Raw genomic sequence first — 144,179 nt, 5'->3', positions numbered from 1 at the left:
ATGAGTCTCAGGTAGGCCAGGGAACCAGAAGAGAGACACTTACTTTAAAAAGAAGTACTAACTAGTTGGAAAATATTGAATTGAAGAAATGAGTCATGAATATACAAGGTGGAACAAAAGTAGGTTTACAGTTGTGAGTGCACAAAACAAAGTTTATTCTTACATTATTTTTATTAATTATTGTATTATTTTCTTTTTTTAATATAAAGTACATCATGCTGTATATATTTGAGATTTACTTTTTCCACTTATGATAAAATTACTAAAATTCATTCCTACATTTTATCCATCTGTCACTTAGGTAAATCTAGTCTTCTGGATTGGTGTTCTAATGTATTATTTTCCATATGCAAGCTTACTTTTGCCCCATCCTGTAGCATAGAATTTTTAGCATTATTATGCCCTAATTTCTCATTTATCTTAAACATTTCATTAAACTCCTCCAAGGATCTGTCAACTTTAAAATGTGATACCAACAATTCAATAAAAAGGAATAAAAAAACAACAAAAAAATCGAGAGGGTTGGATTATAAATTCTCCAGGCCTACTTTGGCCTTGATATTTTAAAGAGGGGAGCTTACAGGAAAACATTTAATTATTTTAGCACTATAATCAGAAGTCATATTTAGAGAAAGAGAAAATATCTAGACTCTGGCAAACATGTGAGATAAGGGTAAGGGAAGGAATGGGGACTCAATATGTATGAGAGAAGACTTCATTGTTTTGTTTCTGAAAGGGAGGGCAGGAGAGTGGTGGAGAGAGTGAAAGAAGAGGGAAGACAGGACTCAGAGCTGGAGCAAGAATACTAAATTCTGGCTGGGGAAAGACCGATAGAGAAACCCTCAGTGGAAGTAGGGGTGTGTGCTGCCCAAAATGGACTTTAGAGACCAGAAATGTCTAACATTCACCTTGCTGGTGAATCAGTAAAGTGTTCATATTCACCTATGGATTGTTGGTTGAAATTTTAATGGGTTATGAAGAGGTGCAGAGTTATTTTATCTGAGTCAGTGTGGGTCAGCAGTGTGCATATGAAGCAGCATAGAGGCAATTACGGTTCTGGAGGGCAGCGAGGCCATGAAATCATAGACCCGTGTGATTGCCGGAAATTTTAGAGAAGCCATGGAATTGGAGGGGGTGTGAAGGGAGAATTTGAAGGAAGTTCATCTAGATCTCTACTATGTGCACAAGGGAGGAATGATCCTCCTTCTTGTACAGATTAGAAAACCAAGTTTCACCCTGCCTTTGTTGCTCAGTGGTTGAGCATCGGCCTATGAACCAGGAGGTCATGGTTTGATTCCCGGTCAGGGCACATGCCTGGGTTGCAGGCTTGATCCCCACTGTGGGGCATGCAGGAGGCAGCCAATCAATGATTCTCTCTCATCATTGATGTTTCTCTCTCTCCCTTTCCCATTCTCTCTGAAATCAATAAAATAAAAAGTAAATTTAAAAAAGCATCATGACAAGATCCACTGGGGAAATGAGCCAGTGGGTCTGTCTTTAAAAAAGGAAGGAAGGAAGGAAGGGAGGGAGGGAGGGAGGGAGGGAGGGAGGGAGGGAAGGAAGGAAGACCAAGTTTCAAAGAGATCAAGTGATTTGCCTAATTTTGCACAACAGTAAGTAGCATGGTTGGACTGAGAGCCCAGATCTCACACTCTGAAGGTGGTGCTCCATTGCAGAAAATGATTGTTTGGGAAACATTTCTACTTCTGCGAGTGCAAGTGGTCATTGTTTTTACCCGCTCCCCCCACACACAATGTACATCAAATATTTAAAGATAAGAGCTCATCTTTATTTCTTAAGGCAACTAGTTTTTTTGAATGTTGCACATAATTTATTGCAAAAGTAAATTACAAGTTGAGAAGTCTTCAGGCTTTTATGTTGACTCAGAACTATAGCGAACATGTCCTGTGGGAGTGCTGAGTGTCCACCCACAGGCAGGATGGTGGGGATGCTGAGTGTCCACTTACTTTAACACGTATTCAAAACTTACCAAGTTCAAGGTAGCATTGTATCATTAAAAATCGTAACTGTGAGTTATTTGGTAGCTTTATGGGGAATAAGCTCTTGAGAAGCTCACAGCCCAGTGGCGGTGCACATATGACTGTGGTTCAGTGTGACACATAAGTATGTATAAAGAATAAAGTGTACTTTAGACAATGGCATATAGTTTTAATGATTGGATAAAATATTTGAGAAAGACAAGATTGGAGCTGGGAAAGAAGGAACCTCTAGGTCAGGGGTGGGCAAACTTTTTGACTCAAGGGCCACAATGGGTTCTTAAACTGGACCGGAGGGCCGGAACAAAAGCATGGATGGAGTGTTTGTGTGAACTAATATACATTCAAAGTAAACATCATTACATAAAAGGGTACGGTCTTTTTTTTTTTTTTTAGTTTTATTCATTTCAAACGGGCCAGATTCGGCCCGCGGGCCGTAGTTTGCCCACGGCTGCTCTAGGTGAACAAACTGTAAAATAAAGCCATAACAATATAAAATGGCTAGTAAGCTGGTTGTTGTCTCAGACCAGAGTAAGGAGGTGGAGTATTGGGAGATGTGGTTGGAGAAGTAGGCAATGATGAACATGTGAGGCTTGTGTGTTTGTAATTGATTTCATTTGAACTATATCTTGTAGGAAAGTAGTTTTTAAGCGTGTTGCCATATGTGATGAATTGTGAAATATATTGTAAGTAATTTGATTTGCATTATAAAATACTTACTTGTTGGGTAAAATTATTTTCTTTCTAAGAAAGTATAGGTTCATGATTATTCCATACACAAAAATGCCTTCTAGAAGAGAGTAATCAGTTAGTGTTACAGTGAGTGGACTCTTTTCTATCTTCTATTTATATCCTGTAGTGTGTATCATATCTATCCAATATATTACACAATTTTCAGATTTATGAAATGCAACCAAATATTTTCTTATTGCAGCTTTTATAAAATATTTTTCTTTGCCCAGAAACCTCCCCTAGTCCTTATCTTGAGTAGGTCCAATACACTAATTCTCAAACTGTCTCACTGAGCAACACTCCCGATATAGAATTATGATTCTTCATGTTTGCCTAGTACCCTGGGGCATATTTATGTCATTTCATTATAACTGTTTATTTCCTTGAGTGTGTTTTATATTTTATTGTGAGTTGCCTGGGAGTACTAGTAGCTTTAGATATTCAGTGGCTTATAGTGTGTTCAGTACATGTTAAATGAATGAATAAATAAATAGGTATTGCCAGGATCATGATTCTCTTAAAGTACCCCTAAACAAAAACCCCTTAAAAGTTGGTAGAGTTTAAAATTTTAAGTATATACAATGTATACTTTTATTCACTATGACAGATGAACAAGAAGGAATAAAATGGTCAAGACAAACTTAACAGTCATTTCAAATTTTATTTTTCTGGGATTTACTCACTACCCCAAAGTTGAAATCACCATAATTGTGCTGTGCTCGCTGATGTACCTGGTCACTTTGTTGGGTAATATTGTTCTAATCTCTGTCACCATCCTGGATTCCCACCTCCACACGCCCATGTACTTCTTCCTCAGCAACCTCTCCTTTCTGGACATCTGGTACACTTCTTCTGCCCTTGCTCCAATGCTGGCAAACTTTGTTTCAGGAAAGAACACCATCTCCTTCTCAGGATGTGCCACTCAGATGTACGTCTCTCTTGCCATGGGCTCCACAGAGTGCGTGCTCCTGTCCATGATGGCCTACGACCGCTATGTGGCCATCTGCAACCCCTTGAGATACCCCATCGTCATGAACAAGAGGGTCTGTGTGCAGATTGCAGCTGGCTCCTGGGTGGCAGGCTGCCTCACCTCCCTGGTGGAAACTGTGTCTGTGCTGCATCAGTCTCTCTGTGGAAAGAACATCATCGATCATTTCACTTGTGAAATTCTGGCTATCCTGAAACTGGTTTGTGTGGACACTTCCACAGTGCAGTTAATCATGCTGGTAATCAGCGTACTTCTTCTTCCTGTGCCGATGCTTCTCATTTGTATCTCTTATGCATTTATTCTCTCCAACATCCTAAGAATCACCTCAGTGGATGGTCGAAGCAAAGCTTTTTCAACATGTGCAGCCCACCTAACTGTGGTGGTTTTGTTCTATGGGACAGCTCTCTCCATGTATCTGAAGCCCTCAGCTGTAGATTCACAAGAACTAGATAAATTTATGGCTTTAATATATGCTGGATTAACTCCCATGTTGAATCCTATCATTTATAGTTTACGAAACAAAGAGGTAAAAGCGGCTGTGAGAAAATTGCTAATTAGGGACTCTCTTTGTGCTCTTTTAATCCATAATAACAAATAATACCGATAAACGTTAAGGGATATATAGTGGTCAATACACAGCAGAACATTGGGATAATGGGGGATGGCTCTCATTTTAAATGAGATATGTGATTTCCCAAGTCTCTTTCTTGACCAATCACTGAGACTCTAAGATAATGTAGATATATTTTATTTATTTTTATTTTTTAAATATAGATATAGTTTAAATAAACATATCTGAAATAAGTCTCATGATGAAAAATTTCAGTTTTTGTTCTGGGTTGTAGAGGATAATATAACTTTGAAATAAGCATGAAAAGTTAGCATACTGAGTATTCAAAATTATGTACATGTAGCCTATAAATATAATAACTCTTGTGGATTTTAAAAGCTATTTTTTGATTAACCTCTATTTTAGGCTGAATTGTTTTCCTCCCAAACTCTCATGTTGAAGCTCTAACCTCCAAGTACCACAGAATGTATCTGCATTTGAAGATAGGCTCTTTATAGAGGTGATTAAGTTAAAATGAGGCTGTTAGTTTTGGCCCTCCTGCAGCCTGAGTTGTGTTGTTCTAAGAAGAAGAAATTTAGGCACACATTGGTCCACCAGGGGTGCTCACACACAGAGGAAAGGGCATAGGAGAAGGTGGCTATCTGCAAGCCAAGGAGAGACCTCAGAAGCAATAAAACCTGGACTTCTAGCCTCCAGAACTATGAGCAAATAAATTTCTGTTGTTTAAGCCACCAAATCTCTGGAATTTTGTTATGGCAGGTAGCAAATGAATAAAACCTATTTTTCAGCATAGCTAAATTTAATGGAAATAATTTCATATTCTCCAAATGTGTGGCTGTGTTTTACATCCGTAGGTGTGTTTGTTCATGCAGACAGGTGTGTGTGATGTGAATGTCTGTGTACAAATGTAAAAGGTATGCACAAATATATCTTGAAGGGTGGTAGAGGAGTGCCAGTCTGGAAGAAAAATAGAGAGTTAAGTGGTATGTTGGCCTTAGAGTGCTGACATTATTTTGTGAATTCCAAGGAGCTACAGGGTATTTCATTGAAACTACTAGCACTCTTTCGTGCATGTGTGTGTGTGTGTGTGTGTGTGTGTGTGCGCGCACGCGCGCTTTTTCCTGACACCTGGTCCTTAAATCCATGGGTATAAATAAACCCATCAGTACTTAGACAGAAAAGACATGGTATCTATATTAGAGAATTTACAATACCCCAAACTCACTAAATTGGTGTAAATTATCGAAATTTATGAATATATCTTACTATATATACCACAATATTCGAGGACTTTAGAAAATGTACGCCCAGCAGCTTTTATAGTATTGGAGATCCCCTCTGGACCAGATGACTAAATGCGAGGTTAATATGTGAAACTTACTTGCTCTTTATCATGGAGTTGTCACCAGAGTCAGCAGGATTGTTGTGATGGTTTAGATCCAGGCTGAGGGCTGCCCATTGGTGTAGAAGAAAAGGATGGGAGATGTTCTGGGATTAACTTTACGGCATGTGAGAAAATCATAGCAAAGGTTTATCTGGTCTATTTGAAGGGTGACAGCTGTAAGACAGGTAGATAGATTGGGGTCAGTGGACTGACTGATCATTATCCAATGCTAATCCTTAATAGAAGGGTGAGAGAGTGGAGCTAATAGAAAGGAGAGTGGCAGTAAATATAAGCAATAGCATACACAATGATATTACTTAAAGCTTATTAATTCCAACTAGTCATATTCACTTATTCTACCTCAGAGATTTCACTGCCTGCATAAGGGTAGGGTGAATATGATCTATGGGACTCACAAACCTCTGTTTCTGTCAGGAGCCTTCCTAAATAAGGCTTGCATCCCTTTTAACTTTTTTTGTTATTTGGCCTTGGGTTTACTATCTCCAAGTGGGTACTTTTCTGAAACTGACTTCACCAAATATCTATAAGCTTATGAGACCTTTACTTGTGAAGATCTCTTAAGGCTTCTGACAGGATCATAGGCATTAGTCTTGTGGTTTGCTCTGCCTGATTTGAATCAACTTCAGTAGCACACACACTAGATCGCCATGGATCTCTCATTCTTTTATTGCCTATGACTAGTATTTTTTCTTAAACTAAAATAACATTTTTTTTTTCATTTACAAAAGGATGTAGAATACATAAAACAAGGCAACATTTGTTTTTTTTCTCATCTTCTGGTATGGGATCTGGTGGTGGCTCCTCCACTGTTGCATGGTTGCTCTCCAAGCTAGTGTCACTGTCACTAAGGATTTCACTGATGAGGCGGTGGTTTCTCTGGAAACGAGCGGTGGCTGTATGCTTCATTGAAAAGCCATCATCATAATCATCCGGATCTTCAGCAGGCCTAATGCTCATGTAAGGTTCTCCATGCAAGACTGCCTCTGTCGACTTTCTTACCCTAAAGCAGCTTCTGCATGACTTTTCGCACTTGTGTACGCAAGATACGTGGGGGAATTAGATTCATTGTATTCTATCTTTTCTGCTTCATATTCATTTAAATATTCTTGTTTTTCTTCATCAATGAGATCTCACCACATGCTACCAATAATCTTGCCAATCTCCCACAGCTTTAGGTCAGAGTTGGAAGCCTTTACGTGGTCCCAGACCTTTCTTCTATACCTCATGTAGGGCATCAGTGGCTTATCTGGTGGCTTGGGGGTTTTGGAATTGTAATACCAGAAGATGCCATGACCTGGCTGTTGGTGCCCGGGTTCCCTCCCATCCTGTAGTTGTTGTAGGCGAGATGACTGTATGGATTGTATCCCACAAACCCTGATGTGCTGGGCATTTGTTTTGCAGGAGCTGGGGTGGGTTTGACAAAGGGAAGAGAGGCCGGAGCTATGGGCGCCTTTTCTGCCTACGATGTCTCAGATTCATTCTTAAGGAACTGCAAACTCAATCTTCCAAAATGTCAGGAAGACTATCTTATGACTAGATTTTTTATATTTCATAATTTTTATTTTAATACATTAAATAGCAAGATGGGGTTAGCACTACAAAAATACAGTGAAAAAGTGATATTAGAATCAAGGTTAATGGTATCCTATATAATAATGAGGTAATATGCAAATTAACCCTCACGCCCTCACAAGATGGCTGCCTATGACCAGGCAGGCAGGGGGGTTAGTGAGGGATGACCAAATGACTGAACAGCAGGCTGCATGGGGCGACCAGACTGGCAGGGGGATTAGTGAGGGATGACCAAATGACTGAACAGCAGGCTGCATGGGGGCGACCAGACTGGCAGGGGGATTAGTGAGGGATGACCAAACAACTGAACAAGCAGGCTGCATGGGGTGACCAGGCTAGCAGGAGTGCCGTGAGGGGCAACCAGGCTGGCAGTGGGGGCAGTTGGGGGTGACCAGGCCAGCAGGGGGGCAGTTGGGTGCGACGAGGCTGGTGGGGGGGCAGTTAGGGGCAACCAGGCCAACAGGGGGAGCAGTTAGGGGCGATCAGGCTGGTGCTCAGAGGCAGTGAGGGGCAATCAGGCAGGCAGGCAGGTGAGCGATTAGGAGCCAGCAGTCCAGGATTGTGAGAGGAATGTCCAACTGCCGGTTTAGGCCCGATCCCAAACTGGCAGTCGGATATCTCCTGAGGGGTCTCAGATTGGAGAGGGTGCAGGCTGAGCTGAGGGGACCACCTCTGCCCCCGTACACGAATTTTGTGCATCGGGCCTCTAGTATACCCTATTTAAAAAATGCCTTTTAATGTTAACACATAGACTACCTCTGAATTGAAGAGGTAATAGGGGTGTCATGACAAATAAAAAGGTTTGTGAACAAAGTAAAGAGCAATGTTCAAATGGGAATGCATATTAATTAAAAAAATCCTGTGTATCCTCCTTTCCACTGAATCCTCGTTAGTATAATAAAATAAGATATATGATAACCTGGTTCTCAATTAAAATCACAACATTATTCTAATTATCTACATATTCCTGCTAACAAAGTAAAAACTTGTAGAAAAAAATCTCTTTCTCATTTACATGTCAATGCCTGTCAATCTAGTAACTACTGCAGCAGGAGTAGTGATATGGTATTATGAAAACCATGGACTTTACAACCAAAGAACTCAGGATTGAATGACAACTTTTTTACTTCCTAGAAGTGTGACTTTGGAAAACAGATTTTGACCTCTCTATGCTTTGGTGACTTCATTTGGAAGATGGATACAGCAATGCCTATATCATGAGGTTGTTTGTGACAATCAAGCGAGAAAATAAATTCAAAACCAGTAACCAATTACAGACAGAAAAACATGAACTCAAATAGTTCTTTCAAAAAGGGGAATGAAAAATACGTGTTTTACTTGTTAAGTAGACATATGTACTGGATTTTCTTAGAAAAGCTCAATTTCATTTTTTTACTTATTTTTAAAAGTTTAATCTTACTTATTAGACCAGTTGTCCCTACATTTTTGTCATTTTCATTAAAAGATGAAGGTAGATTATTATTTTGAAATTTATTTCCAACTCTTAAATTTTGTGACTCTACATATAACTTTTCTTTTGTTGCATTTGTATTAAAAACCTTTGCCTCCAATCTATGAGCTTTTTTTGTGCATGACTTCAAAGATGTGTGTTTCTCATCCTTTCCTCCAGAACCAGTGTCTACTCACCAATTTTCTCAGAGCCCCATGCACCTCTGTATTCCTCAGGCTGTAGATGATAGGATTGAGCATGGGTGTTACTACTCCATAGAAGAGGGCAATTAATTTGTTAAAAGCAGAATCTTTGGACTTTGGCTTCATATACATGAAGAGGATTGTCCCATAAAACACAGTCACCACTGTTATGTGGGCTGAGCAGGTGGAAAAGGCCTTTTTTCTTCCTTCTGCTGAATTGATTCTTAGTACAGTAGAAAGGATGAAAATGTAGGAGATACAAATCAACAGTAGTGGAGTAAACAAAAATATTACATTACCCAACATTATAGTAATCTCATTCAAGGAAATATCTGTGCAAGCCAGCTTGACAAAGGCCAATATTTCACAAACAAAATGATTAATGACATTTTTTCCACAAAAGGACAACTGTATTGCAAGAATAGTTTCTGTCAGTGAGTTGAAAAAACCCAATCCCCAGGCGAGAGCAGCCATCTGAATACAAAGTGCCTTGCTCATGATGATGGGGTATCTCAGAGGGTTGCAAATGGCCACAAACCGATCGTATGCCATCACTGCTAGGAGCACACACTCTGTGGACCCCATACTGTAGGAGACAGACATCTGCACCACACATCTAGTGAAGGAGATGGTTTTTTTCTTTGATAGGAAGTGTATCAACATTGAGGGGATAAAGGAGGATGTATACCAAATGTCTAGGAAGGAAAGATTACCAAGGAAGAAGTACATGGGCGTGTGGAGGCGGGAATCCAGGAGAGTTAGGATGACCAAGGTGCCGTTCCCCAAAAGGATCACCAGGTACATCACCAAGCATGTTGCAAAAAGAAGTTTTTCAGCTCTCGGGTACTCAGAAAGTCCCTGCAGAATGAACTCGATCTCTGTCCAATTGGTCCTTTCCATTTCACTCTTTTATACCTGAATTAATCCAGAGAAAACTACAAGTTAATCTAATGAGTCTGTACTGTATTCACATATGAAGTGAGAGATCATTTAGGAGGGGGCAACAAGTATCAGCACTAGCTGGAATAGTGGTAACAGCTGAGAGTTTAGCTTTTCCAATTCCTCTTCTAGCTTATAAGGCAGTGGATTGAAGACATGAAATAATTACATTGATAGCTTATTAAAAACACAGGTTTCTGATTCTATTCTTGAGATTGTAATGCACAAGTTCTGAGGTAGGGAAGAGCTATTTGAATTTTGAATAAACATCTGTAATCTCTGATTCAGTGGACCTACAGGTCCAAGTTTAAATATTAGTATTTTGGAAAGAGCATGCCTAACATGTTAAAAATATATATTTGATTTTGAAAATACAGCTGGTTTAGGGTTTTATAATTTACAAATATGTTCATTACACTTACTTTATCATTACTATAATTCTCAAAGGAAAATAAAATTCATAGAGGATATATATATATATATTAAGTGAAATGTATATAAAAACATACTTTTTATTCAAATGTTAATTTTCTTACTTTACTTCCCCCCCCTTTTAACTAAATGCTTATTGCTGTCCCCAAATTATTTAAGTTGTCTAAGGAGTGAGAATCAGGCATATTTTTAAGTAGTACACTCCAGATGATTCTAATGTGCAACTGAGGAAGAGAGCTACCTGTCTAGTGGGGTGAGTCCAACTGTCAGTGCAGGTGAATCACATAGAGAATCCTTGTAAAAGATTCTGAACCAGTGGGCCTGATGTGGCTTTTAAGATCTGCATTTATTAACACGTTCCCAGATGCTGATTCTCTGCAGAACTCACCTGAATAGTAAGGCCTTGTAGACCATCTCTCTCCACAACCTTTGCAGAGTGCCATTGGTGCTTTAATTGTTTGTAGAACTGAATAGTAGACAATGCAAAACTGACACTTTGGGAGAGTTGGATGTGAGACTTCTGTGTTAGTGTGTAACAATAAATTTTGTGTTCTTTAGATTTTAGTTATACAGTCGACCAAATTGCATACAATTTTTTTTATTTCTGCCCATATAAAAGTTGTTACTCTTCCATGTGTTGAATTTGTAATTAGGATCAATATTTTTTCAAAACAGGAATTTGAGGTTAGCTCAAACACCTGAGTTGTGTACCATAAAGCATGGAGCAAATGACTTTAATTTGAAAAAAATTAAAGAGTAGATATTAGTACATGACCTTCTTTATAGCAAATAAATTAAAGAACATAATTTTGAAGATATCTCTTCATCCTCAAGGTATATTGCGTCACTTTAAAAATATCCCTAGAGGAGGAAAAATTGATATAATGGATTAGTTTCTACTTAGTGTTTTCAGACAATGGCGTGTTTCTGGTATATTAAATTGCCAACATGTTATGTTTCTTTCCATAAAAACTCCAGCTTATAATGGTGAAACATATTAATCACCATAATAGAATGTCTATATACATGTTGGCTATGGAAATGAGGCCTCTCATCCAAATCAAGCTGCACCCTACTTTGTAGGCACACATTTCAAAGAGGGTAGGAAGGGTTGGGTAGGCCAGCATATACTTCAATTTGCTTTAATTTTTTGCCCAGCTTCCAATAACCAGATCACAATCATATAATTCCTGATGTACTGCAAAAAATTATAAACAATGTAATATTCCTAGTCAATGAGAGAGAAAAGAAAACCCAAGAATTGTTAAGCATAGCAAACTCTATCACACCATAAACTCTAGTGTAATGTAATGTAATATACTAATGTTTTGTAATAGAGTGGCACCTTTGAGTAAAAAATACATTAAAAAGCTATTTGTAAAGCTAATAGAAATTGTTTCGCAAATTAAAATCCTATTTTCTTCAACATTATAATGAGAAGATAGGACTGCATAATCCTAACATAATTTCTAAATTTACATTACTCTGTTACTTTAATTATTCCACTATTGTCTTCATCATCAACATTGTCTTCATCAGTTTTTATCAAATACTTAGTGTGCAATGTAAAACAAAAAGATTGGAATTTGATTGCCTATATGTGTGGATGTCAACTTACTCTGAATCTAGGAATACAATTTTTATAGACGCTTTGAAGGAACATCAGTTGTTTTGGGTCTGTCCTGAAGATTTTTTAGACAATATGTGAATCAGATAAAATGCCCTCTCTTGCCGAAACCGGTTTGGCTCAGTGGATAGAGCATCGGCCTGCGGACTGAAGGGTCCCAGGTTCGATTCTGGTCAGGGGCATGTACCTGGGTTGCGGGCATATCCCCAATGGGAGATGTGCAGGAGGCAGCTGATCGATGTTTCTCTCTCATCGATGTTTCTAACTATCTCTCTCCCTTCCTCTCTGTAAAAAATCAATAAAATATATTTTAAAAAATGCCCTCTCATCTTTTTTAGAAACATCTCCTAAAAGTTGATTTCTATTTGGAAATTGCAGAAAAGAATTATGGCATGCATTTGCTATTCTAACAGCCCTGAGATAGTTGCTGGAAAAGAATCACTTGCAAATCTGTATAAGAGAGACCACCATTCTGCTTTAATGCTTTCAAATGGGGGAAAAGGGGTATTAGGCAATATAAAGGAAGTTATTTTCATTACTCTTATAATGCTAGTGTGACTTTTAAGAAGCAATCGACAAACACTCTGTTGAATATCATTGTCTGAAATATTTTCTCCACTTATGTTTACTTCCCTAAAATGGGTTTCTGGGAACAAGGGAATGAAGATTTTTAAGATTTTTGATAGTTTCTAGTAAGTTACTTTCCATGAGATCTGTATATTAGATAATTCGATTTTTTTCTAGTTCTTTGCCATTATTAGATATTATTTTTGTTAAACGGGTTTTATTCTTGGTTAATGCTAAAGTAATTGTTAGAAAATCTTAGTACATTTATTTGATGGATCATTATGCACCTATTAATATAACATTTGTGAGGAATTTGTATAAATACAGAAATGATGCTTGAATTATGTTAAAATGATTAAGAATCAAATAACAATTATAGCATTCTCTATAAAACCAAAACTTCAAGGAAGATAACCTAGATAGATTAGAAAGAAATATCCAAAACATTAATGGTTATCTTAGAGATATTTTTTATGCTTTTCTGAATTACCCAAATTCTAAAATAGATGTGCATAAAATAAAAAAATAATAAAAAAGAGAAAAACACTTAAGCAGGTATCCAGTTAGGTTAGGAAGATGAACTCAGACAAAATGTTAAAATAGCGTTAAGAAATGTTGATTGCCGAAACCGGTTTGGCTCAGTGGATAGAGCGTCGGCTTGCGGACTGAAGGGTCCCAGGTTCGATTCCGGTCAAGGGCATGTACCTGGGTTGCGGGCACATCCCCAGTAGGAGATGTGCAGGAGGCAGCTGATCGATGTTTCTCTCTCATCGATGTTTCTAACTCTCTATCTCCCTCCCTTCCTCTCTGTAAAAAATCAATAAAATATATTAAAAAAAAAAAAGAAATGTTGATTGTCTTAGGTGTCTAGAGACCTAATATAGTGAGCTTGAGTTATACTGGTGTCCAGTTATTGATAGGAACACGCTGTTTCTGATGGACCTAGTACAGTTATAATCCCTACCCTGAAAATCCTCCAGGTAACAGTGTTTATTGTTTGTAGGAGGTACACCAAGAAAACTTGAGCTCTTGACTTAATCATATGTTATAAAAAGAGATTGCAGATCATTGATTCCAAGGAAAGAATTGTCCCTAAGAGATGAAGTTCTTATTTGTAAAGGCTGAACTGGCCTGCCTAGCCATCTTCCAATCCTCTCTCCCAACCTCTAGTCTTTTATAAGAAATCACCATTCTGTGGTTTAATGCTGGGACTTAATCCAGGCACCATTTCAGAGTTATAATAGACCTACGAAAGTTTGTGACCTTTTTTTCTTATCCATGCCAGAAGTCAAACTCTAGCTTTCTAGAAGGGCCTCTAACTTCCTTGTTTTTTTTTTTTTGTTGTTGTTGTTGTTATTGGTTTTATGGGGTTTTTTTTTTTTTGCTTTTTTAGATTGACTTTGCTACTTAAGATTTGGTTTTTAAAGCACTAAGATTTTTCAATGAAAAATACATACCATCTGCACTCTAAATTCTCTGTTATCCTCTCCAACTTTTCTAAAAAGATCAATTAAGACTAGTGATGATACTACACAAAGATTAATGGATTTTCCAACTCTCAATTTATAGATTTTGGAAACTCTAATCTTTATTTAATATGCCACAAGGAAATATGTACTATTTTAGCTCACAAAGAGAAGAATAATTGACATGTGAGGTTCTAGTATGAAGCACTTCATATAATTTTTATTATTTAACCTTCAAAGTAGCTCAAATATTATCTTAAAATTTTACCTGTGAAGAAACTAATTTGATTTTTAAAAGTTAAATACAATTTTAAATAACTTATAGTTGACAAATACTATAATTTAAACCCTTATTTATATGATCCCCAAGCTCCCATTTTTCCATTAAACCACAGTTTACTAATTTATAAACTTATAATTAAACAAAATTTAATACAATACAAGGATCCATATGATAGTTATACACACAAAATATATTTACCTCTTTTGAAAACATTGAAGACCTTGTCTTCCATTTATGAATATATTGTTCACAATAATAAGTTCAAATGAAAAATATGCCCCAAATTCCTTTCATGTCTAGTGTAGAGAGAATTAAGGTCCAGGGTAGCAGAATTTGATTAGTAATAAATGAGAACTCCATCATTTTTAATATTCTTTAGCCTTGGCCAGCTGGGATTCAGACTTACAGGTGTGATTACTTTTGCCCTCTGTTACATATTTTTTGTTTCTAATCTTTTTTTTTTTTTTTTACCATTAACACCTTTAACTACATATTTTCTCAAATGCTTATTGAGCGTAGTTTATGGGTCTTGATGCAGATAATTTTTACTTAAGATTTTATTGAATTGGATACTCAAATATAGTAGTCATTAGCCCATTATTTATAAGGGTCTGTTAATATTGAAAGCAACTTTCTCTTCCATGAACTACTTTGAGATTTTAAAAAAATTCAAAGAATATTCTGGTCTTGGAGATGATGCCTGGGATTTTGTACTTTTTTCTTTACATATATATTTTAAAACCCTACCATTAAGGATCGCCTAAACTCAAAAATGTTTGTATTTATTGATAGGGTATTTTTATTTTGAAATAATTTTAATAAAACTTTTCTATCTTACCTTGTGACTGGGTTTATAAGTTATCCACACCATCCACTTTAAAAAGTAATAGAAAAAAATCCCCAAGAATTTGAATTTCATTTGCATTTTTTAGATGAGACCAGAAAATTCTCAATTTTAAAGAAGGTTGCTCCTCCTTCCTAAACACACACACACACACACACACACACACACACACACACAAATACATACGGAAAAGATTAGCCATAGTTAGGCGAACTTGAATCTTCTGAAGAGGGTGTCAAGGAAATAAGACATATTAAAAAGAAAGGTCAGCGATGCAACTCTAGTTTTACATGATTTGCCCTGAAGTTGATACTTACTCAAGAGAGACTCAGCTTCTTTTGAAAGTCAGTCTAGCACTTATTTTTACCAAGTTCTTCGGTCCCTAAGGTTGTGAGTCAGAAACTTAGATTCTCTAGAGATAAAGTCTCTACTTCTGCACATTCCAAAGACCCAATTATTTTGATGTAAAGAAAATATTTTTTTAAATAATATTTTGTTAAATTTTTCAGTTAGAATTGAGGTACAGTATAGTTTCAGGTGCACAACCCAGTGATTGGAAATTTATATAACTTCCATACACTTCTTATAGTATTCATTGACTATGTCTATGTATTTGTGGCTTCAAAATAAGTTAGGTCTTGAATCAGAATATGTACAAAAGTTCTCAGAAAAGTTAATCTTCCCCAAGAATTTGCCACCCCCCAGCTTTATTGAGAAATAATTTACATTACATTTTATAAGTGTAAGGTGTACAATGTTATGATTTGATGTATATACATACTGCAAAGTGATTATCATAATACCAGTAAGGTTAGTCAACATATGCATCCTCTCAACATAGTTGCCTTTTTTTGTGTGAGAGCATTCAGAAATCTACTCTCATAGCAACTTTTTAATTTTTTTTTTTTAGGTATGAAATAGATGTTCTCATAGCAACTTCCTAGTATGCAGTATATATTATTAACTATAGTCACCATGCTGTACATTAGGTCTCCAGACCTTATTAATCTTATAAATAGAAGTTTGTACCATCTGACCACCATCACTCATCCATCTCCCTGCAACCCCAGCCCCTGGAAACCACCAATCTATTCTCTGTTTCTATAAATTCATGTGCCCCTGACCAGAATCGAAACCAGGACCCTTCAGTCCACAGGCCAATGCTCTATCCACTGAGCAAAACCAGGTAGGGCTTTTTATTTTATTTATTTTTATTGATTTTAGAGAGGAAGGGAGAGGGAGAGAGAGATAGAAACATCAATGATGAGAGAGAATCATTGGCCACTTCCTTTACTGGGCATGTGCCCTTGTCAGAATTGAACCCAGGGCTCTATCTGCTGAGCCAAACCAGCCAGGGCAGTCCATGTTTATTTGCTTCTTGTATTTTCTCTTTTGTTGTCTATCCACATTATTTGCTTAACTATCGTAGTTTGATAGTTTTCCTTTTAATTTGCTTAAGCTCTTCATAGATTAACACTTTGCTCTCCAATTTTTTATAATTTTTTTTATTAATTTCAGAGAGGAAGGAAAAGGGAAAGGGAGAGAGAGAGAGAAACATCAGTGATGAGAGAGAATTATTGATCGGCTCCCTCCTGCATGCCTCACACTGGGGATCAAGCTTGCAACCCGGGCATGTGCCCTGACTAGGAATCAAACTATGACCTCCTGATTCATAGGCAGACACTCAACCATTGAGCTATGCTGGCTAGGCTCCAATTTTTTTTGCAAGTACTTTTCCAACTTGTGGATTTTCTCCTTACTTTTGACATGTTATTTTAATTTTCATATGATCCATAAAAATATTGCCCTGGCTGGTTTGGCTCAGTGGATAGAGCATCGGCCTGTGGACTGAAGGGTCCCAGGTTCGATTCCCAGTCAGGGCACATGCCTGGGTTGCTGTCTCAATCCACAGGGTGGGGTGTGCGGGAGGCAGTCGATCAATAATTCTCTCTCATCATTGATGCTTCTATCTCTCTTTCTCTTTCCCTTCCTCTCTGAAATAAATAAAAATATTTTAAAAATATATGAATGGACTTTTCTTTTATGACTTGATTTTTTTTGTTTCATCTTATGAGAGTGGAGATGAAGATAATTAAATGCATATGCATACAATTGGGCTAGTAAAATAGTCAAATTCTAAATTATTGGATCTTAGAGCTGAAAATCATCTTTAAATTAATCTAGTTATAACCCTTATGAGATGACAGAAAACATCTAAGTATGGTTGACATTAATCTTATTTCTGTCCCAAACCCAATGAGGCCACACAGCTTATTTGGGCACAATTGTCATTGTTAGAATTGCTTTTATATATACAACTCTATATGCAACTCATCTTTCCCTTTCAAACAAGAAAAAATAAGTATATGTTCCTTTCTTGTGACAGCTTTTAAAGTATTTACAGATTGCTGACAAGGTTGTTATGTGGTAAAGAGTACTTATCATGGTCCTTGGTATTTAACAGGCACTCCATAGAAGATGGTTAACATTATTATATTTAGCTAGAGGCCTGTTGCACGAAGAGATTCATACAATAGGCCTTCCCTTCTCCTGGCTGCCAGCACAGGTTTACCTCCGGCACCTGGGACACAGGCCTTCACTCCGGCTGGAGCCACCTTCAATCTTGCATCTTCGCTGCTCCGGCTCGCCTTCAGTCTTCCCTTTGCTGCTTGGAGCCTACGTATGCAAATTAACCGCCACCTTTGTTGGTGGTTAATTTGCATATCGTGCTGATTAGCCTATGGGAGGCGTAGCGAAGGTATGGTCAATTACCATGTTTGTCAGTTATTAGATAGGATTACAAATCAGTGAGTCTGAGAACAATATGCCTACTGTTGATACTATAAAGAATCACTTTTACTTGGTTTTGGTAAATAAAATAGATGTACAGTGGGGCCTTGACTTACGAGTGTCCCGACTAACGAGTTTTTTTTGAGATACGAGCCATCTCTCGGCCGATTTTTTGCTTTGAGTTGCAAGCTCAAAAATATTCGGGTTACGAGCCAGCTTCAGATACCCCACCGCTAGTTGGTGCAGCGAACATCACAGTGATTTGACATACAAGTAATTTGAGTTATGAGTTCCGTCACAGAATGAATTAAACTCATAAGTCAAGGCCCCACTGTAATTGTGTTCCAATATGAAGCTATAAAAACCAATAGAAAGAGTATCAAAATGAACCACTGCCACCAAATATAATCTATTCCTTAATGATTTGGGGAAAATACTGATTGCTCGTATGAGATAAAATTATATAACTTACTGAATTTGATTACACAAAGCCTTGGTAAGTCATTTTAGATAATTCCATCTAAATTAGAGGAGGCTTATTTTTCCTGATAAATGCATTCAAGTAAGTTTAACTCAGCAGGCACGTTGGCAGACCAAAAAGCCATGGGAGACAAAGTTGAGTAGTGTACAGCTCCAACAAAGTGAGCTCCTGCTTACCGTGGCATTTCAGCAACGCCTTCCGGGTGGCCTTTCAGCTTTCACTCTTGCCTTCCTTCAGTCTAGTCTTCAGACAGCAGCAGGATGGATCATCTTAAACTGTGATACCGATCAAACCACCACCCTCTGCTGACAGTATAACATGTCATTCCAGCTGCGTTTCTGTTACGATTTGTTGTTGCCTATGCCTTATTTGTTAAATATTTTTTGAATACCACCTCTTGTTTAGGGCACAGTTTCACATTTATAGTAAGCTGGGCAATGACCACCACTTGATATCTTATAAGGACTTACTTCTAGACAGTGACTTTTTTCTGAAGATGAGAGGATATGCTGTATTCTGACTTTCATGTTTCACAGGTTCCTATAAAACAAAGTAGAAAATATTTGGAGGAAGCAGAGCTCATACTTTCAAGTATTGGGCTGTCATTCCCATGCTCATCTTTGGGTGTTTGATTGCAGCCAGGGCTCAGGTAGCTCATCCTACATTCCTGGAACTCTGTGTGGCTTGGGGGTGGGTGAAAAACTAGGTACGACAGGAACACAGGCACTGGCAGGTAAGTATGGGCTGATTCCCTTCTCACCACACAGGTCTGCGTCCAATGCTACCAGATGCCAAAGGGACAGATAGATACATTTGTAGTTGCGATGAGTGCTAGGTAATGTTAAAAATGACATATTTATTTGAGACATATTTCAAATTTGAGTCCTCTAAAATTGCATTGCAAATTTGAGCAATCATAAGAAATCTCCAACAAAAGATAAGGGGGTTTGATCAGCCCTAGTGCCCTTACTCACATTTGTATTATAATCAGTACAGATATATTCTCACTGAACCATCTCATAGATAGCTGATCATATAGCTACTGTTAGAAATCTTGGGCATCTGTGTATTAAAATTACTGTAATAAATGTTTAATTATCTAGATGCAGATGAGCAAAGAGTTTATTTGTTGTTCTCCAAAAGAACCCTGATAGAACAGGTTGCTCTTTGAGGGTCTTAATTATTTCACAGTGATTCTGAATGGATGTGATGAATGGTGCATTTCAAACGTGTGCTGATTAATATGATTATTTGTTTACCATTTTTGTTTAGTTGCCATTTATCATCCTGATGGCCCTGACCTAAGTACTTGACTTGTACCATATTTAAATGTTATTATAGATTATTTAAATCCGGAGTTAGAAAAACATCTTACTACTGATTGAACTTCCCTCTAGGCAGTAGGAATCCTACTCAAGATTCTCCTTTATGGTGTCCTTATCCATGTTGTCCTGGATTTACATGAATATTGGAGAAAAAATAACTTTGTACTTTAAAAGTTAGATCATTCTATTTCCAAACGACTGTAATGATTTTTTTTAAATCACAACATTAATTATATGGGCCCTCAATTCATTTCCCAGAACAAAAATGGACCATCTGCATGACTTTATGTCTTCTAGGAGTCACAAACTCAAATATCTTCACGGCTATGCACTTGAGTAAAACAAGTTGAATAAAACAAGTTGAGTGTTAAGCAATATAGAGGCAGGAGGACTGTGGCTACTCTTTTAAATTCTATTTGACTAAACAAAATGCATGTGCTATATATTATTCCCTTTCCCACCAGCTTATCAACCCCTCTATGCAATGTTTTCATTAGGATATGTCTTCTTTATCTAATTACATTTTATGAATGACATGGTGATGGCAAGTGCATAGAGGACTGCTTTCTCTTCACAGAATAAAATGATTCCACTTTTAGAATTTCCTTGTGGCTGATCTCATACATTCTTTTCTTTCATAGAAGTTGTGACTAAGGAGGAGAATTGACTCTCTTAGGAACATCCCCAGATTCCCTCCAGAGAACTTGTTGAGGGGAATGTTGTTGTTAAAAAGTTACAAGTTTACTTTAACAAGCTTGACTTTAGTTGCAAGCACATGGGATCCCATCTCTATGTAACCTATTTGTATCTTGGTATCAGAGAGAAGTAGGTCAGTCAACTTTTAATGAAGCCCTCTGAGATGTAGTTCTCTGCTTAGATGTAAATATCTGACTGTTTTATATTCCTGTGGGAGGAGATTAACAGGTTATGAGGTAACAAGTAGAAAAGAAATGATGTCTTCCTAGGCTGACTGGCCTCCTTGGAACCATTGTGTTTTACACCATCAGAGGTCATGTAGAACTGAAAATTATTCTTTGTCTATTTGCTAAAGAGATGGATAGGAAGGTCTTTTAGCAATAAAAAATAGACACACACACACACACACACACACACACACACAGGCCTGGTGCACTAGATTCGTGCACTGGAGGGGGGTGCGTCCCTCAGCCTGGCCTGTGCCCTCTCGCAGTCCAGGACCCCTCAAGGGATGTCCACCTTCTGGGATCGGGCCTAAGCTGGCAGTCAGACATCCCTCTCTCAGTCCAGAGCTCTCGCAGTCCAGGACCCCTTGCTCCTTACCACCCATCTGCAGCCGAGGTGGGAGAGGCTTCTGCCACTGCCACTGGGCTTTCCAGCCATGGGCCCGGCTTCTGGCTGAGTGGTGCTCCCCCTGTGGGAGTGCACTGACCACCAGGGGGAAGCTCCTGTATTGAGTGTCTGCCCCCTGGTGGTCAGTGTACATCATATCAACTGGTTGTTCCTCCATTCGGTCAATTTGCATATTATGCTTTATTATATAGGATATACACACACACACACACACACACACACACACATATGAAATGTTTGAATTTTGGAGTCTGTTTAATTGTGCCACTTCTTGCTGTGTGACCCACGGCAATTTGTATAACTTTTTTTGGACTCCACATTCCTTAATGTAGAAAATCACATATATCTTCAGGGTTTTATGAGAATTAAATGTATCTGCAACTTAAGTGATGTTGAATGTATTCCCTTCCATGAGCTACATAAAACATTACTCACTGATGTGTTTGCTTCATTTTAATTGACCTGCAACAGGGAAGAGGGCCCTTCCTTTCTTTTCCTATTTCTCTGAAAATGCATGGGTGTTGTCCAGACATAGTCATGAGAATTTTCTATCGGGGCTCAGTAAAATTATTGTTCCTTTATTTTTGTTTGCGGTCCTACTGATCCTCTGACAGCTTTGGCCTACCACTGATGACTCTCCAGCCTGCCCTTCAGGAGTCATTCCTGAACCAATTGATCCATCTTCTCTACTTTAATGTCTCTGGTATCGCCAGTGGTCACAGCTCCAATTTCCTTTCTTAGAGTTAGGATATTCCCTTTTAGGCTTCTTGAGGCTCTCTCTTTTGTGATCTCGGTGACTCTACCTATCCACCAATCCATACCTCTCTTTCTATCTCTTGAAACTAGCTTCTCCTTTTAGTGGTCCTCCTCCTTTCTTCCTTAAAATGTAGAGTACAGTCAGTAATACTTGCTGTACTTTTTTCATATCCTGAAGAGGTATTACCTATAACATTTGCATCAAAAATCACACCATCTACAGCATCAAATTGAATTTCCATCATTAGTGTTTAAATTTTCATTTCATATGATGGCTAGACTATATCTGCCTGGTAGATGTAGTTACACTATCACCAGAGCAACCGTGGTTGTAGTTGAACTCTCCCTATTCCCCTGGCTCTTTGATTTTTCAAACTAAGACCCTTTCTTTAAAGTGAGAGAAGTGCTGTCAAGAGTAGACGAATGAGCTGGCATATTTAATCCTCGCTATAAATAAATCTGAGGCTCAGAGAAGTTAAATTACTTGCATAGACTATAGATTAGTAAGATAGATGTGGAGGTGAGATTTCAGTCATAGTCTCCTGAATTCACCTATATATCCAAAGTTAAGAGCTTTGGAGAAATTCTGAGGTTAAATTCAGTTAAGCTCTATTAACTTTCTTGCCTTCTAATATCTTAAATTTTCCTGATTCAGGTGCAGCTGGACTTAGGTATTTTCCTTCTTACTAGGAGGCAGTAGAGGAAATAATATATTCATAGTCAAGACCATGCTTTGAAAACTAGCATTACCACTTAGAACCTGCATGATCTTAACTTCTATGAGTCTTAGTCTCTTCACTTGTAAATTAAGAGCAAGGAGATGTACTTTTCAACATTACTGTGAAGATTTAATAAAAATAAGATGTAAATATATAGCAACAATGCCTTGTGTTGCATTCCAATTTTATAGTTTCTTACCTTTCTCTCCCTTTTCCTTTTGTTTCCTTCATTCTCTCTTCATTAAGAAGCTGTTTTCTATAAAATTCTAAAAATGAAAATTTCCCTCAAAAACTGATTTTTTATATCTATTAAATTTTAATATACCATATTCAATTATCTCTCATTTCCTAGCAGGATTGATATTGGAGATACCTTTTACAAAGACTGAGTCAGAGCTATCTATTAACCAGCATGACTACTAACTGTAAACAACCAGTATTGTGGTACTAGTGAGTACAAGCTCAGGTCTGGTTGTATAAGATTTTAATATTTTTCTTTGTAATTTTTTCTGTGATCTATAAAGCAAAGCTGAAATCGAGCTGGCATACATTACTATGGCAGGCATTCATTCTGATTTATTGGAGTACTTGCCATAGAAGTTGTTAAATATTTTTTTAATATCATGGCTACTCATTAGTCATTTAGAAGTGTTATCTCAGGTTATGGTGTTTTTTAAATTAATAACTTTTAATTTAATTGGAAGAATATAGAATATGTAATATGATTTCTTTGAAATTTGCTGATTCTTGCCCTGGCCTGTGTGGCTCAGTTGGTTGGAGCATTGTCCATTACACCAAAATTGGTAGATTTGACACCCCGGTTGGGGAGCGTGTGGGAGGCAACAGTAGATGTTTCTATCTCTCTCTCTAAAATTTGTTGATTCTTGCTTTCTGCCTAACAAAATACCAGTTTTTGTTCATATTTTATATGTGCTTTAGAAGAATTTGTATTTCATAATAGTTGGGTTGCTAAAGTTGTCAGTTGTTTTGTTCAAATCAAAGACTTCTTATATCCTGTTTGTGACTTCATATGTTTCTATATTTTTGGAACTAGGTTTTCTTTTATCTAATGTTGGGGAAATATTAGCTACTTACACAGTTATGAGGATCTAATGATATGATCTTGATAAATTATTTTGAAAACTAAATATACCCTTCTGAAGTTTTTAATCCATTTATTTACTTAGGCATCAATTTAACATATTTATAGAAATAACATACTATGTGATAGGAATGGAACATAGGTAGGTGCTAGATATGCATTAGGAAAGAAAAGACTTATATTTTCCTCAAGGTCCTAAGTTTGTTCCTTCTCACACATATTTCAGGGTCTCCTATAACTATTCAGTTTTTTTTCATATGATTATTATTATTATGTTATTTTAGAGTATATTAAAGAGGCTTTCATAATCTATATTTTAGACACAAGAAAGAAACTGCAAAAGAAATACAAATATCTTGTCCACTAACTTCTGTTATTTGGTTGTGCCTGAAAATGATAGCCCAGCCAAATCTATTGCTTACACTCTTATCTCATTCACTAAATTTCTCAAGCAAAGAATTGCGTGTTTTATTTCTTTAAAGATATTCAAGGCTAAAGACTTGAAAGGCTATTCATTAACCAGAAGTAAAGCTGATAAACATATTCAAACCTCTGAGGAGGTGGCACTGGTAGCTTCTGGGTTATAGAAAAGAAGAAATGAAAACTGAAACCAATGCTGGAAGCAGCTCAGGAGTTGCCATTGTCACGGTGAAGAACCACAGCTGGCCAGATGCTGACAGGAAAAGCACATAGGGAGGTCCCTTATCTTTATCCAACCTACTTTCCATTCTCTCTAGCAACTATTTTGGAAGAATTTAATAGAAGCTAGCTAGTGAAGGAGAAATGTGGTTTTTACTGTGCCAATCCCAATTCAAAGCGGAGAATAGAAAAATGGATTTGAAACTCAGAGACAATAGTTTAATAGCGTCAAAATTACTCCATAAAAAGTAAGGATGAAAACCTTGTGCATACTCAAAGCTTTATGACCCATTAAAGTACACCCAACTCTAATAATAATAATAAAACAGTCAATATTTATTTAAATTTAGTATGTTTCAGGTGATTTTTAGTGCTATGCATGAACTAACTTATTTAATCTTACGAAGAAACATTACCTTCTAACAAGAAAGGAAGATATTATGGACTTATTTTTACAATTTAGAAGTAGTTAAAGACTTTTACTTCAGATTTGTGTTTTAAACATAAACTCTCATAGATTCCTCAAAGGGCGAGATCTGACTCAGTACCTCCAATGGCATTGCCCCCCCCCCCCACCCAGGGCTGTACTCCTCAGCAATAATGATCATCTCAATTTTGAGTTATCTTTGTATTATCTCCCCAAAACCCTGTAGTTCCTCAGTTCACTGAACAACTGGACTCTCTTTAGCCATTTCTAATCCTCTTATCGCCGTTTCTGTCAGTTACCAGTTCTGTCTAGTTCTCCTACTGCGTAGGAGCTGTGTGATTCAATGCAGAGTGGGAAAGAAGTCTTCATTACAACCTGGTTGATCAGATTTCTTTTTGAATTACTATTGTTACCTCGGATATGACATAAATACATTTCTAGTTTTATAGATGATGTGATTCATTTAGTTATTGAAAAATATTTATTGAGCATCTATTATATGTCATGTTCTATTCTAGGCCTTTGCAATGTAGGGTAATAAACAGATAAGTTCCTACTCTCAGAAAGCTTATATGTGTGGTAGACAGAAATAGTAAATAAATGAACAAATTAAAAATGAATATATATAAAAAATGAGTATATATATCATGAGCTGATTAATAATCACTTGAATAATTAATAATGTACTTTAGTTTATAAATTTCTTTTTAGAACACTTTTTTGCCTTTATAGTTTTCTGAAGGTTTAAGAATAATTATGTTTTGCTGGGGCTTCCTAAGAGATTTTCACCATTTTGCATTCCCATAATGGTATTATTTTAAAGTAACATTTTTTTTAAAGTTAGCATGTGCATATATAGGAAACTAAAAAATACAAGCAAAGAACAAAGGCATCCATAATCACAAGCAGTTTATAGTCTGTCTGTAATAGTATTTTTTATAACCACAAGTATGTGTTATTTCTGCAGTTAGAACAAATACTGATAGTAATCACAGCAACCAAATCAAAATATTTTATTATTTTTTAATGATCTGCTTTTTAAAATTGTATGAGAGAGAGAGAAACGTTGTTGTTTTACTTATTTGTGCATTCATTGATTATTATGTGCCTTGACCAGAGATCAAACCCACAATCTTGGTGTAATTGGACAATGCTCTAACCAACTGAACTACCCAGCCAGGGCCCCAAATATTTTCATAGTATGGTTTTGAATGAGATAGTAAATTCATTTTCACATGGTAATTTTCTCTATTTGCATTTTGTGTCTGCCACAGCTTTGAATGGCGAGTCACATAGTATAAATCAGTATTCATCTATAGTCCATCAGAGACGTTTTTCCTTCCCAGCATGTTCTTCACAGCAGCCTTTACATCTTTGTTCCGAAGACTGTAGATGAGAGGATTGAGCATGGGAGTCATCACTCCATAGAAGAGGGAGATGAGGGCCTCAGTGATGTCTTGATTATCTGTACCAACAGACTCTTTATTTTTTTTATATATTTTTAAAAAATATATTTTATTGATTTTTTACAGAGAAGAAGGGAGAGAGATAGAGAGTTAGAAACATCGATGAAAGAGAAACATCCATCAGCTGCCTCCTGCACATCTCCTACTGGGGATGTGCCCGCAACCCAGGTACATGCCCTTGACCGGAATCGAACCTAGGACCTTTCAGTCCACAGATTGACACCCTATCCATTGAGCCAAACCGGTTTCGGCTGTACCAACAGACTCTTTAGACTTGGGCTTTGCATACATGAAGAAAATGGTTCCATAGAATATAATCACCACTGTCAGGTGGCCTGAACAGGTGGAGAAGGCCTTATGTTTTCCTTCAGTGGAAGGGATCCTCAGAATAGCAGCAACAATAAAAATGTAAGAAAGGGAAATTACTAGCAATGGAATAACCAGAAAAATCAAATTTGACCCTACCATGCTGATCACATTGATTGAAATATCAGCACAGGCCAGTTTCAGGATAGCCAGAATTTCACAGACAAAATGGTTAATGACATTGTTAGCACAGAATGATAATTGCATTGTGAGAGATGTCTGCACCACTGATTCCACGAGCCCAGAGACCCAGGACCAAGCTGCCATGAGCATGTAGGCACCTTTGCTCATGATGACAGGGTATCTCAGTGGGTAGCAGATGGCCACATAGCGATCAAGTGCCATCACGCCCAGAAGCATACACTCTGTTTTTGCCATGGCAAAGGAGATAAACATTTGCACCATGCACCCAGAGAATGAGACACGTTTCCTTACTGTCAGAAAGCTGTCAAGAATTAGTGGGACAGAGGAGCTTGTGTAGCAAATGTCCAGGAAGGAAAGATTACAGAGGAAGAAATACATGGGGGTGTGCAAGTGAGAATCATAGATGATTACTGAGATGATAACTCCATTTCCCAGCAGGATCATCAGGTACATCCACAAAACTAGCACAAAGAAAACTGTCTGGAGCTTTGGGTGGGCAGAAAGTCCAACCAGGACAAATTCTGTCAATATGGAGTCATTGGTCCTTTCCATATCATGTATACCATTTCTCCAAAAGACTCTCTGGATGATAGAACAGAAATTTGTTAAAACATTGTACGTAAGCGGCTCCTCCTTTAAGAAACATATTCAGTTACTGTATGTAGTTCTGTATTTGGATGCAACAGTATAACTCTGGGACAAAAATCGTAAAATAAATGATAATACTGAGAACATAGAACCCAGTTCCATCATCCTGCTCAGTTACAGCTGATGCATTGGATCTGAAGCATGTTCCCCATTCTACAAGAATACTCTCCTTTCTCTCTTACGTTTGTCACTGGAGATGAATATTAGTTGCCAATTAACATGTTATTCTCAGTTGATTTCAAAAATTGATATTGTCTGGCAGATCCTGTATGTATTTGAATGATTGACCCAAGGCTACAAGACTGACTTATCCTCCAGGCACAGTAGACCTACCATCCTGTTAGGAGACTATGAAAATATTTTGATTTCTTTTAAAATCTGAATAAAGCAATGAATTTTTAAGTTTTAATACATAGTATTTGTATATTTATCTTTGTGCCAATGCAGATATAAAGTGTAATATTATTGCATGGAAGAAAGAGCCCATAAAGGCCAAGTGCCGTAGGCCCATCAAAATCATAATGCAGTGCTGTGTGGTTAAGTCACTTTCTAGAGCTCAGTATGTTGTGCTGGTGGTATAAGCAGTCATTACATATATGCATACAGTCTCATTGAGGACAGGTGCCTTATTGAAAGGACATATATTTATATTACTTCAGTATCTACTTCAATTTGATGAGGAATTTTATGTTCAAATACATACATACATACATACGTACATACATAAATGTTTTTTAATAGAAATGAATTGAAAGTATTTACAAAGTCAATTTAATAATGAATAGAGTGATGTAATGTTGTGTATTGTAGGATACACTTGTTTATTTTTACTTTATGTAAGAACTATAACTTAGGGATCAACTGTAATAACTACTTTTATTAAAAATGTATACATTTAATTAAGTCAGTGACATGCAAACATTATTTTTTAGCAAATAAAATTTATATGGAAGCATAATATAGGAAACAAATTAAAAGGACAATTTTTCTGGTTAAAGTTACACTGCTTTGCAGGGAAGGAAAAAGCACTATCTTTTAGTACCTTATTCACTCTTCCTCCCTCAATTTGGTTTCCAAGGGGCGTAGTTTGGACACAAATGCAGTAAGTATGGAGTAATATTGATAATCTGCATTTTAATAATTTTATTATCAAATAAAATAGTAATATATGTATTGATTAGTCTATGCCATTTATATTTCTAAGTGATTTTTATGCATACGAATCCAAGGAATTAAGAACTATTATTGTATGCATATGGATTTTTCTTATTAGCCTTTCTTATATATTTGCTAAATATCACCAGTAAATCATAACATGAGTAGACTGAAGAAAATAAAAAGCAATTATTTTGTGAGATGCAAGAAATAAACTTGGTGAAAGTCAATTCACAATTTTCATATAAACTATTTGAAGTTTAGAAATAAAAGGTAACTTCTTAATCTTAAAAGGAAACCATATACCAAAAACCAGTAGCAACTTATTATTTAGTAATAATTAAGACAGTTTATACATTTTCATTAAGATTTATAATAAGGATGCCCATTCTTGCAGCTACTATTTAACATAAGTAAACCTGTTCAAAATCACAAGATAAGAAATGGCAGAAGTAGCAATAAAAGGAGACTGAAAAATTTATAAACCTAATGAGAAAAAATTAGTAAAATTCTGGATGTAAGATCAATGGAAAAATCAGTAGGTCTCCTTATATTAGCAATAAATGATTAACAAACCTAATGGAAATTAACATAATAAAAATATGAAGCACCTGTGTTTTATCTTAAAGCATGCACAAAATATTTATATAAATCATTTAAAAATTATAAATAGCCTAATAGACTGATTAATTGAAAGGGTAAACATGTTAATAAATGGTATAAAAATATAATTTTCCCCCAAATTAATCTATATATTCAATTAAATACATTCAAAATTTCAGCTAGTTTTGTTTTGAGGAATATGAGTACTCATTCTAAAATTTATATGGAAGAATAAAAGTACACACCTTGAACAATTAAATTTATAAAAGAAAAATAAGGAGAGCATCCATATTTGAAACACACTGTGAGCCACAGTAATAAAAATATTATTATAATGGTTCAGGGACATTTAAATAGTCTGGTAGAGAAGAAGAGATCTCAGATACAGACACATGATTGTATGGGAATGACAATGTCATAAAACTCACCCCAAAGCAATGGGGAAATAACAGCTTAGTAGAACATGTTAGGAAAATGCTCTTATATGTGAAAAAAGATAAAATTAGATTCTTAGATTATCATACATAAAGGTGGAAACCAGATGGATTAACAATTTACATGTAAAGAAAAAGAAAGTATAAAATTAATAAAAGACTAGAAAATCTCATATGAACTTATAGTGGAGGAGAAAAACTTATAAAATATAAAGCTTTATGCCAGTAGAAAGTTAGTCAAAAGATAGAAATCAGTGATTCACAGAAGGGTTTTTCTAAGTGGCTGACAAGTATATAGAGAGATTCTCAAACTTAGAAAATCTGAAAAATGCTCATTAAACGTTCATGAGATATCATTCATTTTTACTAGAAAAGTAGATGATACCAAATGTTGGCAAGCATGTGAGGAGGTAGAATCTGGTGGGAGTATACACTGGGATGCTGGAAAACTCTGTGGATGTATTTAAGTTCAGTAGGTCCCAGTGATTCCAGTCATGAGAATATGTCCTAAATAAGTTCTTTCCCAAGACCATAAGGGGAATAGCATAGGATACTCATCATTGCATTGTTTGTGGCAAAGAAGTGTTTGGAGGTGATCTGGAATCCATCATCAGAGGAATGCTTCTACTACGTGTGAACATGCAGTATGCAACAGCTTACAGAGTGAGAAGCAAATGAATCGGATATTTATGTAGCAACATAAATAGAACCCTGGAAAAGTGTTTAAAAAAGGAATCAATATATTCCTTTTATTCAAAATATTCACTTTGAATTTATATATAAATTTTTTTTAATTAAATCTTTATTGTTCAGATTATTACATTTGTTCCTCTTTTTTTTTCCCCTCCATCCTCCCAGCTCCCACCCCACCCTCCGCCCTCACTCTCCACCCACTGTCCTCATCCATAGGTGCACGATTATTGTCCAGTCTCTTTTCGCATCTCCCACACCCCTTTCCCCCCCAAGAACAGTCAGTCCATTCCCTTTCTATGTCCCTGATTCTATTATGATCACCAGATTATTTATTCACTTGATTCTTAGATTCACTTGTTGATAGATGCATATTTGTTGTTCATAATTTGTATCTTTACCTTTTTCTTCTTCTTCCTCTTCTTAAAGGATACCTTTCAGCATTTCATATAATACTGGTTTGGTGGTGATGAACTCCTTTAGCTTTTCCTTATCTGTGAAGCTCTTTATCTGACCTTCAGTTCTGAATGATAGCTTTGCTGGATAAAGTAATCTTGGTTGCAGGTTCTTGGTATTCATCACTTTGAATATTTCTTGCCATTCCCTTCTGGCCTGCAAAGTTTCTGTTGAGAAATCAGCTGACAGTCGTATGGGTATTCCCTTGTAGGTAACTGAGTTTCTTTCTCTTGTTGCTTTTAAGATTCTCTCTTTGTCTTTTGCTCTTGGCATTTTAATTATGATGTGTCTTGGTGTGGTCCTCTTTGGATTCCTTTTGTTTGGGGTTCTCTGCGCTTCCTGGACCTGTAAGTCTATTTCTTTCACCAGGTGGGGGAAGTTTTCTGTCATTATTTCTTCAAATAGGTTTTCAATATCTTGCTCTCTCTCATCTTCTGGCACCCCTATAATTCTGATGTTAGTATGCTTGAAGCTGTCCCAGAGGCTCCTTACACTATCTTCGTATTTTCGGATTCTTTTTTCATTTTGCTTTTCCAGTTGGGTGTTTTTTGCTTCTTCGCGTTTTGAATCTTTGACTTGATTCTTGCGCTCCTCAGGTCTGCTGTTGGGCGTCTGTATAATATTCTTTATTTCAGTCAGTGTATGCTTAATTTCTAGTTGGTTCTTTATCACAACATCAAGGGTCTCATTAGATTTCTTGAGGATCTCACTACATTTATTGGCGGTCTCACCAGTCTTTTCGAGGGCCTTACTAAGTTTATCGGCAGCTTCTAGACAGTTCTTGAGAGACCTTAAAAGTGCGGTTTTGAGCTCTATATCTTCCATTTCTGACATTTGCGTCCTGTTTCTTTGTCTCCGCATTTTTTTATCTTTTCTTGGTGCACCCCCTAGTGGTCTTTGTGCGCAGTCTTGTAGTTAAGCCTTGATTGTTGTCGGTAATACCAGGGTTGATTTGACCTCCAGGCTAACTGGCTATGAGAGTCAGCTGTGTCTGCAGTGGGAGAGCTTCTGTGCTGGATCTCTAGGGCGGTGCTAATCTAGCCTTTGCCTGAGGCTATCCGGCAAATGGTTCTGCGCAGGGCTTGGGCGGGGCGGGTCCCAGGGGATCTACAGGGCGGACGGAGCGAGCAGTTATGGCTGCTCTCAGTTTCGTCCCTAGGGGCTCTGCCTCTCAGAGTCCCAGCAACTGCTGCAAACCTCGGAGAGAAAGCTGCCTTCGAGTTCCGACCGAACCAGACAGTCCCGCTTCTCCCATTTGAGTCTGGGTCCCCAGAGACTCGCCCAGATCTGGAGCTCAGAGTCTGAAACTCCCTCCCGATTGAAAACAACAACCGTGCCCTCCGCCGCCAGCCCGCTCCACGAGCGCGTACTACGCGCCTGAGTATTTCACTTCAGCACTGCGCCTCCTCTGAGTCTGGGTATGATATTCTCTTTCCTCCTAGTTGTAGAATTTCCACTCAGCCAGCCTTCCTGTGGTTCTGGATGATGTCTGTTCTGTCCTTTAGTTATATCTCTGAAGTGGTTGTTCGAGGCAGCAATCTCTGGCGTTAACCTATGCCGCCATCTTGGTTTCTCTCTCTCAGTTGAATTTATATATAAATTCAAAGTGAATATTTTACAAGGGAGCACACATTTTTTAGGAACAAATCAAAGACACACTTATAGATTGATATCTTACCCATAATTTAAACAAACAATATTTACAAGAGGAGAAGATGGGATATTATGTCATTTATATACCTCTGAGCCTGAGGAATGGTTTCCTTTCCTTGATTTGAGACCAGTTTTCTTTCTTAATGGCTGCCTGCTTTACAACTTCAAGAAATTCTATTTTTGCAATAATCTGCAGGACAAAGTAAGGAGATATTAGTGAGATCTATGCAGTAAGCCAGGTGCTGTCGCTATTTTCTTCCAGTTTGTTCTTACCAGTTTATTCCTCAGGTAAATGGATAGATGAGTTTATTTAAAATGTTCTGACTCTCAGGCCCAGAGTTTCTAGGTCAGTTTCGGAGGGTGGCGGGAGGATGATAACCCTAGATTCTTGAGGACTTTGTGGTTATCTAAGTGTTTCTCTAGATTTTGAGCTCCAGAAATATCCTCCAAAAGACCAGCCATTAGTACAGCACGACATTTTATATTCTTTTTTGGGTGAGCCAGGAGTGGTCCAATATTTTCAGCAAACTAAAGTTAGGACTGTAAACATGGGAAATTAAGAACTTTCCAAAACTCCAGGGAGAATGCAGTTAGATCCAATTATATCATATAATTGGTATATCCTTATTGCAACCTAAATAAGACATTTACATCACTGTCTAATTCACCATAGTATTTGAAGATTTAAAAACTCAAACAGAAAAACTCTTTAATAAGTATTGTTTTTTCTTTTCTGAAATTACATGAAAATGTCCTATGATTAATCATATATATTGCCTTCATTGGCATAGAATTTTCAAATATTTGCAGTTGTTCTCAGACTATTACCATAAGTTAGTACAGTGTTCCTATTATACAGATGAAGAGCCTGAGACTCTGAAAGTTGAAATATTTTGCTGAATGTTGTCCAGCCAGTATAAGAAAGGGTAAAAAACCCCTCAAATCCAGCTTTTTTGACCCCAGCTGCTGCAATCTAGTTGCAGCGCTGCCTCCTTGCTCACAATGAGAACCTGAAATGAGCTTTTCATACCCCACTTTCCAACAAGTGCAGGAAAAGTTAGAAGATTTTGTTAATTTAAACTAACAATGAAATTTCAATAAAAAGTTAAAACTAAACTTTATTTTCCCTCTAGACCCATATAAAAGTTAAAGCATGTGGAACAGAATGTAAACTTGTATAAAAAAATTATCTATACTAATAAAAGGGTAATATGCTAATTAGACCAGATAGACAGAATGTCCTTCCAGACAAAGACATGGTGGTGGGGGCCGAGGAGAGGCAATTAGGGGCAGTCAGGCCAGCAGGGGAGAGAAACTAGGGGTGATCAGGCCAGCAGGGGAGCAATTAGGGGCATCAGGCAGGCAGGCAGGCAGGCAGAGGGGTTAGAGGCGATCAGGCAGGCAGGCAAAGGTGGTTAGGAGCGATCAGACAGGCAGGCAGAGGCGGTTAGGGGTGATCGGGCAGGCAGGCAGGTAAGAGGTTAGGAGCCAGTAGTCCCAGATTGCAAGAGGGATCCAGGATTGGAGAGGGTGCAGGCCGGCCTGAGGGACCTGCCTCCCCTCCCCGCCCGCCCCCCTCAACCCCCCCCACCACACACACAACACCCCTTGCACAAATTCTGTGCACTGGCCCTCTAGTCTTTAATAACAAAGGTTTGCGTTCAAATTAAACTTTTGTCCCAGAAATGAATCCTCCTTTCTCTATATTTTTTTGTTAAAACTTTTTCAGATAAGCCTAATTTTTCAAATTAGTAATTTCTCTCTAATCTCCTACATATTTCTTCTTTAGTTCACTCTAAATGCTACAAGTTATTCTGTTCAGCTATCTGTCATTTAATGCTAATCCTATCTAATAATAGACAAACATGGTAATTGACCATACCTTTGCTATGCTTCCCATTGGCTAATCAGCAGGATATGCAAATTAACTGCCAACAAAGATGGCAGCCGGCAGCCACGCAGCTGAAGCGAACATGAGGCTTGCTTGCTCCAGTGATGGAGGAAGCCAAGGTTCCCCGCCTGCCGCGGCCCAGCTCTGAGCTCCGGAAGCAACAATGTTTCAATTATAGAAGCTAAACAAACCCCAGATACCTGCTTTCAGCCGGCCACGGCCTCAGAGCTTAGAGCACCAGTGATGGCGACAGAGTTTCAATTATAGAAGGTAAACAAACCCAGATACCTGCTTTCAGCCAGCCGCAGCCTCAGAGCTGGAGCCAGGCCTCAGAGCTGGAGCCAGCTCTCAGCTTCAGTGACAGCTATAAAAGGTAAATAAATCCCAGAATAAAAAAAAAAAGAAAAAAATAGAGGCTGGGAGCTTCAGTTGCCTGCCAGCCTGAAGACGGCCCTCAGCCCCTCACCCAGACTGGCCAGGCACCACAATGGGGAACCCCACACTGAAGGGGGTGTGGCCAGCCTGAAAATGGCCCTCAGCCCCTCACCCAGACTGACCAGGCACCCCAGTGGGGACCTCCACCCTGAAGGGGGTGTGACCAGCTGCTAACAGCCATCAGCCCATCATCCAGGCTGGCCAGACACCCAAGCGGGACCCCCACCCTGATCCGGATCACCCTTCAGGGCAAACCAGCCGGGCCCCAACCCATGCACCAGGCCTCTATCCTATATAGTAAAAGGGTAATATGCAAACTGACCCTAACAGCAGAAAGACTTGGCATGACTGGTCACTATGACACACACTGACCACCAGGGGGCAGACGCTCAATGTAGGAGCTGCCCTCTGGTGGTCAGTGCACTCTCATGGGGGGGAGCTCTGCTCAGCCACAAGCCAGGCTGATGGCTGCCAGTACAGTAGTGGTGGTGGGTGCCTCTCCTGCCTCCTCAGCAGTGCTAAGGATGTCTGACTGCAGCTTAGGTCTGCTCCCCACTGGCATATGGACATCCCCCGAGGGCTGCCAGGCTGCTAGAGGGATGTCTGATTGCCATCTTAGGCCCAATCCCCCAGGGTGCAGGCCTAAGCCAGCAAGTGGTCACCCCCGAGGGGTCTCAGACTGCGAGAGGGCACAGGCTGGGCTGAAGGACCCCCCTCCCCACAAGTGCACAAATTTTTGTGCACCGGGCCTCTAGTTAATAATAGATAATACCAACTGAGTGAGAGAAGTGGGCATTTTATGCACTTTATATGTATTTGATTTATATAATTCTTATTACAGTTCATGAGATATGTACTGTTATTATCTTTATCTTAAAGAATGAGTAATTGAGCAACAAAAAGATATTGTTCATTGCCTATAATATGTATATGCAACAAGTTTTCCTGCAGGGGCTGAAAACTGCTTAAAGGCAGACAACTTTCTGCTTTACTTTCCTCTATCACAGCAACATCTCAAGATGTGCCTTGATCCCTGGCCAGTGTAGCTTAGTGACTGAGCATTGACCCATGCACCAAGAGATCACCAGGTTGATTCCTCATCAGGGCACCTGCCTATGTTGTTAGCTCGACCCCCTGTGTGTGGGGGGGTGCAGGAGGCAGTCAATCAATAATGTTTCTCATCATGTTTCTATCTCTTTATTCCTCTCCATCTCTCTCTATAAATCAATTTTAAAAATATATTTTAAAAAAGATGTTTCTTGAGCATAGTGGACACACAGGATATGTACTTGTAGGCAGATGGACAATTTTACCATATCCATTAGTTTCTCAAATGTGCTCTGTATTTTGTATACTATGAAATTATATGTTGCTTTAATGTCTATAGTTTTTGCCTACAGTGGTACTTTTCACTGAAGGACCATTGGAAAAAAAAAATTCTGAAAGGAGTTAGAGCTCAATTCCTCTTTCCCTAAACTCTTTCTCTGTTCTTCAAACCAGAAAAACTTGTAATCTATGTTTTATGTGTTATTCTGAATTTTTATTGACATATAACATTGTGTTGATATGATATAATTATATATTACAAAATGAATACCATTAGTAATCATTGTTGGTGAAATGAAGATTGGCACAGTCACTATGGAAAACAGTATGGAATTACCTCAAAATATTAAAAATGAACTGCTTTATGTCCCAGCAAATCCACTTCTTGGAGTATGTCCCAAGAAACCCAATACATTAATTAGAAAGAATATATGCCACCCCTGTGTTCATTGCAGTGTTATTTACAACTAGAGGCCCTGTGCACAAAAATTTGTGCTCTTGGGGGGGGGGGTCCCTCAGCCCGGCCTGTGCCCTCTCGCAGTCTGGGACCCCTCGGGGGATGTCCACCTGCTGACTTAGGCCCGCTCCCTGGGGGGATTTGGCCTAAGCTCCAGTCAGACATCCCTCTGGCAGCCAGGAGACCATCAGGGGATGTCCATATGCCAACAGGTAGCAGGCCTAAGCTGCAGTCGGACATCCTTAGTACTGCTGAGGAAGCGGGAGAGGCTCCCACCACCACCGCTGTGCTGGCAGCCATCAGCCTGGCTTGTGGCTGAGCAGAGCTCCTTCTGTGAGAGTGCACTGACCACCAGGGGGCAGCTCCTGCATTGAGTGTCTGCCCCCTGGTGGTGAGTATGTGTCATAGTGACCAGTCATTCCCAGTCGTTCTGCTGTTAGGGTCAATTTGCATATTACCCTTTTATTATATAGGATAGCCAAGATTTGGGAGCAGCCCAAGTGTCCAGCAGTAGATAAATGGATAAAAAAGCTATGATACATTTACACAATGGAATACTATCCAGCTGTGACAACAAGGAAATCTCACCTTTTGTGACAGCACGGATGGACCTGTAGAGTATTAGGCTAAGTGAAATAACCATTCAGAGAAAGATAAGTACTATATGATTTTACTTATATGTAGAATCTAATGAACAAAATAAATTAACAAAAAAAATAGAAACAAACTCATAGATAGAGAACTGACTGACAGCTGCCAGAGAGGAGGGGGGTTGTTGGGCTGGATGAAAAAGTGAAGGGATTAAGCAAAAAATAATAATAACAACTCATAGACAGACAACTGTTAAATGACAATGCCTTTAATTCACAACAAATATCTGTTTATAATATCTAGATAATTTTAAATATGATTTTATTGATTTTTAGAGAGAGAGAAAGGGAGAGGGATAGAGAGATAGAAACATCGATGAGAGAGAAACATCATAGATCAGCTGCCTCCAGCAGCCCCCCCCCACCCCCCCCCCCCCCACACACACTGGGGATCAAGCCCAAAATCCTGGCATGTGTCCTGACTGGGAATCATGACCTCTTGGTTCCTGGGTCAATGAGACACACCAGCCAATCTAGATCATTTTAAATTCTAGCGTTTTGTTTTGGTAATTATCATTTGAATGTGTAATTTCTTGCTTTGAATTCACCTTACTTTGGTAAACATATTTTGAGTTAAAATGCTCTCTCACATTTTATAAAGTTAATTTGGTGGTTATTTGCCTGTTTCCAAAGTTACATGGGTAGGAGAATGTCATTTCATTTTTATGCTTTAGTTTAGCTACAGTTTATTCCCAACAACAATCTTAATTGTGTCTGTGGGACACTGTCCCTAACACACCCAAAAGTTTTTTCATTATCCTTCCAACTTTAAATTGCTTTGGGAATTGGGGAGCAATTACAACTGTTACATTACAAATATTAATTCTTTCACATCTGTGGACTCTGGCATTGTTTGTTGAACCTGACCTTAATTGAGAATGCTGACATAAATACTAAGAAGAAAGGAACTGGTTCTTTTAGGAGGTAGGAATAATTTATCAGTAGAAAAGTAAGTCTTCAATACCATGAAACTGTATTTCAATCTACAGTAAAACTGTTATTTAATATTCAATTCATTGTCAGCAAAATACAGATGTGAATCATTTTTATTATTTCATTATTATTTATAAAATGTCCGTTAATCCTTAAAGCAATTTCCCTGTGCTATCCCATTATTTCCATATAGTATCACAGCAAGAAAAAGTAAAACAGGTATTTTTATCACCATTTTTAAAATGAAAAGACTGCAGCTCTAATTAGGAGCTCAGAACTTCAAACCAGACTTTTATTTTAGCCTGAGAGACTATTTCAGTATGTTAAACTCATGTCATATATATTCTAATAAAGTCAGTAGTTCCTTCTTATCTAGGGTTTCACTTTCCACGGTTTCAGTTACATAATATAATTATATTTATAATGTCTTTTCATATGTACTTTTCCTGTATCCAACTGAATTGTCAGCTTTGTAATGGCAGGCATTTTATTCTTTTATTTATTCTTTTATGCTTAGAATATGACTGGGTTAAAGGTCTGGCAAAGTTTAGCCCACTTTAAAAAACTTTGTCTTTCAATAATATTTTTTCTTTAGGATGTTTACAAACATGATAGGAATATGGAGCTTCCTGTAAAACAAAAAAGTATGTTCTTGTCATATTTCAGGATGGCATGCCTATCCATAATAAAGCAAAGAAAATCTATCTGGATCAGAAAAATCTGCGTTATCTACCGATTTGGTGTAGGCTGAAGCCTTGTTACCCAAGTGTGTTCAGACCTGTTGCACAAGTATCACCTGGGCACTCAGGATAAATGCAGAATCTCAGGAGCTGCCCTGAACACTAAAGCAGAATCTAAATTTTTCAAGATACTCAGATGGTTCATATGTAGATGAGAGTTAGTGAAGCTGTGAACTAGACTTGATAGGAGCTTCGAGCTCCACTTACTGCTACCTTGTTAACTTTGGAGAAGTTTCCATCTTTTATATTTGAAAAAATAGGAATAATATAAAAGATTATATTTTATAAATCAAAGTGGTGTATATTTATATGAAATATTTAAACCTAATTTTCTTAGGTTGAATTAAATGAATCAATTATCAAGATACACTCTGAAACCACAGAATAAAATAAGTGAAGAGACTGTATAATGTTCTCTGAAGATTATCTATAACATTCATGTGGAGCTGATATATGCAATGGTCTCACAGAAGATACCCAGAGAGGCTGGAATATGAGATCAACTATGTTTAAACATGTTAAATGTCAGTTAATGTCATTCAATTTATTATTAATTATCTATAAAAGATATAATTAAATTGACTAAGGTATGCAGGCTGAGAAAGAAATATGCACCAAAAAAATCAAAGTTGCTGTGAAATTTTACCATCATTATTAATTCCAAATCTAATTTTCAGTGTTTTGCCATTTCCACTGCTTGCTTTCTGGGACAGATGAAGAAGTCAGGCATATAATTAGTAATTAGTCAAGAGTTTAGAAATCTCAACCTAGGGACATGTCCTCAACAACAGGAAATATTACTTCTGTGTCTGATCAGAGGTAGATCTTCATATATTGGCATTGGGTGCTGGTACTTCCATCTTTCCCAATTTCATTGTATTCTAGTTACATGCATTGTTGAAGATAACCAGATGTTAGAGCTTCAAGCAAACACTCCTTATAATCCATTCTAAAAAATGAATTGTTCAGTAAATTTTTATGAGTGTTTCTTGGCAGCGAATGCATTTTATATTACATCTTCCTTCTGAAAGCAGATGACATGGATAAAATTAACCAGACATTTGTGTCAGAATTTCTACTTCTTGGTCTTTCTGGATACCCAAAGACTGAGATCATTTACTTTGCTCTAATTCTAGTTATGTATCTAGTGATTCTGATTGGCAATGGTGTTCTGATTACAGTGAGCATCTTTGATTCCCGTCTTCATACCCCCATGTACTTCTTCCTGGGCAACCTCTCTTTCCTGGATATCTGCTATACATCCTCCTCTGTTCCCTCAACATTGGTGAGCTTAATCTCAAAGAAAAGGAACATTTCCTTCTCTGGATGTGCAGTGCAGATGTTCTTTGGGTTTGCAATGGGGTCAACAGAGTGTTTGCTCCTCGGCATGATGGCCTTTGACCGCTATGTGGCCATCTGTAACCCTCTGAGATACCCCATCATCATGAGCAAGGTGGTGTATGTTCTGATGGCTTCTGTGTCATGGCTCTCTGGTGGAATCAACTCAATGGTGCAAACATTTCTTGCCATGCAATTGCCTTTCTGTGGGAATAACATTATCAATCACTTCACATGTGAAATATTAGCTGTCCTTAAGCTAGCTTGTGCTGACATATCCCTCAATATTATCACCATGATGATATCAAATATAGCGTTTCTGGTTCTTCCACTGCTGGTCATTTTTTTCTCCTACATGTTCATCCTTTACACCATCTCGAGGATGAACTCAGCCACTGGGAGGCACAAGGCCTTTTCCACCTGCTCAGCACATCTGACTGTGGTGATCATATTTTATGGAACCATCTTCTTTATGTATGCCAAGCCCAAGTCTCAAGAACGGCCTGAGGAAGACAAGTTGCAAACTCCAGACAAGCTTATTTCCCTCTTTTATGGGGTAGTGGCCCCCATGCTAAATCCTATAATCTATAGCTTGAGAAATAAAGATGTAAAAGCTGCTGTGAAATATCTGCTGAACCAAAAACCTATTCAGAAAATATAAGTCTGTGTGTAATAGGTACAAAGGTGGACTCATAGGTAGATCAGTAAGAACCTCCTTGTGGAAAGCATGGTGAAGGAGAAATATTTTTATTCTTCTCCTTCCCTAACCCCGTACAGCAAGAGTTACTGAGAAATACAGTTCTCTATAAACTTAGCTTCCAATATGCTCTGATCCAGATCACACAAGAACAATGAATTCTATTAGCGTCTCACTCCTGGTGATATCTAAAATGAGCGTTTCTGTTATACTGTGTGGAAATATAGTAGAAACAATCACACACAGCTGTGGAAGTAGAGAGGCAAGAGTACAAAATCTGTAATTACACAAACTACCTAAATGATATTGGATAGACTTTCTTTGTAAGCCATAGTTACCTTACCATGCAAAAGGAAATGACTAAAATCAGGTCCCAGTGGAGAAGGGATTCAGCATAGTACCAGCTTTGTAGTGCCCTAGAATTTCAGAATTGAAGCTAAGACTCCAAGTTGAGGACTAAAAGTTACTACTAAGCACCTCTTTCACCTAAGCTAATAATTACAGGAGCTGGATATTGTCCCATAAAAATCACTCTGCTAATATGCCACACCCTCCCTTGTCTTTCCCTCCATATCTATATAAAGAAAAGTTCAGGCCAGGAGAAGAAACTTCTACCTTATGGGGAGTGCACAACAGAGTGGTGAGAGGTGTGTCCCTGTAGTCCCTGTGGAAGAATAGGAAAGTTGTTTTTTCCAATGCAAGCCGTGTGAGGGTGTGCTACAAAAACACTCTTTAAAGGTTTTGGGAGTCTGCAAAGAAAGAGCATCTGGGTTTTGTCTTCAAGAATGAAGACCTGCTGAACTTTCAAGACTGCAGATTAGCAGAGAACTATCTAAAGGAGGGAAGAAAGTAGGTATTTTATGCCAAAATAAACAAACATTTCAAATCTGTCTGAGATGTTCTCAAAGGATCCAAAGGAGTGGTAAAAACAGTGATTGGGGAGATAAAAGCAGTTCTTTTATTCTCCAATGCATTGAAACTCTTCAATAAATTTATCATAGTTTTTCTTTTTTTACCATCTAGCTTTCCCATAATCTCTTGGTCCATTGTGATAGCTAAGCTTTAATTTTATTTTCTTTTTTTAAATATATTTTTACTGATTACAGGGAGGAAGAGAGAGGAAGAGAGAGATAGAAACATCAATGATGACAGAGAATAATTGATTGGCTGCCTCTTGCATGCCCCCCCACTGGGGAACTGACCCTGCAACCCAGGCATATGCCCTTAACCAGAATCAAACCCAGGACCTTTCAGTCCGCAGGCATCAGCTCTATACACTAAGCCAAACCGGCTAGGGCTGATTTTATTTTCTTAATTTTACTCTTTCCTGTTTTAGAGCCACAACATGACCATATTAATATCTCCTACTCAGAGGCTGCGTTCTTTGCCAATCCACCTCCTATGGGTTGACCCAGGTTTCTACATAAATGATGTGGTCACTGAATTCTGCTGTTCTGCCACTGCTCCACCAGAATGAGAGTGTTGTCACTGCAGAAAACAGTCAGCTGTTCCTCTCTCCTCCGGGTGGGTCCCATTGGCATTGCTTTGGGTTCTATACAGAAGGGCGCGTACCAGACCCTGTGGATCATGGCTTTTGAACTTCTAGTGCTTCTCCCCCTCCCTCCTCCCTGGAAGCCCTGCATTTGTATCTGATCCTTGTTTAATTCTCTTTAACTTTGATTTATGACAACAGGCTTTAGGCATGTAAAATATTATTTAAATAATTTTAACCAACTCTTTAGCACCTTAGTTTTACTCCCCCTCCCCTGCCCCCCATAGCTTTTCAACTTTGAGTATAATGTTAAGCTGTGAACTTGTCATATATGGTCTTTGTTATGTTGAGTACCTACTTTCTATACCTGATTTATTGAGAATTTTTATCATGAAAGTGTATTGAATTTTATCAGGTGCTTTTTCTGCATCTATTGAATAAATCATATGGTTTTAAATCTTCATTTTGTTTATATGGAGTTTCATGTTTATTGATTTGCAAATGTTGAATCATCCTTGCAACTCATGGATAAATCCCGCATGATCCTTTTAATGTGTTGTTGAATTTGTTTTTCTTATATTTTGTTGAGAATTGTTTTTATCTATGCTCATCAGGAATATTGGTCTGTATTATTCTTTTCTTGTAATGCCCATACCTGGTATTGGTATGAGGGTGATGCTGTCCTTTTAAAAATAAATTTGGAAGCATTCCCTCTTCTTCAGTTCTTTGGAAGATTTTTAGAGGGACTGGAATTATTATTATTTTTTTTAGATATTTGGCAGAATTCATCATTGGAACCATCTGGTCCTGGACTCTTCTTTTTTGGGAGGTTTTTTATTGATTTACTCTCTTTCCTCATTACTTCACTCTTCAGATGAACATAATACAATCACATGCAGCAATTTTACATTTTATTTCCTCCTTTCATGTAATTGATGTAATTGATATCATGTTTCTGTATTGTTTTCCTATTAACAAATTTCTGTGGTATTAGTTAATTCATACTACTTTTACCTTTATATACTAGTAATAAAAATGATTTATATGCCACCATTGCAGTATATATTTATATTTATCGTTAGAAGTGAGGTGCATATTTTATATACTTTCAGGTCCCCAGGTGGATGAGGTTGCCTCCAGGACCTTGGTCAATATTGCTAGTTTTGGGACAAGGGTCTGCTTTAGGGTCCACAGACAGTGGGCTTTTTATCAGATGCACTGATGATGCATGTAGCCCTCAGGTCCCTGGGAGGGTTCCCAACAGGGCCCTGGGCTGGTCCACTTTTTGACTGTGGCTGTGAGGAGCTGGAGCCAGTTTATGGTACCCTTTCAAGATCTGCAGTGGAACCGAGGTCAAGTGCTTACCTCCAGAGACACAGACTAAAAGTGTGTGCGAACAGTACTTCTCTCTGGTTGCAAAGGTTCTAGTTCCTTCTAGAGAAACTGAGGTCAGCAGGTCTACCTCCAGGGATTTAGACAAGCATGTCTCTAGGTGGGTTTGGTGGGCAGCGAGTTTTCCAGCTTGAAGGGACTGGGACAGATGTATAGGCCAATTCAGGATCTGCAGCCAGACAGAGGTTGGAGGGCTTGCCATGGAGCACAGAGAGAATGTGTCTCCTGCCTAGTCCCTGGACAAATACTCCTGTTGGCTAAGAGCATCTGGAGCCAGGTCACGGCTACTTCAGGGCCACAGCCAGGAGTGAGGTCGGTGAGCTTGTTACCTGTGGCATGGGGAGGCATGACTCCTGATGGCTCCTTTGGCAGATGGTACTGGTGGCAGGATCGAAGCCAAACAGTGTTGTAGCCACGTCCACAGGGGAACAGGGCTGGTTCTGGGTTAGTATGTGGAACCATAGTCCGTAGTTGGTGAGTCTCCTTCTTGGGCATGGGCCTGCCTTCTGAAAATGGCCCTCCAGATTCCATCTATTTTGCAGTGAAATGTAGCATCTTTTGGAAAATTACAGCCAGAATCTGTGTTAATATCTGTAACATAGCTTAATAGATTGTTTGAAACACTTTAATAATATACCATCTCTCTATCTGAATTCATGCCCCAAACTACCCATTCTGGATTATTTTTAGTTTACTTTTTGCCCTTAAACATTTGAATTCACTTTTGCCCTATAAGTTTATTTATATTATTGATTATCTGTATTTCATCTCATTCCAAAAAAGGTTGACGATAGCATTCTGCATGACATTAACCTTTCTAAAAGAATGAAGATAAACTAAGCAAAAAAGTTAAATGGCAATGCATTTAGTTCACAACAAATATCTGTTTTATTTAATTTATAATATCCGGACCATTTTCAGTTCCAGCATTTCACCTTGGAACTTATCATTTGAACTAAGATCTTAGTTTGAATTAACTTTGCTTTGGTAAGCATATTTTGGATTAAAAAGCTCTGACATTTTATAAAGTTAATTTGGTGAACATTTGTTCTTGTTTCCACAAGGTGCATGGGTCGGAGAATGTCATTTTATTTTTGTGCTTTAGTTCGGTCACAGTGTATTCCTAACAGCCATCTTAATTGGGTCTGTGGTACACTGTCCCTGACACACCTGAAGTTTCTTTATTCCACAGAGCTATGGTTCCAACTTTAAATTGCTTTGGGGATTGGGGAGCAATTACAACTGTTGCATTACAAATATTTATTCTTCCACATCTGTGGAATCTGGCATTGTTTGGTGAACCTGACCTTAATTTAGAATGCTGACATAAATACTAAGAAGAAAGTAACTGGTTCTTTTAGGAGGTGGGAATAATTATCAGTAGAAGAGTAAGTCTTCAATACCATGAAACGGCAATTTTCATTCCATAATTTAAGCTATTATTAAATATGGATTTAAAATGTGAATAGCGTGAGGAAATTCGGATACTAATTTATTATTGTTACCAAATAGCTATGATTTATTATCATTGTTATTTCTATGTAATGCCCATTAATTCATAAAGCAGTTTTCATATGCTACTGAATTTTTCTCAAAACAAAGCTGGGAGAAAAGTAAGTCAGGTATTTTTATCACTACTTCACAAATGAGAAAACCGAGACTATATATTAGATGAAAAGAACCTTAAACCTGGACCTTTCTCTTCTAAGCCCCACGTACTTTTTCATTAAGTTCACCTCATGCTACATCCATTCACATGAGTACAACTGAGTGACCTTCTGTACTGGCATTGTCTATATATGACAGCATTATTTTAGTGCTGACTGAAGGAGAGTTTTTTTAAACATCAGATCTTGCTGCAAATGAATAACTTGGGCATATTAAAATTTTCTTGAGTATGAATCCACAAATACCACACAGGCAAGTTGCTTAAGAACCTAGAATGTACACCTTCACCAATTTAGCCCAAACCCAACGTGTGCAGCCACTTTGTTAGGCTCTAGGTATAGAGGGATGAGCAAGACAGACACACGCCTTTCCTCCTGCCTCTCTTTTTTGTACAGTACACAAAGTAACCAATTTAAATTTCTGGGAGAAGAAGAACAAAGGCAACAAGACAGAACTGTCTCAAGGTGGGTTTGAATTGGTGAGGGAATTTCTGCCTAGGAGGGGAAGGCTTGGAGCTAGTGGCAAGAAAAGTGGTTTAAGTGGCCCAAGATACATTGTCATTACATTTTTCTGCAAGTGGAAGCCAACAGGCTCTCCAGGCCTGCACCCCAAAGGGGCTGGACCTGGATCACCACCATGTTTTGTGGTAAGCCATGTTTGGTATCTTCTTTCGCGTTCATGCTGGGGCTGATCAGAGTACTCTTGTCCCTGTCTGAGGCGTCCCTTGGCCAATTTCTGACCCCACTTGAGGGAACTTTGCTTTATCCTAGGAAGTCGTGTAGAGTGAGTGTAGAATCATTTCACAGGTAATGGAATGTTCGGGGACATATCACTTAGTCCCACAGCCCTGAATCTTCCATCATGGTAAGAAGTACTTACAGGTTGGATCACTTTGGCCACATTCTGTCTTTAACATTTGAAAAAAACAATAGGGATAATGAAAAGAATAATTTGGGTTTTGTAAAGTCAAAAGTGTTACACACACAAATATATTTAAACTTTATTATAGTTTTCTCAGGTACATAAATTACGATTAACTTGGAAGTCACAGAATAAAATAAATGAAGAGTGACTATTGTTCTTTAAAGGTTCTCCATCATATACATGCATAGTTGGTCTACACACTGATCTTGCAATAGGAACTAACAAAATAATAAGAGTGGGCTATAACTATGAGATCAACAACTAACTTTATCTTTGAGCAGATGTTAAATTACAGTGTACAAGGTTTAATTTACTATAATCAAATGTTTTCCCTATAAAAACACACAATTTAACTGACTCAAAGGAGATACAGAATGTCAGGTAGACAAATACTCATGAAAACCAAATTTGCTTTACATTTTTGAAAATTTCTACTAAATACAGACTCAAAATTCTAGTATGTTGCCTCCCTCACGACTCCCTCACTGAACCTGTCTAAATGAAGAAATCAGGTTTGTTGTCTGAAATATTCTAAAGTTTCTTAGAAAACTCAACTTAGGGTGTGGTGTCATCAACAGAAAGCTTGCTTCTGTATTTGCTTCTGATCCTAGTAGATCTGAACACATCAGACACAGGGCGGAGGATTTTCAACATCCCAGGATCATTTTATTCTGGGCACGAACTGTTGAAGACAACAGCATATGTCAGGAGCAGATGACAGAAGTTAAAGAAAACACTCTTTCTGTGTCACCCTAGAGTAAGACATCTGTTACATTTGTTGCTTGGCAGTGAAAATATTTTATGTTAGATCTTCTTTTGATATCCTGAAAGCTGGGACATGGATATAACAAACAAGAAATTTGTGAAAGAATTCATTCTTCTGGAACTCTGGTTACCCAAAACTTGAGATCATTTACTTTGCTCTAATTCTGGTTATGTATCTAGTGATTCTGATCGGCAATGGTGTTCTGATCATAGCGAGCATCTTGGATTCCCATCTTCACACCCCATGTACTTCTTCCTGGGCAACCTCTCTTTCCTGGATATCTGCTATACATCTTCCTCTGTTCCCTCAACATTGGTGAGCTTAATCTCAAAGAAAAGGAACATTTCCTTCTCTTGATGCGCAGTGCAGATGTTTTTCTGGTTCGCAATGGGGTCAACAGAGTGTTTGCTCCTCGGCATGATGGCCTTTGACCACAATGTAGCCATCTGTAACCTTCTCCATCATCATGAACAAAGCAGTATGTGTACTGGTGGTTTCTGTGTCATGGATATGGATTGGCAAAGAGTACAGCTCTTAGCTAGGAAATTGGCTCTAAAACCAATAGGAAAGAGAAAAATTAGGTAAAAAATAAGGACAAAACGAGGTGTCAAAATGGTTGGTGATGTGGACCAATGATATGCTATGCTCAGCCATGGCAGAAGAATCTACAAAAAGGAAATAAAATATTTTTAATAGGTTTACTGAGGAGTTTCAACTCACTGGGGTATAAAATGAAGTGTTTTTCTCTTCCCAGTTGCTAATTTCAGCCCTCTTTCAAAGCCTAAAAACATTTCAGACAAGCTAAAAAATGTCTGGTCATCTTCAGCTCTAAAATACCCACCCTCCAGCTCTTCTCTAAACTAACTTAGTCTACAGCCCAGAGAGCAAAAGCTCAGCAAGCCTCCATTCATCAAGCTAGACAACAGTTCTCTTTGCAGGCACCTAAAACTGCAACCACTCTTCTGTAGCAGAGAGAGACAGAGGGACGTATTACTTGGGTTATAACGTCATCTGGTGTTCACTGTACAGTATAACGATTCAGGGAGTTAGAACATCTTGTTAACATAATTTAAAAACGTGTAAAAAGAGGAAAATGAGCTCTAAGCTGAAATCATAACATGGCCTTGCAGGTGCTTAGTTAATATTTTACTTTGACATGTTGTAGAAGTTCCTGGGAGCAGCATGAAAGACGTACTGATAAAGGGCGCTGAGGCAGGTGGCCCCACAGAGGTCTCAGGGATCTCTATGCATGGGTACACTGTGAGGGAAGTGACCGATGAATATGTGGGTCGAGGGAGGGGTTTTTTTTTGATGCTTTACTGATCTCCCCTAGAGAAGACAATAATTCATCCCCAATTAACCATGTCTGGCTGAAAATCATTACACCTCCCCAAAGAAGAGTTACGATCAAGGGAAAGACAACTTCATCTTCTTAGCAGTAAGGCTATTACTCACGTTGAAGACTCCATGGAGCCATGTTTTCCAGGGGGGATGAGCATTGAACTAAGACAGGGTTTCTGCAGAGGAGAATGTATTCGTTTGGTAGGCTGATGTAACAAAATACCCCAGACTAGGCAGCTTAAATAGCAGACATTTATATTTCTCCCAGTGCTGCAGCCTGCAAGTCCAAGATCAAGATGTTGGCAGGTTTAATTTCTCCTCTGAGAAGACCTTCCCCGAGGCCTCTCTCCTTGGTTTGCAGATGACTGCCTCCATTGTGTGTGTTCACGTGGCCCTCCCTCTGAATGCACCTGTCTGGTGTCTCTGTGTATCTAAATTTCCTCTTCTTATAAGAACTCCATTCATATTGGATTAGGGCCCTAATGAGCTCATTTTAACTTGAATATTTCTTTGAAAACCTTGTCTCCAAAATATGGTCACAGTCTGAGGTACTGGAGGTTAGGACTTCAAAATATAAATTTTGGGAGACAAAAAGGTATGGTCTGGTGGCATTGTAAGGTCTGGGGCTGGGAAAATAGGGTCTTTCCTTATCCCACCCGCTGAGTTGGACAAAACAACCCAGAACTGCCGAGCCACATCCTGCTGGACAACAGCTGCCATCCTGGGACCCACCAGAGCATCCTGTTGTGCTGATGGCCAATAAATAACCACCGGAGACTTCTCAAGATGGCCAGGGTGCAGCTGCACCAACTTCCCGCTCATCAATCACCCGCCACCAGCTCCCTCAGATACACCTGATTGGGCCAACAGCAGCATAAAAAATCTCTGCCAGGCATAGGCGGGTGTGACTCCCCCGGCCTGCACCCCCAGACTGCGGGACCTCACCCGAGAGCTTTCAATAAACGCGATCTTTCGCTCTTACCCTGCTTGTCTTGGTCAATTTATTGGCTTCGGTCAGATTAAATCTTGCATCTCAGATTAAACCTTACATTAAACCTTACAGGCATCTGGCTATTTTATACTTCGTCAGGAGTTTAATCAGGGTCTAGTATTAAGGCTTGTACCTGGATGTGGAACAAAGTAGGGGGTTCTGTGAAATAATCTGCCCACCCAAATCCATACTGACCAGCTCTCTAAGAACTGGTGAGTTTTCTTTCTAGGTAGTAGTGAGCATACCCTCCTGATAAGCTTCCTGGCACCCTTCTTGAACTGGGACAATAGCAAACAGATGCGTTAGGCAGGTGCAGTGGTCATGGTTGACAGCTGAGTGCACAGAACTGTGTTTGCACTGCATTTCCTAAAAAGTAAAAATGGCATTGCCTTGTCCCCGACCTCATGGCCTGAGGATTTCAAAGTAGTATCATTTCTATTTTCCAGTATAATTTTTGGTTTGTTAGGGTTTTCTAAGTCTGGCATAGAAGCTATATTTTAAAAAATCATGTTTCCAAAAAAACTTCTGAGGAGAATGCCAAAGAAATGTGGCCAAAAAATTGGAAAAATAAAAGGCATTTTTCATCCTGAACCAGGAACATGGGGCAACACCAGAGGTTAGAAAGTCTAGAGAGATGAAAGGTAGTAGTAATGGATCCAAACGAACAGGAGGAGGCCTGTTAGTGAGTAAACACAAATGGGTGGACCTTTGAATAGTTCTACCAGTAGTGTCGTGCCTGGAATATAGCAGTGGCTGAATAGAATGAATACATAGTCATTACAAAAGTCATGCTCCTGCAAACTGGCACGAGATAACAAGCAAGGGAAGGCCACACTGGCCTGCCCTGTGTAAAATAGAAAGCAGCTCTGGTGTGAACTCTGTACTCCTGCATTTTTCTAAGTATAGTTTGAATTATGTATCCCTTCAAAAAGATTGAGTTTAAATTTAAGCTCTATACTGTTATAATCCTCTATTTTCACTAGATGGCAACAGAGACTAACTTGTGTATGAGCTGCCCCACTGTAAAGCCTCAGAAAGAAAACAGAAACGCACTGGTTTGCTTTCCTCCCCATTGTTATTAATATTAACAAATAGTGAAAAGAACTTGTTCTACTCATATTTTTGTTCAGAAGATTTTAAAGCAAACTATTGAAGAGAGTTGGTAGTGTCTTATATCTAAGATTAAATACTAATAGTTCCGTGCTCAGCATTGAGCTGGAGGCTGTGGGGAATAGAAATAGAGGCTTCATCCACGCCCTTGAACTCCCTATCTCTTCCATCTATGCATCAGTTAATAGATCTTTTGTCTTGCCAATGCATAGGGTAAACAATAGGAAAGTTCTAGAGGAGCACCTGTGGCTAGTGCTACTCCTGCTTCTGCTTGGTGTGCTCACAAGAGACCAGGATAAAATACAGCATTGGTTTCAATGCAAGTGATTTTTAAATAGAGTTAAAAATAAATAAGTAAGTAAGTAAGTAAGTAAATAAATAAAAGAAAGTTAATAGTTATATATGTGGTTCATATTTGTATTCATTGGACGCTGCTGGACTATCATGTAGGAATGGTAAGTCATTTTTGAAGCTTTAGCCAAGGCAGAACTCAAGGTCATCCCATGATTTCAATGGGGGTGGGAGTGAGGTAGTGGCTTGTCTTGACAAGACGGCCACTGTTGTTTCCAATCAATAACTTTAAAGAAGGTGTTTTAGTGTGCTAGGGCTGCTGTAACAAACTATTGCAAACTGGCCAGCTTAAACAACAAAAAAGTGTTATCTCACAGTTGTGGAGGCTACAAATCCAAAATGAAAATGCCAGCAGGGTTGGTTCTTTCTGAGGGATGTGAGAGAGAATCTGTTGTTCCATGTCTCCTGCCTAGTTTCTGGTGGTTTGCTGGCCATTTTTGGCTTTTCTTAGCTTGGTATTCCTTGGCACCACCCCAATCTCTGCCTACATCTTTGTTCTTCCTGTGTCTATTTCTGTATCCAAGTTTTCCCTTTTTATATGGACACCAGTCTTATTGGATTAGGGGCCTAGCCTACTCTAGTATGACCTCATCTTAACTAATTGCATCTGCAATGGCCCTATTGCCAAATAACGTCACATCCTGAAGTACAGGGGGCTAGGACTTTAACAAACTATGTGTATTTGAGGAACACAAGTCAATGTTTAACAGAGGCTTTAAAACTAGCTCCGAAGAAGGTACTATAAGTATCCTCTGATAGATTTCCTTTGTGTGTGTATGTGTGTCAGGGGTTAATTTCATGAGATGGCCAATGTTCCCCTCTGTAGAAATGTATAAAATGTACTATGGAATATTTATACTAAAAAGCAATTATAATTATGTTTTCCCCTTCCCTCTCTCTCTTTTCCTTCCCCCTTCCTTCCTTCCTTCCTTCCTTCCTTCCTTCCTTCCTTCCTTCCTACCTTCCTTCCTTCCTTCCTTCCTTCTATTCCTAATTATGATTATATTTTTGCACAATGATGTTGATATTACATTTGGTACATGACTGGGAAATATTGAATCAGTAGAAAATAGGAGGGGCTTAAAAGCAGGAAAGTATAGGAGAGGTTTATAGCTTATCAAAATAGCAGTCAAACATATTTAAACAAAAAATGACAACATAGAGCCTTATTAAGTTATGAATAACTAAGTTTTCTATAACAGATATTCTAAGGTTTTTTTGGCCAAATGGACTTAAACTTTTGTGGGTTTTTTTTTTAGTATTGAAGGACACTCTAGCTGCTTCCCTCATAGGCACGGCAAGGCAAGGTACTCCTAGTAACATCATTTTTATGCTGCTTGCCATCCAAGATGAAGCCCATTAGGGAATGACATGGCCTATAGCAGCCAAACTGACCATGAGGACGAATGCTCACAAACAGGATGCTGGTGAGTGACTGCTTCAGCAAGCGCATTAGTCAGCCATGGTTGAAGAATAGCTTTCATGTGAAGGCTCAGTTTTCAGCAGAGAACTCTGAGCTGGGTAAGGCATGCTTTCTGTATTCAGGAGAATACCCTTATTCATATAGGCTTATTCAACAACCTGGACACACAGGTGCATTACAGTAGCCTGAAGAATGACCTGAATATCACTGTGAACAGGGCCAAAACCCAGGGCAAGTGCCAGAAACTTGCAAGTGGATGGTGGAGATCCTATGCCAGCTTGTGTGTGGTTCTGTACTCTTGCCATTGCCTCTTTTTCCAAACCTTTTGACCATTCTGCTGGCCATGTTTATAGGTCAGGCAACTAAGGGTGGGCAGAACGCTCAGCGCACACCTCCTGGATATATCGGAACACATTGCTGAGCATGATTGTCATCATTATTAGTGTCCTCTTCTCCAATGAAGGGCAACTCTTGAATGTCCTCTATTAACCTTAATGTGCTCATTAACTCTTCAATTCATCAGCATGCTTAATTAATATTATTTAAATACTTAACTCTTCTTCCACTGGCTTAAATTAATTTTCAAAACTCAATTTTGCTTCATTCAACAACTTGTTAATATATGAACCAACTTTATTCCTGATTATAATTATATAATTTAGTCATGCAATGGAGTCATATTTCAGCAGAAAAAAAAATCTTTCTAATTTGTATTTCAGATCAACTATACACCTTCAGAGAGAACACTGTTTTTTAGTGCTCTGCCAGTAGAGTAATTGTGAGCTCCACTGTTGTAAGAGAACATAACTGAAGATCTAGGAATAGAACTCAGACAAAACATATACTCTGCATTACTAAAAATAGTAATGGAAGCACTTGAAGTGGGACCTAGTGAAAAATGGAGGTCTACATACCAATATAAGATATGGTCCAAGTCTTCAAGGAGTCACATAGACTGAAGATGGCAACTAATTTGTTTGTGCTCACACTGTGTTTCCAGCATTGAGCACAACATACATACATATTACTGAACTCACTGAAAACAGTTAACCCAGTCGTTTTGGAATTGGAAGCCTGGTTAAAAACTCTTTAAAGGACCAACAATTTACTTGACAAATTATTTTCAGGCAAGGCACAGGAGACAAATCCAAATGTTTTTATTGTTGATTTTAATATTTTTTTAAGAATAAATAATTTAGAAATGGACAAACACAACTGAAGTATGGCCTTACAGAAAAGTCAAATCAAGTCGCCCTAGCTGGTTTTGCTCAGTGGATAGAGCATCAGCCTGTGGACTGAAGGGTCCCAGGTTCAATTTCGGTCAAGGGGCAACTCCCCTTGGTTGCAGGTTCCTCTCTGACCCAGGCCCTGGTTGAGGCTCATGCAGGAGACAATCAATCGATATGTTTCTCTCACATCAGTGTTTCTCTCTGTTTTTCCCTCTCTCTTCTACTCTCTCTAAAAATCAATGGAAAAATATCCTCAGGTGAGGATTGAAAAAACAAAATCAAAATCAAGTCAAACTTACAAATTTGTAAATCAATAAGCGAGAAGAGTTGTATAGCATGGAATAAGTTTAAATTCCCTGCAACCTTGCTTCTTATTAATTCATCATAATGCCTAACATAGTATTCCTGGCTAGTGCATGGTATTTGCTCCCTTAGCCAGTGCTCAGTGACCTTTTATTAATTTGAAATGAAAGAAATGTCTAAAAAGTAATCTCAAATCAAAAGCAATGAAAATTCTTTTGTAATTAAAACTTTATAGCATTTTAACAGGTTTAAAGCTCTGTTAGCATTGCTTGAGTTTCTACTATGTACCAAATATCCAGATTTATGATGCAACTTCTTTTCTGAACATTATTCACAATTCAAAAAGAACAACTTTTTTATCATTTTGATATAAAATTAAATTGTATCTCATTCTCTATTAATAGAGACAAAGAGTTTCTTTTCTTAGGCTCTTACTGAAAACAAAAGTCGTCCCAGTGTAAGAAAGAGCAAAAAATTTCTAGCCCTTAAAATTTAATTCCATGAAAATTAATACCAGGAATATTTCAAGTAGAAAATATGTGCAGCAATTAACTTGTTTATGAGCTTGGTAAAAAGTCATTGCAAAGAGACTCCATTCAGGGAGGACATTAATTATATAGCAAGAGGGCTTTTGATATTGACATCATGTTTGTGCTAAGGTCATAGACTCTCATTGTAATTTAAGTGTTTTGACATGTGCTGACATGTTTAACTTCTGAAACACGTTTACATATTTCTCTAAATCATCTACCAAAGGTGAAGAGAAGACTACCCACAGCACCGAGTATCCTTGAGAAATGACTGCAGCGTTCACTATAAAGTCTCATACAGACTCAAAGTGGCGAGTCCTTTCGCAGTGAAAAATGAAAATGTTTCATATACCTTAATAGGTCTAGTGGGTATTGGTGCTTCCATTTCTGTAGGAGACATGGCAAGGTGGCTTCAATGCCTGTAGGCAGATAAAGTCATCCTTTGGGGTGGTGTCTCATAGGACTCAGCATATAATATGCAGGAGTTTAATCATCTGCAGTACAACTTATAGTTTACAAACAAGGAAAAGATAAATGACCGAGTTATGGACAGTGCCCCAGTCTTACTAAGGTGATCAGGGCAAGAGCCTTCTGCAGGGTGCACGTTCCTGCAATAAAAAGAGGAGTTCTAGCTGCCTGAATCAAGAAAAGGAGGAATTTTGTCCAAGATAGAAACACTTTATCCAAAGACTCAAAGTCTGACCAATAGAAAAGTGAACGGGATTGGGGTAAAGGAGCTACTGTTGCTTTTCTATGTCTTTGTTGAAATATTCCACAAGAGCAACCAATTCCTTTACCCTGGTTCTTTCTTACTGAGCAATCTTCTCATGACACATCCATTTCCAAATCATTGAAGTAGCTTGTATCTAATTCCAGGGAAACAGCACCCCAAATTTGTTAGAAGTGTTTATTCTTCCACAGTAAGTTGACAAATCTGCTAGTGTCTGCTTTACCATCTATCACTTGAGAATTTTGTTATAAGCCAGTCCCTAAGAAACTAGTTAACTCTTGGCACACTGACAAATTCAAATGTCTGGAACTGAAAAGGAGGAAACTTGGAGGTGATGGACATATACTTATCAGATATGTCAAAAATTACCAAGTTGTTTACTTTAAATATGTGCTGTTTCTTTTTTTTTTTTTAAATATATTTTATTGATTTTTTACAGAGAGGAAGGGAGAGAGATAGAGAGTTAGAAACATCGATGAGAGAGAAACATCGATCAGCTGCCTCCTGCACATCTCCCACTGGGGATATGCCCGCAACCCAGGCACATGCCCTTGACCGGAATCGAACCCGGGACCCCTCAGTCCGCAGGCCGACGCTCTATCCACTGAGCCAAACCGGTTTCGGCGTGTGCTGTTTCTTGTGTATCAGTTATAGCTCAATGACGCTCTTTTTAAAAAAGAAAAAAAGAAATCAAGGGCCAAATTCTAGATCAGCTTGCCTGCCTGATCACTCCTAACTGCTCACCTGCCTGCTTGATCACCCTAACTGCCTCTGCCTCGGTGGCTTTATCTGGAAGGATGTCTGGAATGATGTCTGGAAGGTCGTTTGGCTGTCCGGTCTAATTAGCATATTACGCTTTTATTATTATAGATATGTTACTATTGCACATCTTAGTGTGGCAGTTAATTCTTATGCTAAGGTTCTTGAGTAAAGCTGGGATCAATCAGCTAACAGCATGTCTTCATGCCTTAGCTCTTCTAAGCTGGGTGACAGGAAGGGCTTGACTTGTCTGTGGTGCGACAGCAGTGACAAGTTTGTGAGTGATTGTATGAGTTAGCCAATATACTGGGTACTTTCTCATATATTTACCTAATTAGCTATCTGCCCTGTGAAACAATTTCCATTTCAGAGGTGATGCAATAGAGGTTTAGAATAATAAAGTAACTTGAAATCACACATTGGTATATTTATGATTTGAACCTAGGCTTATCTGACTCCAAGATCCATGTTCTTTATGGTATCACCGGCTTTGTCTCTCTGATTTATTCAATGAGTTTTAATAAAGATCATGTCCTTTACTAGTACAATAACTCTCTGGTAATGAAATTTCTACTTCTCAAACAACCTAGATGTTACAGTGAAATAGATGCCACCAATTAGGACAATGGAATACAAAATGTAATATCTAGTAATTGAATTGACTTAAAAATTTCTTAGTAGACTTCCATTTAATTAAAGATTTTAAACTGTTAATTAACTCAGACATGGTTGGGCTGGGTTGATTGTGGCTTAATGGCTCCAGTGGCCTCTGTGTTGGTAGTCTCAGGTTCTCCACCATCAGGCAGGTCTCAAATACATTTGAAGTCCAGTCCCTCACCTGGTGTCTGTAAAATGCTACTGAATTCACTATTTAGCCTGAATTTTCTCAATAGATCAAGGTCTAATAAGAAGGATACAATAAATATAATTGTAATGATATACATTATAGAATCATCTGAACAGTGGTGGGAACTAGAGGTAAGAGCAGGGACTCACCTGGGCTTGTGGGAGAGCTTTACAAGTCTTAAGGGATCAATGGGTGTTTGTGAAGTGAGGAATTGAACAGGCAAAAGGGCTTTGCAGACAGTGGACCCAGGTTCTACAAAGGCATTCACCTGTGAACAAGTTCTTTAGATCCTAGAATGATAAGAAATGCAATGTGGTAGGTTTTTATTTGTTTTTGTCATTGTGAGCACATTGGCTAGAGGTTAAAATATGTACCTTGTAAGCCAGAGCTAGATCTTGATGTTTGACATGCTGAAGTGTGTGGCTCTCTATTGCTCACAGGCTTTCTTGCTGGGGAGTGCTTCTAGTCGGCAGGAGACTCAATGACACAGACTGAGGTTCTCCACCATCAGGCAGGTCCTAATTTTAAAGTCTGATTATCCCCGATTCCTAGACTTTGATTGGCCTCTGCTTCCAGCCATGTTCAGTGTATGCAGTGGAAAAAGGATAAATCTTTTCATTCACACTGGGCATTCTTTAGATAAGAGATTGTCAGTGTGTGGTTATGAGACCATGGTGTCAGAAATATCGGGAGAGCTTGCTGAAAAGGCAGTTCCTCATGTTGTGACCCAACCATAAAATTATTTTCGTTGCTACTTCATAACTGTAATGTTGCTATTGTTATGAACCATAAATATCTGATGTGCAGGATGGTCTTAGGCGACCCCTGTGAAAGGGTCGTTCGACGGCCAAAGGGTTCGTGGCCCACAGGTTGAGAACCTCTGGGTTAGGGGATGCATCCTTTGGAAAAAACCCAGGATATCTAGTTCACTGGAAACTCCACCCAGTCTGTTCCACCTGGGCTGTAGGACTTGTCCTGAAGCAAGGCCACCCCATGCCTTGCAGTTTCACTTCTGCTCTCTCCTCAGTTCTCCTCATGCTCAAGTATTGCCAGATATCTGGAGGCAGTTAGGCAGAGACTTTCACACCTCTGTGTCTTTGCATATGCTCTCCTGTAGGTCGAAAATGTCCGTGTCAACTTTATATTCTTGGTCATCTTTAAAGACCCATTACAAGCACAATACCAATTACACAGTCTTCCCTGGCTTCTCCCAAACTAAGTTAGGAATTTCTCCTCTGCTCTCCAACAGCTTTGCAAAAACTCTTTTGTAGCTCTCATCACTTTGTATTAAAATTAGCTACTTACTCGGACATCTCCACCACTAGACCATGAATTTATTCAGTACTTGCCATTTAAAATAAAATTTTACCAAGGCTTAATATGGAAAGGATCATATCAAACCTACAGTTATCTAGAAGATCTGATAACCCTACAGTCCCAATTCCTTAATTATCTTAGTAGAATGCGTGGCATTATTTTAGAAGGATGCATAACCATTTTGACTCTAGCCGGTGAATGTTTAGGCAGCATTCTTAAAGTGGATCAAGTGAACTCTCTCTTATTTCATTACTGTGATCACACCTTCTGAAAGGAAATTGAGTATGTCACAGGAGACCTAAAAACCTACTTTATTAAAATTCTATCAGATATATTATAACTACATCTTAGCTAAATGTAATTTGTGGTGATTTCTTTGAAGAAAATCCTGTTCTATCTTTAACAATAGACTTATCTAACATTGAAGTCACATTTCACTCTAAATTTGTGTATTTCCTTTTTGGTAAAATAGTCTATTGCCCCTTCGTAATAATGCCAGTTTCAGCTACTCTCTATCACTTGCAATATTCCATTTCCTCCAAATACCATCTAAACGTAGGTTTCCTGTTCTTGAATATACTTATTAGTTTTTCCCTTCCTTTTTCTGGCCAAATGCCATGTGGCTTTTAATTAATTCCTTCTATAATATTTGCATGCCTTGATTTTCTTTAATTTATTCTGTCTATACGCTTGCCTCACTTAATTCTAGGGAACATTTGGGGAATGGATATAGTTTGCATAAAGGATGCTTCCCAAATAAATTATGCTGCTTCCAACTGCCAGAATGGGTAAGCCAAGATCTTGCAAAGCCATTTCTATAAAGTCCATCTACAAACCATGAGAACACTTGTTATTAATGTTAGTTAAAGCCACACTGAAAGTCATTAGTGCACTGTAATTACACTTGCTCACTTCAAGTTTTAAAAAGTCATGCTGAGTTTAAATGTTGGAAATTACTTTTTCTCAGCACCAGTCCTAAAGAGAATGTATAAATCTGGCTCTGTTTGGGTGATAGTTTTCTGACCAGATGGGGTTGTGCATGTGAATATTTTAGAGCTTTACAAGCTGAGAAGTCCAGTGATTGCACCATTATATTTCACAAATCAGATTCCTGTCCTTCATGAATTGCTGGCAATCTGATAGCATTTCATTTCTTGAAAATAACGTCAATTCCATTAAAGTTAGCTGGGTGAATTCATATAAAGCATATTTTTGGGCGCTGGTAGGAGACAGAGATAAGCCTGCAGAGAAGGAGAAGCAGGGTTGGAGGTAGAGGTACTGGTAGAGAGAGACACAGCAGGAAAAGTGTCTGCTTAGAGGTCTCCAAAGGGACAGAGAGGACACAGGCGCCGGCTGGAATGATGCTTTTCACTTTTCACTCTCCATCATCTCTCTTTATTTTTTTCGTAGAAAATTTTACAATTCAATATTTTATAAAATACCCGTTTAATTGCTTATTGTCTCTCTCCTCCAGTAGAATGTAAGTTCCAGGAGTGCACAGAACTTTTCCATTGCTAACACAGTGAATCATCAGGAAGCAAATGCTCTTCTTCATCCTTTCACACTGGGTTACCATGTTTCCAGTCCTGTTCAAACTAATGTTAACCACATGCTTTTCTTATAAAGCAGCACATGGACTTTTACCCAGAGGCCTTTCTAATGCAAATATGCTATGCTATTGGCTTTAAGAAGACATCTGTACTATTTTTAACGAGTTAGTATTGATACTTGGCATTTGTATTTTAACAAGCATACAACATACAAATTCATAGCAAAACACCGGTATCATCTGAATGTTCTTTGACAATAAGAATAGTTTCAAGTTCATTCCTTACCACCTTTTCTCCTAAGGTAAAGAAAAGCATCAGTGCTTCTGAGTGAAATATGAGAATGACTTTTCTGCCTTCTAGATTGATAAGGATTTTAAAGTACTGTAATGAGTGATAGTAAAATTTGAAATCATTCTCTGCCACAAAGATTGACATACAAAAAAATGATAGGAGTTTCTTTTAAAACCTTTTAAGTCTACAACAATAGTCAAAAATCTAATGCTATTGATTCTTATTTCTGAAAGTACTTTCCCTTGGGGCATTATGCTGTGTATCAGGCCAAGGACTCCTCCCTGATACCACTATGTGTGATTTGATAAATTAATGAAGATCTCGCTGCGGGTGCGGAGGAGGGGGGGATGTAGAGGGGAACCATTTAAGATATCATACACTAGAAAGAGGTTCAAAATCCATAGGTTCCCTTGCATGTAGATATTTGAGTGTTCAGGTTATTCTGAAATCTTCGTGAGGAATGTCATGTGAGCAGCAGAGTCCCAGAGGGTTATCTGAGAAATGTTTCAACCGATGGCTGAGGAATGGCTCAGTCTATAAAACACGAGAAGACTCCAGAGACCTAGGATCTGTGGTCTAATTAAAATGGATGGAGGGAGGTGTTAGGTTATTTTTTTTTTCAAGAGTATCAGGACAAGAGTTTATTGACTTAAAAGCCAAAGAAAGTAGACAAGATGATAGTCCCAGAGGATAGAGTAAAATCTGCTGGTAAAAATAGAGTGGTCTTTTCTATTTCAGACCTCTTAACATAAACATTGCTAAACAAATAGAAAATAGGAAGGGTACCCTTCAAAGCTCTGGTTCTTAGATTACTAAGTGCATCAGGATCTGCTTTTAAAAATGCAGATGCCCAGCCAGACACCAGCCCTAATGACTGAGATTTTCAGATACAGAAATTAGGTGATTCTAATGCAAATAAAGGTATAAAAATAGTTTTTGTCACCCAAGGTGCCAGGGCATAGGGCAAAGGCTGTGGATTTCTCTCCTACAATTAGCACTCAGAGAAAGTGGGAAATTTTTCAGAATATTAAGCAGTAAGGCATTATTTTTGAAGATTTGATGTTGCTGACATGTGCATTTATTCAATAAATGCTTTTTGAGGATACTACTAAGTATGATCCAATGTAATTCCTGTTGGCAATAAAAGGATGAACCAAACAATCAAAATTATCTTTAATGTATATTGTAGATACATGCAAGCAACCAGAAAACAGAGTAGAGAACATGAAAATAGAGACATGCATAAATGGAGGATGGCAATAGTGCGTGGGAGCTTTAACTCAAATTGTAGAGGTGGAATTTCTAGAGCAAATTCTGCCTATGCCAAATCTTGAAAAATAATTGTATAGCTTGGTTCAAGGTCAGGAAATGGGTGACTAACCACAAGTATTTAAATATGTCAATTTAAATACTTCTGTATATTTTTAATTAATACCAAATAAATGTAGTAATTAAGTATACCCAGAATAATAGTCATGTGAAAAGAGTGCAAAAAATGGAAGGGGCATATTGCAAGAGTCTTGCTTATTGCCCTAACCAGTTTGGCTCAGTGGATAGAGCGTCGGCCTGCAGACTGAAAGGTCCCAGGTTCGATTCCGGCAAGGGCATGTACCTTGGCTGCAGGCACATCCCCAGTAGGAGGTGTGCAGGAGGCAGCTGATCGATGGTTCTCTCTCATCGATGTTTCTAACTCTCTATCTCTCTCCGTTCCTCTCTGTAAAAAATCAATAAAATATATATTTAAAAAAGAGTCTTGCTTATTAAAAAGAAATGTAAATTTTACCCTGTTAACAAAGAACTACTGAAAGATTTTAAGGACCAAAATGGAAAGCACCAGATTTATATATTTGAAAGTCCTCCTGCCATACTGATCAAGTTATAAAGGATGATTAAAGCTATGCTAATGCAATTGAGGGCTGAGAAAATATTATATTAATCTGGGAAAATGACAATGTGAGAGAGGAGAATGGATAGGAAATATATTAAAAAGACAATAAACAAGACTTGTAGACAATATGAGGTGACTGTGAGTAAATAAATCAACAAATCAATATTTGATCTGCAGAATACCACCAAATATTTGAATAAAATGCCCATTCTTCTAGCACTCGGGATTTGAAGAGAACCCTAGAGTGGACTTGACACTCACCCTTGGAATCTAGAAAGACTTCGCTGTCCTCTGAGGCATGGGGGATGGGGTGGGCAAAGGAGGTGGTTGGCAAGGACTGTGGGACAGGAGTCCTTGGAATGTGATGGGCATCCAGTCTTGCTTGTTGTCTTATTAATATTTTCTTAGTTGGAAAATGAACTGGTAAGTGTTTTAAAAATACTAAATGTGGGTCAGTGGGAGGGAAAATATATGCCCTTTTTGGAATATTTTAAATAATCTGCTATTAGATGGTTAACTTAGGGTTAACAGTATCTATTGAGCATTCAATGATATTAGGCAGCTCTTCTACTCCATGAACACAGGAGACTGAGTGAAGATTCCGCTTTTATAGGGCTTATGTTTTAGTGTCAGTGTAGGACACAACACATTACCTTCTACATATCAGGTCTCTTCAGGAGTGTTGTATGAGGTGGAGAGAAGAGTAGTCACCTGTGACATTTCACGGAATGAGTCTCAAATTTGTTTTAAGAAACGTGGTGTTTTTGCTTTCCACAATGCACAAAAAGAAACCAGGCAGAAAAATATTCATGAAGTGAAAAGGTAGATACATTTAAAGGGATTAATAATACATATTTTCCTGATTAATTGGAAGAAGAAGTAGGAGGAAGCTAAGAGAGGAGGAGGAGGAGTGGAAAAAGAGAAATTTATTTTTAAAAATTATATGTAATACTTCCATCCAGAGATAAGTTTCATTAAGTTTACTGATTAATATGTAAGTCTGTTTTAAAAGTACATATTATATAATTTTTACAGCTATTCTTTGTGTGAATGTAATAGCATTTCACAAATTATGAGAGCAAAAGGAAAAAGGTATGCATAAAATATTAATCACAGAACTTCTCTGTCTGTCCAGCTTTTATATTTAGCTTTTCAGTATTATTATGTTCATTATTTAAAAATGATCAAAATAGCAAACAACATAATTCTACTATGACAAAATAAAATCATTAGTATTTTGGTGTATTTTCTATATCTTTATATATTTCTTTTTTATTGTTGACACTATTATAGATGTTCCCCATTCCTCCCTCCTTTACCCACCATCACCCACCCCCTTTAATAAATATTTGGACCATAGTGTACATACAATTTAATATTCTTCTTTTCATCCTTACAATATCATTTCCTCCTAAGCTTTGAAAGTATTTATTTGAAAACATTATTTAAAGTGGCTACATGATATTTTATCCTATGAGCCATATTTTTTGAAATATTGTTACACATTCTGGTTATAAGTCAATATATTTGTGTATTTCCTTAGTGCACCTTGGTAACATGGTAATAAATATTTGGTTTCATTGCACTGGTTCAAGCTCCACCTGGTAGTGCAGAATCCCCCTTCCCTTTGTTCCATCATCATTTCTGTAGCCTCCCAAATATCAGGTGTGTGTATCACCAAGCCTGGCCTGCTGTCATATGGAACCTGTCCTTTTCCTTGCTCCCCTGCTTGCCTGGACCCCAGTGCTCCTTCTTCTGCCCACAAAACCGTGCTAGTTTGCCTTGTCTTACCTGCCTGCACTCACAGGTGAGCTGCCTGCCTTCTGGGCCCCTACTAATGCTGGGCACCACCTCATTTTCTGCCAATTTTCTTCTGCCTCTGAACTTCCACAATGTGCCACCTGTTCTGGAAGGACACTACAATCACTGCCTCGTGCCTTCTGCAGCACAGGTCATTCCTGGATGCCTCTATTACTGTGGCGAGGTCAGGGTGACAAAACAGCTTTGGGTACTCTGGAGCAACCCTCTCACCACCAAAAAAAAGAAGGAAGTGAAGAAGTTCCCACAGAAACAAAAGCTTTCTTTCCTTAAAAAATTTTTTTTTTACTCATTTCAGAGAGATGAAGGGAGAGGGAGAGAGAGAGAGAGAAACATCAATGACAGAGAACATCAGCTACCTCCTGCACGCCCTCCCCACCCCCCGCTGGGGATCGAGCCTGCAGCCCAGGTGTGCCCTGACCAGGAATCAGACCAGGACCTCTTGGTTTATAGGTTGATGCTCTACCACTGAGCCACGCTGGCTGAGCTTCTTTCCTTCTTGTAATTAACATTTTTAGATACAAAAAGAAGCACAGGAAGTGCCCTAATTATTTCCAGGGATTTTTATAAACTAGCTCTTTCAGCTTTTATTTATTGTTCCCTCATGGAATTTAGATATTCAGACAATAGGAACTGTGCTAGTAAATACGTTTAGAATAGCCAACATGTTCTACTTGGAATCTTTCTGCCTCTTTAATGAATGTGGCTTTGTTATAAGCCAACCTCTTTGTACCTGGCTTTTTTCTATCTTGATAATTACTTTTCTGGGTGTATATACTTTTTTAAAAAGATAGTGTTTAGATTTAAAGTGGTGCCTTTGATTACTTTTTCTTCAGTAAGTCCTGAAAATTATTTGAATAAGTTTCAGAAAATACCCAATAATCCATTCTGGGTGGCAGGGGGAGTGGAAATATTTTTGATAGAGTCACCCTGACTTTCTCCTTGGGAAGGCTTTAGAGATGAAGACAACATTTGCCAACCATTGCTAAATGGTGAATGAGATTCTCAACCTAGATCTATGTAAGTTTAACACTAGCCATATTTCTTTGGTTTTGTTTTGAAAATCCCAACCTCTAACTGGGGTTTTCCACCCCTGAGCTTTCTCTTAGGCATGCTTGCCATTTTCTCAGGGGGGATGCCCCTTGTTTGTGTGGAAGGCTGTCTCATACCTTGTGTGATGTAGGAATTGATGCTGAATCTTTGGCTTAATGACAGTAGACTTGGATTTGGCCAGCCTCATAAACTCCTTCCCTTCCCTAGCAGACTTTCTCTAGCTTCTGCTTCATACGTGGCTCATAATCAACCAGTCGTCAGAGAGCTGAAAGAATTACCTCTGTGAACCATGGGGTCCTCTGTTGCTTCTATGTAGGTTGAGATGGCACCCATCAATGGCCCCATTTCTCTGTCCTGGTTCTTTTCTCTAGTGTTCTTTTCCAATGGATCAGCAAAGGACAAAAGCATTGCTCCTAACCATCTGATTTCTGAACTTGATTGGACTGGGTTGAACATAAAAGTCAGAAAGGAATATAGTTAACAAAAAGAGAAGACAACCAATAAACATATGAAAAGATGTTTGACTTTTTCATACATAAAGAAGTCTAATAAATTAAAACAACTATGAATCTCAGTTTTTTATATATCATGTTGACAAAAATTACAAGGTTTGATAATACCTTGATCTGGGGAGGACAGATTTGTGCAGAAACCTGTACTGGTGCTGAGAGAGCAGGTGTGTACCTCATCAGTGTCAGTTTGGTGACACACATACCCAGCCTGACCGGCATGGCTCAGTGGTTGAGCGTCCACCTATGAACCAGGAGGTCACGGTTCAATTCCCGGTTGGGGCACATGCTTGGTTGAGGGCTCAATCCCCAGTGGAGGGCGGGGGGGGGGGGCATGCAGGAGGCAGCTGATCAATAATTCTCTCTCATCATTGATGTTTCTATCTCTCCCTTTCCTGTCCTCTTGCGGAAATCAATAAAAATATATTTTAAAAAAGACTGCCCATACATTTTGTGCTATGAATTACACCACTAAAATACACCTCATCAGTAACCTCACCAAATTGTGCCAAGATATATATATCTGGGACTTTAATCACTAGAGAATTGAAAAACATTATTGAAAAGAATAAAGGCACACCAAAAGGAAGTATTTCTGATATATTAAATGAAAAAGGCAATATAAAGAACACAAGGTGTAGTGTGATTCTGGTCTGTGAAAATAAAAATGAATCTATGTGGTATTAAAAAATTTTTCTGGAAGGTAAAAATAAAAACCAGTAGTTATTACCTTTGGGAAGATAGATTGGTTGGAGAAGAGCAGTTTTCAATTTTCATTTGAGATCCCCTGTGTCCTATAATGCAACTTTTATTTACTTTTTCTTAATGTCAACAGGAGATATGTGGACTGTGCTTCAGACCAAGTCTTTATTATATAAACACACAAAACAAAATGTGTCTATGTGCATTTAAATTTTTTTAAAATTTAAATTTAAAATTTGAGATCATTGTATGAAATAATACAGAGAGTGTTTTTGAGTATGTTTCTTTTTATAGCTTTTTAGTGTTGCTAAATGGATAGCTGAAGCTGTTTAAGTACATAAATGCTTACTGATTAAGGAACTGAAGTTTTTAAAGTATTCTTATATGAAAGCGTGACTGGGGTGGGCAAAATATTCAAACATGGCAGCACATTAAAATCACCTGGAAGATTTTAAAAAATAGGAATGGTTGGCCCCACATCATACTTATTAGATCAGAATCTTTTGGGAGGGCAGGGATTGGACCAGCCGTGGGCAAACTACGGCCCGCAGGCCAGATCCGGCCCGTTTGAAATGAATAAAACTAAAAAAAAAAAAAAAGACCATACCCTTTTATGTAATGATGTTTACTTTGAATTTATATTAGTTCACACAAACACTCCATCCATGCTTTTGTTCTGGCCCTCCGGTCTAGTTTAAGAACCCATTGTGGCCCTCCAGTCAAAAAGTTTGCCCACCCCTGGATTGGACACATGATTTTTAAACATTCTTTAAATAGTACTAATGTGCAGCCGGAGTTGAGAACTATTGGCACTACTAATGCTTCTCAAACTTCAAATTAAGAAGAATCGCCTAGGAATCCTGTTAAACTACAGGTTTGATGCCATATGTCTGAGGTGGGTCTGAGATTCTGCATAGCTAATGAGCTTCAGAGTGATGATAATGCTGGTCATCCACGGACTGACTGCACTTGGAGTGGCAAGAGGCTGTAGGATTGCTATATTTGCTGAAACCTTGGATTTTGAAATTCTTAAGTCTCTATGTGGAATATAGGGGCAGAAGACATAGAAAAAAATGTGAGTAGGGGAATAGGGGATAGAAGGCAGGAGGAGAGGGGGAGTGTGATAGGGAAAAAAGAGAAAGTGCTGGGAGAATAGATAGTAGATGGATGGTTTTCAGGGTAGTGCCTTTCTTTTGTCTATCCCTTGTAGGAATACCATTGTCCTGTGGAGGAATTTTACCTATAACTTTCACCATTATCCTAAGAAGTTCATTATACTCATGAATAGTAACAATTTTTGAAGAACACGTTTATATTTCCTCGTGTTCTTTGAGGAAATATGAACACCTCTGTGAATTTATAGCTCAGTCCAGCCTTATGTCAGTGAGTACTGTAATATTATAATGGCTCTAAACATTTTGGAAACAATGTTAAAGGCAATGAGAGATCACAACCAAATGGTGACAAATATTTATTGAGCACCCAGTTTGTGCCTGGAACTTTTACATATCTTATCTTATTTAATTTCACAGCAACTCTGAGAGGTATGTGCTCATATTCTTATTATGGAAAGGAGGAAACTGAATCTAAGGCATTGAAGCATCAAAGTTATTTCCCAAGGTCACATACCTATAAAATAAAAGAGCTGACATCTACATACAGATGCTTTTATTTCAAGTTCAATATTCTTTCCAGTTCAACTAGAAGAGTCTGAAACTACAGAAATAATAGATACATTAAGAATAAAGAAAAAATGTTGTATAATAAGTCATATAAGATGGGAGACTAGTATGTAGATTATAGAAAATTATGAAAAGAACATTGAATTTAAGTAACATAATTTTAAAAGTTCAGAATATAGTCTTGAAAACTGTGCATGGCTTGCTAGTGGACTATTTCAGTAAAAATTAAACTATAAATAAATAAATAAATAAATAAATAAACAAATAAATAAAGTAAGAGTGGTCTAGGAACCTAATACTACATTTAGAAAGTCCCTTGCTCTAAGAACTCTCTAATATTAAAAATAAATCCTCAGTTTTCCCCAGCTCATTTGCTTGGAATTGTATGTTAGACTAAAGCTCTTGTGCAAAGCTATACATACCTTATAAGAGAACTACACAGAATAGTACTTTAGGAATAGAGAAGATACATGAGTAAATTTGTGTGTATGTGTTAGAAGAAACTCAAGTTAAAAAAGTGGATGAAAACATTTTAGTATCAAGGTTGAAATAGACTCAAGGCCATACTCATCTATGGAGAACATGTAAAGTGAGTTTTTTTTCACATTCCAGTATATTATATTCAATATTAAAAGCAAATTAAATTATACTTTCTTTCACAATAGCAAGGTAGATATTGCACAGCTAGTAACATGGGACTAAATTCGTGTTTCATCTGATCTGCTTACACAGAGACGAAACCTTCCCTCATATTCCTGATTGTTCATCTGACCCAGTTTTTAAACTTTATGGAAAAATTTGTGAGGGAAATGCATGATAAAAACACAACTTTTTAAAAAAGAGATACTAGGTTTTTTTCATTTAAAATTTTTTTCTTTATTCATGAAGGTATTACATATGTGTCCTTATTGCCCCATTGCCCCTCCATGCCCCCACTCATGCCCTCACCCCCCTGGTGTCTGTGTCCATTGGTTAGGCTTATATGCATGCATGCATACAAGTCCTTTAGTTGATCTCTTCCCCTTACCCCCACCCTCCCTTACCTTCCCTCTGAAGTTTGATGGTCTGATCAATGCTTCTCTGTCTCTGGATCTATTTTTGTTCATCAGTTTATGTTGTTCATTATATTCCACAAATGAATGAGATCATGTGATATTTATCTTTCTCTGACTGGCTTATTTCACTTAGCATAATGCTCACCAGTTCCATCCATGCTGTTGCAAATGGTAAGAATTTCCTTTTTACTGCAGCGTAAGAATAAATTATAATTAATAAAATAATTATAAATTATAAATAGAAATATAGAATCCAAACAAGTGGAAATTCATGTGAAGATAAAAACTTGAAATACTTCCAAATAAATTTTCAAATATGCAGACTATTTAAGGATGCAACTGAATTTTAAATTCAAGAAATGGGATACAGGAGAACCAAGATGGCGGCATAGGTTAACGCCGGAGTTTGCTGCTTTGAACAACTACTTCAAAAGTGAAACCAAAAAACGGAAGGGACATCACCCAGAACCACAGGAAGGCTGGCTGAGTGGAAGTCCTACAACTAGGAGGAAAGAGAAACGCATACGGACACTCAGAGGAGGCGCAGTGCTGAAGTCAAATTCTGAGGTGCGGAGTGCGCGGAGCGGGCTGGCGGCGGAGGGCGCGGTTGTTGTTTTCAATCGGGAGGGAGTCGCAGACTCTGAGCACCAGATCCGGGCGAGTCTTTAGGGACCCAGACTCAAACGGGAAAAGCGGGACTGTCTGGCTTCGGTCAGAGCGAGGGCAGCTTTCTCTCCGAGCTTTGCAGCGGGTGCTGGGACTCAGAGAGGCAGAGCCCCTGGGGACAGGACTGAGAGCTGCCATAACTGCTCTATCCGGCCCACCCTGTTGATCCTGTGCGACCCGCCCCGCCCAAGCCCTGCACAGAGGCATTTGCCGGATAGCCTCAGGCAAAGGCTAGATTAGCACCTCCCTAGAGGACAGAAGTTCTCTCACTGCTGACACAGCTGATTCTCATAGCCACTTGGCCTGGAGGTCAAACCCTCCCTGGAATTAGCTACAACAATCAAGATTTATCTATAAGACTGCGAACAAAGACCACTAGGGGGTGCACCAAGGAAGCATAACAAAATGCGGAGACAAAGAAACAGGACAAAATTGTCAATGGAAGAAATAGAGTTCAGAACCACACTTTTAAGGTCTCTCAAGAACTGTTTAGAAGCTGCCGATAAACTTAATGAGATCTACACGAAAACTAATAAGACCCTCGATCTTATATTGGGGAACCAACTAGAAATTAAGCACACACGGACTGAAATAACGAATATTATACAGACTCCCGACAGCAGACCAGAGGAGCGCAAGAATCAAGTCAATGATTTGAAATGCGAGGAAGCAAAAAACATCCAACCGGAAAAGCAAAATGAAAAAAGAATCCAAAAATGCGAGGATAGTGTAAGGAGCCTCTGGGACAGCTTCAAGCGTACCAACATCAGAATTATAGGGGTGCCAGAAGATGAGAGAGAGCTAGATATTGAAAACCTATTTGAAGAAATAATGACAGAAAACTTCCCCCACCTGGTGAAAGAAATGGACTTACAGGTCCAAGAAGCGCGGAGAACCCCAAACAAAAGGAATCCAAAGAGGACCACACCAAGACACATCATAATTAAAATGCCAAGAGCAAAAGATAAAGAGAGAATCTTAAAAACAGCAAGAGAAAGAAACTCAGTTACCTACAAGGGAATACCCATACGACTGTCAGCTGATTTCTCAACAGAAACTTTGCAGGCCAGAAGGGAGTGGCAAGAAATATTCAAAGTGATGAATACCAAGAACCTACAACCAAGATTACTTTATCCAGCAAAGCTATCATTCAGAATTGAAGATTAGATAAAGAGCTTCACAGATAAGGAAAAGCTAAAGGAGTTCATCACCACCAAACCAGTATTATATGAAATGCTGAAAGGTATCCTTTAAGAAGAGGAAGAGGAAGAAAAAGGTAAAGATACAAATTATGAACAACAAATATGCATCTATCAACAAGTGAATCTAAGAATCAAGTGAATAAATAATCTGATGAACAGAATGAACTGTTGATTATAATAGAATCAGGGACATAGAAAGAGAATGGACTGACTATTCTTGGGGGGGAAAGGGGTGTGGGAGATGTGGGAAGAGACTGGACAAAAATCGTGCACCTATGGATGAGGACAGTGGGTGGGGAGTGAGGGCGGAGGGTGGGGCGGGAACTGGGAGGAGGGGAGTTATGGGGGGGAAAAAAAGGAACAAATGTAATAATCTGAACAATAAAGATTTAATTAAAAAAAAAAAAAGAAATGGGATACATGGTGTATTAGGTAGTAATTGCCACAGCAATGAGAGATAACAAAGAACTATATCTTAGTGGCCCATACCATTTACTTATCACACAGCTCTGGGTCAACTTGAGCAATTCTGTTGGTCTCATTTGAGCTGAGATTGTTGGTTGACTAAGTATTGGCTGATCTAGACTGTAGTGACTGATATTTTCTGCTTTCAGTTGCAGGTGTGAGGGTTTTCTCCAGTGTCTCTCAGCTTCCTTGAACCAGTGGGCTAGCCAGATCATGTTCTCAGGGAGATGCTGGGGTCAAAAAGACAGAACCGATATTGCAGGCTCCTTTGGCTCTCTCATGTACACCAGCAGTTCATTGCCCCAAAGTAATTCAGACCCAATGTCAGAAGTCAGGGAAGTACCCTATTCCCATGGAAGTGACACCGATGAGGCACTGAATATTTCTGAATATTTTTTAAAAGAGGAAGAATATTATTTTGTAAGTGAAAACAAAATTTACGCAGTCCCATATGCTGAACAATATTTTTCAAGTGTTATATGAAAGGTTCTTAGTGATTCTGTGGACATATCATTGATAATATTTTCCAAGCCTGTCTGTTTTTTAATTTGTATCACTGTTTAGCTTCACCTGATACAAATAGATGATTATGTTATGGTTATTGTTTAACATGAATTATTCAATAATACCTTCAGGACCATGTCAGAAGGGGAAGGCAATATCTTTATTTTCATTTTATAGATGAGGAGATATTGCTCAGGGATATTAAGTATTTTTTCCAGTATCAAAGATTTAAAAATGACGTAACTCATATATCACAAACCCCTAGTTGATTTCACTATAGCATGTAATTTTTCTAAGGCCTAGAACTGCTTTACTTCTGAAATTGATAATGATAACATAAATAAGAATTACATTTATACACAAGGCTAGTAGGTGTATGCAGTATTAAAAGGCTTGTTGTTGCCTATATTTTCCTAGCCTCATCAAAATTCACAGTGGAGTTTAGATTCAGTTATTTTTACATGTGGATGTCTATTTGTTTCAGCACAGTTTGTTGAAAAGGCTGTGCTTTCTCCATTGAATTTCTTTTACTCCTTTGTCAAAGATCAATTGGCTGTTGGCGTGGGTCTATTTCTGGATCTCAATTGCATTGGTCAATGTGTCTATTCTTTCACCCAAAACATACTGTTTTGATAATTGCAGCTTTATAGTAAGTCTCATAGACGTGTAGTGTCCGTCTTCCCACTTGTACTTCTTTGGTATCATGTTGGCTATTCTGGGTCTTTCACATACAGATACTGTACATATTTTGTTAGATTGATTTCTTAGTACTTAATTTTGGTGCTAATAGAAATGATAGTTTTTAATAAACTGTATTTTTTAGAGCAGTTTGAGGTTAATCAGCAAAATTGAGTGGAGGATGCAGAGATTTCCCATATACTTCGTGCTCTCAGATATGCATAACCTCCCTCATTATTAACATTTTCCACCAGAGCAGTATATTTCTTACAATTGATGAACCTACATCGACACATCATTTTCATCTAGAGTCCATAGTTTAAGGGTTCACTCTTGGTGTTGTACACTGTATAGGTCTAGACAAACCTATGATGACATGTATCTACCATTATACTAGCATATGGAGTAGCTTCACTATCCTAAAAATGCTCTGGGCTTAGCCTATTCATCTCTCCTCCCCCATCCCCTGGCAACCACTGATTTCCTTTTTCTTTACTGTCTCTATAGTTTTGCTTTTCCTGAATGTCATATAATTGGAAGCATACTGTAAGTAGCCCGATTCTCTGACCTTCTGTAACTTTCTTTCAGGACCCTTGTAAGGTGCCTTCTATTCACACAAGCTTCAAGTGGGCTTACTGTTGCAACTGAGAACTACACCTAGACAGAGAAGGCTCACGGTGGTCCTTGTGACAGGCTGAGCTTCCCTAGCTGCTTTCCTGACTGAGATGAAGGGTCTCCATGCTTGGAGGGAGAAGGAGCAGGCCATAATATCCAGGCCCAGCGCCTAAACCACACCCCAGGGCCCTCAAGCAATGACCCCTGGCTTGGCCCTGTGCCAACCCCAGCCCACATACCCAGCATATTTCCTTTGTGAGGGGCTCTGCTCAGGGGCACAAGGGGGTGAGCCCTCATCTCATTCAAAGTCAGGTCAGGTGGAGTCCATTGGTCTGAGTATGCCAGGTGAGGCCACAGTTTCGTGTCTACCAAGAAATGGGCCCCCTCAAGCAGAGAACATAGGTCCTCCAGGTGGCAACTCACCAGGCTGTCCCTAGAGGAAGAGAGAGGAACCCCTGATGGTAGGGGGAGCAGGAGAGAGGGGAGAGGATGACATTTTTGTGGATGTCAGTCTTCTAACTGATAACAATAGGTCCTGCTTCCTAGTCTTATTATAATTGCTACCAATAATTGTAAATGAATTAATATGTCTAAAATTCATGGTAATAATAAGAGATATTCTTATTAGCTATTCTGTCTCCAAACACCTGGACAGTTTTCTTATAAGATATTACCTCTGTCTGAGATGACTCAAAAATTGGTAATGAGGGAAATTTTCAGGTCTAGGAGAACATTCTGAACAGAAAGAACATCGTGAAAGAAAAGTCACCATGAAAGAGATACTCAGGGCAATGTAAGCCTTTAAAATTTTTTTTTATTTTTATTGTTGAAAATATTGTAGAGGTTCTTCCCCTCCATTCTGCCCCTACTCCCACCCCAGGCCTTCACTGCATTATTGTCTATGTCCATGGGTCATGCATATATGCATATAAGTTCTCTTAGACCTCTGGTCTTCTAGTTAAAGGTGGGTGTGTTATGTGGGAGGGAGATGAAGTTGAAAGACAGATAAAGGCCAGATAGTATAGAGCCCTGTATAGCTTGTAAAGAAGTTTGGACTTGATCCAGGCTAACAGCAGAGAAAAAGAGAATTTTAATCAGAAAGTCACATCGTTAAATTAGACTTGGACAGGGTATAGGAATTCATTTGAACAGGGAGAAACTGGCAGCCAGAAAAGCAGTGGAAAGAAAGATGTTTTATAATAGTTAGGAAATAGATAGTAATGGCCTGAAGCCTGTAGCTGTGGTGTTGGAGAAAAAGGCATGATTGTGAAAATTTTAAGATTTAAAATATATAGGACTTAGTGATTTATTGAGTTTGTGGGGTGATTAAGGAAAAGTCTAGGCCGTCTCACAAAAATGTCTACAAAATGAAAAAAAGCACATTCTTCTAGATGAGTTAAGTGATGACTATTCCAATTAGTGCTGCAATTTGTTTCCACCATACTTACCCCTGGGTGAATTAACAGCTTTACCCACTGATTAAGCACTCACCTGGTTGAAGATAGGCAAGAACATTATTGATTCTTAAAGGGCTGTAGTTAATTCTAGGCCTAACCATTAATGAAAACTAGTGCTTTTGCTACAAAAATAAAATAAATTTAAATGATTACTTATAATACAGAAAGTTAGATCTGTGACTCAACAATGAACTTTTGAGTTTATTTTTAATTCCAGCATTTGAAAGCTTTAAAGGCTATTCATTAATAGATTTCATTCCCAATGCAACTATTATGCTGAAATTTAATCAGGCAGTTCCTTTAATTCTGTTGGGGAAAGGTTTCTTGTCTATGTACATAGTTGCTACATGCATTTTGATATAGACCACAAAAAATAACAGTATTTTCAGCTTTATGGTTTGGAAAACCTTAAACTCATCCTTAGAAAGCCTAACATAGTCAAAGGGAAGGAGTAGTTTGTGATTATTGATTGGAGAATTTTAAATCTACCTGAGATAGTCTTCTCCCTTAATTGTTCTACTGGTGAGAAGACTTCTCACTAATCCATGTGCTCATCCAGGATATAATCATATAGTCAGTGGACATTCTGTTTTGGTTTAGGAATGGAGGATGAGTTGTAACCTCCCTTCAGATTAGGCATCATGAGGTAGGATGAGATACTCTCTTTCAAAGTGCATTTTATTTTTTTCTCTTTGCTAAGTATGGCTTAATCTTTCTAATTTGTGACTATTGGATACTAATTGAGGGTATGTATTAGTTAAGCAGTATATGTGTGCCAAGATGCCAGCACTGACCAGATGCATCCATACTCGTTAACAATTATCAAAAGTTAAAATTAACACAAGAAAAATAATGTTGGATATATGAAAGTATTCTAGAAAGAAATACCAAAACCTTTTTGTTTCTGTCTTTGTGTAGAGAAGCCTAAATACTTATTATGAGATGTTGCAGGAAGACTGAATCAGGAGGTAACTGAAAAAATGGTGAGATATTCAAGAGTTTATTATATATATATGTATTTTTTTTGAGAAAATGTTTACTTTTTGAACTGATCTTAAGATTTCACAACTTCTACACCAATTCCATTTTCTCCCCAAAGAATTGATTGGAGGAAAATATACTCCAAAATATTAATACTAAAGTTTTAAGTATTTAAGGAGCTTAAAAACGATAGAGTTTGGACCTGAATTAGTTTTTTATTTTCAGTTTAAATTTCAATCTTTACTACGAGAATAACCATAAGTAGTCATTAGGCTGTGTTATTATAAGCTATATCTTCCATGGTTACTTAGATTGTTTCACTTGGGTAAAGTGGCAAGAATTCCATGAAAGCCAAACAATCATTTTTATTTTGTGTTATATAATTTCTTCACTGGATCATTAAATTATTTGAATCATAAGCAAACTTTGTCAGGCTTCTGATCTGTTTATGCTTCTCTACTTTGTGAGTCTACTTCTCCATAAAATGCCAATACAGCTCATTTGAAGGAGTATCCAAAGTATAGCTTTTGATATGCAAAAAACTCTTAGATAATAGGAGAAGGAGAAAATTACCATAAATAGTAGCTAAGAAGGAAACCAACATACAAATGAGCAGAGAATAACAGCTTATAGACACTAGTATGTGTGAGTTTCCCTGCTACACAGAAAAAGTACTTTGAAAGATATAATAATCCATAGTGTTACAGTACAGGTGAAAATTGAGTGTTACTGCTACTAAATTTTGGTAAGGCTCCCCATCATATTACAAATAAGATCCATATTTATGATTATAAGTGGAAGAGAAGGGATGCATAGTAATTGTTCAACTCAGAATGGTTTATTACTGTTGAATTTATTATTTTGGGTTGTGGGGAGAGCATTTTGACATGGCTGAAGATGCAATTCTTTCAAAATAGCATTCTCAAGGTGTAAAAGTTCAATTACTTCATCATCAAAGAATGTGTGCAACAAACATTACCTCATTTCTGAACCTTGCCCAGTTCCTTGTTTTTCCATGGGGGTGATGTGAACAATTTGTAAGGTTGAGAGATGGAAAAGTTGTTTGTGTTGTACATCCCCTAATTATTAAAGGGTGAAAAATTTTCTATTTGCAAATTTATTAGGATCATATTTAGCATAGTTTTCTCTAACATAGTTGGTGGACAAGAAGGTCTTCTAAGCCTATGACACTGAAGACAACAATGTTGCTGGGGTCCAACCCCAGCAGGTCCAGGGGTCCCCAAAGGTGTGGATGGAGTCGGCGAAGACTATCCACCCTTTTCCTATGGTGGAGTCCTATCCGTCCCGAGTGCGGGGCGCTTACCTACGGGTCCCTGTTCGGGCGCCAGATGCTGGGGTCCAACCCCAGCAGGTCCAGGGGTCCCCAAAGGTGAGGATGGAGTCAGCACATGACTGGAGAACCTGGGCTGAACCTGGCTGGAGAACCTGGACAGAACCTGGCTGGAGAACCTAGCAAGGGAACATGGACACAGAACCTCTCTGGAGATCCAGACCAGAACTTGGCTGGAGATCCTGGCTAGAGATCCTGGCTAGGCTGCTGATCAACTGAACTCTGTCTTCGTGTCATTCCTTCTTCGCCGACTCCGTCCACACCTTTGGGGACCCGTGGACCTGCTGGGGTTGGACCCCAGCACAAAGTGGAAGAATAGGTTGACTTGACCTGTGAAAATCCATAAAATTGAAAAAATATTGAAAGGCATTTAGAAATAAACCAAGAACTTCAACTTCAAAAGCCTATCTGAAGGACAACTTCATGAGCAAAAATAGTTACAAGGTATATGAAAGGTTAAAGGTTGATGTTTTTAACAAATTCAGAGCTATCATATGTCCTTTGCCACTATTAGACCAGCAAACATTGGAATCCTGGCTAATGCCAAGTGTTATTGTAGAAGTGAGGGTGTAGGAAGCCACAGGCACTGCTAGTGAAAACATAGATTGGTGCAGCCATTCTGTGAAGAAATCTGGTAGTATTGGGGTGAAATCAATATATACATACCCTATAGTCCAGTGGTTCCACTCCTAGGTAAATGTCACAGATAAATAGTCACATTGATCTGTAAGGGGACATGCTCAAAATGTTCATGAGGAAGTGAGTAATATGGTGGGTGCATACCACAGGTTTCTAGCCAGCAATAGACTGCCTGTACATAATGCAACATGGACAGATTTTAAAAACTAAGACCTGTGTTTAATGTATGTGTATACACATACATTTCGTTCTTGATGATGATATTTTTGGTTTATATTCTCTCTATCAGTTTGGAAATTACTCATCTTGTTTATCATGCCAACAGGATTAGCATAATAAATGTTTATTGGGCACTTATTATGTACCAGGTTTTGTGTGTATGAGAAAATACAAATTAAAAATAAGGCCTTAGGTTTGGGGCATTAGGTTCCAAAAGTTGAGCCTCGGCAGGGAAGAAAGCACCAAACTCAAACCCACAGCCAGAAAGAGCAGTATCAAGAATGCAGGCCACTGGCAAGGAAAGCTAGGCAGGGGGCCAGATGTTTCAGTTTTCAGCAGTAGCAAACACAAGACGGGCAGAAAAGAAAATGAGTCCTTAGTTCTCCTTATCGAAAACAAGGGCAAAGACTTTCTCTTCCTTTATTTACATTCCCCCCCCCCTCTTGAAAATGGATTTTATCTTATTGAAATTAGAAATATTCTGTTTCTCTCCCCAAACCCCTTTAAACAAAGGTCTCCTCTTTTTCCCCCTTAGGTATGAGTAGTTTGATTTTTTTAAAAATAAAAATAGGATATATTTAAGTTGTGCAACGTGATGTTTTGATATATTTACTTTAGAAAAACCTGTAATGAGTTCTTTCTCTGTCTTTTTGAGATGTACATAGTGTTTTAAAAACGAAACAAGCCTCTTTCTAGCTTTATGGCCCAAGGAGGTCTTTTTCGGGGACCTGCGAACCATCCCTTTGAAATGTAATCATCAAAGAAGACAGCTCCTTTGTCTCCCAGTTTCTGTGTGAGGTTAGGAGCCCACCTTCAGAGAGTGCCTTGCTCCAAGTTGCAAAACTACCTTTTGTCATAAAGATATTAGAAATGGATATTCCTTTGGATAAAGCCAACGAGCTAACACAGATGGCGGCCCCAATTACCAAGTGATTTAGGATGAACTATGTGACAAATGGTGCCGTCAAGTCCACTTACCTGAGGACAAGCTATTGTTTATCTCAAGAACATGTGTGTAATGAATCGTACCTGCCTGGCTATATAAAGGGGTGAGATTTATTTCTGTTTTTACAGTCCCTTAGCAAATTGCCTGTGATGTGCATCGCATTCTGGTTTAATGCTTATTCAGTGAAGAAATTGTTTCTTTTGTCTTCTCTCTTTATGGAGGTGTTCTGTGTTAGGAAGAAAACTTACTTTTAATTATATTTTTCCAACATGTGCAAGAGCTAAAAGTTCAATAGTAAAGAGTTAAATAATTGCTTGGAAAGATTTATTCAATCACAATGCTCACATCAGTCTGTGCTTATATATGAGTTTTTGCTTTCATAAATATGTCTAATGTTACCCCCCCTTCCCTCGCAACTGAACGTTTAATAACTAAACATCTGCTGCTTTGTTGAATAAAAGGTGACAAGTTGATCCATGGAGCACACAGTTGGCATCGATGTGCGCTAAATTTATAATCCAGGTATACCAGGTATGCCATTGCCAAGATTCTAAATTTGAAACTGAGAAATCTGCACACTGGTTCACGAAGAGCTGAGTGCCTTGAGGGATGCTTGTAAGGGCTGGGCTCCACCTTCCACCAATGAATACCATGTTGGCCTCATTCTACCTTTACCCTGGAAACTGCGACTGTGGCCCTGAACTGGAGCAGAGCCCCAGGGACCTTGAAATCTGTAGGCAAATTAGCCTTAGGTTGCCTGCATCCTTGCCCATATTTTGGAATATTACTAATTTATTCGTCCCCCTTTACCTCTAGCTACCACTGGTCAGTACCACAATACATTTTATTCTGAACTACCCCTGAAAAAAAGTGAGAGAGTGGATCACTGATCGGGAAGGAGCTGTCTCATACAATAGCCAAGTAATTGGGAAAGCAGTGGGCAGAGAGAAATGCCTTGGGTGGGGTGAAGGGGTAGTAAGGAAGGAAAAGTTAAAAAAGAAATTATTGTAAACATGCTGCTAATACGGTATTATGCTTTGCAGGTAATTCTGAAGTATATATGTGTGAGCATGTGAGTGAATACATGTGTATTTAGACTCAATCACCTTTAACTATAATAATTCAAACCAGCCAATAAAGTTCAGTTATTTATTAGAGCTGCAGTTTGTATATGGCTTTAAGGGGCAATATTTAAAATCCTTTTGTTTTCAAACCAAGCCTGTACTTTTTACGTGTCTAAGCCATCTAAATGCTGGTGGCCAGTGCCCAAAAGTAGAGAGCTCTGGACAGGACAGCCCTGTTTATAACTGAAGCCCTCTTTTGCTCCCTGTCTGAGCGCTTATTCTTGCCTGGCTTCTTTCTTCATCAAGCTGCCCAGTGCTTGCCTTGCCTACAGCTAGGATCTCAGTGTTTACTCTTCAGAAGAAACTGATGACAGATACACATTAGCTTTGCTTCTGAATATAGGCTCTCCTTCTTAGACATACTTACTAGTAGCTTTGTTTGTTTGGCCTCTCAAAATAGCTGTCTCTCCTATCCAGACTCTCCTAAAAGAGAATTTGTAATCCTAATATATAAAATGTCAGGGGCTGCCATGACCGAAACAACTGGATGGACAACCAAACAGCAGGCTGCATGGGGGTGACAAGGCTGGCAGGGGGGTTAGTGAAGGACGATCAAATGACTGAACAGCAGGCTGCGTGGGGCAACCAGGCCAGCAGGGGGGAGTTGGGGGCGACCAGGCCAGTGAGGGGGGCAGTTGGGGGTTACCAGACAAGCAGGGGGGAAGTTGGGGGTCACCAGGCCGGCGGGTGGGTGGGCAGTGGAGGCGACCAGGCCATCAGGGGCCAGTTGGGGGCAACCAGGCTGGCAGGGGGGGCAGTGAGGGGTGATCAGACTGGCAGGAGGGCAGTTAGGGGTGATCAAGCAGGCAGGCAAGTGAGCAGTTAGGAGCCAGCAGTTGGACATCCCCCAAGGGGTCCCAGATTGGAGAGGGTGCAGGCTGGGCTGAGGGGACCCCCCCCCCCCGCCCTGCCCCCAATGCACAAATTTCGTGCACCAGGCCTCTAGTGTTTTATATTAATTGATTTATTCTAAATTGCTAGAAGTTTAGTTCCTAAACATTTTAACCAATATTTCACCACGTATCCAAATTTTGTTTAAAATATCCACTGATTGCATTTGTAAATATTGATGATGGGAAGCAAATATGAGTGTGTTCCGGGGCCACATAGAATCCATGAGGTGTTAGGATGCACAATTTATTTTGTTTATCTGTACCAGATATGTATTAATTATTAACAGAAAAGTCAACATAACCAATGTAGGCCTAGGGAAGTCGAGAGTAAAAGAATAATTCTGAAGTAGAATCAGAGGTCAGAGTGGCAAAGGTCAAATTCTAAGAACTGTGTTATTAAAGAGCCATGTTCTAATATTCACACTGCAAAAGTGGTAAAATCAAAAGGCATGGTCCAGCATATCGCATCACTTGCCTAGAGAAATAATGGTCAGAAAAGGGGATTAGGACAGTTCAAGGGGTCTGTGAAAGGGACAGAGAATGAACAAGAAATATTTCCATTTCTTTTCAAGGCAAAGGTGCCATTAACTTGACAAATGGCTAGTTCATGGTTGTGCTGTTGATCACATACATTTATAATGTCAGAAAGATGTGGTGTGACAATGAGAAATAGGTTGGAAACTATGGTTAGCCAAACAAAAATGAAAATAAATGAAAAATTGTCTTAAAAGTTTTCAAGATAATGGGGAATAAAAATCCCATGAGTATTTGACACTCTCTGAAACTTCCTGACCTTTGAATATCAAAATTAGAAGAGTTAAATTTATATAAAAATATCAGCATCACCGAAAGTCATTTATTTCTTGGATATTCTGAGAGCTTATATCCATTAAAAATATACCAAGTGTTTCGATAAATACTTCCCCAAACCTAAAATATATTTCCCTGGGCTGGAGATGATATATTTCCCTGGGAGAGATAATATAAGAGACAAAACAGATTGGAGGATCCTAGAAAGAGGGAAAGTGAAAGACTGTTAGGAATGTGGCAAGATCTAAAATGGAAATGAATATATACATGTCGTCAGATGGACCATACATAATCTTACAGAAAAAGGTTCCATGTCCTTCACATGAAGTTGAAATAGCATAAAAAGAACAAAGGGCCCCCATGTGAGGCACTGTTTGAGTGCCCAACAGCTTCGTGGAAGCTGAGTTATCCACAGATGGCTACCCACCCTTCACTGAACCTGTACCTGGGATTTATGATGTTGACTGTATGAATTTTTTTTAAAATATATTTTATTGATTTTTTACAGAGAGGAAGGGAGAGAGACAGAGAGTTAGAAACATCGATGAGAGAGAAACATCGATCAGCTGCCTCCTGCACATCTCCCACTGGGGATATGCCCGCAACCCAGGTACATGCCCTTGACCGGAATCGAACCTGGGACCCTTCAATCCGTAGGCCGACGCTCTATCCACTGAGCCAAACCGGTTTCGGCGACTGTATGAATTTTGATGTGGACTTGTGTTCACCAGTAACTAGAATCTAGCCTAGAGATGTCTCAGCAATGATTTAATTTTGACTATGCCCTGAGGTTTTGTCTAGACCCCGTTCTATCTTAAGCTGTGTGGACATGCAGCAACCATATATACAATGTTGAGTGATACCCACAAATTCAGGACATGATGTAGGTCCTCTCTCCTTGACATAGGTGAGGGAAGAACTTGCTTTTGGAGGCAGGTTGCATGAGCATCCCAGTTACATTTTTATTGAATCAAACAAATGATAGGTATTCCATAAATGGTGATGATTGTCATTATCATCATAATTATTTCACTCAATGTATATTGTTTATAATTTTGGGAGAAATGATTTTTAAAATTACTCCTTAAAATATTGTAATAGAGAACCACATGAACAAGTTGAATTCAAAACTGTGATGTCCAAGGCCAGTATTCCTTGTAATGTGATGGAGCAAGACCTGTTTCTGACTGGCAGCTTAGCATAGCATGTGTTTAATATTGAAAATTTTATTTTCCTGGTCTTGGTTCATATTTGCTTTGTAATTCTGGGACACATGTAATTCTGGGTTAAAAATATTTCTTTGTATGTATTTTATACTCTTTTCATCTTTATGAATAAAATAGTGCTCCATCTCACTGCTGCATCTGTCACTCCTACTTTTACCCCATGATTGGTTCAGATGTTCTATCTGTATAGCAGGTTCCCACTTTATCTTTTACTTGTCCAGATGTTCTTTCCTAAAGCTGTATAAACTGAAGAGACAATCCTCTCATTCATTCAATTATAGTATTTACTGTTTCCCCGGCCTCATAGAACTTAAAAGTCTACTAAAGGGAAGAGAGATTAATTAATCGATTTATTTGTATGCAATTAATAACTATATAAACTAATGTTAAAAATTTAATGTGATACACTTGATAAGAAAAGACTCTCAGGACTCTAAGAAGGTATAATGTAGGGCAAGCATGTCAAACTCATGGACCAGGGGCCATATGCCTCATTTATTTGGCCCGTGTTAGCCTTTGAGTTTGACATGCTTGATGTATGGCCTTCCATCTACTGATGATGATTTATTGAGCACTTAGTTATATGCCAGACATTTTACATTATGCTGGGCATATGATGGTGAGTAAACAGTTATTGCCTTGGTTGTTTATGCAATTATTTATTCACTTAGCTTATAGTTTAGTGGGGTAGGGAATAACTAACAAAATGATTTCAATATAAGTATGAAAGTTCAAGTGTAACAGTGTTATAATAAATACAAGATGCTGTTATCTCTCGCTATATATAAAAGCCTAATATGCAAATTGTCCCCACAGGAGTTTGATTGGGATACTGATCACTCACTATAACATGCGCTGACCACCAGAGGGTGGCGTGGAACAAAGGAAGTCCGTGGCCTACAGCTGGCAGCCAGGGAAGGGAGGCCCCGGCCAGCAGCCAGAAGGCCCTGATCAGCCCTGATCACCCACCAGGCCTAGGGACCCTACCCATGCATGAATTTCATGCACCGGGCCTCTAGTAATATATAATAGGAGGAAAGTTTCCCTGAAAATTATATTCTGAAGCTGGGAGATGAAAGATGGGTAGATACTAAATCAGGAAAAAGAGAGGGAATTAAATTCCAGTGTTAGAGAAGAGGGTATCAGAGGAAATGTGTACAAGATGAAAATGGAGGAGTAGGTAGAGGCTAAGCCAGGGGTGGGCAAACTTTTTGACTCGAGGGCCACAATGGGTTCTTAAACTGGACCGGGGGGCCGGAACAAAAGCATGGATGGAGTGTTTGTGTGAACTAATATAAATTCAAAGGAAACATCATTACATAAAAGGGTACGGTCTTTTTTTTTTTTTTAGTTTTATTCATTTCAAACGGGCCGGATCCCGCCCGCGGGCTGTAGTTTGCCCACGGCTGGAAGCCATACTGGACCTTCTAAGTAGAATGTGTTAGTGTGAGTCCTCCAAGAAACAGATGTCAAGACAGAATTTTATTATAGGAGTAATGTGTGAAAAGAAATACAAAGGAATCCGGGAAAGCTAGGAGAACTCTCAGACCATAATGTAAATTAGGTGGAAGTATCTCAGACTGATATTCAATCTAGGAAATTGCAGGAAAGCTTCCAGGGATACCTGGCACCAGTGTCTGCAGATGAAGGAGTCTGTGTCTCTCAGAAAGACGTCTTCCTCAGTAATTGGTGGAGAGCAGTCCATGGGTGTCATGGCCTCGAAGTAGAAGAAGAGATGGATTTCAAAAACCAGCAGATTTGTATTTTGCTGATTGCATTTCTAGTGTCACTTAACATATTCTTCGGTGTTTATGATACCCGTATACTGGTAGCTACGTATAGAGACTAGATCAGAGTCAAGTATAATTTCTTCACAAGTATAGCCTTTAACTTTTATTAGGATACCTTTTGGTATACAAACATTTTACATTTTGCTGTATTTAAGTCTGTCAATATTTTCCTCTTTATCCCCTTTCTTGTTTACAGTGTTTACTGTGTGCCTATGTGGCTCTCTGTAGTAGTTTAAGAGAATGTGGAATTTAGACTGCCTGGGTTAAAATCCTGTCCTTGTCATCAGATAACTTTGGACAGGTTTCTTTACAAAATTAATATTTATTGAGTTCCTGCAATATACCAGGTGCAGTGTAAATTTTATTTCTTTGGTATTTGTTTCATTGCATTTGCTTTGTCCTGTTTTGTTTCGGTATTTATTTTTCATATTTGTACTTTCATTCATTTTGTACTTTTGCATTTTAGATGTACCTTTCCTATCTAGGTTTTGTGTTTTTATACAGCCTGACAATCTGTTGTTGTTGTTTTTTTTTTCCAGTGGAGCATTTAATTCACTTACACTAAAAAAATCATTGACATATTTGGAATATTGCAGAAAATTAGCTTAGGAAATTCCATACAGCCCGGCCAGTGTGGCTCAATGGTTGAGCCATTGACCTATGAACCAGGAGGTCGGATGGATTCCCGATCAGGGCACATTCCTGGGTTGTGGGCTAGATCCCCAGTTGGTGGGGTGCAGGAGGTAGGCAATCAATTATTCTCTTTCACCATTGATGTTTCTATCTCTCTCTCCTTCTCCCTTCCTCTATGAAATCAATAAAGATATATTTTTAAAAAGAAAAGAAAATTCCATACAAAGGGCAGTGGATTTTTCTTCATGTGAAATGGGAATAAAAAAGTTATTTTAGGGATGATAGTTACGGCCTTATTTTTAAAGAAACTGTAGCATCCATATAGAGAAGAGACTTTGTAAGTAGGGAAATAAATAACTTCACTATTACAATAATGCAGATAACAATGAAGTTTCCATCTAGGCAATGCCAGTGGGAAAAGAAAGGATAAGAAAAGTTAAGACTCAAAGGAAAAATAATTAGATATGTTGACTGAGGAAGGGCAGAGTTTTGTCATAGGCTTTCTCGCAGGTTTTTAGAACTTTGTAACTTACAAAGATGTGTATCTAGTCCTTTCTATATGAAATAAAGGTGGATAAGGAAACTTCTGTTAGGGGAAGTAGTAGTCATTCTTTTAGGTAAGAGCCTGGAGGTAATCTAGGAGTTTAACATTTAAATCCGAAATTCACGAGTTAGATTAGAATTTAAATGTCACTTAAGGAATCAGTAACGTATAGGTGCTAGGGGGGATAGTTGAATTTATGTGAGTAGATGATTTCAAAGTAAGAGTGCATACATGGAAAAGAGAAGAGGGCCAATAATAGACCCCCAGGGAACAGCAACATGTTGAAAGAGGAGTAGATTGTAAACAAACAGGAGGAGAGAGAGAGAGCACTATCATAGTGTGTCCTGATGGAAACTGAGGGGGGCGGGGGGGGGGGGAGTGTTTGACCGCAGGAAGTGATGATTACTGTCAGAGACCTCAGAGTGTTTTCGTAAAGTAAGGAATGACAAGAGAGCACCTATTGGGTTTAGAAAATTGGAAATAATTTGGAAGTCTTAGCAAGGATATGTTAATAGTTGTACTGATGAGTATTGAAATTAAAATTCTTGCCCCAGGTCACAGGTGCTAGGGCTGATTTTTGCGTCTGTGCACCTCAGCACGTGGAGCTTGAAAAATGCCCCTCAGGTAGGATAGCCACTGAGAGTGCCGCTGTGTTCTGGCAACGAAAGTATGTGCTGTCACCCAGCAGTCTTCTCATTCATTTTGCATCCTGCTACCACAGGGCCTGAAGCATAGGCAATACTCATTTGTTTAACAAACGTTTACTGACCATTGACTCTAGACTAAGCACTGGGAGCACAAAGGTAAGACTGAATTCTTCTCTATGAGCTCCTCTTTGGCTAGCCGGGTAGACAGATGGCAGCATGTTAGGGAACCCATTGCTCTTCCTATAATAGCATCGTCTACTAGGTACACGCGAAGGCCTATTAAAAGCCATATATGTATTATTTCAATGAACCTAAGTCTTTTAGAACTAGAGTAATTTTTTTCTCTGTAGTGGAGTACAAATAGTTGAAAGCATGTGCTTCCATGAAGAAATAGCTCGATGATCAAAGATGTCTATTAAAAGATAAGGTCCTCCACTGCAAATGCAGTACCTGCCTCAGATCTTTTCTGTAATAATGGACAGATGTTAAATTATTATTAGTTTGTGTATATACAGATCCGATAAAATGATTTTTATTGTGTCTACACAAAACCAATAAAATGATTTAGATATAAATATTTGGTTATTGTTATTTGATCTGCAGCAAATATGTCAAACATCTGATATGCACACTTCTGGTTGCTCTTTCTGTACTTATGGAAGAAACTGCTAATCAACATTTCCTTTCTTCTTTGTTTTAAAAATATATTTTATTGGTGTTTTTTTTTTTTTTACAGAGAGAAAGGGAGAGGGATAGAGAGCTAGAAACATCGATGAGAGAGAAACATCGATCAGCTGCCTCCTGCACAACCCGTACTGGGGATGTGCTCGCAACCAGGGTACGTGCCCGCAACCAGGTTACATGCCCTTGACTGGAATAAAACCAGGGACCCTTCAGTCCGCAGGCCAACACTCTATCCACTGAGCCAAACCAGTTAGGGCTCCTTTCTTCTTTTTAGTCACAGGTGCAGACACAGACTCCTCAGCACAGTATTCCAGGCAGCTATTACAATCAATTCACATGGTGCATGAAATGAAACCTAGTTGTTCTCCATGATCTACATAGTGTGAAAATACAACATAAATGGCATGATCAATAATTTTAAAGAAAGTCTCTTAAATATGTACCTGCCTAATAGGTATTAAACTTTAACAATATAACTAGCATTTATAGATAGTTTATTTTATATTAGGTGCTATATAAGTACTTAAATTAACTAATTTAAATTTTATAGCACCATCAAGTAGATACCATTGACATGTCCACATTACAGGAAGGAAACTGAAGCACAGAAAGATTAAGGATGTGTATTGACACATCCTGTGAGTGAGAGACCTGGGATTCATTCTGGTTCCAGAGCCTATGTAGTTAACCACCATGGACCAAAACTGGGTCTGTATAAAGATGCACCTTAAAATTGCTTTATCCAGAAAATTAAGAGAAAACAAAAACTAAAATTTTAATTTGTGCTAAAGCATTGTTATATATACATATTTTTAAGAAAAATGGAAATTAGACCCCATGGCAAATATGAAGGTTAGCTACTATATTAATATATACTTTTTGCTTGTGTGCTATGCTCCACTAAAAACATTACATGGAAAAATCAGGAACATGGTGAAAGTATTGGTGTGGCTGCTTGCATCTCCAGGCCTCAAGGAAACTGGGTATTGGCAGCACTTCATGTAATAAATACACACATTCATTGCTGTCAGCACTGTTGATATAAATAATATACTTGGAAACTGGTTTGGCAATAAGTACTCAGTCTTGAAAATGTTAATATTTTCTGACCCAGTAATTCCAACCTGGGGAAAACTTCCAAAGAAATAATTTTAAAAATTAAGAACAACAGACATTTATACCTCAAGAATATTTTAGCAACTTAAAGTTATAAACAACTAATATGTCCCAAACAAAGGTGATGTGGAAGGACTATTATAAATTTGTTATTACCATTCTCATTATCATAGCTTTAAATATTACTAGTAGTATAGAATAATAGATGCCAGGAGTGAAGAATAATTGCCATAGTAAGTTTAATGGCTTTAAATCAAAGAATCAATTGTAGTTGACGTGAAAATTATAATAATGAACCAAAATGGTTTTATGTTGATAAATCAGTGAGAAAGAAGGGTCTGCCATGCATGTGTGAGTGGATGCAAAGATGGCAAACTTCCAGGGAATAGAGTTGGTTCAAGTAGGATTTTAATTGAATTGCTTACCTAAGGAAATTTTTCCAGAGAGAATTACAAATGGTTGTCCTGATGCCAGAAATCCTACTAATGTCAAGACATTGACCTGTGGCCAAAGGATACACTTGTCAAGATGCCAGGACTTCCTGACATGACCTACTAAGCTAGTTATTTAACACATCGGAATGGATAGTGGACCTTGCAGAATGACAAAGAGGGAAAATCAAGCCATTGCAAGTAGAAGGGGTAATGTGTGTGTCACAGTCCCATTACTGTGCATAAAATATCCAGGGAAAAAAGGACATCTTCAATATATTCTATCAAAGTTAGTGACTAGAGTCTCTTAACTCTTACAAACCAAAAATTAGGGCAATTTGTTACTATAATGTGTCCACTGAACATTCATTATGTGTTAAACAGTCTATTAGGCTCTTCCCAAGTGTTATCTCACTTTATCTTCACAACAGCATTACTGACTTATTTAGCAAGTAATCATAAGAAAATTATTATTACTTTTACATTATAGGTAAGGAAAATAATCCTCAGACATTAGGCAACATATCTGATGTAATGGAGCAACTATATGCGAGAAGCATTTGAACTCAGATTTGCCTAATGCCAGAGCGCTGTCTGCTAATTCACTTTGCCCCAGTAGAGGGCTTCCTTCCTCTTTGTTTAATAATTTGGCAACAATGGAGTACACTGCTCGGGTCTCCCTTGAAGAAAGAACTTGTCAGCTGTAAAGAGTGTCAACCTCCAGAATAGAACTTATAACCACAGCCACATTCAGCATTCAAGCCCAGGCCGCCACCTTCTGGATACACTTTATTGCTGCTGTCTATAGATCCTCAGTGAGGGAATCTACATGTTTTCTTGAACCAAGTGGATACAGGATAGTAGTGTGGTTAGCCGAATGGGTAGACCAGATAAAGACGATAAAGTTATCATTAAGTGGTCCTTTCTTAGCAGACAGCAGTATAAAATTAAACCACGTGTAAAATCCAATAGGCATGAAGTATCAAGGTTTTTACTCAGCTGATGAGGAAGCAAACTGCCTTTTACGATCATCATTGCTTTACTGTATTTTTTTAATCCATTAAACTAATTAAAGCATTTTTTTACTATTAGGATTTGCTTACTCAAAGAAGTGGAATTTTAAAATAAGATTTTGGGGGTGTTAGTAGATCTAAACGGTGTCAGCTTCAAAATAAAATAACTAGTTCTTTTACTAGCACTTATTCGGGAATAGCATAGAATTGCAATTCAGGTCAAGGAAGTTAAGGCAAATCACAGGCAGTTCTGAAGCAACAAAGGAAGGTTAGCTTTTGTTATGTTTTAGGAGGAAATTGGGGAGGGTTGTTTTGAACAAAAGTTGGAGAAGAATGAAAGGTTGGGTTGTGGTGGTTTCTCATGGGCTCCAAGTGGTGGTTAATGGGTTGTGCTGAGGCAGGAAGAAATCTTCCTTTTCTTAAAAGGGGAAGATAAAATTTCTATGTGGAAAATATCCTTCCTTGTCAAAATAATTCTTATCTTTCTTCTTCCTGCTGGTAATGGAGGCTGAAACTAGCGGTATCTGCATGAGCTATCCCCCTTCAGGGCTCCTGACTCCATTTTAAATGAGGTCACCTGTATTTATTTTCATAACAGTCAACATGGAAACGGCAGAAATCAGGGATGCTCGAGGAGCCCTAGCGTCAGTATTTATGAACCCTCTTTCAGGGCAGGAAATTGACAGCTTTATTGACTCCCATTTACTATATCAATTCCAAATTCTTTTTAGAGAGCTGCTCATTAGCTCAGCATTTGTTAGGACTCTGCCCTTCAGTTGTTAGGGGTATAGTTCCAAAATACAGTCATCCCTGGGTACCTGAGGGGGGATTGGTTACAGGACCTCTGCAGATGTTCAACTCCCTTAGATAAAATGGTATAGTATTTGCATATAACCAGCATGTATCCTCCTGTATGTAAATAGTTGTTATGCAGTATTATTTAGGAAATAATGACAAGGAAAAAATCCACATGTCCAGTAAAAATTCAAACACGGCTGGTCTAACTACATAATACATGTCAGCAATGTAAATTTTTTAAAATATTTTTGATCCGAGGTTGGTTAAATGTATGGATATGGAAACCATGGACAAGAAGGACAAATTGTATAAACAGAGGCAAAGCTCATCCCTGAAAAAAATGCTACTAATATAAAGCACTAACAAAATGCCTATGTTTTCTGTGGTATGTATGGCTCTCACTTCACTCAAACAACGTTTCAGGGTCAATGTCACAGTGAAGCTTGTTAGTCAATGGGCCCAAAGGTACAAACATCCTTACAATAAACCTCTCTGGCTGCTATTGCTAATCAGGAAATTCATTAACTCAGGTTGACAACAAAACATCCCTTCTTTCTATGTATTTCTCATGGTTTCAGATGTTGTTTACTTAAATTTATATCCCTTCCAAACAAATAAGCAAGCAAACAAAACCCAATAAAATTGAGAGTGGAATAAAAATTATTCAATCAACGAAAGGAAGCAAAATAAATGATTAACCTTAAGGAGGCATTTTATGAATAAGTCACTTGGCTCCAATAATTGCCTTATAGTAGCTTTCCAGTTGTAAGTTAATATACAACCCTAAATTAGAGATTATGATATCCATGCTTAAAATAATAGAAATGTATAACTCAGAATGATTACTGAAGTAAATTGCCTCAATTTATAGACAATAAACTAGTCTCAGGAAAGAGGAGTAGTTTACTACGACTAAAGAGTTTGCTATTGCAATGGGCAGACTCTAATCCAGACCTCCAGACCTTAAATCCAGGACTCTTGGGACTAGTTTCTAAATAGTATTGCAGTATTTCAAGAGGCTCTGCCTTTGTCAGCTGTTGGAATCTTTTGGTAACGATTGGGGTTATTCTACTGAAAAAGCATCTTTCTAAATTCTATAAAATAATGGTTGTCTTTTTTTTTTTTTTTTTTTTTTTGCCAGAGTGATCTCTATTTTATTTTTTTAGGACGAATATTTGTCAGGAGAGGTTAAAATTGCCAGTGATATAATTTTGGTTATTTTCAGACTTTTATTTGAGGACATTTCATAAAGCTAAGCAATATGACAAGCCTATTGCTCTGAAATTCTAATTAATAATTCATTTTAATATGATTTTTTTCTGATGACTTCTGAATATCTAGTTGCATTTGATCAAAATGCCTTTAGTAATTTCTTTATTAAATTTCTAATCTGAATGCTTATTTAAAATAGTAGCCAGCTATTTTTTAATATGACGACATAAAGTGAAATTACATATGGTTTATACTTTTGAGGAAGCCATAGGATAGATAACAAGTAAAAGACACATTAAAATAATTATAATGCAATGTAGCAAGTGTTATAGATGGAGAAGAATTAGAGTGTTATGAAAACGTATAGTACGTGTCCCAGGGAGTATGCATGTGAATGATTACAGTTTCTTTCCTCAAGGATTTCACAGTTTGGGAGCTTCACTATTGTTCTCTAGCTAATGAGGCAAAGGCCCAATTGTGACTACAGTTTGCATGCACATATTTAGGAAGATAGATGTCAAAGAACTAGAGTTTTTGGAATTAACAAAATGAGACATGCATTTTTCTTCTCTTTCTAATATGAAAATAAGATGTCAACAATACAGGTCAGAAAGTCACAAATTTTGTAAAAGTGGTACAGACAACGCTATGGAAATTGAGAGGTGGAAAAGGTCTTTTCTAGATAGGAAGAGTAGGCTTCACTGAGAATTTGGTCATTTTGCTAAGTAAGTGTGTGATCAAGATGCGACAAATTTATCAATTGGTAAATATTAAGGATATTTTTAAAATATGAATGGCATCAGCATGCTTAGTATTTATTTAGCACTTACGGGGAAAACGACTATATCTGTGTGGTTAGAGCATAAAGTGTATCGAGAAAAGTGGTACAAAATTAGGTTTAAAAAGAAAGTTGAGCCTAAATGCTTAGGTCATTAAAAAGCAAGATGCTGATTTTGCAATTTGTCTGATAACCAGTTTGGAGCCCTCAAAAGAATCTGAACTATACAGTTATGGTATTAGGGTTGTATTTCAGGCAAATTAATCTGCTAGTCTCAAGTAGTCTGACTTGGAAGTGAGAAACACTGGAAGCAATAGAGATCAATCAGAATGCTATTTCATTAATCTGGGTATATTATAAAGACTTAGACTAGGGTAGCAATGGAAGAGATAGTTGGGTAATGTAATGCAAAATACAAATTTTTTTCACATTAAATATATCTACTCCACATATTATTCACATCTTACTAGGGATCTTTAATATATATATTATATGTGTATGTGTGTATATATACCCCCATGACAAATATTTTGGAAGAACAAAGCATATTTTCTTAATGAAAGTTTAGAAAACAATGACAAGTACTTCAGAAAAACAGGAAATAGAGTGGATCAATGTGATGGATTTAATTTTGCCTTATAGGTAGGGGTATTAAGGGAATGAGATAGGAGACAAAATTAAAATGTAATGATAAAAACTGATTTAGGTGTCAGGAGAAGGTATCCAAGGAACAATTATTTGTCAGAGAGGAGTATGATCCAAGTTAAGGAAGGATGTTAAGCAGCTGAATATATGGTAAGATTGGAAGATATCTGGGAAAGGAGAATATGTCCCTCTTCTTCCTACTTATGACCCCCACCCCATTCTTAAGGTTTTGAGTATCAATTTTCTCATTTTAAAAATGTGGATAATATCTACTGGTTGTTGGTAATTACTGATAAAATGAATGTCTTGGAACACTAGAATTTATTATGCACTCAATAAATACTGCCTGAGACAGCATAGATGGACCTAGGGAGGGTATTATGTTTAGTGAAAGACAAATATCATATGATTTTGCTTATATGTGGAATCTAAAGAACAAAATAAATGAACAAACAAAATCAAAACAGACTTACAGATACAGAGAATAAAATGATGGTTGCCAGAAGGGATGGAGTTGGGGGACTGGGTGAAAAAGGTGAAGGGATTAAGAAATACAAATTAATAGTTACAAAATAGTCATGGAGCTGTAAAGTACAGCCTGGGAGTATAGTAAATAATATAGTAAGAACTATGTATGGTGCTTGGTGGGTACTGGAAATATCAGAGGGGCCACTTTGTAAATTACATGATTGTCTAGCCACTATGGTGTGTATCTGAAACTAATACAAAGATAATATTGTAATTAAAAAATAATTATTACAGGGTCAAGAAGTAGAAGATGGAGAATAGTGAAATCTATATGGCAGATAACAAGGTGGTGGGTGGTATAAATTAAAATGAGTGAAAAGGAATAGTGTATACCCCCCACAGAACACAGTCAGATTCCTGACACATAGGAAAGGTTTATAAAATAGTTTTCTAAGTGGAATTTAAAATACGGGTTTCATAGCTGACTATACTTGTACTCTTTGGGATACACCTTTTGGGACCTAACTGACCCCAGTTGAACACAGCAATAGAATAATAGCACCGTGAATCTTCAATTGAATTAATCAGTATTTATATCTATACTAGAGGCCTGGTACACGAAATTTGTGCAGGGGTAGGGTCCCTAGGCCTGGCTGGTGATCAGGGCCAATCAGGGCCTTCTGGCTGCTGGCCGGGGCCTTCCTTCATTTCGTGCCACCCCCTGGTGGTCATTGCATGTCATAGTGAGCGATCGAACTACCCGTCTCCTAGTCAAACTCCTGAAGGGACATTTTGCATATTAGATAGATAGATAGATAGATAGATAGATAGATAGATAGATAGATAGATAGATAGATATAAGGAAGCCATAATTCAGTCTCATTGGATGCCCAGTTAATGAGATGTTTTGTCCTAGTGAGTTTGCCCATAAACCATGTTTTTAAATCTAAATTAAATGAGAATGAGAAAGCCAATTTCATATGGCTCCCTGGGATTTTGCCCATAGACAAATTCCTTTAAAACCCTATGATCCTTTGCTGCATTGCTTTAATGATGTTCTTTTATTAAAATGCCTATGACAATTAAACATAAGACAATACATACTTATATGCATAAAAACAAGGAAAAACCATAAACATTTTAAACTCCAGTGCACAGTATAGTTATCATTCTCTCACCACAATTTGCTGAGCAATTTGAAGAAAATTTGTGATCTGCAGTGCATCCTGCAGAGACTTAGCATCATCCTGCTGTTTCTTCCAGAGTAAATGATAAACTCTGCTTGGGTTTCCCACACAATTATAAAATAATTAAGCTTAGCACTTTAAGGATGAGTTCAGGACTAGAACTGACCTCTTCTTGGCTAAATAGTGCTCTGAGGACAAAACAGTTATAGAAGATCAGCTTAAAACACACACACACACACACACACACACACACACACACACACACACGTACACACACAGTAACTTAAGTCCTTTGTAACAGTATCTCCAAAAAGTGCTGCCATTTTTTTTTTTATGGATTTAAGTGTTTTGCCACCAAAATGTTTTCTACTTACAAATGAACAGAAATAGAAATACACTTCTTTGAGAGAAGGTGACACACACAAAACCTCTCATTGAGTAAAATCAGAACATTAGAAATGAGCAGAAAAATTTCAAAATCTACTCACCTCAAGAACATACAAGACACCAGTAGGTTATGAAAAGAAGGCTTCTAGAGACCCTCAGATCACTTCATCTCTGTTGTCACTTCTGCTTCTTTGGCTCTTTCTTTTGGTGAACAGAGGGTCGAAGGAAGACCGTGTCCTCTTACACCTCTTCTAAAAGAAGCAAAATATAGGGCATGTATGTGCATGCCCTATAAAAGGTAGCTATCTTTAATCTCTCCTTATTTGCCAACGCTGGTGAGTTGGCTGTACTTTGTAGAAAAATAAATCCTGAAGTTTTCTCTCCCAACCTGTTTTCATTATGTGAAATGAGGCTGTGATCTCTTATTTCATAGGGTGTTGTAAGCATCAAACCACATATGTATGTAAAAGTGTTTATTGAGGTTTGGAGGATAAAGCAAATACTCAAAATGTGTTGAACAAATCAGGTTTGTCTATCATTAAACTTTAAAAAATATCTATGTAAGTTAGGGTTAAGACCAGAAAGATTGCTTTTCTTTATGAAGTTTAGGCAAAGAAGAGTAAAATACTGTATTTTTGTTGTCCAGAGCTTGGAGCTTGATTTATGTAAACACTGCAATCTAATAATAATATGACTACTTTAATAAACTTTTTAAATTAATGCAATTTAAGAAAAAAATTGGCTACTGCTACTTCTCATCCCAGCTAGATCAAGATTGAAATAGCAGACTAGTTAACTGGGGCCTTAACAGAATAACTGGGCTTCAGCTCCTATAAGAATATAAATGTTTAATCACAGGTTTCATAATTATCACAATAAAATCATATATAGCCACTAAAAATGACTGTATAAAGACTGTAGCAACAAAAATATTCTTATGAATCATTTAAGCTGAGTATGACTATATACCTACACTATGGTTAAAACTCTGTAAATATGATATATATTTGGGGGCAGGTTTGGAAAGGAACAGTGAAAATAAAGACAGTTTGATTCACAGAGGTGATCAAACATGGTTTTCAAACTATAGTGTGCAAACGAATCATTTGAAATACTTAAAAATTCACATTTCCAGGCCCACCCTTAGAGATTTGTATTCAAATTATTTGGAAGAGAGACTTCAGAACTTACATAATACTAAAACACCCCCAAGTAATTCATAATTTGTCCAGTTTTGGGCACTGTGACAGGATCATGGGTGAATTAAAGGATTAGAGCAACGGTATTATAATCCATTAATGTGGTTATGTTGTTTGCCCACAAATGTGAAATATGGGGCAAATCAGGAATATATTGCAGGTGATTGTCCAGTCTCTAGTCAAAATGTAATGGACTGAATTTTACAAAGCTGTTGTATGATTATGACATGTGTGTATTTCTGACTCACATTAGCCATTCTTTTTTATTAGCCTGTATTTGTGGACACAGTTTTCCCTATCTACTCCCTGGGAAGAGACTGATGCCATTTGTTCACTTACTGCCATTTAGTTCTCAGTATCCAGCAGGGCAAATAGTAAATGTAGAACAGTTCATTAATTGACGAGGACTTTAACTGATAGCTCTCTAATGGAGGAGGATTGGAGTTCAGCCTGCTGTCATGGATTCAGTGTCCACATTTCTGGGGGAATCTACATTTGCTGTATCTTGGCAATCATCCTGCTTCCTCAAACCTGTTGAAACAGATCCCGTCTGTGCCCTGACACACATCATCCCCTGCTGTATTCTTGCTAGCACTCTCTCTAGGGCACTGAACTTCCTCTCTTCTATCAACTCACTAGTTAGCTTTCAGCTTTGAAGGGACTTACCAGCAAAAAGCATAGAGCGGTAGCCTGCTGTGATTTAATGATTTCTACCTAAATGGCCTCTTTGCTTAAAACTATGATTGGCACATACTTTAGAAAGTGTTCAAGAAAGGTTCATGATTATCCACTCCATCTGTTGGTCTGGTTACTTTAAATATCAACATTGTCCCTAACCCTACATGTCTCTGCATCTACATTGAAAACTTGGACTTTAAATAAGTTAACCGCTATGACTTCGTGGGTGGCCCACACCTCTAGCTTCCTTCTGGTGCTTGTTTTATCTTCCTCCCCATCTATTTATGGGGATGAAATTCCAGCAAGCCTTGTACCCAATCTCATTATATTTTAAACAATTTGATTACAAAGGATATGTAATTTAATGTAGACATAGACAGAACAGGCACATTAATAGTTACCTTCCCAAAGTGTACACACAAACTAACTGCAATGGGAAGGAAAAGGTGGCAGTATCATGTGAGGTACTTGGCACACATAATTAAGTTTATTCTCACAATTCCTATTACACGAGGAAACTGAAGTCTGGAGATAATAGAGGTTTACATGAAGTGACAGAGGCAAAATTTCAACTCATATCTCTGTGGCTGTAATACACCCCCCCACTTCCAATATTACAATGCTAGTCAACCTGTCTGGTTCTTTGAATTTAGTTTAAAAGCTAAAAACGAACCACTTAGAAGGAAATGACCATTACCAGCAACGTGATGTCAGTTCAGACACGCCGGGCCTTCAATGATGGGCTTTTTTGCTTGTGTGTTCTTTGTTTTACTAGAACTGTATATCTCAACTATTCGACGGTTGTCTCATCTTAGCTTTTGATCAAGGCTAAAAATAATGAAACAGAAGAAATATGAGGTTTTAAGTGGAGATACTATGAACAAATTCTCAACATAAAAGTAATGTACAGGGCAAATGGGGAGCTGAACAAAAATGATTAATTGCTCATTAAAATTTACCTTGGTATTAAAGTGTGTCAAGGGCATATAGTTTCAAAAGGCTATTGGACAATACTACGAGTGTGAGAACAATAAGAAGAATGGCTATGCAGTCATCCTTCCATTCTGTGAATTAACAGCATGGGAACCATTGCATAATGACTGGGTGTGATGATACAGATCAAAAATGAACCATACAGCAATGCATATTAAAGGCTGGTGTTGGTCTGCTTTAGGACAGGAATAATGAATGGCAGGGTCGGGTCATGTGAGAATTTTTCTCTTATTTAAGCACTCCAATGACAGTTTTAAACAGAAATTAAATTGTGGTTTGTATTTTAAAAATATCAGTATCTTTTCCATTAAAATACTCATGGAGAGAGTTAATGGTAGCACCTAAAAATCATTCTGACACTAAAGTTATGTGCCCATCATTGAAAAGAGGCCCAGAGGAGTGTCCACAAACCACCAGAAGCAGATAAAACTGACTTGAGAAATGAATTATGACCTATGTTTTGAATCCTGGTAGGAGGAAGTGGTTATTAAGGATAATAGGTAGCCAGTATGAATATAGGTGTTTTTTTTTTATTCTTTCCAAATTGGAGACTTTGGATAAAACAACCTGAACAACTGTGGATTTGCCCTGTCAATATACTTTCTTTACAGCTAGAACCAGGACCATACGCCACCCTCTGTCTTTCATCAACACCTCCCCTTTTTCATCCATTCAAAGAAACACTCTCAGAGTACAAAAGACTAACAGTGTATTATATTTCTTGATGTGGCTTTTCACTTATATGCAGTGATATATATGCAGGGAGATATAAGAATAACATTGAGGTAAATAAAGCTGAAGATTGTAGGATTTTTTAATACTCTGTTTATTGGAAAAAAGCCACAGATATTTTTATCTCAGATTTATTGTTGATGTACTAAAATTAAGACTTTCTAATTTCACTTCAAGATCAGTTCCATTTTTATTAATTTAATGTGCTTTTAAATTTAATTCTTTTTTTTTAATTAAATCTTTATTCAGATTATTACATTTGTTCCTTTTTTTTCCCCCCATAACTCCCCTCCTCCCAGTTCCCGCCCCACCCTCCGCCCTCACTCCCCACCCACTGTCCTCATCCATAGGTGCACGATTTTTGTCCAGTCTCTTCCCACATCTCCCACACCCCTTTCCCCCCCAAGAATAGTCAGTCCATTCCCTTTCTATGTCCCTGATTCTATTATAATCAACAGTTCATTCTGTTCATCAGACTATTTATTCACTTGATTCTTAGATTCACTTGTTGATAGATGCATATTTGTTGTTCATAATTTGTATCTTTACCTTCTTCTTCCTCTTCCTCTTCTTAAAGGATACCTTTCAGCATTTCATATAATCCTGGTTTGGTGGTGATGAACTCCTTTAGCTTTTCCTTATCTGTGAAGCTCTTTATCTGACCTTCAATTCTGAATGATAGCTTTGCTGGATAAAGTAATCTTGGTTGTAGGTTCTTGGTATTCATCACTTTGAATATTTCTTGCCACTCCCTTCTGGCCTGCAAAGTTTCTGTTGAGAAATCAGCTGACAGCCGTATGGGTATTCCCTTGTAGGTAACTGAGTTTCTTTCTCTTGCTGTTTTTAAGATTCTCTCTTTATCTTTTGCTCTTGGCATTTTAATTATGATGTGTCTTGGTGTGGTCCTCTTTGGATTCCTTTTGTTTGGGGTTCTCCGAGCTTCTTGGACCTGTAAGTCCATTTCTTTCACCAGGTGGGGGAAGTTTTCTGTCATTATTTCTTCAAATAGGTTTTCAATATCTTGCTCTCTCTCATCTTCTGGCACCCCTATAATTCTGATGTTGGTACGCTTGAAGCTGTCCCAGAGGCTCCTTACACTATCCTCGCATTTTTGGATTCTTTTTTCATTTTGCTTTTCCGGTTGGATGTTTTTGCTTCCTCGCATTTCAAATCATTGACTTGATTCTTGCGCTCCTCTGGTCTGCTGTCGGGCGTCTGTATAATATTCGTTATTTCAGTCCGTGTGTGCTTAATTTCTAGTTGGTTCCCCAATATAAGATCGAGGGTCTTATTAGTTTTCGTGTAGATCTCATTAAGTTTATCGGCAGCTTCTAAACAGTTCTTGAGAGACCTTAAAAGTGTGGTTCTGAACTCTATTTCTTCCATTGACAATTTTGTCCTGTTTCTTTGTCTCCGCATTTTGTTATGCTTCCTTGGTGCACCCCCTAGTGGTCTTTGTTCACAGTCTTATAGATAAATCTTGATTGTTGTAGCTAATTCCAGGGAGGGTTTGACCTCCAGGCCAAGTGGCTATGAGAATCAGCTGTGTCAGCAGTGAGAGAACTTCTGTCCTCTAGGGAGGTGCTAATCTAGCCTTTGCCTGAGGCTATCCGGCAAATGCCTCTGTGCAGGGCTTGGGCGGGGCGGGTCCCACAGGATCAACAGGGTGGGCCGGATAGAGCAGTTATGGCGGCTCTCAGTCCTGTCCCCAGGGGCTCTGCCTCTCTGAGTCCCAGCACCTGCTGCAAAGCTGGGAGAGAAAGCTGCACTCGCTCTGACCGAAGCCAGACAGTCCCGCTTCTCCCGTTTGAGTCTGGGTCCCTAAAGACTCGCCCGGATTTGGTGCTCAGAGTCTGCGACTCCCTCCCGATTGAAAACAACAACCGCGCCCTCCGCCGCCAGCCCGCTCCGCGCACTCCGCACCTCAGAATTTGACTTCAGCACTGCGCCTCCTCTGAGTGTCCGTATGCGTTTCTCTTTCCTCCTAGTTGTAGGGCTTCCACTCAGCCAGCGTTCCTGTGGTTCTGGGTGATGTCCCTTCCGTTTTTTGGTTTCACTTTTGAAGTAGTTGTTCAAAGCAGCAAACTCCGGCGTTAACCTATGCCGCCATCTTGGTTCTCTAAATTTAATTCTTAACACTACCTGATATTTATAATCTTGATTGTTATTTCCATTATTTTATTTGTATTATTTTTGTTTTAAATTTATTTTATGTATCCTTTTTCAGTTCACTTCTCTTCCATTATTTTGACTGTTGATTTTTGTTCTGTGAGCCCATTTTTTTAGGATTACATATTTATAATGTTTTAAAATATTTGGTAGTGCCAGTTTCACTTATTAGTTTTTCAAAAATGTAGGTTTGCCAATTTAATTCTGCTTTCCCTCTCAGAATTATTTTAGCTCATCTCAAATGTATCCATATGCAATTTTGGACATTGATATTGTGATGAAACCAAAAATTACTTAAGAAAGAATTGTTACCTTTATAAAGTTCATTCACATGCAGGACTCCCTGAAATACTTTATAACTTTAATGAGAATTTTGACATTTCTTACATGGAATTACTGCATATTTCTTGCTTATTCATTTTTAATTGTATGTAAAATATTTTTTCTTTATATTATCAAGCTGGTATCATTACTATGAAGGAGATGGATTAAAATTTAAATTAGAAGACTATGATGAGAATTTGGAATGAAATACAGCATTGATTAATGGACTAGATGATTTAATCAAATAATGCCTCTACCTGAGTAGGAGCTAAAATTCTAATGACTTGAAAATTAGGTAATGTTATGACTCAAACATAGAGACAACTACTCTGCAACCATCTCCTTCCATAAGTATTACTGATTTTAATTTGAGTTATGTATACCACATCATTGTCACAGACAAGAATATGGTCATGCCACAGCCAATATTCCTATTCATTAGGAAACTTCAGCAAAATCTGGGAAAGCAAACCCAAAATTCCTTACAAAGTTTATCTCCAAATTTGAATGAGACAATTATTTCCTAAGCGAGTAAACATCTGACTATCCAGGGAATCAAGAAGCAAGAATATCATAGTTTGAAGAAATCAAAATGATACATTTTTTACTTAATAAATAAACTGGTCTTGCAGGTAGCTATAGATAATGAAGTCAGTATATTAAATAACCAAGATCTCTTTCACAAAATATATAAAGTAGCCTCACATCAAGCAAAGTCAAACCCTAAGCACTACTTAAAGACAGAGGAAGCTGAAATTTCAACAAACTGTAAGGCAATTAGAAAAATCAACAGAGATTAGCACCATGGACTCATTGGTCAAGTGCAGGAAAAGTACTCAAAGGAATAATAATACTCAATTTTAGCAAAAGACATAATCTACAGATTACAGAGGTAAATGAACTCTAAACAGAAACACCCCTTCCCAAAATTCACACTAAATGCATCTTAGTCAGTCATCTGAGAGCCAAAGAAAATGAAGAGGCTTGAAAGCAGTGAGAAAGACTCCACGGTCTGCAAGAAAAGACTTGTTAACTCACTGTCCTGCATCTAATGAAAACACCTTTCAGAAATGAAGGGAAAATCAAGACATTCTCAGAGGAAAGAAAGTCAGGAAAACCAGTTAACAGCAGAATTGCCTTAAAGAATGGCTAGAGAAGGTTTCTAGACAGAAGGAAATTATAAAAGCAGTGGCCTTGGAACACCAGGAAGGGGAAAAGAACACAGTAAGCAAAAATATAGGTACGTAATTCCTTTCTTCTTGGATTTTCTAAGTTATTTTGACAGTGGAAGCAAACGTAGTCTGTCTTATGTAGTTCTAAATGTCTGTAGAGGAAATATTTATGATAATTATAAGCAGGGAGAAGGTGCTCAGTGGGCTAGAGTGGCCAGAGAACAAACTTGGACCTCTCTGCTCCGCCAGAAGTGCTTCTCGCTCCAACAGAAGGTTCTGGAAGCTTGGGAGCAGTGAGCTGGCCTCAAGGACCTACTGATCTGTTTGTGGCACCATTAGAAGATGGATTGGTCCAAAGACAGATAGCTGAAAGTGCTGAAAAAGAAAATATAAAATGGACAACCACCATTATTATTAGTTCATCTCTTGAGAGTTGTGAAGTTGCAACCGCCCTAGAAAACCAAAGTCACAAGGTTCGGTATTCAGCTTCGGTGGAAAATGGATCAATTATATTTTCTCATACTGGGGTTGCATTTCTATTGATGGATGCTAAAGAATGCTTTATGTCAGCTGAAGAAATATTTCTAGCCAAAATTAAGAAGTTTATTAACATTCACCAAAATAGTTTTTTGGTTCTGTCTGCTTGCCCTCATGGCCTCAAGGAATGGAAACTGATGTTTAGGATTCAGCAGAGATTCCTGGATAGTAACTTACGGATACTTCCAGTATACAACACAGTAAATGCTATTGATCTTATGTGTACTATAGCTAAGATCACCTCCAAACCATACATAGATAGCATCTGCTACAGAGTGATAACAACTAAAGCTTACATCATTGAGCAAAGTCCTGTTTGGAAAACATTTCAACAGATAAATCTCGGTGACTCATTTAACCCAAATTAGAGTATCAGTTATAAAGGTTCTTTTGGAAGAATATTAAAATAATTAGACTGGTTGAATTATAATGTTTAAATACATATTTATTTTAAAGATTTAAAATTTTTAAAATAATAAAATATATACAATTAAAAGGGAAAAAAGATAATTATAAGCAGAGAATGAATCTAAAAAAGGAGATAAAAATAAACTCAGAGCAGGCAAAAGGGAGGAAGTGATAAAGATAAGGGCAGAAATCAATAAAGTTGGAGAAGAAGAAATATAGAGATATATTAACAAAGTAAAAAGCTGTTTCTTTGAAGAGTCCAATATTGTTGACAAAACTCTGCCAATACTGATTTTAAAAAGAGAGAAGATTCAAATCACTGTAGGAGGAATGAAAGAAACATATCACTACCAACTCTCCAGAATGTGTATATATCAAGTATTCTGTTTGAGACATATCAAGTGTGATATTCATTATGAAACTTCGAAGCCATAAAGCAGGCACTGGGACTTCGGTGCCTTGGTGCACAGGGACTCTTGTTGAAACCTGCCTGAGCAGATCACTGTTTCTTGGTCATTTGCCATGTGACAGTGTACCCTTCACCTGAGAACAAACAAACCCGATTACACTATTATGAGGAGTGCCTGGCACAGCAAGGCTTAGTTTGTTTCATTCCGTGGAGATAATTTATTTAAGACATAAGAAATAAAACGAGAGCATCTAAGTTTCCTTTCATTATGCCATGGACATTTTTGCATGATTGCTACTTCATTAGTGAAATTATTAGCCACCTACCTCCACGTCCTAAATGATGTCATGTTGTCACTGCCTGTAAATGAAGGAAGGTCACCTCACGGAAGAAAGGAATGACAAGTTTGTGTCTATGTACCTTAACTGCCAACAAACCTTGTTTGTCCACCTCCTCCCAAGACAGCTGGGGGCCGCGTGATTGATCAGGAAGCATGTTCTCCAGTGCTTCTCGGACTTTTGAAACTCTAAGTGGAAAATCATCATCAGAAAGCAGAGAAGCCAGAGAAGGTGATAGCTGATTGCTACTTCATTTTGCGTAGAAATTGGGGACTCTTTTGAGAAACTACTCAGACTGATGTCTGTCTCAAAGTTCTGAACATTTCACTCACTAATTACAAAAAAATATACATTGTATAATAAGGCCCTGAGAGGGAGAAAGTAGTCTCTACTGACTTTTGGTCACGACCTTCACTAAAACATCAGGAAGATACCACCGAATATGCCATTTAAAGTCACAGGAATTTCTGTAGTTATATGCAACAGTGTTTCTCAACCTTTTGGCAACTTTAGGTCACCCATTTAAATTACACTTTAAAAAGATTATAAATATTTAAAACAATAATACAAATAAAATGTATATTTAAAATTGATAATTCCAATGAGTTCAATGATTTGAGAGATGAAATTATTTGAAATATTTTACCAAGTTTTCTATATCTGGTTTAATAATGAATGAATGGCTATCATTGATAATTGGATTCATATTCAGTTGCTATATTTTTAATTTTTTTCTATTCAATTAGAAAGTTCTAATTTAAATTTTAGTCACCAAGAGTGGTCAATAGTCATCAGTGTATCTGTTTGATCATTTTGGAAAGTAAGATTAAAAATGGACCTAAAATTTATAGACAGGTTTTTCAGTGACTGCGTGTAATATCATCTCAAAAGTTGCAAAGTCAAATGTCCCAACATGATAGATAATGGTAAATGAGTCTTTATGTATCTCTGTTTCATTCATCTCTGTAAAGCATTCCTCAACTATTTCATTCTCTAACAAGTGAAAAAGCATCAGGTATTGTGAGAGTGAGGCTCAGCAATCAAGCAATCTGCAACATGGTTTAATTTTCTTTTGAACCTTAATATTTATCCTTAACTTGAAATTTTATGATATTTTAGCATGGTTTCATAGCTTCAGACTGTTCAAGATTCTGCCCATTTCAATCAGAAACACGATTTAAGTAATTCACTTATACCCTTGGAAATGATCTGGCAATATTAGAAATGTTTCATCAAATGTCTCATTTCACTCATTTGCATACATTTATAGCAATCTGCATTCTTATGTGCATCAAGTCATATTGAGGGAAATGCATGATTGGTCATATTCACAATTATCCTCTTTTCTTTTGACTCTGAATGAAGATGAGGAGTGGGCTCTGGAGCTGGACTAGCTTGCTTTGCCCACCTCCTTCACTTTCTAGCTGTGTGACATGGACAACTTCCTTTCCCCCTAACTTTTTATATTGATAAATTGAGGAACATACTAACTAGTATCAACTTCATAGGTCATAGTGGTAATTAAATGAGTAAATTCATGTAAAGGTTTTAAAGCAATGATTGACACATAAGTGCTCAGGACAAGTTATCTCAGCACAAATCCAAAGTACTTACTTAAATATCGGTAATTTTATCTAACTGTAGTATATGTAGTACGTATGGTTTTAATTACTTTTCTAAATAATTATGTGTTTTTAGTTGGAATTCATTCTGATATGAATTGAAAGAAAAAAAAATCTTGTACCCAGCTTAACTAGAGAAAGGACTACATTGGCTCACATAAACAGGAAATCCTAGAGGAGATTTCACATTAAGCCTGGCTGAAATAAGAATTCAGACAATGTTAGCAATAATAAATCAATCTATTTTTCTCTCTCTTTTCAATCCCTTGGCTCTGTTGTCCCAAATTTGACTTTATTCTTAGGAAAAAATGACTTTCAGTCACTCTGTCCTTATAATTCTTAGCTATCACAATCTCAAAAAAGAGAGACTACCCTCTCACAATATCCTTCCTTATAAATCCCCATGTAAAATAAATACATGAAAATGGAAGAGGGTCTAGGATATGGCCTCTGCCTTCACATACTAGGAGCTAAGCAAGTAGATCAACATGTATAGTTCAAGGTCTGCCGGGGTCCAGCCCCAGCGGGTCCAGGGGTTCCCAAAGGCGTGGACGGAGTCGGCGAAGAAGGAAGGACACGGAGACAGTGTTCAGTTGATCAGCACCCTAGCCAGGATCTCCAGCCCGGATCTCCAGCCAAGTTTTGGTCTCGATCTCCAGAGAGGTTCTGCTTCGGATCTCCAGCGAGGTTCTGTAGCCATGTTCCCTCGCTAGGTTCTCCAGCCAGGTTCTGTCCAGGCTCTCCAGTCAGGTTCAGTGTCCAGGTTCCAGTCAGGTTCTCCTGCCAATCTCTGTAGTCAGGTTCAGTCCAGGATCCCTTGCCATGTTCTCCCGCTAGGCTCTGTCTCTAGGCTCCGAGGCCAGTCCCTCTCCAGGATCCTCCGGCATGCTCTCTCCAGCGAAGTTCTTCTGTCTCTAGGCTCCGTGTAGGCTCTGTCTTCTTGATTCTGTTCTAAGTTCTGAGTGTTTCTGTCTTGTTACAACTGTATTTATACCAGTTGATTCAATCCTATCAATCTCTATTCCAAAGGTTAGGGCGTTTCTTATCTCCATTCCAGGGAGTAAAGATTATGTAGTTTAAGCATGATTGTTCGTAGTTAAAGGGATTAATTACCCGCCTGGCACTTAGTTGAGGGGTTTTATTCCCTCCCTAACTTCAGGGGAAAATCCCTACCTGGGGAAACAACCTTTCTCAGAGGTGACCTTGGTTAAAACAGCGCCAAGAAGGTGAGCAAACATATTAAGAACCGTATGCCATATATGCCAGGTCCCTTGAAACAGCAAGGATGGACCGGCTCCCGGCAAATGATAATGGCTTTATTTGTTGAGTATTAACTATGTGTCAGGCTTTACATTATACTTTTTTATTCAATCTTCACAGATTAAAGACTGTGATTTAGGGACTGTGATGCTCTCCAGTTTACAGATCAAGGCTCAGAGAAGTCAAATGACTTGCCCCAAGTTAGGAAGAGTCAGAGCTCAAATTTGAAGCCAGGTCTTTCTGACTTCAACTTCTTAATCTGCACCCTTGACCACCTTACTCTGACTTTTAGAACCTTAGAGTCTAACAGAGAGCCAGCCAAGCAAATCTTCAGTTTCAGGATATAGTACAATAAGAAAGACATTACTTCTATCCAGTGCTTTGATGTAATAAATATCATGATGGAAGGTGTTTCTTCATAAGCTTATGTCAATACTTGGCAATGACAGTGTCTGTCTGAGTCAGTGTGGGCTGCTATAGCACAGGACCACACACGGGGTGGCTTATAAACAACAGAAATTTATTTCTCAGTTTTGGAAGCTGAAAGTCTGAGATCAAGGTACCAGAATAGTTGGATTCTGGTGAGAAATCTCAGGTTGCAGAAGGCTGACTTCATGTTACATTTCACATGGCAGAAGAAGAGTGAGTGAGCTCCCTGGAGTCCTTTTATAAGGGCACTGATCTCATCCACCCTCATGACCTAATTGCCTCCCAAAAGTCCTACCTCCAAATACTATCACAATGGAGAGTAGATTTCAACATATGAATTTTGGGGAAAACAGATATTCAGCTCATAATAATATCCTATGAATAAATGCATGGGCTTGCATGGATCTTATAGCTTGTGTCTCTCTAGCACCCAACCAGTTCAGACACTCTTCACTGTGTATATGACCATTTGTATGTGCTCACCAGAACCCAATGCATTGTAAATATATTCTGAAATGTCAGAAAACTCTATTCAGAATCAGAAAATCCCACCATTTCTGAGATTTCAAAAGGTTTATTTTTACTATATTACATATATAAAGAATGAATAACATTAACTTTTACAAAAATAACATTAGAATTCTGACTTTATTTTAAAAGTGATATTTATGCGTCCATTCATTTTATACTTATAATGATGCTATGGAGTAGATTATTAATGTTATCAGTATTATAATTATCATTACACTATAAGGAACCTAAGGCTCAGAGTTATGAAGTGGCTTGCCAAGTCACACAGTTAGCAGCTGGTGAGACCTGCCTCTGGTTGTAAATCTTTCTACTCTACCTCAGTGCCTCAGGCATTGCCAGCAACCATGCTAGCTTTTCTTGGCTAGTTCTTCCAGAATGATGGATATCTTTAAAAAGTTGCCAATGTGACTGCAAGAGCTGATTATTGGCTGGCTAGAAATAAAGCATGTACCAGACACTGTGGTGAAGTACCAGTGCACTTAGAGAGGCATTATTTTTAATCATGAAAACCTGGTATGACAGATAATTTTTTGAAATATTAAATTGTGTTTTGCTTTTCCAGCTGTAAAAAATAAAAAGGAATGAACAGCATTCATGTTTTATGCTTTGTATTTTCCTCTTCTTGTTCTAAAAAGACAATCAGGACTTTACATTCCCTTCTCTTGGGTGTAATTTCTAAGCACAACAAAATTACTGATAGAAAATCCTTTTTAAGGTCTTTATGGAAGCTTAAATTCATGGCTGACATATGAGGAGGAAGAAAGAGAAGACAGTCTCTGCCAGGGTGAAAAGTAAATAAAAGCAGTAAAAGAGTTGGGCTATCATCCCATAAAATTTGTGGTATATTTGAGATGTGAAGTGTGGTCCGTTGCAATGTTCATGAAAGCAGGAAGAAACCCCAGGAGGGAATGACACCTTGATAAAAGGTCAGGAGCTTGGACCCTAGATGCTAGGGCTGGATCATAGACAAACGTTCAGGTGCCTGACAATGACACAAAAGCTCCAGAGCCGTGGGACTTCAAAGTTCAGAGTAGGATGGATGATAGGTTTACCTGCTCTTCCAGAATCTCCCAAAGGCTTCTAGAAGAGGCTTTTGCGAACACAAGATTTTACGAAAGCCCCATTGCAATCTTTGTATGCTTTTCTGGACAACAACTAGCTGGAAACTTGAGGTCAGATTTAACTTTATTTAAAAACAATAAAGCATATACATGTATGCGTGTGAGGTGGAGTTGGATTGTTGAAACAAACTTGTCAAATGTGGATAATTTTTAACATTGAGTGATGGGTATCTGGGGGCTCATGACACTTTTGGTGTTGTATGAGAATTTTTTCATAATAAAACATTTTAAAAAATCAATGCGGTAATAATTTTTTTACCCCTATTTTCTGGAATGAGGTTCTATCTGGCCATGCTGGGAAGAGCTTAGGAAGTACAACAAAACAATGCTGCCATGGGCTTGGAATGGAGAATGGCAGTATACATGCTATGCATTTTCCATCCTGTATCAAGATTCTCTGACTTCTATTTTTTATATAACCAAGGTTATTAGAAATCAAAACATGCCATTTTAGTCATCTTCACATATGACAAATATGTCATGCTTTTGTGGGGGTAGGTTAATAACTTAAATCAATAGCCAAATGCTTTATCATATACAAGGTTATTGTCCAATATTTGATTCTATGTACTTTTTTTAAAAAACCAAAACCTGAATGAAATGTTTCTGCTTGCTTTAGTTCCAGGGAAGCACTACTAGGGGTAGAGATGGAACTTAACTGCAGTCCCCTATCCACTACAGCTTCTAGGTACAGATAATCGGGCTGGCTTTGGTCCACCAGACTAGAAGCAGATGAATTAAAACCTTGCCTGGATCCTCGTCAGAGTTTGAGGACTGATTTTATTTCCAAAATCAGACAAGGTCTGGTAGCCAACTCCTGCCCCAGACCTTCTCCCCGAGTCCTGCAGGTGCCCTGGGGTGGCTCAGTCAGCCGTCAGATTCTTTGCCAGAGCCCTTGAGCTCTCGGACTCGCTGATGCTCCTGTGTTGCCAGCCTCTTTGAAATTCTGCCATGGTACCTGCAGCTCGGCAGGCCCAGAAGCCTGAACTAGCAAAAAGCTTTCCTTCAGGCTAGGTGTCTAACACCAAGATACCCCAGGGGAGGAAAGTCCAGCCGAGGGGAATCTAAGAACCACCCCAGAGGCCTGCAGCAGACCTGGGAGGACTGCCTGCCCTCTAAGCGGAGCTGCTCTGGGGAGGGGCTGTGTGTGCTCCCCTGAGCCAGTCATGCACCAGCGAAAGCTCCCACTGGCTCAAGAAGATTTGAAACTAGCGCCCGAGGAGCACAGACTCGCAGCCAGCTATCCACAGACACACTGAGGTCTTTGGGGAATGCCCAGCCATTCAAGAGCAGCTCCTTCCCCAGGGAAAACAGCTTGGACTTGGGAGCTGCCACCAACATGAAGGACCTGAGAGCTCCTTGACCCTCGGGGCTGAGGATGGAGTACCCAAACCTCAAAAAGGTTTCAAAGCTCCCCTCCCCAAGGGCCTCCCACATGATAGGTGGGAAGAAAATGTTACAACTCTTATTTACATTCATTTTTATCTAATAGGCTGAAAAGAACATAGGCTTTACCAATAGATAGATATGATTGGCAGTGGTATCTCCTCTTGGTCCATGTGTCACTTGAAGTATAAGTTATTCCCGGGGGTGGGGGGAGATTATAAATTCCATAACTCCACGGGTTGACAGCTGCATGCTCACACTTGTTCAAGCAGGTTGCAGCCTAGTGCAGCTCACATATGTTTGGCGCATACTTTTATGAATTTGGTAACATAAAAGGTAGAATGTTTATAATAGTGAAGTTTGTCATGACAAGTTGTGACAATATAATTCTATTTTATGTATTCTTTTCATTTTTGTTTTGTGCCACATAGTTCCCTTGTTATCTTTTGGCAAAATAAACCTAAAAGAAAAGCAGTTTTCTTACACTAAATGACAAGTGCTCTAAATTTGCTGACCTTTTCTGGGATGACAAGTAGCTGTCAATAGAATGCCACCTAACAGATCCTCAAAAAAGATAACGACACTTACTGTCTTCTTTCAAGGTGAAGGTGACATTCTAACAACGAGTGAGAAAGTAACTGGCTTTTGTTTTATTTTATTTTTATTTCTGCTATGGAGAAAAGATGTTGAAAAATAGATGTTTGAAGTGTTTACATAAATGTAGTAAAAATGATATGTCTCCGACATAAACTTCTCATATCTTACACTAAAAAATATTGCAACAAAATTCTCTAACCTATTTTAAGATCTTCCAAATGAAGAATTTCAGCGATTTTTAAAACCATTTGATTAAAATATAAAAATTATATTTTTTCTTTCAAAAATATCTTATTTTGACATCAGGGAAAGGGAGAATTTATTAAATTTTAACTATACAAGTGAACAAAAATGTTGTGGATGGGACTGAGAAATTAATATGATTTAGGAAGTGCAGCCAATGATGTATCTCCTCTGTTGGATCCACATATCTTTTGAGAAATATTTTCAGCTAAGACAGTTGTCAAAACCAAGAGTAAAAATAAAATGAACACCACCAGACCTTTAATTTCTGTAACATAAAGCATTAAGCCAAAATTTTATTTAAAGGATGAGGCATATTCCATCACATCACAATGCTAATATTATTAATGTATTAATAATAATTTAGAGAGACCTTGAATCTAAATTTTTGTTTTATTATAAACATAATTTAAATCTTTAAATTTTTCAATTCATTTTTATTATATCCTTTGTACAATGTATATATTTTTTTTACAATGTATATTTTGGTAAATAGTTTGTATTGTATTATATACATGTATATTACATCCACATATATGAGTAAATACACAAACATATATACACACACATTATATGTGTGTGTGTATATATATATATATATATACATATATATATATATATAGAGAGAGAGAGAGAGGCCCCAAAATGCCCCTGGGTCACACACATGAGATCCAGAATAACTGCCTATGGCTTTTGAACCACAACTTGGAACAGGGATGATGCATTTTTGTATCCCCAGCACAAAGCTTGGCTATAAACTCAATAAATGTTTGATGAATAAATGAAATTTTTGGTATGGCCAGAAGTTTGAATTGTTATTATATAAAAACTAGTGTCCCGGTGCATGGATTCGTACACATTGAAAGGAAATTAATTAGAAGAAATATTTTAATATCACTGTTCACCTTTTTTCTATAATAGAAGTGTCAACCAAATTCACAATCGACAATGACAGATCGAAACACATGCGTGTGATTGGTACCAGCGAGAGCTTTATATGTATCACGCATGCGTGAGTCAACCCAGCCTTTAATATATATAGAATAAACTTGCTTAACACGGTAAGCACCATGTCAGTCACCAGTGACTGAAACGGAAAGGAAGATAAAACAGGCTTGGCACTTAATGTGTTAATTAGACCTGCTTTCTGATTTAGCTAAACTTTTTCCAGCCCAGTGAAGCACCCCAACTTCTCTTTCAGGTAATTGTCAGCAACACAACAGTAAATATCAACACAAAGCAGATTATTATTGTAAATCACACAGGGAGAACAAAGGGTAAAATATTTAACTGTATCAGGGTTTGACTATATTATGCACAGTGAGAAAGCCTGAAGTCATATTCAAGTTCCACCATTTCTTACTTCTTTTCAGTTGGGTCAAATTTCTAAACTTCCTAAATCTCCGTTTTCTGGCTAATGAAGAGAAAATAGGATTCTACTGAGTCTCCTATCTATCTACTTCAGGACTTCTGTGAGGATCAAATGAGATGAGGCATGTGAAACACTTCACAAACATTTGGTTAAAGTGTAAAATGTTTGTACCTGGCTATAAAGCAAGTGTTTCCTGGGCTGAATAAATTCCAAGGAGGCTAGGCTAGTCACTAGAGAGTAAGCCAGGCATTGCTATGTGACATCATTACCTGGCTCCCACAGCGACCGTTTCCGGCTGGGTTGGGCCGTGGGCTGCATTTTGTGCCATGGGGTCTTGGAAGCCTTGGCTACAATTTGGTGGGGTGTTGCTCTGGGATGGTGGTGGGGCCTGTGTCCCACTTGGGGGAAGCCGAGTGTTGGTTTGTGGGCTCCAGGTTCATGGTGCCATTTAGTTTTAAATGACCAGTGTGTGTCATGGCAGCTCGTGCGTTGAGCGTCTGCCCCCTGGTAGTCAGTGCTCATCATAACTATGGGTCAGATGGACACTTAGCCATATATATAGGCTAGAGGCCCGGTGCATGAATTTGTGCACAGTTGGGGTCCCTTGGCCGGGCCAGCAATTAGAGCTGATGGGGACTGGCCAGCCGGGAAGCGGGGGGAGGGACTGCAAGAGGTTGGCCGGCTTCAGGAGGTTGGCTGTGGGAGTGTACTGACCACCAGGGGCCAGCTCCTGCATTGAGCATCTGCCCCCTGTTGGTCAGTGCGCATCATAGCTACTGGCCGGTCGGCTGGTTGTAATGGTCATATATATATACATATATATATATGCATGCATTAGTTCTTTTAAAATGTTTTAATGTTTTAATCCAACCATACATACACAGAGCAGTGAAATAAAATTTAAAAATGACTTTGTAAGAAAATTTTTTACTGTTAGACCTGAGAAAAGGTGCCTGATATTTCTTTTACAAACCACTAGATGGCAATAGCTCTACATTACTCTCCTCTCATGCTAGGAATCCTTCCCTATGGTCTTGGAATTAGTACCTGGAATGAATGTTATTTCTGCAGATGTTTGTCAAGGAGCGGCATATCTGCTTTAGGAACTCTGAGGTTCATAATTGTAATGCAAATATATTTCTGTGCTTGTTTCTTGTTGCATGTATCTACAGCAAGTTACCCACCAATTTTATTATCTTGAAGCTGTATATTATCAGAGCAAAATCAATAACGAATTTATTTTAAGCCACAGGAGTCCATAAAGATCTGCATATGGAAGTTTTAAGGTAACTGCAGTGCTTTTATAAAGCATTCTGTTATTCTCCTTTGCCCCGACCTGATAGCTTTGGAATTACGGAATGAAGACATGAGCATAGTTACAAACATAGATAGATGGCAGAAGCTAGAGTTCTGCTCTTGCTTCTCTTCCTGGGTGTTGCTTGTATTCATAAACAAACCAGCTAACTGTGACTGAGAGCTATCCAGCTCCTCTTCCATGGAACAGATCTACAAAGAGCACCTGCAGAATTCATGAGTTTGGACAGAAAATGACAGAATTGGAGACAAGATAACAACTGAGCAGCATGAAATGCTGCAGCTCAGTACCTAGGGGAAAATGATACTGTGAACTTTTCTTTTGAAATAGGAACAAACTCTAAATAAATACTTTCATGGGGCTTTGTTGGAATTTATTCATGTAGCCATAGCAGGGTAGTGGAAAGAAACTGTACCTGAAGTTTAGGAATTGATTGCTAACTAGTCTGGTCTAAAGCCCTCACAGATCATACCTAGGTCTTTTAAGATTTCTTTGTTTTCTATGACTTCATAAACTATTAGCTCTAGATGACTAAAAATTTTGAGAATCAAGTTAATTTAAGTTTTTAAAAAAAACCTCTTGACCTTTGAATTTGTATCTTTTTGTTTCTCAAATACTTTTACCTCTGATGGGTTCAGAAATGCGATTGTATTTTAGCATCTCCTTATGGCATGACCACTACCTCCTGTCCTCTTCCCCCAGTTTTTAGATTTTTCTGAGGCCAATAATAAAAATGAGAAAGCAAAGGAGAGCTAAAGTGCGGATACTCTGAGGATTTATTTTTAAAATTAAGTAGGTATTATTGATGAAGAAACAAAAGCCACAGATTTTTGTGATTTATTTATGGCCGTATTTGGCTATTTTATAATAGAAAATAACCCAAGTGTTAACTCTCCCTCATGCTTTCTGTGTTTATTTAACTTAAATTCCATTTCAATCTAGCTGATTTCAGAGAGGAAGGGAGAGGCAGAGAGAGACAGAAACATCATTGATAAGAGAGAATCATTCAATAGGCTGCCTCCTGCATGCCCCCCATTGGGGATTGAGCTCATAACCCAGGTATGTGCTCAAACTGTGACCTCCTGGTTCATAGATTGATGCTCAAACACTGAACCACACCAGCTGGGCTCAATCTCATTCTAATTGGTTTCTTCAGAGAGAATATAAAGGTTTATTTTGAGATTGAATCTTGTCTTGACTACCTGCAATCAACTGTTTTGCAAATTATTTAAAAAATGGACCAGACCAATTAGAATCACTGTGGTATCTCCAAAAGAACATTCATTCATTTGTTGAACAAGCTTACATAGAATGCCTAGCCAGTGGATTCTCATATAACAGTGTCCAGAGCTGGAAGGAAGAAAAGGTTAAGAGGTCTTCCTTCTGTGGTGTGTGTGTGTGTGTGTGTGTGTGTGTGTGTGTGTGTGTGTGTGCGCGTGTGTGTGTGTGTGTGTGTTTAAGGGGAAGATGATCTTTTGGGATTTCTCTTAGCTCACTTTCTTCACATCTCTTTGGCCAGAACTAAGCCTTGTACCTCCTTTAGTCCAATTCTGGGGAAAAGTAGATGGGGTTTCTGTGACTCTCTTAGAGCAAATATGAGCCATTTCCTAGACAGGCCTAGGTATATTGTCACCCGAACAGGAATGGCTGGTAAATCCTAGCGGTGAGAGACGGTAAGTACTTGTACAACACAGGATAAACTTTATAGGAGAGACGCTGGTAAGTTTGAACAGATAGTAGTGGAATGGGATGGTTCAGAGGGTCAGAAATAGGCTAGGGCAGAGGGGGTCTCAAGAGGAGACGGAGAGTCTGCAGCATGGGATGACCAAGGTCACAGAGTGTCTAGCACCATGGAAGGGTGCTCTATCTCCTTGTCATTGTTAGGGATGAGACTGGTTGGTCCCAAGCACTGGCTGGGGAGTGTGTATTTTTAGCCTTCTTTTGGGATGATTCTGGTTGTCTTTGGGCCTATACTAGGCTTGTTTGCATCATAGTGAGAGGGTGTGTCAGTGTCCAGTGTGCTTGCAGAAGTAACCTGGGAACTGTCATCTGTGGTTCTACCACTCCATACTGAAAAAGGTCAGCACCACTGCAGTGGACCGCAGAGGGCCAGCACGTCTGCAGTACTGTCGGGGGAGGTCCCAGTGTGTCTGCCAGTCAGGGCTTTTGGAGACTCCCGGACATGTGCCACTGACTGGAGAGGGTGTCAGAACCCTGGGTGTTCTGACACCCTCTTGAAAGATCCTGGGTGTCTTTAATGTTGGAGACAAGAGTTTGCAATTTAAAGAACTTTTAGGATGAGCATTCCATGTGGCTGTACCAATGACTAGGGACAGAGTTGACATTTCTGCAGCTCTGGATAATAAGGCACCTGTGTGCTTACAAAAACCTATGAGTTAAGTATGGTGGGGTCAAGGGGAGATGCTGCAAAGCAAAGGATAAATTATATTCTATTTAATGTGTTTGGTCTGTGTGTCTGTATTAAATTGTCCTTTATCAAGTATGTATCACCACTACCCGCTTCAAGTGTGTTCTTTTCTAATGAAGGTAGAGGACAAGCAGCAAATTCATTTTCTCAAATGCTGTTCCCCATATGGTTCAAATTTAAAGTGCGTCAATGAAAACCACTCAAATGTGATTCAGAAAGTCGACTAGGAGAAGCCACTCTTCCCTGGGTCTGTTGCAAGCAGACACCTGGATACATGTGAAGTGTACAGTAGCTCCCTAGGCAGTAATAGGAACCATCCAATGCAGCATTTAAAATGAATGGTTTCTAAATATATATATTACATATGTATATAATTATATATGTACTGGGTTGGACAAGAAACACAATGAGGCTGGCTGAAGCCATTTTTTTGTAAACACCTGGCTAGGTTGCATTAACTAACCTGGTGTGTTTTAAACAAACAAACCCAGAAAGTAATATAAGGTTATATGTGAATTATACCTTAATAATAAAAAAAGCGAAGTAAAATATGAATTTGTTGAAGCACTAAGAATTTTAATATCGTTTTTGGTTATGATAGTTTTATCCCTGTGAGCAATTGTTTATTCAGACTCCCATGCCAGTTGGTGATTATGGTGGATACAAGACAGGAGTAGTATTTTCCCTTCTGTCTTTAGATGCTGCCATCCTGTGTGAAAATAAGCTGAGCTATGATAATCTATATTGGAGTGATAAACAAGAGTATAGTCATTAGGGGTCCAGTAACAAGAAGGAGAGCAGTCAGGTTTGGAGTCATTAGAAAAGACTCTGAAATGGGGAAGTTGCTATTTTTAAAATATTGTAGTAAATATACATAACATAAAACTTACCATCTTAACCATTTTAAGTGTATAGTTCAATATTGTTAAATATATTCATAACATTGTGCAACCAGAACTCTTCTTTTTGCAAACCTGAAACTCTATACTCATTAAATAACAACTCACTAATTCTCCCTCCTTCCCCAACTCCAGTATCTGCCCGCCACCCTTCTACTTTCTGTCTCTATGAAGTTCACTACTCCAGGACTTTTCATAAGTGGAATCATAGAGTGTTTGTCTTTTTATGTCTTTTTTTTCCACTTAGCATAATGTCCTCAAGTTTCATGCAATGGGGGATTTTTTTTTAACACGTCTGTAAGAACTTATAGAAGTAGGAGATGTGGAAAAGGTGACTTCAAGTAGGGAAATAATACATATTTACTCAAAATACTTTAAAAATCAGTCTTTATATGGGAGATCCATCTATGAAGAAGAATAAATGTATTGTAACATTCCCTACTATTTAAAGGCATCATTTTATTATAATAACAAAAGAAGAAAATGATATATAAAACAAAAATGTTAGAAATTTGAAGAAAATTGACAAAATTGCTATTAGAATAAAAGAGTTTCAGAAACCTGTTTCAGTCATTGTATACCAAAAAGACAATGTGAAATAAGGCTGTAGGTTATTTGAATAATATAAGTGATGTTTAAATATGTAATATCAGTTTATAAGCCCCATAACTAATTGACTTGTAGGTTACTTTTGTTACCTTGATAAATATTGGTGTCTAAGGAAAAGTTATAATAAGTAAAAATAAGAAAAGTAAACTGAGAAACCAAGATGGCGGCATAGGTTAACGCCGGAGATTGCTGCCCTCGAACAACCACTTCAGAGATATAACTAAAGGACAGAACAGACAGCATCCAGAACCACAGGAAGGCTGGCTGAGTGGAAATTCTACAACTAGGAGGAAAGAGAATATCATACCCAGACTCAGAGGAGGCGCAGTGCTGAAGTGAAATACTGAGGTGCGGAGTGTGCGCGCGTAGCGGGCTGGCGGCGGAGGGCGCAGTTGTTGTTTTCAATTGGGAGGGAGTTTCAGACTCTGAGCTCCAGATACAGGCGAGTCTCTGGGGACCCAGACTCAAATGGGAGAAGCGGGACTGTCTGGCTTTGGTCGGAACTCGAAGGCAGCTTTCTCTCCGAGGTTTGCAGCCATTGCTGGGACTCTGAGAGGCAGAGCCCCTGGGGAAGGAACTGAGAGCAGCCATAACTGCTTGCTCCGCCCGCCCTGTAGATCCCCGGGGACCCGCCCCGCCCAAGCCCGGCGCAGAACCATTTGCCGGATAGCCTCAGGCAAAGGCTAGATTAGCACCACCCTAGAGATCCAGCACAGAAGCTCTCCCACTGCAGACACAGCGGACTCTCATAGCCAGTTAGCCCGGAGGTCAAATCACCCCCGGTATTGCCGACATCAATCAAGGCTTAAAGGCAACAAGACTGCGCACAAAGACCACTTGGGGGTGTACCAAGAAAGCATAAAAAATGCGGAGACAAAGAAACAGGACAAAACTGTCAATGGAAGATATTGAGTTCAGAACCACACTTTTAAGGTCTCTTAAGAACTGTCTAGAAGCCGCCGATAAATGTAGTGAGATCCTCAAGAAATCTAATGAGACCCTCGATGTTGTGATAAAGAACCAACTAGAAATTAAGCATACACTGACTGAAATAAAGAATATTATACAGACACCCAACAGCAGACCAGAGGAGCGCAAGAATCAAGTCAAAGATTCGAAATGCGAAGAAGCAAAAAACACCCAACCAGAAAAGCAAAATGAAAAAAGAATCCGAAAATACGAAGATAGTGTAAGGAGCCTCTGGGACAGCTTCAAGCGCAACAACATCAGAATTATAGGGGTGCCAGAAGATGAGAGAGAGCAAGATATTGAAAACCTATTTGAAGAAATAATGACAGAAAACTTCCCCCACCTGGTGAAAGAAATAGACCTACAGGTCCAGGAAGCGCAGAGAACCCCAAACAAAAGGAATCCAAAGAGGACCACACCAAGACACATCATAATTAAAATGCCAAGAGCAAAAGACAAAGAGAGAATCTTAAAAGCAGCAAGAGAAAGAAACTCAGTTACCTACAAGGGAATACCCATACGACTGTCAGCTGATTTCTCAACAGAAACTTTGCAGGCCAGAAGGGAATGGCAAGAAATATTCAAAGTGATGAATACCAAGAACCTGCAACCAAGATTACTTTATCCAGCAAAGCTATCATTCAGAACGGAAGGTCAGATAAAGAGCTTCACAGATAAGGAAAAGCTAAAGGAGTTCATCACCACCAAACCAGCATTATATGAAATGCTGAAAGGTATCCTTTAAGAAGAGGAAGTAGAAAAAGGTAAAGATAAAAATTATGAACAACAAATATGCATCTATCAACAAGTGAATCTAAGAATCAAGTGAATAAATAATCTGGTGATCATAATAGAATCAGGGACATAGAAAGGGAATGGACTGACTATTCTTGGGGGGGAATGGGGTGTGGGAGATGCTAAAAGAGACTGGACAATAATCGTGCACCTATGGATGAGGACAGTGGGTGGAGAGTGAGGGCGGAGGGTGGGGTGGGAGCTGGGAGCATGGAGGGGAAAAAAAAAGAGGAACAAATGTAATAATCTGAACAATAAAGATTCAATTAAAAAAAAAAAAGAAAAGTAAACTACTTGACTCTCACTTTAGGATAAGATCAATTAACCATTTCCAGCTTCAGGTTATCAAAACACAAGACAACAACAACAAAAACAGGTAGCACCATGGAAAGGAAACAAGAATAAGTAGGAAGTCTTGTAAGTGTAGGCCTTTATGCACGGCAATTTCCTCCTTTGCCTCATTTGTTTATCCATGAAATGGGAAGAATGATAGCTAATACTTCAAGTCCAACATTCTGTGACATTATGAATATAATTTTCATGCAGATAAAAGGAGACCAACTTTTAAAATTCATTTGGCAAGCATTTATTGATGGTGTCTTTTATAAAGGTCTCATACTAGTTGCTAAGAAAGGTCCCATACTAGTTTGCAATGTTTAGGGGAAACTTTATAGGAGAAAACACTTGAAACTGGGTCTAGAGCAAGCACATAATACATAGAATAGAAAAGCATATCCATCATTTTCATTCCAATGGGTAATTTATGGTCCTCAAAGTACATTGCACAATTCCCTTTCATGCTCCCGGGTTCCTCTGATTGTGTTAGAAGCAGAGAAGGAAAGCAAATTTTGTATCTGAGAAATCACCCCACTGAACCAACAGATATAAAATAGTTTGTAATGTTGTAAAGGAAGATAGGAGTGTAAGAAAACAGGAATAAAGCAGAAATAAAAATATTGAAAAATCAATTGAAGTTAAAAGATCAGTCAAGAAAGGAAACATAGTAGTGATAGTTCTGAAGGTCAGCTATCGATTAGCCCAGTTCACGCTGTTCCTAATAGGTCCTCATAGACACATCAAGAGAGGGTGGTAAAGGTTACAAAATAGAGACAGACTCATAGATAAAGAGCAGGTAGACAGCTTGTGTGTGTGTGTTGGGGGGGGCGGGGAGTGGGGGAATGTGGTCGTGGTGTTGGTGGTGTTGGGGCAGGGTATTGAGAAAAAACACACAAAAAAACTCATGGATATGGACAACAGTGTGGTGATTGTTGGGGGGACCCGGTGAGGGGAGGTAGAAGAATGTATAGAGGATATAAATAGTGGTGGAAAAAATCAAATAAAATCAAATAAAAAGAGCTTAAACTCTAATAAAGACCAATTTCATCTTGGCACTAAGGAATATAATTTCCACTTCAATGAGAAGTAGAAAGGGCATTGTTCCAGGATATTATCTAGTGTTAACTAGAGAAGTAAATTGAAAGAATATTTCAAGTTAAGCTTAGAAAATTTCTAGCTGCATGGGCTCCATGGGCTTTAACTCAGTTAAGAGGTTAGTTCCAATACTCTTGGACTTAATAGCTGAGAGACCTTGACATGTCACTTATTTTTCTGTCCTCATTTGTAAAATGATGCCAATAATAGTGTCTGGCAAGAAAGAGTTGCTGTGAAGATTAAAAGAGATAATGAGGAAACACCCAGCACAGGGCCCAGGGTATAGCAGATGCTCAGTAAATACTAGTTCCCTCCTCTCTAGACTGGGTCTAGCCTACCCAAACCTGTATCAGTCTGGGTCCAATCATGAGGTAGACATCACACAGTGATTTTAATGAGTTTAATACGTAGAAAGAATCTATACTAATAAAAGGTAATATGCTAATTAGACCAGGAGACCAGCCAGGGAGGGCAGTTGGGGTGATCAGGCCGGTGGTAGGGAGGAGTTGGGAGAAAGAAGGCCAGTGGGGGGCGAGCAGTTGGGGACAAGCAGGCCAGCAGGCAGAGTGGTTAGGGGCAATTGGGGCAGGCAGGCAGGTGAGCGGTTAGGAGCCAGCGGTCCCAGGTTATGAGAGGCATGTCTGACTTCCGGTTTAGGCCCGATCCCTCAATTGGCAATTGGACATCCTCTGAGGGGTCCCAGATGGGAGAAGGTGCAGGCCAGGCTGAGGGACACCTCCCCCATGCATGAATTTTGTGCACCGGGCCACTAGTCTATATATATAAAAGGCTAAGATGCTAAGTGTCTGACCATCCAACTGGTTGGTATGATGCATACTGACTACCAGGGGGCAGACATTCAGCGCGGGAGCTGCCAAGCTTCAGTGACTTGGCAGCTGTGGTTCTTGGGTGACACACCCTGAAACCAGAGAGGAGGGAGCCCTATTCCTCGTGGGGCTGCACTGTTCCACCTTGGACCATGGGTTATGTTGTTGCTGGGGCATTGTCGGCCCTGAATCTGGTTTACTGCACACTTGCATTTGCGTTCCACACCCTGTACGACAGCAACTTTGCAGAGTGCCCTCTCGCACTCTGGGACACCTTGGGGGATGTCAGAGAGCTGGTTTCGGCCCAATCCCCGCAGGCCAGGCCGAGGGACCCCACCTGCTGGAGGGACCCCGCTCACTCCACAGACGCCAGGAGGAGGTTGGCTCCAGGGTGTGTCCGGCCCATCTCTCCCAGTCCCACCCCACTGGCACCTTCTAATTAATTTCCTTTCAATGTGCACGAATCCGTGCACCGGGTCACTAGTATTAACAGTAACAGGATTGGAGTAACAAGGGATTAGCTAGTAAAAATTAAAGAGAACTCTAAAGAATATAGGAGGGTGGATATAAGGAGTCTTCACTACCACTAAGGGTCTGATAGAGCATCTCATTCTGACATCCCTCAGTACAATGGCTGAGATCCAGATCTTGCTGAAGAAGTCATGGTCCCTGACAGCAGAGAAGTTACTGTGGTGCTGCACCAGCACACAAGTTGTTGGAGGTTTTTCCTCTGTAAGTGCTGGGAAAACTAGCCACTGGGAAGAATCTTGCCAGAGGCATTGCAGAGTGCTGGAGACAGCTGTTGGTCACAGATGCTGCTGGCCACTGTGCACTTTAGGAGCGAGGTGTTGGGGAGGACGTGCAGGCCACAGAATCCAGTTACTGCAGAAACCACAGCAGTGCAGGACCTGGGTGCTGGAGAAGCCCTGGATGCTGCTGGAGCAAGTGTGCATTGCAGAAACCCGGCGCTGACGAAGCCACACGCTCAGGAGCCTACAGAGTGGAACACACTGCAATCAGAAAAAGGATCCTCTTCCTCCTCCATTGATCCTCTCTCCAGAACTCCCTATTTACAAAGCTTGTGCCATATGGCAAAGGAGAAATACTTGAACCCAGCTCCATCTCACAGATCAGACAATGAAGAATAGATTTGTAGCTGAGAAGCACTAAAACGATGTCACTCTGGCCTACCTCGTTTCCTCTTTGAGGTGCATCAGTGTGGAATCATTCCCTGTGAATTTAACCAAAGGACCTAGAGGTAGGCTGGCTGCCAGGGAGGGCTGTCTAGGGATGCTGACTGCCACAGGCTGGGGAGATTTCAGTGTCTTTCTCTCTGCTTGTATCCTAGCTCCCTCATCTTCCCATGTAGAAGAAATTGCTCATCTTATTCATCAAATTCTGGGTCAGATATTCGTCCACATTTGCTAATGGGCAGGAAGACTGTCATAAATAGCAGGAATCAGCACTAGTTCTCTTTTACTTCTTCCCTTCTATGGTGCTCTTGGGAGGAAGTCTGTCATTTCTCATTTATTCCACAAAACCACCTAAGTATCCTGGTCAGTGTTCAGGTCCCTGTACCATGTGTCTGGTCAGTAGGTGGTAATATTCCAAGTTTGGAAATTGGTCAAATGCAAGCAAAGAACTGCAGACCTCCAACTCAGCTTTGCCAACATTTTGCATTAGGAGTAATTAGGTACTTACACAAGTTATAATAAAGTAATATTTGCTTCCCACTGGCTTTTTCTCCCATGTATATCTCTATGTAGAATTCTCAGGGATGAGCTGTGATTTGGAGAAGAGGTTGCAGGCATTCCTTGTTTTTGCAAACACCTTCAATCGAACCAGGAGGTCATGGTTCGATTCCAGGTCAAGGCACATGCCGGGGTTGTAGGCTTAATCCCCACTGGTGGGGCATGCAGGAGGCAGCTATTCAATGATTCTCTCTCATCAGTGATGTTTCTATCTCTCCTTCTCCCTTTCTCTCTGAAATCAATAAAAATATATTTTTAAAAAACTTATACTAGCCATTATAAAAACAAATATTTAATTAGCAGTTTATCATTTTTAAAAGATATATCTATATAATAACTTTACAAACACCTTTTCACATGTTTACTTAAGTCAGTGGTTCTCAACCTGTGGGTCGCGACCCCTTTGGCAGTCGAACGACCCTTTCACAGGGGTCGCCTAAGACCATCCTGCATATCAGATATTTACATTACGATTCATAACAGTAGCAACATTATAGTTATGAAGTAGCAACGAAAATAATTTTATGGTTGGGTCACAACATGAGGAACTGTATTTAAAGGGCCAGAAGGTTGATAACCACTGACTTAAGTCATCCTCACAATTTTTATATGAGATTCTTCTTCTATTTTACACCTAAGAAAACCAAAATTGAGAGATTAAATGCATTTACCAGAATCACATAATTTTAAAAAGACAGAGTTGGGAGCTTAGACACTGGTGTTCCAATCCTTAATTCTATTTTTTTTCCCAATTAAATAAATACATAAATATATTTTTAAAAATTCCTGGCATAGTAGGTATTTTATAAATGTTAATTTTACAAGTCTCAAAAACTGCACTTGTGCTAGCTGCTTTCTTTGTACAGGAGGTGGGTCTGACAAGGCAGCTTTTTTCAGCTCCCATTGCTATGGTAATGCTAATTACTTAATATCTTGTTGTAAAGGTCAAGATCCCAGTGAGATCATACCTAGGGCTCCTGATATAATGAGCACAGCTTCTGGTGGTGGGAAGGAATTCATTTTGATCCCTTCCTGCAGTATTACAAAGTGGTTTTGGCATTAATAATTTCTGTTTATTGCACAACAAAATATATTCTTTCCAGTATGCTCAGGCTGCTTAAACCTCCACATTTGTTTGCAAAGTTTCTCAGAAAATGTAACCCTAAAACAGTGCTAAGAAAATCAGAATCTATGTCATCAATAGATTGAGGTGTGAAAAACAGAACAGCTGATGTTTTTAAAAAGGGGGTTTTCCAGATACACTTATGTTGGGGATTAAGAGCTTTTATTTTTTAGTTAATCTTCACCCAAGGATATTTTTTCCATTGATTTTTTTAGAGAGAAACATCAATGTGAGAGAGACACATTGATTGGTTGCCTGTCACATGGGTCCCCACCAGGGTCTGGGATTGAGCTAGCAACCGAGGTACTTGCCCTTGACTGGAATTGAACCTGGGACCCTTCAGTCCGTGGGCTGACGCTCTATTTTACTGAGCCAAACCAGCTAGGGCTCAACTATATTTTTTAATCCACAGGGTCTTAAAACATTTACCTTTCATGCATTCTTTCTCATGGTAGGAAGCTACCAGGGATAATGCTTCACGACAAATGAAGAATTTAACCAAGAAAGAGAGAGGCAAGTGATCCAGGAAGCAGGTGTTCAACACAGGAGGGTGGGGAGAGACCAGAGGCACCTCCAGGTCAGGCTGGGGCCGGTCCGGACCTGCAGGGACACTTCTTCAAAGATGGACTAGATAGGATCTAGGAGAAGCTGGGTCATGTTGCCACATAAACACCTTGCAAATCTCAATGGTTTCTTTCTGGGCCCTGCTATGCATCCCTAGTGAGGCACCTGGGGAAGCCCAGGTTGATGGAGCAGCCTCTCTAGAACATACTTGTGGCCACGCACAGGGATAGGGGTTGCAGGGAGCTTTGACCCAGAGGAGTGGCTCATGTTTCTTAAATGGAAAGGAATGAGGGAGGAAGAAAGAGAAAAGAGAGAGAGAGATGTGAGAGAGATACATCGATTGATTGCCTCGTGAACACACCGGGGCTGGGACCCAGATAGAACCTGCAAACCAGACACCTGCCCTTGACTGGGAATCTACCCTTCAGGCTGATACTCTAACCACTGAGCACACAGGCTAGATTTTAAGAGCTTTTAAACAATATTCACTCACTATTGTTGCCAGACCACAATTAAACAGTCCCCTATTCACTCACAAGCTATGGCCCACGTGTGCACTTCATTGGCAATGTAGGAAACTTGAACTATATTCTATAGAGAAATAGAAAGTGAGGAAGGGAGATGCTCTTTTCCTTTCTCCTTCTCTGTCTAGGTTATTTCTATGAGTGATTCTGGCCCTTGGACAGCATCCCCAGAAGTGAGTGTGCTCTCAAATTCTGCTCACAACACTTCTCTTCAGTCCTCTAACCCCCGGGGAGGTTCTGCCCTCTCCAGATATTAATCTTCTGCAGCGTTCCCTCTTTTGCTTTATCTCTCTAGGACCCCTCCTCATTCTTGCTCTTCCAGCTTTCCAATACTAGTTTAATCAGTTCCTTCTGCTAGAAGTCAGAAAAGGATTTCTGTTTTCCAGATTGAACCCAATTGATAGAGGAAACAAATCAATATGTGATTTTTAAAATGTGCCAAGTGCTTTGAAGGAGATAAAAGGGAGTTCTTTGGATACTGTTATTAAAGCATCCTTAAAAGTGAAGTCATTTGAGCTACAATCTACAAAGATAATAGTTCGGAGACCTGAGGGAAGTGTGTTTCAGCCAGAGGGGACCTTCTTTGGCTGATAATTAATGATATCTTGAATGAGAAGAATGGCAGTGGAGGTGAAGTGGATGGAGTCAAGAGATATTTTTCAGGTAGGACCGGAAAGAATTGTTTATGAAAAATAAAAGTTGGGGAGAGAGGCGAGCAATAAGAGATGTGTACTCAGCTGAATAATGGCCACCCAAAACATGCAGTGGCAATCCTTGGGGCCTGTGAATATTACCTTATTTGGTAAAAGGAGGCCCTGCAGATGTCGTTAAGGATTCCGAGATCATTTTTGAACTTGTTAGTCTAAAGGTCTATGAGTAACTCAAATTGAAATGATTAGCCTGTTGAATGTATCCTACTTGGATATATTGGCTGAATTTCTTGGATCTATTGATTGCTGTTTTTCATCAGATTAGGGAAATATTCAACCATTATCTCTTCGGCATTTGTTCTGTTTCCTTATCTCCCTTTTTTCCCTGGGATGCTCATTACCAAAAACTGTTAGATTTCGTGGTATTATTCCAAAGCCATTAAGGCTCTGTTCATTAAAATTTTCTTTTTAATCTGTGTTTGAGTTAGGAAATTTCTTTTTTTTTTTTAATTAAATCTTTATTGTTCAGATTATTACATTTGTTCCTCTTTTTTCCCCCCCATAACTCCCCTCCTCCCAGTTCCCGCCCCACCCTCCGCCCTCACTCCCCACCCACTGTCCTCATCCATAGGTGCACGATTTTTGTCCAGTCTCTTCCCACATCTCCCACACCCCTTTCCCCCCCAAGAATAGTCAGTCCATTCCCTTTCTATGTCCCTGTTTCTATTATAATCAACAGTTCATTCTGTTCATCAGATTATTTATTCACTTGATTCTTAGATTCACTTGTTGATAGATGCATATTTGTTGTTCATAATTTGTATCTTTACCTTTTTCTTCCTCTTCCTCTTCTTAAAGGATACCTTTCAGCATTTCATATAATCCTGGTTTGGTGGTGATGAACTCCTTTAGCTTTTCCTTATCTGTGAAGCTCTTTATCTGACCTTCAATTCTGAATGATAGCTTTGCTGGATAAAGTAATCTTGGTTGTAGGTTCTTGGTATTCATCACTTTGAATATTTCTTGCCACTCCCTTCTGGCCTGCAAAGTTTCTGTTGAGAAATCAGCTGACAGTCATATGGGTATTCCCTTGTAGGTAACTGAGTTACTTTCTCTTGCTGTTTTTAAGATTCTCTCTTTGTCTTTTGCTCTTGGCATTTTAATTATGATGTGTCTTGGTGTGGTCCTCTTTGGATTCCTTTTGTTTGGGGTTCTCCGCGCTTCTTGGACCTGTAAGTCCATTTCTTTCACCAGGTGGGGGAAGTTTTCTGTCATTATTTCTTCAAATAGGTTTTCAATATCTTGCTCTCTCTCATCTTCTGGCACCCCTATAATTCTGATGTTGGTACGCTTGAAGCTGTCCCAGAGGCTCCTTACACTATCCTCGCATTTTTGGATTCTTTTTTCATTTTGCTTTTCCGGTTGGATGTTTTTTGCTTCCTCGCATTTCAAATCATTGACTTGATTCTTGCGCTCCTCTGGTCTGCTGTCAGGCGTCTGTATAATATTTATTATTTCAGTCCGTGTATGCTTAATTTCTAGTTGGTTCCCCAATATAACATCGAGGGTCTCATTAGTTTTCTTGTAGATCTCATTAAGTTTATCGGCGGCTTCTACACAGTTCTTAAGAGACCTTAAAAGTGTGGTTCTGAACTCTATATCTTCCATTGACAATTTTGTCCTGTTTCTTTGTCTCCACATTTTGTTATGCTTCCTTGGTGCACCCCCTAGTGGTCTTTGTTCGAAGTCTTATAGTTAAATCTTGATTGTTGTAGCTAATTCCAGGGAGGGTTTGACCGCCAGGCCAAGTGGCTATGAGAATCAGCTGTGTCAGCAGTGAGAGAACTTCTGTCCTCTAGGGAGGTGCTAATCTAGCCTTTGCCTGAGGCTATCCGGCAAATGCCTCTGTGCAGGGCTTGGGCGGGGCGGGTCGCACAGGATCAACAGGGTGGGCCGGATAGAGCAGTTATGGCGGCTCTCAGTCCTGTCCCCAGGGGCTCTGCCTCTCTGAGTCCCAGCACCTGCTGCAAAGCTCGGAGAGAAAGCTGCACTCGCTCTGACCGAAGCCAGACAGTCCCGCTTCTCCCGTTTGAGTCTGGGTCCCTAAAGACTTGCCTGTATCTGGAGCTCAGAGTCTGCGACTCCCTCCCGATTGAAAACAACAACCGCGCCCTCCGCCGCCAGCCCGCTCCGCGCACTCCGCACCTCAGAATTTGACTTCAGCACTGTGCCTCCTCTGAGTCTGGGTATGATATTCTCTTTCCTCCTAGTTGTAGAATTTCCACTCAGCCAGCCTTCCTGTGGTTCTGGGTGATGTCTGTTCCGTCTTTTAGTTTCACTTTTGAAGTAGTTGTTCAAAGCAGCAAACTCCGGTGTTAACCTATGCCGCCATCTTGGTTCTCCTGGAAATTTCTATTGACCTGTCAATTTCTCTGATACTGTCCTTCTGAAAGCTCTTCCTATTTTAATTTCAGATGTTTTATTTTTCAGCTAGGATATCCATCAACTCATTTTCAATGTCCATATATTTCCTGAAATTTCTTTTTTTTTTTTGCAGGGCCCACATTTCACATTTTATTGCACTTTTTCCACAATCACTGAGTCCTGCTGGGCTGTGCCCAGGGCTCCAGAGGCAGGACCTGGAAGAGGAGGCTGACAGCAAGCCATTCCCATGGAAGGGCTGTGAAATTTCTTATATTTATCTTCATTTTTTTCCCTAGTAACTGTTTTAATATATTTATAATAGTCTTTTTTGTTTGTTAATCCAATATCTGGCATGTCTGTGTCTGTTTCTATTGACTGATTTTTATTTTGAATATATGTCACAATTTCCTGACTCTTTACATGTCTGATAATTTTAATTATACATTGAATGATATTTTGTAGAGACTTTAGATTCTATAACCTTCATCTGAAAAATGTTAATTTAGCTATAACAAGCGATTAAATTGCTGGTGGACCAACTTGATCCTGTGGAGGCTTTGTTTTTTAGTTTTGTTAGCGTGGCTGTAATTCCGCTTTTCTCTCAGGTCCAGAGCATAGACTTAATTCCTGGGAATGGTCCACATAATATAAGATGTGGCCTTTCTGGAGTCGTGACCCTGTAATTCCGCTTTTCTCTCAGGTCCAGAGCATAGACTTAATTCCTGGGAATGGTCCACATAATATAAGATGTGGCCTTTCTGGAGTCGTGACCCTAGATTTAAGTTATCTTATTAGGCAGGACTTGAACTTGAAACCCTGTCTCCCAGTTCGGAGACAGCTACCAGGCAGCTACTGAAATTCCTGTTCGTTATTTTAGCCTTCCAGCTCTTGTTTGTTTGTTTTTTTGCTAACTCCATTAGAGTCTCACCCTACATGGGTTCACAGGCAGATTTGGAAGCTGCCCCTTCTGTGGTTTCATCTGTTTATGCATTTGACTGTCCTCACCAATTTCTAGCAGCCCTGAGCTCTAACCTCAGACTTGTGCTTAAACTCTATATCCTGTCACAGAGCAAACTGGGGAGTGCTATCAGGAGAAAAGCCCACTGAATGTGGATCTCACCCAGTGTGCTTCCATTCTTGAAAGTATAATACCAGCTGCAATTTCTGTCTGCATTTAGTGATGTGTATAAACAGAAAAAGACATAGAGATATATTTGTCCAGAGTTTATAATTGTTATTGGCAGGAGAGTTAACCCAATATAAACTCTTCTGCCATACTGTCACCAGAATTCTGGCAGTTGAATAGATGAATCCTGATTGCAGGAAAGAATTCTGGAGCAGACACATAAAAACTGATTTTTATCAATAGGAGAAAATAACTAGGAAAGTGCTTCACAGGATTGGTTTTACATTGGAATCAACAGACAAAAATTTTAATCCATTTGGCCAGACTGCCCAACATTAACTAAATCAGAATCTCTGGCATTTGGATCCGTGTGATTTAAATGTACACCTAGTGTTGAGGACCACTGACCTGTAAGAGGGTGAAGGGTAAGAAGAGTAGATTCAGGTTTGAGCTCCAGGATTATTCAGCAAAGGAAACTGGGAGGAGCAACCAGAGGAAGGTGGTGTCACCAAAGCCAAGAAAGGATAGCGTTTCTCTAAGTGGAGAAAGATATCAAACATGTTCAGTGCTGCTCAGAGTTGAGGACTGAAAGACAATAGTGTTTTGCAATATTGGAATTTTTGGTGATTCACACACTACAAAGAAGGCTAAGTTTTTAATGTTAATTGTGACCAAAGTAGATGCACTGGCTTGCTATTTACAAACTATGTTTTAGAAGCGAAAACAAAGAACATTGTAGTTCTGCAACTGCTCTCATCCGGCTCTTGAGCTTTTATTCTTGCGTGGTCATGAAAGAAAAAAGTAAACTGTCCACTGCAGCTGTTTCTTCCAGTTTAAAACAGTCTCTTCCCAGTTGAGTCAGCCTCTTGGAGATACTTAGTCATGGCCATAAGTTGGATCAATTCTTCCCTTTTTCCTATCCCTTTTTCTTTATGTATGTGGTAGGGGGGTGGGGAGACTTAAGTTCTTGGGTAGCACGCATATTATCCAGGGTGTTAGGGTGAAAGAATGATAGATGTCCTATGAGTCTTCACTAGCCTCCTTGTATGTGTCTATCCCTCACCAAGGCACTGTGCAAGTGACTATGCTTGTCAGGTTTCTTGTTCTTGCTGTTGAAATTTGGGATCATAGCTAGAATCTCTGACCTTGAAGTCTACCAAATCTGTATTTCCTTCCATCAAGCTTTAAGCCTCTATTGCTTTCCCATTTCCTCATTATTAATTCCCCATTGTATATCTAAAACCAAGCTAAAGTGTGTTTTTTTTTTAAATAAGGACTTAGTAAAGGTGAAATTTTAGTAACAATAAAAGAGAATTTAGTAAATAACATGTAAATTGTTAGCTTGTACAAAAAATATCAAAGCATATTTATATTAGAAGTTTAGATTCACTAGATGAAGACAGAGAGAGAGCCAATATGAGTTATACTTTCTACTTAAGTTTTGTCTTAATTCATCATTTCCTGTTATCTTCCTCATCTCATTCTTAAGAACTGCCTGTTCTAAAGATAACTGACTGATAATATCTTAGCCTTTTAGGGAGATTACTCCTTCATATAATCTATCAATATAGTAATTCCTATGCCCATAAAAAAGATGAACACAGTATCAAGTGGCTCATTTTGCTAACAATTCAAATAACAAAATATAAAAACATATAAATAAGTAGTATTAAAAATGAATGAAAAGAATTAAAGTGATAGACAAAAAATTGAATATCTATGTTTGAAAACAGAACACACATTTTTGTTAGAAATACAATTGAAGTGAGAGATGCACACATAATTTGAATAATATATTAGTAACTTTGAAAACATAATGCACATATTTTCAAGGATTCAGAGAATGTTTGTAAAATTATGTGTCTTGCTTCAAAGGAAACATCAGAAAATCTGGGACACAAACTAAATGATTTGTCTCAGCATTCACTGTGTCTAATGGTCTACCTCCTGTTAGGAACTGTACTTATAGGCAGTCTTTATAAGGTTGATATATGTGGGAGCTCTTATAGCTAACTATGGAGCTGAGACAAACAATACAAGCTGTAGTTGACTAGATGGCCCAAGATCCACACCTGAGAAAATATTCTTCAGTATGTATCTAGGGGATAAGTGAATGGCTGTAATAAGGCAAAAATAAAAATAAAAAAAATCAAGAAATGCAAAGGAGAAGTTTGAACAATTATGATGAAGTGAAATTACCCAGACCTTACTACTAAAAACACAGTCCCCAGGATGTCATCACCATTATCTAGGAGCATATTATAAATGCAGAATTTCAGACCCCATCACAGACCTACTGAATCAAAATCTGCATTTTAATAAGATCCCCAGATGATTGGAAAGCACATTAAAGTTCAACAACTGATCTAGAATATAGCTGAAAACAAAGAAAAGCCCTCTAGGTAGAGTCTAGGGCTATAATTCAATTCTTTATTATTACAAAGCTAACGTGGATGGAATATGATATCAAGGAGTGGGAAGTCAAGCAGGAGAGGGAAATCCTACTTATTTTAAATATAAAAGGACTAATGGAATAATTTGGCCTCAGTGTGGCCTGTAGTGGTGGAAGGTCAGAGGCAGTAGATGGTAAATGTTTATTGGGGGATACAAGTCATATAGGAATGAATTTACATTAGTGCTAATTCTAGTTACAGATAGTTTGACCTGAAATACCTCTCCTCTGATGGGAATCAATGCTTTTTCTTTGGTTAAGCTGGAAGGAAATGAAACTTATTTCCAATGGAATTGCAAAGGCCCAGGAATAGCAGTGACAGCTCAAAATAAACATTAATTACTAATTCAAATATTTATAGGTAACAGAGATTGAAATTGAAGGCACACTTGGTTATTTAGCCAGAGTCTTAAATCCTGAGTTTTATCACACCCTAACAAAGAGTCTTGAATGAATTCAAAGTCTGATATGACAGCTGCTGAAATTTTACCTTCAAAACAATAGTCAATGTTAAACATTGGGATAGTTAAATTGAAGCTTGGAGTTGCTACTCCCCACATAGCTTTGCATAGTCTGACAATTTTCTTCCACTGAATGGGTCTTAATAAATGGTTTCTTATCTTCCATTTGTTCTTTCATCAAACATTTAATAAACTCATTTTACGTATCAGATAATGAGTACAGGTCCTGGGCATACATAATTGAATAAGGCCAGTTCTTGACCTTTGTGGCATCAGGAGGTGGGGAAGCATTCACACCAATAGGGAAATAATTTTGTAAAAGTGGCATAAATGGGGAGTTATGAAGAAGAGGAACCGGTGGGAGGTTAAAGGACCAGAAGACATAAGAAATACTGAAGAAATGTTTGATATGTATAAAGTTTATCAATGAAAAAGTGATAATTCTGAATGACTTATCTGATTATTTCAGGAACCACGTGAAGTAGATATGAATCCACATTTGCAAATGAAGAATCTGGTTTCTAAGGAAGTTTGGAGAGTTACCCAGGATTTTACAGGCAAGTGATTGGACTCAAATGAGAAACTAGCCTTTCTAATTTGCTGGTGGAAGTGGGTTTCTTGAAGTATTGTGAGAAAAAACATTTTCAGGGACCCACAAGGGAAGATAAGGTCTGGTAATATTTGGGTAAAAATAGATGGTGGCCGCTGGTTTTCCATTGCCCCATCTCTGCCCGTCCTGCCATGGAAAATCAGGGCCAGAAATACGTCCAATGTCCGGAGATTCTGTGCCATATTAAAGCTACTCCAGTCCAGCCTTTCTTACCATTCTGCTTGTGTTCCTGGCTGCAATCCATTGCTGTGCTGTGGTATCCAGGCTTCTGCCCAGATACCGCATGGCCAACGGCTGCTAGGACCACGTGGTTATGGAAAGGGAACAGGCAAGTGAACGGGGCAAGTGCGTGTTCCCCAGCAGCAGAGAGAACTCTTTGTTCCCTGGAATTATAGTATCTCAGGCTTGGGAAGGACCAGGAGCTCTTTCAAAATAACCAATCAACTTCCTAAGCTTTCCAAGGCTATGGGTCTACCTCTCAACCAATCCATTCTTTCTCCAGCTAGATTGACAGGCCTCTGTGCAGCCAGGCACTGAGCCTGCCTTGGCACCTATGGTGCATGCCTCAGAGAAGCACCTCCCCCTGTACTATTTTAACTTCTGTTGCCCCTGTACTTACCTCTCCCTCCTTCTCCTAACAACCTGGTACCCAGGGAAGAAAGGAGGGTATTATTCCCCTTGAAGGGGAAATGCTGCTAGCCCCTAGAGCAGTGGTTCTCAACCTTGGCTGCACATTAGAATCACCTGGGAATCTTTTTAAAATCCTGATTTCTGGGCCTCATCCTCTGGAAATTCCGTTTCTTTGTTATGGGGTGGGGCCACAACATTAGTAACAAAGAAACAGAATTTCCGGAGGATGAGACCCAGAAATCAGGATTTTAAAAAGATTCCCAGGTGATTCTAATGTGCAGCCAAGGTTGAGAACCACTGCCCTAGAGTGTATGAAGCTGTAGCTTCCTGGTGAAACAAGCAGAATCATGATCCCCAGTTGATCATACTTAATAACTAGAGGCCTGGTGCACGAAATTCATCCACGAGTATGGTCCCTAGGCCTGGCTGGAGATCGAAGCACGAGTGTCTGGCATGGAAGGGCAGGTCCCAGCTGACCTTAGGGCCCTGGGCAGCACCCCCCGGGTCCCCACGTGCCCCCCTTCACCTGAGTCATTGGGCACTTGCCCAGCTCCCTCAGTGCCTGGGAGCTGAGCGGTGGCCCCGTCCCCCACCACCGCTGCTGCTAGTCATCTGTGGGGCAATTGGTGGGGCAGTCGGGCCCCACTCGCACCCGCCTTGGCCTGGCACTGCCCACTCATCTGCTCCACCATCCCAGTGTGGTCCCGCTCTCATCATCGGGGCCCATCAGGGCCAGCAGCGCTGCCACTGCTGCCCACTGCCAGTGCTGCATTGCCGATGCCCGCCATGTTCCGTGCCACCCCTGATGGTCAGCGCATGTCATAGCAAGCAGTCGAACTCCCCGTGGAGGGGACAATTTGCATATTAGGTGATTATTATATAGGATGTCTGATTCCCTTTGCTTCTTCCCTTTATTAATATCTAACTGCCTACACTAATGCTAATACTAGAATTACAGATCTGATTGATTGACTAATTCATTGATTGCATGCTTTGGGTAATGTGATCACCCTCTTGCTGCTTTTCGTCTATCCTTCTGAAAGCTGTTCACTTGTTAAAAAATAACCATGTTCCAATCCTTAGTTACAGATAGCTGAGTGTTTATTTTCCACTGCTAGAATTTTAAAATATGCTTATTGTTTTATTTAATGACTACTTATAGGGCCTGTACCCTACTATGTGCAAAATATTACACTGGGGCTGTGTGGAAGGAAACATTTTTTGTAATCTCATTGTCCAGGAATACCCCAAATCAACTAAATCAGAATCCCTGGTCATTGGAACCCATGCTTAATGTTTGTCTTATAAGGCTCTATCACATATTGGTTACCATATATGCATAGTATAGAGCCTGAAGTAGGTTCAAGTTTTGGCTGGAATCTGGAGTAATAATACTAATATTATAGGGTTGTTGTGAGAATTACAAGATATACTGTGTGATGTTGTGATTTATAATGAGAAATATAATTTGGTCTTCATTCCCATTTCTATCATAGAACTCCTAAAACCCTAGGAATTTTCGAAGTGATAAGAGCCATCAAGGTCTCTTTGTTATGTTAATGAGGTGACTTTTGGGATTAGACTGTTGGAATTCATAGTCCCACCCCCACCTCCAGGAAGAGGAAAGGAATTAGAAACAGTTCAATCACCAAAGGCCAATAATTTAATCAACAGTGTGTGTAATTAACCCTCCATAAAAACCCAAAAGAACAGGACTTAGAGATCTTCCAGGTTGGTGAACACATGGAGATTTGAGTAGTGTGGTGCTCTTAGAGAGGGCGTGGAAGCTCCTTGTCCATTGCCCTACCTGCCTTATGCGTCTATTCCATCTGGCTGTTCCTGAATTAATGTTATTAGTTTTTTGCATTTTTCAATTACAGTTTACATTTACTATTATTTTTATATTAGTTCCTGGTATACAGCATAGTGGTTAGACAATCATATACTTTACGAAGTGTTTCCCTTGATATTTCAAGTACCCACCTGGCACTGTACAGTTTATTACCAATTATTGGCTATATTCCCTATGCTGTACTTTATATCCCCATGACTATTTTGTAACCACCATTTTGTACTTCTTAATACCTTCATGTTTTTCACCCAGTCCCTCAGCCCTCCTCTCCTCTGGCAACCATCAGTCTATTATCTGTATCTATGAGTCTGTTTCATCTTTTTATAATAAACCAGTAATCTAGTAAGTTACTGTTTCTTTGAGTACTGTGAGCTGCTCTAGCAAATTAATTAAACTCAAAGGGTATGGGAACCTCTGATTTACAGCTAGTCAGTAGAAGTACAGGAAAAAACCTGGACTTAAGACTGTTGTCTGCAGTAGGAGAGGCAGGGACATACAAAACTGCACCCTTAATCTATGGAATCTGATGCTATCTCCAGTTAGATGGTATAAGAATTGAGTTGGATTATAGGATACCCAGCTGGTGTCTGAGAATTGCTTATTGGTATGGGGGGAACTCCCCTCATGGTAGAATTGGGTCCAGAACACTTCTATGCTGTATATCTTACAATATATAAGAATATAGTAATACAAATAGTTTTCTTTTGTTGTTGTTTTATTGAGATATTAGAGGCCTGATGCATGAAATTCGTGCAAGGGACTTGGCCCTCATGACCCCATGGCCCTGCCTCCTGCCCACTGTGTCATTCTGGAACGTGTTCTGGAAGGTTGTTCCACTGTCTGGTCTAATTAGCATATTAGTTCTTTATTATATAGGATATTCTTAGATATTAGAATATTAGGCCAAGGATATTGTCTCAATATACTTGGGTTGTTATTACTTCTATTCTTATTCCATTAAGTGAAAAATCAACATAACTAATAGAATAATTTCCTGTATACTAGTTAAACTCAAAATTTCTGAGAAGAGAGGAGGGATATGTCACTTAATTGCCTTGAAAAAAATCAGGAAATCCAGGGGAAAATGCATGAGTGTAGATACTACAACTAGACACAATAAGATAAGTGTGAGGGAGCAGAGCTTAGTGGTTAGGAGTGCAGGTGGAGTCATATGATCTGCCAATTATTAGCTTTGTGGCCTTGAAAAATTACCTGATGTCTCTGAACTTCAGGTAATTCTCTCACCTTTAAATTGGGAGTAATAATAGCACTTAAAAATTAGAATTAATTGTGTTAATATTTGTAAAGCTCTTAGAACAGTGTAAGTAGGATATAAGAGTGTATTGAATAATAGATTCAAGCTTGGCAGTAGCCTTCAAGGAAAGATCTGGTTAATTCTGAATGAGTAACTCAGGGAACTTTCCTTAAAACAAGTGATATTTTAGGTGGCTTGGCCTACCATTGCTATAAAGTTTTTGCCACATACTCTGTTTGGTGAGTTGAGGTGGATCTTTTTGGATGATTCCTATTATTAACCTAAATGACTTCCAACATGAATGGTAAGGCAAGGGACCTTTTCTCTATGATAAAATATAGTATGTCCAAGGTTGAATACATGACAGAAATAAACATAAGGCATCTAGAAAACATTTTCCATAATGACTGGAGAGGACAGTGTCTATTTTCCCCTGACAGCCAAAGCCTGTGTCATCAACCCAGGCCCTCTCAGGATAGGGAAACTTGGCATTCTGAAATGCCAGCTTTGTGGAAGGAAAGGAGATACTACAAAGATACAGGCTCTGATGGCCCTAACACTGTGGCCCAATGTGTATCCTTGATCCTAACTCCTTCTTTCGAATCCAGTGACAATGAGGTACTGAGGGGAGCCTGAGCAGTCTTCAGAGGCCAACTTCCCCTAGTTTTGATTCTTTCTTGTATGAATCGTATGAGCTCAAGTTCAGTGGTCAGTTGGAAACATCACTGAATATTTAGGAGAGGAAACAGATTGGTGGTTTATCAGAAACACTTCCTACACCTTCTTGTGGCCCCATTACTGATTTTTAACAACTTATGTGTAGTCACATGGCTTGAAAGTCTGAGCCCTAATTTGCTATGCAATGGGAATGCAGTGATAAGGACAAAACGGGCAAGAGTTCACTCTGCTCTCAGGGAGCAACTGCATGAATTAGACTTCATATTGTGCTGGAATCAAATCAGTCAGAGGGAACTGACTTAAAAAATAACAGAATACTGTAGAGTCACAGAATTGTCTCAGTCTACAAAGAGATTTTTACCACAGAATAAATAATAAGGATTAATAAAAGCAAGGTTGAAAGATCATTTAGAATGAGAGAGGAAAATCAAGTTTTAACACAAATATAATTTAACTGAACAAATATAACTTCCTATCACAGACATGCTTGACAAAATGAAGTGTTTAAACTCTTACATTTAGAAGATATGTAGTCAGACATTCATCCTGCTCAGAAAGTCTTATTTTGTTGTAATAATTATTGATTAATATGGAAAAGGTCCCTTAATCAACATTGACAAGAAACAAAGCATGCACAATTTCACCTTTCAAAAAGGCCATTTTCCATCTGGCTAGCATCTTCATTTATATTCCTGTCGTTACAAGAAATAAATATTCTCATTCCTTCCATTTCTTGTCTTGCTGAGAAAGAAAATGTCAACAGAGTACTTGCATTCCTCAAGTATATATGTCCACAAATATGATTTAACCCACATTTCTATTACTAAAGTGTGTCAGCGTAATTAAAATTTCCTAATTCCAGTTTCCTCAGAGTTTATATTCTAGCAGGGACCAGTAATACTGGCAGATCATCCCCTTAGGCCATCAAGGAAATCCCTTTTTATATTGTCCCCCATAGCCTGAAAAATGGGTCAGTGCAGGAAGTAATTGAGTGACCCCAAGGGCAGACTATCTATTAGGATAAATTATCCAAGTTTCTACTTCCCCTTTTGCTTCCTCTTCACCAGATACGTTTATACAAGATGTGTCAGCTAACAGCAGAGCCCCAGTCATGCAAGGCTACCAATTAAAAATGCCCTAAATTTGCCACCAAACCTGTTCATTTTAACAATATTATTAATGTCGCATTATTAATGCACCCGCATTCCTGTAAACTTCCATGGGGACCCAAGACACATGAGGGCATCGCAGCACCAGCCCCATGCTTCATTCACTGACACTCAGGGCCCAGGCGACACTGGCAGCCTCTAAAATCTAAGCATATTCCCACAAACAAACGCATTTTCCAAACAAAAAATGATATCCCCGAAAAACAAAAGATGTTACAAGACAGACCTTCCTCCTATTATAAATAATATATGACTTCGAAGTCCTTGTAACAACTGGTAGAAGGAAAAAAATAGAAGAGCTTCACAGAGAAAACTTTCTTGGTTTATGTAGCTTTTCCAGAACATCCATCAATTTTCTGAGTCCAGTGCCTGTGAATTTAACCCTTATATGTGAGAAATCTCGCACTCAGAGATAATTGTGACACTCTGCCTCTTATATTCTGAGAGGAACAATAAAACAAAAAGGAAGAAAATTATAAGAAAAAACATTGCTCTATATACATGAATGAGGAGAGGTTTATGAAATCCCTTATTTTATTTATGTATATATATATCACACATATATGTGTATATACATATATATATGTGGTAGTATACAAAGATTATTTTTTATTAATGCTTCCTTTTCTCTCTTATGTCATATTTAATCTATTGAACATAATTCCTATTTTCCTTTTAGAATAGAGTTTTTGTAATGCCAGTTTTTAAGTGGGTTAGTATCTGACTAGGGATTGAATTTCTGCTCTCTCAGGAGCTGAGAATTTCAGACTTATAACAGGGATTAGTATAGTTTATGGCCTTGTATATTGTACTCTTTCAAATTCTTGCTTTCTCTCTGAAGTTTCCCATCCCCCCAAATAATCACCACATATGTCTTAGTCATTTACTGACATTTGTGTTACTAGCAGTAACTGTAGCATCAGCCCCAAGCTCCTGAATTCCTTAGTCCTTGGATTCTCCCTCCCAGGAAAGATTTCGTCCTGAGTTGACACTTCTCCATCCTGGAAAATAGACTTATGAACTGGAGACTTAAGAACAGGAGATGAATTTCCTTCTGCTTTCCAAACCTGTACCTGATATCAGGCCCAGTGCAAACATTTGTATTTACTCCTCTCTCAAACATTGTTTTTCCTTGAATTCCCTTACCTTGCATCTTTAATTAATTAACTATAGAATGAAATCTGACTATACCGACTCCAGAAGTCCATTTGTTTTTTGGTTTGATGTTTCTCAATACCCTTTTGAAAAGGCCAGTTGACATGTGAACACTTCAAAGTTCTTTGTAATTTGATCTATTTTTCCTTGACTGTTTATGAACAAACCTATGCTGAGTTTCAATGTTTGTATTCCTTGCTTTCTTTTACTACTTACAAAAGCTCATGTTTTAACTGCTAATCAAAACCTTTTATAAATGAATTTTCTTCCTGGTTGTTTTCTTATAAAATGCAAATAGCAATTTTTCTGTTGCTAGCCTTCTTACCAGCTGATTGAAGTTATCTGTTTGTCTATTAGCAATTCTGATAATAGAGACACTGTGTTGTTTCCTTCAGCAATAGAATTTTTGATAAATGCATTTAATTTTTCTTCAGTGCAAGGAGATGGTACAGTGTTTATATACTAGTGATTCCCATTTCTCCGTATCTTTACTAATGAACTCCAGATGTGCTGGAATGCATTCTCTGGGATCTGGGTACCCATCCTCCCCCATCCAAATCTGTGGTATTGCCAAGATTCAGTAATAAACAGGTCCCTCGGAAACTTGGCTGAGATAGAAAGAAAAAAAGCCACAAAGATCCTGATATAAATATACACTGGTCTGAAAGTCAAAAGTCTCTATATAGGGGTGGCAATTTTGAAGTGAATTTTTCATGATCTTGGAAATGGCTATGAACACCTGAACCACAATAAGGAGAAGAGGAGCAGAGAATATGTGTTCATGAAAAACCATTTCCCGCTGCTGGGCTCATAATTAGGCTACATTTCCTAGTCTCCTCTTCAGCTATCGAAGTCTGACCCCTGGGATATGAGCAAAAGTGATGTGTACCACATCCAGGCCTGGCTCACGAAAGCTTTCAGTGTGATCCTCAGCATACGCTTGTCTCTCTTCGCTTACCTGCCAGTCAAAGACAGGATTTAGCTCAGGCTTCCAAGGCCCTAGGAGCAGTGGGATTACACACAGCAGGCGTCTGGGCTTCTGAGAAAGTGTGGAGCAGAGCACCCACCCTTCCCCTCCATCCTATTAGAGTTTGTGTGAGTGAAACATAAGACTCTTTCACTAAGCCACAGAGATGTTGAAGTTATTTGTTTCAGCAAGTAGCCTGCCCTGAATAATATAATAAAATAGTGATATAAGAAGGTTTTTTCCCCCTCTGTGTCAAGGATGGATTTATTCAGCATCAGAGGATATTTTCTGACTCAAAACTCAAGTAGCAGGGTCTTGAAATTACAACCACTCTAAGACAGCATGGCTCCTGAACTCTTTTTTCTCATCTTATCTTTCCTTATCTATTAAAAGTGATAGCTCACAATTTTTCTTTGTTGGGGGGGGGGGGATGGTGCACATGTAGGGGTGACCCAAGCAGGACAGAAGATATAAAACTGAATATATTATAAAATGTTGAGAGCCCACAAGCTAAAAGTACGAGGAAAAGTCTCCAAGCAAATATCTCTAACAAGCTAATGGTTCAAATTCAAGTTTACTTTTATCTCCTGATAATGTTCAAAGCAGATACTACCAGATTAGGTGGAGGAGAGGGGTGATGATGCCAAAATGGCATTGAATTGGAGAAGGACGATCAAATATTGCAAGAGGAAAATGAGTTTTTTCCTTGTTCAGAAGGTTCACTTTGGATCCAGGCCAGTATTGACCATGGCCTAGCTCCAAGGATTTAGAGGTAAATAAAAACACAATGAAACTTTGTTTTTATTTTGGTACTTTGCATGTCCACATTTTATCCTTAGATTAATGGATATTCTCACCTGTTCCACCAGTATATATAAGATGTAAATTGTCTTTTAGGATGCCACAGGGAGATAGTAGACCCCAAGTGTTTATAGCTGCCTATTACCAAAATTTTGAAGAGAGCAATATATGAACAGATAAGAAGACTTTGTGGCCGAACTGGTTTGGCTCAGTGGATAGAGCGCCGGCCTGCGGACTGAAGGGTCCCGGATTCGATTCCAGTCAAGGGCATGTACCTTGGTTGCGGGCACATCCCCAGTGGGGGGCGTGCAGGAGGCAGCTGATCGATCTCTCTCATCGATGTTTCTAGCTCTCTGGCCCTCTCCCTTCTTCTCTGTGAAAAATCAATAAAATATTAAAAAAAAAAAAAAAGAAGAAGACTTTGTGAAGGGACACTTTGTTTTTCCCTGTGGCTGTTTCTTCAAGCCCCAGTACGGAGCCTACGTTGTATGAAGTAGACCAGAGAGTGCAGAGTCTGTGGACCCCCTGGTCTGAGACTAGTTTTAAGTTTCTTAAGTTTCTTCCTTTATAAGAGGCTTTACTCCAAAGGTTCTCAACCTGTGGGTCGCGACCCCTTTGGCGGTCCAACGACCCTTTTACAGGGGTCGCCTAAGTCCATCCTGCATATCAGATATTTGCATTACGATTCATAACAGTAGCAACATTACAGTTACGAAGTAGCAACAAAAATAATTTTATGGTTGGGTCACAACATGAGGAACTATATTTAAAGGGCCAGAAGGTTGAGAACCACTGCTTTACTCTCTTCTTTCCAACATGTATCTTAGTGGGGCTGAGCAGATAGATGCAGGAGAAGCCTAGTCTCTTATGGACCATGACTTAATGCTGCCTCCATATGCCTAAAGAATTGAAATAGAACCTGCCATGACTCAGCTCAGAGGCTAAATGCATCCTCTCCTTAACCCCAAAGCTCCACCCTCTGACACTGTAACCTAAAGAGAACTTAATGCCCTCTCAACAGGACTGCCTCTTCCTGTGTTTCACTTACACAAAGTCTAATTTTAGATTCACGAGATCTAACTATTAACACACTCAAACTGAAACAAAACAAATGTGGTGAGACAGCTTCTGCTGAATACCACACATTCTGCTCCTATATCACAGCCTAGAGTGGTGGCTGACTTGAGGCAGTTAGCAGGGGTTACATGTCTCAGCCTTCCATGCCTCTGGATAGAGCCCTGTAAATGAAATGTGGCCAATGAAACGCTCAAAACTTATGTCTTTACTTCCAACTAGCCCACACAAACCTACCTAGCTACTCTTCCCTCCCTTTCTTCCCCTTCTGTTCCCTGAATGTCAACCCTCCGAGCAACCTTGGAAGCCACACATTGAATCCAAGTGATGGATATTTGGATGTTCATTGTAATAATTTTAAGTCTTGTGTTTGTTTTATTTGCTCTCACCTTCCCGGCTGGGCCTAGTTGGGAAGGCTAGCTTCAGCGGGAAAGCAGCTGTACCAGCCCCTTCTCTGTCTGCCTAACTTGTCCTTTACCCCTTCTCTCCCATATTGGTAACCACGGTTTCTGGCATGTCCAAGCTTCATGTGGAGACAGGGAGGATGAACAAGAAAAATATACAAGAACAGAATGATATTTTCTTCGACTGGTAGTATTCTAAGCTGTTATCAAATTCCCTATGTGGTAGGAGAAGAGGACTACTCTTTCTTTTTTGAAGTGTTGCTTGTGATTCTTTGGTGAGTACATCAATACATCAATATACAAACTATATACATCAATATATAGTTTATATGTATATAAACTATACACAAACTCTTGTGTATAGTTTCCTTTCAGATAAAGTCTCATCTCCCCTCTGGTTGGTTGTTTTGGTTTGTTTCTAAGACAGATTTATGGCAGTGCTTTCTCTGATAATCCACGTCTGGTTTGTTGAAACCTGGGCTTTAGGTCTAATGTCCGAAGAGCACAGCTACCTCCTAACTGGATCCTTCCTTTTGGATGCTGTAGGTTACCTCGGGCAGCCTTTTGCATTTTTGATTTCTCAGGTGGGAGTCATACAGAGTCCACTATGTCCTCTGAATCGCTGTGGTATGTATAATCCTGCTCGGTGCTTACTTAACAGCCACTATTATAGGCTCCAGTGGTGGCGTGAGCACCCTCACTTCTCATAGGAGCAGGGACTCAGCACACAGTGGACAATTACCTTCACTGATTTTCCCCCTAATACAACTTTCCTTTATTTCTCAAATTCCTTTTGGTTTTCAATGCCCCAGCATATGTGATAAAAAAAAAATAAGGATATATTCAACTTGTGTTAGATGTGAGGTAAAAGGCTGCCTGCTGAGAGTGGGAACCAGAGCTATGGATTGAAGGAAAAATATAGTCAAGTAATTTAGTATCAGTGCTGGGAAAAGTGGTTATCCATGTATTTAAAAGAAATCTCTCCATAAAGTAAAAATCTCTCCATAAAGTAAAGATAAAATGTGCAAAATTAAATTACAAAACTTTTAGAAGAACACTGATTAATGTCTTTAAATACCAGATTAGAGAAGGACTTCTTAAATGATCCAAAAAGGACAAACATAAATAAGTAAATTTAAAAATATTATTATTAAAACCTA

General features: G+C 38.7%; 5 protein-coding genes across 5 annotated transcripts; 3 read left to right on the top strand and 2 right to left on the bottom strand.

The window, feature by feature from the left end:
* The first annotated feature begins 3,235 nt into the window (after window positions 1-3,235).
* LOC132212797 (olfactory receptor 13F1-like) lies at window positions 3,236-4,378 on the top strand. The gene has a single exon (XM_059658785.1). It carries the CDS (start codon window positions 3,356-3,358, stop codon window positions 4,313-4,315), a length of 960 nt encoding a protein of 319 aa, XP_059514768.1. The 5' UTR covers window positions 3,236-3,355; the 3' UTR covers window positions 4,316-4,378.
* A 4,478-nt stretch (window positions 4,379-8,856) lies between these two features.
* Window positions 8,857-9,818, bottom strand: LOC132212796 (olfactory receptor 13D1-like). Its single transcript, XM_059658784.1, has one exon. The coding sequence runs from the start codon at window positions 9,816-9,818 to the stop codon at window positions 8,880-8,882; it is 939 nt and encodes a 312-aa protein (XP_059514767.1). The 3' UTR covers window positions 8,857-8,879.
* A 16,139-nt stretch (window positions 9,819-25,957) lies between these two features.
* Window positions 25,958-27,172, bottom strand: LOC132212662 (olfactory receptor 13C8). The gene is made up of 2 exons (XM_059658689.1): window positions 26,368-27,172; window positions 25,958-26,109 (listed from the first exon to the last, which is right to left on the bottom strand). The coding sequence occupies exons 1-2, from the start codon at window positions 27,170-27,172 to the stop codon at window positions 25,958-25,960; spliced, it is 957 nt and encodes a 318-aa protein (XP_059514672.1).
* Window positions 27,173-39,715: 12,543 nt separating this feature from the next.
* LOC132212795 (olfactory receptor 13C3) lies at window positions 39,716-40,690 on the top strand. The gene has a single exon (XM_059658783.1). It carries the CDS (start codon window positions 39,731-39,733, stop codon window positions 40,688-40,690), a length of 960 nt encoding a protein of 319 aa, XP_059514766.1. The 5' UTR covers window positions 39,716-39,730.
* A 6,665-nt stretch (window positions 40,691-47,355) lies between these two features.
* On the top strand, window positions 47,356-102,728 carry LOC132212661 (protein SPO16 homolog). Its single transcript, XM_059658687.1, has 2 exons — window positions 47,356-47,446; window positions 102,073-102,728. The coding sequence occupies exons 1-2, from the start codon at window positions 47,356-47,358 to the stop codon at window positions 102,726-102,728; spliced, it is 747 nt and encodes a 248-aa protein (XP_059514670.1).
* The last annotated feature ends 41,451 nt before the right edge of the window (window positions 102,729-144,179 follow it).

Source organism: Myotis daubentonii, chromosome 11 (assembly GCF_963259705.1).
Source record: "Myotis daubentonii chromosome 11, mMyoDau2.1, whole genome shotgun sequence".
Classification (NCBI taxonomy): Eukaryota; Metazoa; Chordata; class Mammalia; order Chiroptera; family Vespertilionidae; genus Myotis; species Myotis daubentonii.
Note: the sequence above shows the minus strand (reverse complement) of the source record. Positions and strands in the feature narration are given on the sequence as shown.

What these genes read in the sequence shown, in the direction of transcription:
- LOC132212797 (XM_059658785.1), top strand. Translation starts at nt 3,356, where the DNA reads ATGGTCAAGACAAACTTAACAGTCATTTCAAATTTTATTTTTCTGGGA.
- LOC132212796 (XM_059658784.1), bottom strand. Translation starts at nt 9,818, where the DNA reads ATGGAAAGGACCAATTGGACAGAGATCGAGTTCATTCTGCAGGGACTT.
- LOC132212662 (XM_059658689.1), bottom strand. Translation starts at nt 27,172, where the DNA reads ATGGAAAGGACCAATGACTCCATATTGACAGAATTTGTCCTGGTTGGA. An exon ending in CAAGTCTAAAGAGTCTGTTG is followed by an intron (nt 26,110 to 26,367) that starts GTACAGCCGAAA and finishes CTGTTGGTACAG; the next exon opens with ATAATCAAGACATCACTGAG.
- LOC132212795 (XM_059658783.1), top strand. Translation starts at nt 39,731, where the DNA reads ATGGATAAAATTAACCAGACATTTGTGTCAGAATTTCTACTTCTTGGT.
- LOC132212661 (XM_059658687.1), top strand. Translation starts at nt 47,356, where the DNA reads ATGGGGTCAACAGAGTGTTTGCTCCTCGGCATGATGGCCTTTGACCAC. An exon ending in CCATCATCATGAACAAAGCA is followed by an intron (nt 47,447 to 102,072) that starts GTATGTGTACTG and finishes CTGCTCCGCCAG; the next exon opens with AAGTGCTTCTCGCTCCAACA.